This window comes from Meles meles, chromosome 7 (assembly GCF_922984935.1).
Source record: "Meles meles chromosome 7, mMelMel3.1 paternal haplotype, whole genome shotgun sequence".
Taxonomy (NCBI): Eukaryota; Metazoa; Chordata; class Mammalia; order Carnivora; family Mustelidae; genus Meles; species Meles meles.
In genome coordinates this window covers 30,385,871-30,530,049 of record NC_060072.1, presented here as the reverse complement: position 1 = coordinate 30,530,049, position 144,179 = coordinate 30,385,871, and the positions used below count along the sequence as shown (strand labels likewise).

The 144,179-nt window shown below is 41.5% G+C and overlaps 2 protein-coding genes and 1 non-coding gene across 7 annotated transcripts; all 3 read right to left on the bottom strand.

The window, feature by feature from the left end:
- Positions 1-947: 947 nt before the first annotated feature.
- LOC123947809 lies at positions 948-1,052 on the bottom strand. Its single transcript, XR_006819841.1, has one exon. It is a non-coding gene; the product is annotated as a U6 spliceosomal RNA (small nuclear RNA).
- A 40,020-nt stretch (positions 1,053-41,072) lies between these two features.
- Positions 41,073-143,162, bottom strand: POC1B (POC1 centriolar protein B). 5 transcript variants are annotated; one of them, XM_046011297.1, is made up of 12 exons: positions 142,941-143,162; positions 142,022-142,106; positions 120,286-120,457; positions 115,476-115,655; positions 96,388-96,495; positions 96,144-96,259; positions 94,848-94,981; positions 92,503-92,571; positions 91,552-91,704; positions 82,991-83,068; positions 46,858-47,079; positions 41,073-42,651 (listed from the first exon to the last, which is right to left on the bottom strand). In XM_046011297.1, exons 3-12 carry the CDS (start codon positions 120,429-120,431, stop codon positions 42,547-42,549), a joined length of 1,311 nt encoding a protein of 436 aa, XP_045867253.1. In that variant the 5' UTR covers positions 120,432-120,457; positions 142,022-142,106; positions 142,941-143,162; the 3' UTR covers positions 41,073-42,546. The 5 variants fall into 5 exon arrangements, with proteins under 5 accessions (XP_045867253.1, XP_045867252.1, XP_045867255.1 ...); XM_046011296.1 differs by having other exon boundaries at positions 142,747-143,006; XM_046011299.1 differs by lacking the exon at positions 142,941-143,162 and adding an exon at positions 142,690-142,906.
- Positions 139,431-141,739, bottom strand: GALNT4 (polypeptide N-acetylgalactosaminyltransferase 4). The gene has a single exon (XM_046011294.1). It carries the CDS (start codon positions 141,468-141,470, stop codon positions 139,734-139,736), a length of 1,737 nt encoding a protein of 578 aa, XP_045867250.1. The 5' UTR covers positions 141,471-141,739; the 3' UTR covers positions 139,431-139,733.
- Positions 143,163-144,179: the final 1,017 nt, after the last annotated feature.

Sequence of the window (144,179 nt, the reverse complement as noted above, 5' to 3'; positions counted from 1 at the left end):
TGTGCTGTGACACAGGGAGAATATTCTCGTACTTACTTCATATCCCGCAGGACAAAGAAGACAGCATGAGAAATTCATTGCCACTAATTATATGTAGTTTATTACTTTATCTTTAGAATATTTAATGTGAAAGCTCGGAGGAGAGGCTACATTGTCCAGCCTGGACCAGAGCCTGAGTTTTCCACTCTCCCTGGAGTTGTGATGTCTGAGAGGAATCCGTGTGGATGTGGGTTTGCATGTCAGCACCTGAAAGCGGGCGCCGTCCTGCACGCTGGAATGAATGTCCTCTTCCAGAGGCTTCATCTCCAGAGGGTGGTGGAAGGAACAACAGAGACAGCTATGTGCCCACACACACAGCCATCTGCTGTTCCAACCACATGTCTCTGCCCCCCGTTTCCTGCAAGTGATTCATCTATTCTTTCTCTCCTTCTTCAAAGATAACTGTGTAGGCATTTAAGGAGGGGAAAGTCATTAAGAAAAGTGGAATCCGGAGTTCTTAGGATGAGGTAGAGCTGATTAAACAGTCTGGAATTTCACAAAGCAAGCAGTGCGGGCGTAGACTCTGGGTCTCCTCTCTCCCACTGGGGCATCATTTTGTAAGAGGTTATCAGCACCCATCGCGAACAGGTCAACAGACATGGCTGTGTGTAAACGGGGAGGGCGGGAGCTGCCAGGGAGCTGAAGGGAAGGGCAGAAGTTAGGAGAGAGATGGGGGATTTTTCTAACTGGAGACGCTGCTCCTCATACCCACTGTCATCTGTGGCTTTGGTCTCGGAATTGTCACTAATTTTACACCAATGAATTGGATCTTCGTGACTTTTTTTTATAGCTTGTATTTAAATTCGACTGAGTTAACGTACCACGTAATGTCAGTTTCAGGGGGAGAGTGTCGTGATTCAGCACTTCCATGCGAGACCTGGTGCTGATCACAGCAAGTGCCCTCCTTGGAAAAACATGGACGTTTCATGAGTTTATGTGCCATCCTGCCCAGGGGCACGCTAATCTTCCCTGGACGGCTCTAATTTTAGTGTATGTGCTGCTGCCACGAGCTCTGTGACTTTTTAAATGGATTGATTAAAAAACTGCCTCCAGGGGTGCCGGGGTGGCTCAGTGGGTTAAAGCCTCTGCCTTCAGCTCAGGTCATGATCTCGGGGTCCTGGGATCGAGCCCCACATCGGGCTCTCTGCTCAGCGGGGAGCCTGCTTCCCTTCCTCTCTCTCTGGCTGCCTCTCTGCCTACCTGTGGTCTCTGTCTGTCAAATAAGTAAGTAAGTAAGTAAGTAAGTAAGTAAATAAATAAATAAATAAATAAATAAATAAATAACTGCCTCCACGGCATACTTTAAAGGAGACCCTGACCCATAGCCAGAGACGGTGATTATAGGCATGTCCTCAACACTAAAGGGTATTGGTGGCCACATGCTGTGTGGGAAGGGGATGTGAGCATCCCAAAAGAGGTGATCTATGGCTCTTTGCTGCGTTGCATGGAATTGGAGGTTCAAATCCTGGCTCTGCTTCTAGATTTGGGGACGTTAGGCAAGGCAACCCAGAGGTTGCTGAACCTCTAGGAATCTCAGGTGGTTCCCATGTACCTTGAGGGATGAGGACACCTGCTTCCTGGGGTAGGTGAAGGACGGAAGAGAGTAAGGTATGTAAAGTCCTGTGTGGTCCTCACAAGACAGATATGTAAAATACCAGATGTGGAAGAAAACTCCTTATACTTTTGCTTCAGTTTCGGCCACATTCTACACCTTACAGCTAACAAGGGAAAGAAATCAAAGGAGAAGTAGGACCGCATGGGACATCATCTGCTTGCAAGTGGAAGACATGGGGAAGAAGGAGGGGAGCGGAGAGACCAGCAGAGCCTGATCACACCTTCCTCCCAACCCCCAACAGCCCCCACATCCCCTGTGGCAAGTGGAAGGCCTAAGGAATGAGGAATTCTATTGCTAAGTAGAATATACATATCCCAGATCAGATTGAGTTCCTAAAGATGTTAGCATAATGCCTCCATTTTCTTATCTGTATAATGGGTATTATAATAGCACTTACATCTTGGGTGGTTGTGAAGATGAAATGAGATAATCTACATGAAGGATTGAGCACAGAAGCCCAGGACAGGTGGCAAGCAGTGCACAAATGTTAGCTACGGTTAATATTTTGTATTTTTTGTCAATATATAGAATTATTCACCATAAATTCATTCATTACCTTATTTATCAGTTGATTGAGCTAAAATTAATAAACACTTGTTCACCCTATTTATTTATCATCAAATATTTATTGAGCATTTGCCGGGCTCCGGAAATGCCAGGACTCATTTGGCAAGAAATTGGAAGGCTAGTTGGGAGAGAAACAGGTAAAGGAAAACAGGACAAGATAAAGTATGTTAAGTGTAACAACAGAGAGTTGTGTGAAGTGCTCCTGGAACCCAGAGGAGCCAGGAAGGGCTTCACATAGAAGATGCTTTTTATTTTGTTTTGTTTTGTTTTGTTTTATTATGTTAGTCACCATACAATACATCATTCGTTTTTGATGTAGTGTTCCATGATTCATTGTTTGCGTGTAACACCCAGTGCTCCATGCAATCCGTGCCCTCCTTAATACCCACTACCAGGCTCACCTATAAAAACCCTCAGTTTGGGGGCACCTGGGTGGCTCAGTGGGTTAAAGCCTCTACCTTCGACTTAGGTCATGATCCCAGGTTCCTGGGATGGAGCCCCGCATTGGACTCTCTGCTCAGCAGGGAGTCTGCTTCCCTTCCTCTCTCTGCCTGTCTCTCTGCCTACCTGTGATCTTTGTCAAATAAATAAATAAAATCTTAAAAAAAAACACAAACCCTCAGTTTGTTTCTCAGAGTCCATAGTATCTTATGGTACCTCTCACCCTCTTCATTTTTTCCTTTTCCTGATGTCCTCCATGCTATTCCTTATGTTCCACAAGTGAAACCATATGATAATTGACTTTCTCTGCTTGACTTGTTTCACTCAGCATAATCTCCAGTCCCATCCATGTTGATGCAAAAGTTGGGTATTCATCCTTTCTGATGGCTGAGTAATATTCCATTGTGTATATGGACCACATCTTTATCCATCCGCCTGTTGAAGGGCATCTTGGCTCTTTCCATGGTTAGGCTATTGTGGACATTGCTGTTATGAACATTGGGGTGCATATGGCCCTTCTTTTCATTACATCTGTACCTTTGGGGTAAATGTCCAGTAGGGCAGTTGCTGGATCATAGGGTAGCTCTAGTTTTAATTTTTTGAGGAACCTCCACACTGTTTTCCAAAGTGGCTATTCTAGCTTGCATTCCCACCAACAGCCTAAGAGGGTTCCCCTTTCTCCACATCCTCTCCAACATTTGTTGTTCCTTGCCTTGTCAATCTTGCCATTCTAACTGGTGGAAGGTGGTATCTCAATGTGGTTTTGATTTGTATCTCCCTGATGGCTAGTGAGGATGAACATCTATTTCTGTGTCTGTTAGCCATTTGTGTGTAGAAGATGCTCTCAGAACTGGAACCATGAAAGATGTTCAGACTGAGGAATTTGGGCTGTGAATTTCAGGTAACAAAACAGCTTGCCAAAAGGGTACAGACTTCCAGACCACAGGTAATGATATTGTATTATATATTTGAAAGATGCTGCAAGAGGGACACCTGGGCTGCTTAGTCGGTTAAGCATCTGCCTTCTGCTCAGGTTAGGATCCAGGGGTCTTGGGATGGAGTCCTGTGTTGGGCTCCCTGCTCCATGGGAATCCTGCTTCTCCCTCTGCCTGCCGCTCCCCCTGCTTGTGCTTTCTGTCAAATAAAACCTTTTTTAATAAAAGGGGGAGGGGAAGCTGCTGAGAGAGTATATCTTAAAAGAGTTAAGAAGAAGAAGGAAGGAAGGAGGAAAGAAAGAAAGAAAGAAAGACAAAGAAAGAAGGAAAGAAGAAAGAAAAGATAGGACTGAAGTTGTGAAAACAAAAGGGCTGGGGGCCAGGCGGACTTTGGTGTGGGCAGTGCTCCGCACCTGCCTGGGGCCCCGCCCCTGCCTGCGGCCCGCCCTGCTTCAGGCTTGACCTTTCGCCTGCCGCTCTGCCCCAGCCCATTTTCGTTGACATCACTCAGGGGATGAGGACACCAGTCATAGCTACCAGGTCTGCTCTTGGGCCTGGAAACACAAGTAGCTCACCTCGCTCATCCTTTGGTCCGCTGGCCTTTCGAGTCTGTTCTGAGCTCCTGTTTCACTGGCAGCTGGAAGATGTCTGCCTTATTCCTGTTACAGCTTCCGCCTGGTGTGCCAGTCCTAGCAACTGAGTTTGCCTCGATCTTTCTTCCACATTTCACCTCTAAGTCTCTCTAAAACCGGAATTCTGCCCTTTCTTTTCGGCCCTCCCCAGCGCTTGCGGTCTCTTCTCAAGCCCTGTCCTTAGCTGGGGGCCTCACTCCCAGCTATTTGGTCCATCCAAGGTAATTGCCCGCCAGCTTCCTCCTCTTCACCCTCTTTGGGGTGGCCTGCCAATGGTCTGCAAATGGCTGACCTGCCTCTTTCCTGCCTCAACAAAAACTCCCGTCTACAACCTGCCCCACCTGCCTGGGGGAACAGCCCCTGAAACCTTCCCATCCACAAAACTGGTTTGCCTCACCACTGAGTGAATGCCCAATTCCATGACTATCGCTGATGATGAGTGCATTCACTCGGTATTCAAAGTACCACCAAACATCAGCTTTGGGGGACACAGGTATGCCATAAGCTTTTGTAAATCCCCGTAAGAATTTGGACTTGCACAAGGTGTCCAATAGACACTATCAGAATATATGCTACCAGTGAGCCTGGGCTTTGTGGGTGCAAGCCTGTCTGTCCTGCTAAGCTGTTCGTGTCATGACCCATTTTCCTTGACATCGCTCAGGGGATGAGGACACCAGTCATACGCTACCATCCACAACTTTCCAAAAAAACAAACTTGGGAATAAAGTCGCAAGAGGAAACGGGGACCATTTGGAAATTGGAGAGCTCACATGTCCTCTGGGAGGGTTTTATGTTTTGTTTTATTTATTTATTTCAGAAAAGATTGCGAAGTTTAAACCCATTCTAATGCTAGCCCATCTGGCTGCTTTATTAGTGACAACAGTAACATCTTCCAATGCTCTCATCTGAGGCACTATTTTCCGAAAAAATTACAGAAAGAACTTTCGGATTTGATGTCTTTTTTTTTCTTTTGTCTTTTTTTTTCCTTTGAAAAAAATAAATCCCAACTGGAGAGCATTTTAGAGAGATGCTCTAAATTTCTATGTGCATAGAATATTCGGTGAGTCATGCCTAGTGTTGTAGGTCTATTCCGGTGCGTGGGGTTTCCAGAACAATTACATAAGTGTTAGCATAGCCAGGAACTTTTGACATTTGTGGCAACTTAATAGAGTTCTTTTCATCATTGCAAATATCCTAATTGTTGTTTCCTTAAATTTAAAATGCATAAAACTGGTGAAGTGGCATAAATTGATTTTGAGGCATTTCTCTCAAATGCGCTTTGTTGGCAAAGAGACCGAAGAAAATTTATTTGAAATGAAACACAGGTGATCAAGCTGTAACAAATACAATAATCTAATCATCCAGCAGAAATTGCCTTACAGCAGAAATTGTATCTGGGATGTTGTTCTTCTCCTTCTCCCATCCATCAAGATTTCCTTTATAATTGGAGTGTCTATAGTGTATTGTTTACTTAGATAGCGTTAAATATGGGAGCTATTCGATAGCACGGTTTTGAAAATGCTGGGCATCCAAAACTTACTAGAACACACCAATACCTTGCTTTTATTTTTCAGAAGATTGCCCAGGAAATAATGGGATATTTCAAGTACTAGCAATATGTTTGCGAAAATGCTAGTTACCTTTTTTTGTTTGAAGGTACTCAAGTTCCAAGGTATCTTCCAATAAGAGAAACTAGAGAAAGATCCAGCTAGAGCTATTATCGAGTGAGCCTTCCCAAATCCAGGGCTTAGGGGTTTTCTAGGGAGGGGGAAGTTCTTACTTCTTGTAGATGTTGTGTGTCTCACACAACTTACCTACCAGCTTATTTTCCTGGAGATAAGAGGTTGTAGTTATGAGTGTCACTATATTTATTGGTCCAAAAGACTGGTACAAAGGACAGGCAGGCAGAGAGGGCACTGACTCACAAAGGTTGCCGTCTGCCTGTCCCTTTGGAAGGGACAGGACAGTCCATCGAGTCCAACTCTGCGCCCTTGAGTGCTGTTGGATTCTTTCCACATGACCACAAGCACGAGAATACCCTTCCTCTGTAGCAAAGCCTGTACGTGCAGAGCACTCTGGGAATCCCCATAGGTAAGGCTGTGTGAACTGCGTGGGCTGTGGTTGCAGAGATGAGCATGTAAATGGGATCACAAATGTAGTAGGTATGCTTGTGACATAGAGTCATCATTAGAGTTGGCTTGTTGATGTTGGACTACTACATGCCGTCCAGGACTGTTTCTAAGAACCAACTGCAGGGCTGAGGAGATCAGATGAAAAGAGGAATTTGGTGTCCTTGCCAAGATTTCTAGATAACAGGGAGGACTTTTTTTAGGAGGAAATGATATTCATCCCGGGGCTGGGAGGGTAGAGTGGGAAGAAGACAGCCTTAGCGAGTAAAAAAATGCTGCCAAAACCAAGGCTGACTCAGAATATACCCTCTAGACCAACAGAAAAGAGGTGAGGTGAGCTGTCCTACTCTGTTTCCCTGAAAAACTCCTCATCCTACTCTTCATACTCCTGGCTTTCCACATCTGGTAGTCACCAAGTCCAACTTGCTCTATCTCCTCTGAGTCTGGAAACCATCTTCACCTTCTCCATTTCTCCAGCCACTGAGTTCAATCTGTTACCATCTTTCACTTGAATTACTTTGATAGTCTCCTAACTGGTCTTCCTGCTTTCCATCTTCCCCCTACCACCCATGTCTCATCAAGGGGATCTTTTATTGTTTAATAATGGGAATTTATTGGGAGTATTTCATTCAACCCTCAGAATAGACAAGAAGATTCAGAAATCGATAGAAAGTGGTGGGGGGTGGGATAGGATATGTGTAGGCGCTATTCAACAGTGTTGTCCATGCCCTGCCCCGAAGTGAATGATCCTTCGTCATTTCTGGGGAATTGTTTCCTAGCTTTCTATCCTCTTTTTTTTTTTTTTTTTAAGATTTATTTAATTTTATTTATTTGAGAGAGAGAGAGCATGAGAGGAGAGAGGTAAGAAGGAGAAGCAGGGAGCCCGATGCGGGACTCAATCCCGGGACTCCAGGATCATGACCTGAGCCGAAGGAGACATTTAACTGACTGAGCCACCCAGGTGCCCTCTCTCCTCTTTTCAACATTTTGATTCTAAAGAGTGAACATTTGTTCCAAGTTGGTCAGGTGGCTATTTGTGGGTGAGTAGAGGGCTCAGGGCACCTAGATTTAACAGTCTTAACACACTTTCCAATGAGGGAGATATTATCCTTCAAAAGGAAATCAAAATGGAGTAGACAGGGGTGCCTGGGTGGCTCTCATTTAAGTGTCTGCCTTTGGCTCAGGTCATGATCCCAGCGTCCTGGGATCCAGTCCCACGTCAGGCTCCCTGCTCAGCCAGGAGTCTGCTTCTCCGTCTCCCCTCATTCATGCTCTCTCCCTCTTCCCTCATTCATGCTCTCTCCCTCTCTCTCAGATAAATAAATAAAAATCTTTTTAAAAAATTTTAAATGGAGTAGATAATGAATGTTCAAAAATCAGCCTGTGCCTACTACATGTTTATTATAGAAGGGGCACCCAAGGGCAATGGAAGCATATCTATTATCCTTTTGTTAACTTAGAAATTAACAAGATGTAAGCTTGTTAACTTATCTCTCTTTCCCAATAGATGCTGAAGTCATTGAAGGAAGAACCATGTCTTACTCATCTTCGTAGGCCTGGCCTTTCACAAATGCACACAGTAAATATTCATTGTACACTGTATGAAAGAATGAATCAATGTCCGTTTACATGAAAGCTTTGTTTTGTCTAGTCTATCAGCTTCTGGAATTACTTTATGGTCCCCCAGCCTTCGGTGATCCTTCTTTCTAACCTAACCTGCTCAACACTGAACTCAGTAGTACTCAGTCCACTCACCCCCTCGGTGTTCCCAAAGGGAGAGAGAGAGAACCAAGAGACTATATGCCAAATACAAGATTCTTTCTGCTCCCATTCCACCATCTTTTCTGTCACCATTTGATCTTCAGGAACTCCTAACACACATTTGTTCCCGGGATGCTTAGTAATTCTTGATAAGCTGATATCTCACTATCTTATTTGACATAATACAGTGAATGGAAAGAATGTGTTTTGAAATCAAACAGATGTAGGTTCCAATATGAACCTACCGATTTACTAGCTTTGTGACCCTGGGGACTACTGCTCTGGCTCTTGAGTTACACATATGTTCGCTGAAGATATTACAAGGGTAAATGAAATAATATATGCAAAAACACTTGTCAAAATGCTTGTCATGTGACAGGTGTTCAGGGAACACCAGCTCCATTCTGCTTTGGTGGCTTACAGTGACAGGCACGAGAGAAATTTACAGTGCTAGAGTAGGAAATTTGAACTGAAAGGAAAAAGAGAGAAAAGCAGAATGAACGTAATGATTGGCTCTAACATGAATCAAACTCAATTATTAACTTTTCACTGAACCACATACAGCATACCAAAGTTTAAACAATGGTAAGGGTGCCTGGGTAGTTCAGTCAGTTGAGCATCGGACTCTTGGTTTTGGCTCAGGTCATGGTCTCATGGGTCGTGGGATTGAGCCCCACGTTAGGCTCTGCCCTCAGCATGGAGTCCGCTTCAGAGTCTCTCTACCTTACCCTCCCACTCTTTCTCTCAAATGAATAAATAAAATCTTAAAAAAAAATTTTTTAAGTGGGCTTAAGGGAGAAACAAGCCCATATATATTTCTAAAGCTACAGAATCGACTATTCCCCAAACTAGAACCTGCAAAGGCATGACATTGGAAGAGATTTCTTCTCTAGTGTGTGGCATTGTTTTTTGTTTCACTCTCCCATTCACTACATGGGATGAAGTCCTGAGTGTATTATAAGTTGCTAGCTACTACCAGCAGAGAGGTCACTCAAATGGAAACCCCAGGACAGAGTAGATCTAGGATGGGAGAGTCGGCAACCATTCAAATGAGCGCGTTGCCTGGGGTGGTCGGGGTGGGGGAGGGGCTCTGCTCAATAACTTTTTTCCTCTCCTCTGGAATGCTCATTCTTTTTTGGTTTCTCTTACCAATAAAAGAACATGTTAAATTAGGTATAGTATAATTAATTATGTGATATTATAAAAATTATACTGAGGTCAGTTCTAGAAAAAGGAATTAAAGAAACATTAACTATGACTGTAGTTTTGTTTTCTCCTCTCCTCTCATTTAGGAAATCACAAAAAACTCAAGGTAGAAAGATAATATGAGTTTCTCTCAAATTAAATAATAATAATAATAACAATAATTTTAAAAAGACATGTTGACCTGAGGAGATATAAAATCAACTCAACAGCTCAAAAGGAGGGCATGCTCCCCATGTCTATCTCCAATATCACTCCTCCTGCCCACTTCTCTTGTTCTCCCCAATTCTAAGCTGCTCACACATGGCAGATTGTTCCTGGGGAAGAGCGTATGTTCTCCTGGTGTGGGAATGCCGAGTGTGCTAATTCATAGTTTGGAGGAGAGAGAAGGTATGAAGTAGAGCTGGAAGAGAGTGAGCTAAAAATAGTACGAGCCACCCCCACACCTCTCCCTGCAAACTACGCCATGTCTTCCCCTGCCAGAGGGGAGCCATGGTGCCACAGTAGCCTAAGGACAGAGAGGCTTGATTTTGCTTTGGAGAAGGACTCTTCCCTGATAGGAGAATTGCCTGTCAATCATGGTGCCTCCCCTTAACCCTGCCAAGGGGAGGATGCATACATGATTGAAAGTAGGTCTATCAGATACTCTTGACCTGGAATTCTGATGTCAAGAGAAGCGACACAAAAATTCAGAATGGTCCCAGATCATTTACTCTGGTAACAACGGCCAAGGAAACCTTCATTATTCCTAATCCTGGAATTCCTAGAGCTTCTCCTAAACTCTCATGAAGCAGATCTTCAGCTTCTCCTGTTCTGTGAGCTACTCTATATCCTTCTAATAAATTCATTTGTTTATTGAAGATATCCAGATTTAGCTTCTGTTATTTCCATCACAGAACTCGGACTAAAATAGCTTCTCAAACGCTACAGGTTCCAATATGCAATGCCGAAGGTCAAAATTTGGAAGGTGGAAGGAGTTACTTGGGGTCAAACATTCACTAAGGCACCAAGTTCAATTTTTTTCTCAAGCCATTCAAATCCCATATGTTGGCTTTATGACAATCCCCACAAGCCTGGGAAGGCAAAGGAGCCCCACTCTCCCAGGATTAATCTGGTTGAAATCACCAGATTCTCTCCTTCTGCCAAGGTAATTCCAATAAGCCCCACAGATTCTAGCGGAAGGTCAGTGGTGCCGCTCTAGGTGGGTAAGTTTAAATCAGTCTTGTAAGAGGCAGAGCCGAAGTTGCATGGTAATTATGTAACAGATTATGATGGGAAAGCAGCCACTGCAGTTAGGTCAATCGGCATTTAAAAAATCACTGCGTGGGAACCTTTTCAAACCACAACCCTTCATTAGGGGCCTACAGTTCCCAGAAGCTCCTCAGTCCTTCATCGAGGCAGCAATTTCAGTCAGCTGGAACCGCTGTTTCTGCAAGACAGCGACCGGAAAAGAGACCATATTTTACTCCTATAAGCAACATCTCCTGGCAATGGCATTTTGTATCCCTAAGATGTCACATGCTTTTGGAGTTATTTTCAGTTTTCGTTTGCGAAGTATCCTAAATTAGCAATAACCAGCCGTCTCTTCACGGAGTTTAGGGAGGGAGGGGGAAGGCGTCCATAGGCGAGGAGGTTCCGGAAACATTTACCAGAGCCCTCCCTCCTCAACTGGTTGAAATTTCTTCTTTTTAAAATTTATTTTCCCTGCAGGTGCCACTTCAGCATCCAGCATCCCTGTATATCTTTCTGTCTACTTCTGTTGAGTACTTACTAAGTGCCAAGCACTATAATCTGTACCAGGCAGTGGCAAACGAGGTGGGTAAGGGGCTTACCCCTGCTTACCCCCGGGGAGTTTCTAATCCAATGGAGGGAGAGGGAACCAAACACAATTTCAGACCCGCTCGGTGCCAGGGCAGCCCCTGCATCTAACCAGCAGGTTAAGGGGAGCCTGACGTCCTGACTTTCCAGGTAGAAATGGTTCTTTTTGTGAAGGAGCAGTTAGGACAAACACTTTAGGCCAGAAATATCAACCTAGGAAACGGTTGATTCCAAGTTCAAAGCAAGAAAATCTTTCAGGGAAGGCCTTACTTCCGCTGGCATATTTCAGTATTTCTTTGTTTTGCCCATTTGGAATCTAGCAAGTTCCTTGCCTTTGTAGAATGCTCTGTGATTTGTGCAAAACCCTTCCATTTGGTCCTGAGAGGAGGGTGGCGCCATATTACCCTGATTGCACAGATAAGACAGAGGCTCACGTGGCTTTGCCATCGTTCCCAGCTAGCTTCAGGTGCCCGCGGCCACGCTGTCCCCTTTTCCAGCCCACGCAGCCATCCTCACTTCTCTTCTGCCTGTCTCATCGCCATCTTTCTCATCTGGCACAAAGTCCTCTGCTACTGTGGGTTTGATCGCGACTGGACACGATATTTTGATTTGGGACATAGAACACGTCCCCCGGTGTGCACACGTTCCTAGAAAGTATATGCCCCCATAATCTGCTGCCATCGTTGGTCAAAAATTGTTCTTTTCAAGCTTTCTCTGCCTGGCTCAGAAACAACTGAGGAAAAGAACCACCTTGCCAGTGGGGCACTGGCCTTCCCAGCAGGGATGGTCATAGAGCAATCCAGAGAGGACACTACAAGCTCAAATACTGTTCTGCATCATACATTAGGGGCTGTCATCTTAACCCCAGCAACCCTTCCTCCAAATTTGTAACAGTGAGAGTCTTGGCCCTCTGTGACCCATTGGCTTGATTCATCCATCCCTATAACATTGATTAATTTAATGAGAGTAGGATAGAAACCGCGCACAGATAAACCTTTGTTGTTATAACACGGCCTCTACTGAGCTCCCTTTGGCAGCACATATAAGGATAATATGTCCTCTGCTAATGAAAGGTGACGTTTATCTAACCGCTATTGTAAGCCCCGCCTAGGCTAAGTGTTTTATGTAATTCTCTCATTTAACCTTTATCCCAACCTGTTCAGGTAGGAACTATCATTACAACAGTTTTACAGAGCAGGAAATTGGGGCTCCAAAGGTGAACTGTGTGCTCACTCATACAAATCTATGTAGGGTAGAGCCAGGGGCTGACCCTGGGGCTATCCGGCCACAGGAGCCTCTTTCCTGATCACTGTTCTAATTAAGGGCACAGACTATTCAAGACAGACCTTCACCCAACTCCCTACTGTAGGCACAAAGCACAAGAGGTCCTGGTGGAGGAAGGGTCTGCTTCAAGTCACACAACAGGTCCTCATCAGCCGAGTGAGATTTTGCTTCCACGGGACTTCTCCCAACGAAAGAAAAGCTAGAATGAGTCTTCGGTATTTGTCTCCAACTTTACAGAGGAATGTCTTTGGACGGTTGAGTCCATGCCGTCCACTCAAGAATCTAATGATGAGGGCATTGATTCAATGATAAGAAACACTTCTAAACAATCGTAAAGGAGCCGTTTTCCAACAGGAGTCCTGATCCCTCTTGGATGTGTTCTGAGAAGAACAAGCCTGGAGAAGGATTATCTGTTTCATAAGAGCATGCGTTTTTCTCAAGCTGTCAGGGGAGTCATCACTGAAGAGCTCATAAGCAGAAAGTTAACTTGTAATAAGCTGATGGTGATAATGCAGATTCTATTATTTTCGTTGTTGGGGCTGTCTTCCTTTTCTTCCCTTTCTTTTTTTTTTTTTTTAAGAGCTCAATAACCACGTTGGATGTTAACAATCCATTAGCTCTAAAAGGAACATTTTTAGTTCCCAGAAAACTCATTTTGCCTCCCAGATCTGAACCTGTAAACACAAAAGCTCTTTGTCTTATAAAAAGGCTTAGTATTAGTTGTTTCCACAAGATTAGCCCCATTGATCTGAAACAACTGTGCTTCTAAAAAAAAAAAAAAATGTAGGACATTATCAATTTTAACCATTTGTCCAGGAAGCTATGCTTAGACTAATGCCATTTATCCAGCTGGGTATTCTGACTAGGAGGGAGATCAAAGCAGTTGGTGATTGTGTAACATCTAAGATCTGTCCTGATCATCGATCAAGCCTGGAGTCCATGGGCCTGATGAAAAACGCCTTCTTAGACATCCTCTTAGGATGCTGATAAGTGGACGGCAGGGCTACAATCCCCTCCAAGGATTCCTCGGATCTCTTTTCAAGTCATTCTGTAGTTCTGCTTAGTTTTCCACATGGTGAGCACACAGAAAGCACAAGATGCAAACACTGACATGCAATGTGGACCATCGGGCCCCTTGCAACTATTTCAAAACACGCACACGCACACGCAAGCACACACACAGAGGGGTGTGGGAGGAGGCCTGTGGCGCTGTGTGTACTACCCTAGATGGGCACGCCAGGCCCTCTCCTAGGAGCAAGGCTGAGCTATCTCATCCCCACTCCTGTCCCACTTCCTCACTCTTCACTCCTCACTCCCCCTAACCGCAAGACAGCAGTTCCTTGTGTGTTCAGTGATGAGGCTGGGGACTGGAGACGGGGTGGGGGAGGGCAATAAAATGAGGAAAAACACAAGATGGCTTGGCCAAGAATGGCTTGGCCAAGAAAGGAAAAATAGAAAGAGCAGAAAAAGAGCCTGGGTGGGTCAGTCGGTTAACCATCTGCCTTTGGCTCAGGTTATGATCCTGGGGTCCCGGGATGGAGCCCGGCATCGGGTTCCCTGCTCAGCAGGGAGCCTTTTTCTCTCTCTCCCTCTGCAGCTCCCCCTGCTTGTGCACTCCCTCTCCCCCTCTCTCTCTGTCAAATAAATAAATAAAATCTTAAAAAGAAAAATGTAGAACAGTGTAAAAGTAACAGACAGCGCAGGACTCCTCCCTGCCACGAGGCTGCTGGGTGGGACAGTCCATTCCCAGCAGGCACAGGACTGCTTTCTGAGCAATCGCAGAGAACCTGCCGGGGTGCCCCTTCCCTTCCTCAGTCTGAAAGCTTCTCAGAGAACTTTAAAGGCTGACAGCTAAATTTAATCAGGGTTAAATCATTGAAATGATGATCATGTCCTTATGCAACACAAATGGAAAAGTGAATCTGCCCGTGCCTTTCCTACAACGTAATAGCACAGGCTCCTGGGAGCAGCCCCACATTTTGGAAATGTTTCCAAGTAAAAGGAGGTAGGAAATGTGGGAGTCTGGTTGATTGCTAATGTGTTCTAGAGACTGGAGTCCTGCAGGTTAAACAGTGGGGTCCACAGCAGGTGCTTTGTACCGACAGCGTTCACTTGGCTCTCAGTTCCACAAAATTCTTCCTACGTGGCATCCTAGCTACATTCTGTATTTAAGATAGTCGTTTTTCCTTAGGGACTCCAAATCGTTGTCTGTGAAAGGAGCTTGTAAAAATCGTACCACCAGGGGCTTGGACTGAATGAAACATCGGTTCCTTTCGATTTTGCACCAGTTGGGTCATTTTAGAAAAGGTACAGCTCTGGTTCAGACTGGTTGACCAGGTGATTTATTTTCTTTAGACATCCATGTTAGGTCAGCAGCGCTAGGTCATGGACTCTTGATATAAAGAGATGGCAGCTTCACCTCTGTAGACATCCTCCCCCTAATCCATAAACCTTGTCAAACCATGAGAAAGACATCAGACACCCTATAGTTTGCATCCAGCAACCCAGTGAAAAGCATCCTGTAAATTACCTAACCAGTAATCCTCAAACTGTCAAGGTCATCAGAAACAAAGAGAGTCTGAGGTCTAGAGAAGCCAAAAGATGCGCATGACAGCTGAGGTAATGTGGTGTCCTAGATGGGATCCCAGATCAGAAAAGGACACCAGGTAAAAACTAAGGACATCTGAATCAACTATGGGTTTCAGTAAATAATGGTGTATTCTTTTTGATTCGGCTGCTGTGACAAATGTGCCATGTTTGATGAAAGATGTTAACAGTAGGGGAAACCAGGCATGGGGATATGGGAAATCACTGTACCATCTTCATAATTTTTCTATAATTCCAAAATTATTCTAAAATTAAATGTTTATTTAAAAATAAAGGTTAAAAGTTAGTTTGGCTCATTGCTCTGCAAAACCAATCATTTGAGTCCATTTCAGGTTTCCACTTCTGCTTGGCTTCAACTCCTATTCCCAGTTTCCCATTATTACTGATATTTGACCAAGAGGAAAACTGACACACAGAGATAGGACTGAACACAAGGTGAGGGTTCATATGGTAAAGGTGAAATTTCTGTTCCAGAACTCTCACTTTGCTTCTCCACCCAAGCACCTGGCATTATGGGCCTCATCCAATGATTTCATTAATGGTAGAATTCCCAAACCAAGAAGCACTTGGATAAGGATAAAGAATGGCTCCATTGACTGGGTGTGTGCACAAAACACTGAAAAAGAAAAAAAAGAATGGCTCCATTGGTCCTCTACTCATTGGGCCAGACAGTATTCAAATGACACAATGTCAGTCAGTCTGAATTAGGGCAGTGGCCATAAGTCCTGATTCCTAAGGTCATGAGTTCCTGGAGTCTATCAGGGATAACATGACTTCTCACCTGCTACGTGCCATCCAGTCAGTGTGGGAGTGTGTCCTGGAGGCCGTGACATCAGGGGACTGGGGTCAGCCTTGCAGAGTCAACTTGTACCTTGCTTTTTGGTCTTTAATAGCCTGAGATGTTGCTACCGGCTATCTAACCAATTTCTTCAACTGCTACCATGAGGATATGACAGACTTTGGACTCATAAAATCCTGAGTTCAAGTCCACACATCCTAGCTGTGTGGCCCAGGTCAGGTGACTTAATCTCACTGATCTTCAGGTTTTTCATCAGGAACAAGACTGTTCATTATCCAGCTTTGGTGGATTGCTGTGAAGATTAACCACACGGAGTATGCGAGAGCCCATTGCCCAAGTTTGGAATACAGTAGGTGCTGAACAAATATTGTTTTCCCTCCCCTTTCTCTTTGTTTCTCACACAGCCAGGACAACAGAGACAGGCACAGGACAGCTCAGCCCCTTCCGCAAATGGCGCTCTCCGTTCTCACGAGATTAGCATTTCTAATAGGATCAGGAATTCTGCTAATTCATTGATCATTAATCCTAAGGGTGCAAATAATCTCTTAGGATTTGTGCAGAACCAAGCAAATGCTTCCTTGGGGTGTGTGTTTATTTATTATTAGTTTGTTGTTACTCAGTGGGCAGGTCCAGTTTTATCCCACCAAAAATTGGGCAACTCTCTTGTTGGACAACGAAGGTCAATGAATTCAGGAGCTACACAAAGTACACACGAGAAAGGGCTGTTCCAACCCACACAGGGACTACCTGCTAACAGGACACCTTGCTGTGAACGATGTCACTGTTTTCTGTAGAACTGTGGGAACAAATGAGCAGGGAGCATGGTGCCTGGGAAGCCTAAGAGTAGTGGGGAGAAAAAAACAAAGCAATATATATTTTACATAAATTAATACAATACAATGAAGTAAAATAAAATAAAATGCAAGTGGCCGGGTGGAGTGAAGGGGAAAAACCCCTCATTGCAGAGACCCCCTAAAGGGGCAAAGACTGGAGAAATTCTGACCTGAAACCTTGATGGGGACTCAGAAGGCGAAGCTCTCCCAACACACAGGCCTTTATATTTCTGAATAGTGGCCACCTTCTCTGTAAATGTGTTTCTGTCCTGCTTAGATCTCCTATCTCCCTATAAACCCAACCAGATTGGATTAAACAACCAGACTCTTGGTGTTGTTATTTTCCAGGGTCTGCATTGTAATGTGACCGTGACAGCTGTCATGGAAGCTGTCATTTAGACCAAACTTGATCTTGAGGGATTTTACAGAGATGTTGATACATTTGACCCAGAAGGGTCTTTTGAGCCCCTCGGGGGGTGGGGGTGGGGGGGAGACATGGATTTTAAAGGTTTCACTGCCACATGTCCTTGCTGTATTATTTCAGAAAACCTTTTAATCAGATTTTGGCAGTGAGGACCAGCTAAATAAATATCAACTGTTATCTCATTAACCCATGATAACCTTGCTGTTTTCTTTTTCTTTTAAAACTATGTTTACAAAAAATGGAAGAAAAACCTGTGTTTACACTTTTAATATAAAAGTTTAATTAAAAATGTGAAGAAGAAGAAGAAAAAAGCACCTATAATTATTCAACTTTGACTGCTACCAGAATTCTGATATGGTTTGTTTTTTTTTTTTCCGGGTACTTTTTCCATCTCTACAAATAATATTCCTTCTTTCACAGGATTGCCTTTATACCACCTGTATATAAACTGTATGTACAGCTGAGTACATTTTACCTGAGGTTTCCACAAGTTTTTCAGGGTTGCCAGGTTTCTCTCCAGAAATTTTTATTTCTAAAGTCACTCTAAGTTGTGCTGTTATTTGTATTTAACTATCCCCTATAGCTTGAAGATAGTTTGCTTCCAGATTTTGTTGTTAAAATACCACTGTATCAAAGCAGCACAACCCTATATAAAAACAATTTTTTTAAGAGCCTGGAAACACTATGATTTTGTTACCTCGGTTGTTTCTCTTTATGTAACAGACATTTACTGAGTGTCCCAGACGTGTACGGTGCTAGGATACTGGAATGAAGAAGATAGAGGCTCTGTGTTCGGGAGACTGTTAACGGGGGTGCGATAGCGCAGAGACAGATGCTTAGACGACATATTTTAGCTCACCTTGAGAAGTACAATAACAGAAGTAAGCACCAAGTTCTGTGAACCAACGCGTCGAAATCACGTGCATGGCACCCAGCACAGAGTAGACAACAATAATGACGACGGCAGCCATCACATGGCTGAGAGAATAACTTAAAAACTGGTTTCCATGATGCACATTTGTAGAAAAAATAAACAAAATCAAAACAGCACCAAAAGTGCTCCTTGAATTATAGAAGTCAGTGGTGACCCATATATGCCCAGGCTACGCTGGCAAATAGCGAAGATTATCAAATTCCTTCTAATTCCTAAAGCAAAGTTCCTCATGGAACAAAAGCCTTTTCCAGGGACACCTGGGTGGCTCAGTGGGTTAAAGCCTCTGCCTTCGGCTCAGGTCATGATCCCAGGGTCCTGGGGTCGAGCCCCACATCGGGCTCTCTGCTCCACAGGGAGCCTACTTCCTCCTCTCTCTCTGCCTGCCTCTGCCTACTTGTGGTTTCTCTCTGTCAAATAAATAAAATATTAAAAAAAAAAAAGCCTTTTCCATAGTAATGTTCTAACGCCATGATGTCATCCAAGCTTGAATGCTGTCACACGGAATGACTTTACTCTTCGGAACATGACATGGGTCAGACAGAGTTATTTTCAGAGACAAGGTCAATTTAGTTATACTTTTATTTCTTCAATATGTAAATTATATATATGTTATATATATTACAGATAACATATGTATTATATATATGTGTTATATATGTTACAGATAATATATATTACATATGTTAAATATTACAAGTAACATATACGTTATATGTGTGTATATTACATATAATATACATAAAATAAAACTTTAGCGAATCAAGGCAGATCTGAGAACTCTAAAATTTTCCATAGGTAGGATCTTATTTTGCATTTAATTCCCGATTCCCATCATTTCCTTTACCAGCCAGGTCTGCAGACCTGAACAATGGTTAATGTTTAAAAAGGTCCAGCATGTTCTGGTTCACAACCCTGCTCATTTCCTCTTCCTGACGGTGCCCTTGTGACTGCAGGACTCAAGTAAGGCTTTCGTGACATGAGAGTACATGAAAAATGGTGCTTGAGTCATAGTAAATGTGAGATTAAGGTTGCTCGTGGATAAAGAACGTGCATCCTTAAGGAAAAACTTGAATCGGCTTGGATCTCTATGCGGATAGGTTTACTAGAGCAGAGAAGCCCTCCAGAGCCACTGCTGAAATATGCATAAGGATTTCCGGCAGGAAACGAAGGAAACGCTGCATTACACTGAAAGCACAGAGGGATTTAAATAAGCCGAATATAGACTCTCTGGTGAGAATCTGATCAGGGCACACGGGCAGTGGCTCACCCTCTCCTGCAGTGGCAGAAAGAATTACACGGTCTGCCCATCAAATCCACAATACAAAGCACTTTCAAGTCCTCCAACTATCCTCCTCTTTCGTGGATTGATCCTCTTCTCTTTAATGCCCTGGACAGTGGTCTTGAGAGCGACACGAGGCAGCTACTGACATTTCCCATAAAGGCTCCACACCCTTAAAATTTTACTCAACACTCAGCTCCTCTGAGAAGTGTCCCTCCCCTGATAACCCCGTCGTTCTTCCTTGTCATTGCAAACCCTCAGCAGTTGTTTGTCCATTGATTTGCACTCTAATTGCTGCTGGGTTTTTCCTATGCTCGGCACCAGGCTCAGTCCGGCAACTCCGTGATGAGTAAGTCCCCAGGCACTGCCCTCATGGAGGTCACAGTCCACACACAAAGGACAGCCTGATAAAAGGCACTAAGGGGAAGCATGGAGAGAGACGGGCAGAAGCACAAACACCATCATCTTCTGGGGTGTCAGAAAGTTTCCTGGAAAAGCTGGCATACATGGCAGTTACGTAGGTGAGGGGAGGTGGGAAGAGGCACGCCAGTTTGTATGAGCGGTGGTGCCGGTCAGAGAGAGATATGACAGGCCCCGAGATCTAGCCCCCCCTCCCCGACCCCCGTGCTTGGGTGTCTTAGAAATCTACTTGCAGCTGATGAGAAGTTCTCTGAATGTGGGTTCTTTTTTTTTTTTTTTAAAGATTTAATTTATTTATTTGACAGACAGAGATACAGCGAGAGAGGGAACACAAGCAGGGGGAGTGGGAGAGGCAGAAGCAGGCTTCTTGCTGAGCAGGGATCCTGATCCAGGGCTCAATCCCACGACTCTGGGATCATGACTTGAGCCAGCCCAGGGCAGATGCTTAATGACTGAGCCACCCAGGCGCCCCTGAAGGTGGGTTCTTTTTGTGCAAATGAATTACAACCTTTTCTAGGGACCAGAGTTTCTGCTTAATTTGCCTTCTTCCCCAGGGGTCTGCTGTTGTCCCTGTTTGCTGAAACACTAAAGAGTGTTTCTAAAGAGTGGGGGACACTGCTGACTCACTGGTCAGCCGGGTGCCTCTGCCCACCAGCACTAACAAGATCGTGTGGCCGTGGAAAGAGGCCTGGTGCTCTCTGCTGTGACCCGAGGCCCAGGCAGACACACATGCCCTTGACTCAAAGCAAGTATGGGCCGTTTGCATAAAGGAACCATCCAGATCACTTACACACAAGTTCCACTATCCTCTTCAAATACCATCTTTCTGCTATTTCATATTCTTAGCCTTTGTGAAGATAATTTGCCTTTTATATTCACAATCTCTGCCCCAATAATTCCATCACGATTTCATTGGATAATAAAAAATTCACTGAGCAATTCCGGAATAGAAATTTTAATCATCATCGTACAGAAACAAAGTCATCTTTTTTTAAATGCCCCCTTGATATTGATGTGATTTGCTAGCTACGTCAAACACAGCAAATGTTGGGTGGTCACTGTTGTCTCTTGAGCCATTTAATTTTTTTAAAATTTAGAAATACCTCGTGGGCACACAGGGCAATATCTTCCAAACCTTTGAGAGGCTTGTGGAGTCCCTCTGCTTCCCAGCAGGCAGGTTGGAAGGCTCCGAGGGAGGGTCAGGCACAAGCTGTGGGTATTGCCTCTGGCCTCCTGTTTGACCTCTACAGAAAACGACCTCCACATTCCAAGGCTGCAAAATTGCCATTGTTCACGGATGGTTAAATCCTAACCCCTTTTCCCACTGCCCGGGGTCAAGGGTAGAGGAGGGAGGAGAGGTAGAACAACAACCACAGGGCAAACTCATTAAAAAAAGAAAGAAGAAAGAAATGGAGAGGGAGCTCGGGAGAGAGGAAACACCAAACAAGTTTTACAGGTTTTGCTGCTTCAAAGCTGCCGTTTCAAGGTTATGGCTTTAAAAGGACAGAGGAGGCAGCTTTCCACCTGAGCGCTGGGGTAGAAGCAGCTAGGAGCTAGCCCGCCTCTGGAAAGAAGAAAGAAAAATCCCGAAGCCAGGTGGGGAATTTTGGCCATGAAACCAGGGCTTTCACATAATTCTGGGAAACCTTTGCTTCTGATGGTTCGCTGGCAAGGCCCGAGTCGTATTCAGTGCGAAAATTAAACTAATGGCCTGTTTTAAGTTCCCCAACTGGACTTTCCAAACCCAGGTGAGATCTTCTAACAGGCAAAGCCAGGTGCCCACCCAAGGCCTGCATCGTGAGGGGGAGAAAGGCAGAGAAAAGTATTTCCTTATCCAGCTGAATTTCACCGTTCCCAGATCAAGTAATTCCTTTCAAACACATTAGAACTTGTATGCGAACTCTGGGAAAGCCCATAACGTTTTCTTTTCTTTTTTTAAAAAAATATATTTTATTTATTTGACAGAGAGAAATCACAACTAGGCAGAGACGCAGGCAGAGAGAGAGGAGGAAGCAGGCTCCCCGCGGAGCAGAGAGCTTGATGTGGGGCTCGATGAGGGGCTCGATGTGGGGCTCGATGTGGGGCTCAATCCCAGGACTCCAGGATCATGACCTGAGCAGAAGGCAGAGGCTTTAACCCACTGAGCCACCCAGGCGCCCCAGCCCACAACATTGTCTGATTGGCTTTTGCTCTGGGGCCTCAGCACTTCAGAGATGTTAACACCTAACTCAGCAAGATAGTTACAAAGACTATATAGGAGGTAGGATTTTCAAAGTCTGCCTTATGCCACCCTGCCCCCCAACCGTTCTGACTGACTGGGGGTTGATTACATAACAAACCTAGGGCACTGGCTCACATTTTCTCTCCTGCAAGGCTCTAAAAACTCACTGAGGACAGAACGGCGTGGGAGGCACTCCCCCCCTGAGGTGATCTCTCTGACAGAGGTAGGTGGCGGCGGCCATGCGTTTCCATTCCTGCAATGAACTGCTTCACTCTTGTGTGATTTTTCCTCCCTCTCGATAACATAGCCTGGGTAGTGGTGATGAGAAGAACCAGGGCAAGAGAAATGCAGGTAAAATTAAATTTCCTTACAACTGGCAGGCCATTAATGAATACCCAAGACCTGCCAAGTGGGACGTTCCTCAAGGGACTCACAGCTGCCTTAAAGTTAATGCTTTGCTAGAGACTAAAAGCAACCTTAATGCCACAGAAGCCAGACCACCAGGACCCAGGAAGTTTTCTCCATCGTGGAGGAATCCTTTCAGAGACTTCCCCCAAATATATAATCAGTCACCCCGCACAATCACAGCGCAGCTCTTTCTGCCCACGGGTCCTGTCCCCGTGCTGTAGTTAAAGCACCTTTTTGCACCAAAAAGTCTCAATAATTCTTTCTTGACCATTGCACTCAATGACGCTGCATCAGTGGGAAAGCATAATGTGCTTTTCTGTACTTCTACGATCTTTCCCCCTATTTAAAGGCAACAAGCCAGCAGGAAAGGAACCAGAAGGAGAAGAGTATTTCTTTTTTTTTTTTAAAGATTTTATTTATTTATTTGACAGAGAGCTCACAAGTAGGCAGAGAGGCAGGCAGAGAGGCAGGCAGAGAGAGAGGAGAAAGCAGGCTCCCTGCGGAGCAGAGAGCCCGATGCGGGGCTCGATCCCAGGACTCTGAGATCATGACCTGAGCCGAAGGCAGCAGCTTAATCCACTGAGCCACCCAGGCGCCCCGAGAAGAGTATTTCTTAACATATGTTGATTTATTCAGAGGGCATTGTCTGTGTTTCCCAACCTGGACAGCATTACCAGAGAAATTCGCCTCTAAATGGCCCTTTAGGTTCAGTCTCAGCAAAATATAAGTTCAAACCAATCACCTGGCCCAAAGGGCATCTTACAGAGATCTCCACAGTTTTGCTCTCACATCTTGTGCAAAAGACCAGCACCCTTGCAGCTGCCGTGTTGCTACTGACAAGTGCAGGCAGGGACTGTCGGGGAAGACACGGACGACTTCTAGAGAGAGGTACAGAAGGACATTCAAGAGTGCCACGTCTTTCCTGTCACAGATGAGTAAGCTGAAGCCAGAGATGTTATGTTTTGCCCAAGATCATAGGCTTGTTGGAGGTTGAGCCAGATTAAAACAAAACAAAAAACATGGCCAATAGTTTCTGGCTCCATTCATTTTATTCAAAAAAGGTTGATTAAATGTCTACTATGTGTTTAATCTGTTGGGGATACAGCTGAGCATGACATAATCCTTCTTCTCAGAGGGCACAGAGCCTCAGAGGGATGAGGAACAAGGAAACAGCCAGTTTATACAACAATGGAGTAATAGGTGTAAAGGGTTCTAGGAGACCGAGGCAAGGAGAGAGGCGTTCCTTTGCAGAGGGCATCACATTGTCCAACTCCACGGGGCGACCTCTCCATGGGGTCCGTGTAAGTGGCACCCTCTGGAGTCATACGATGCATTGTCATTGACGACACAGCTATGGTTTATGACAGTTGCCTAAATATCCACTAGGAAATAATAGCTCTTGTCTGTATTTGGCTAAATTCAGGCATCCTAATCCATGCATCCTGACTCAAACTATCAGGCTCCTTCAGTTTTAGCAAGCTAGATTTTCAAATTCTGAAAATTTTCTCTGGCGAGAGTGTTCAATTTTCATTCCCTTGGATCCTTGTAATTACTAGGGACAAAGGAAGTGCGTGTGTGTATAGCGACAAGCGATTAAGGTGATGGGAATCCAGGAAGCCACTGAAAGCCATCAGCTGAGAAAGACTTCAAGATCAGAGTCAAACTTATATTGGTTGGATTATACATACAAAAAATCTGATAAGATCAAGTTTTGGAGGAGAAGATGTCAAAAGGGACCCTCATAAACCCCCAGCAAGACTGGCATTTCTAAAAGGCTATATGCGGCTATGTGTTTAAAATCTAAATTATACGCATACAAATAATTTTAAAGCAGGCTTTAAAACTATGTCTAGGAAAAAGAATGGTGTTTGTATGCATTTAAATGATGGTTCTCTGGATAGTGTGGTTATGGGTGATTTTCCTCCCTGGCTTTATTGAGATCTACTTGATCTAAAGCACTGTATAAATTTAAGGTGTACAACATGTTGATTTGCAAAATGACATATAAATATATATTTTGCAAAGTGATTATCACTAGAACTTGAACTAACATCATCATGTTACATAATTACCATTTCTTCCTGGGAGTGAGAACATTCAAGATCTGTTCTCTTAGCAACTTTCAAGTATACACCACAGTATTATTAGCTATAAGCACCATGCTGCACTCAGATCCCCAGAACTTATAACTGGAAGTTTGTGCCCTTTGACCAACATCTTCCCACTTCCCCCGCCCACTAGTCTCTGTAACTACCCTCTACTCCCTCTTCTATCAGCATTTTTATTTTTAAATTATTATTATTAGTAAAGACTGTATTCATTTGAGAGAGAGCAGGAGCGGAGGGAGCTGCAGAGGCAGAGGGAGAAGCAGACTCCCTGCCGGACAAGGAATGTGATGCGGGGCTCCATCCCAGGACCCAGAGATCATGACCTGAGCCAAGGGCAGATGCTTAACCAACTGAGCCACCAGGCGTCCCTCTGTCAGCATATTTAGATTTCCCTTGTAAGTGATCTCATACAGCATTTGTTTTTCTCCATTGGACTTATTTCACTTAGCAGAATGGCCTCAAGGTCTATCCCCGTTTAAAAAAATGGCAGCACTCCCTTTTCATGGCTGACTAATATGCCATTTTAAATTTACAGGTGCCCCTCCCTGCAAATTCCTTTATTTTACTTTTTAATTTTCTTTTTGAAAACTGTATTCAGTCAACAAACATTTATAGAGCACCTGTCCCATGCTGGGGGTTGTTCCCAGTACAGGAGACACAGCAGCCAATCTCGCGGCACTTAGATTCTAATGAGGGGATCTAGACAACAAAGGAAATGCATAAAATATGTAGTGATTTGGAGAGAAATAGAGAAGTCTAGCAAGGGTACCAGGGAGGGGGTGACTTATGAGTAAGTGTCAGGAAAGGCCTCAGAGAAAAGTGGTATTTAAGCAAAGACTGAAAGGAAGTGAGAGAGGAAGGCTTTCAGTGTCAGGGGAGAATGCTTTTCATGCAGAAGGAACAGCATTGCAAAGGCCTGAGTGGGGGGAGAGTAAGCAAAGCAGGGGAAGTAACAGGACCTGAGGTTAGCAAGGCAAGGGGACTGATTATGTGAGATTTCAAAGGTCTTTACAAGAAGTATGTATGGTTTTGTCCTGACACGGAAAGCATTGTCTGATTTTGAGCAGAAGACTTAGTATCTGGCACATTCTTCAACGGTATCCCTCTGATGGTGCGGGGTATCAAGGGTAGAAACAAGAAGATCAGCTGCGAGGCTCTTTCACTCATCCAGGCAAGACATTCTGGGCACTCAGAGCAGGGCAATGGTGACCATGGTCTGGGACCGGAATTATTCTGACCGTGCGCCTGATGGGATTTGCTGCAGGTTTGCATGGGTAGTCTGAGAGATCAAGCAAGGCTCTGAGGTTTCTGGCCTCGTTGGAGTTGCCACTGACTGAGATAGGGACCTCAGTAAGAGGAGCAGATCTGGAGGAAGACTGGGGATTCTGTTTGGGACATGCTAGATTTGCAGTGTCAAGGGGCAGTGGGATTTGGGGTGCAGGGGGAAGGTAGGAGAAGAAGCCTGGACCTGGAGTGACGTTTGTCTGTGAGTTTGTCAACACGTCTATATTAAGGCTACGATACCAGAGATACCCAAAAGACCGAGTTTAAACAATGAAGAGGTATCCAAACTCTGGCCCCCTGGGAGGCCAGGTCTCCTGCAAGAGAAGGGAGGGTGGGGCTTATGGCCATATTGCAAGGTGGGTGGATACAGGGGTGAGGGCTGTGGAAACGATCTGGTCGCATCTATTTCTCACTGAAACAGGAAGCAAGTGTTAAGAAGATAAACAGATACTCGTTAAGGACAAGGAATTAAAGAAAGAAAGACAACTGAAATATGCATGCTCTTTCACTTGGCAACATCACTTCTGGAAATTTTTGTTAAGAAAATGATCAGGGCTAGCTTAGTTGGCTGGCTCAGTCCGTAGAGCATGCAACTCTTGATCTTGGGGTCTTGAGTTCAAGCCCCGTGCAGGGTGTAGAGAGCACTTAGAAAGAAAGAAAGAGAAAGAAAGACAAGAAAATGATCAAGGAACTTTGCCAGGATATTCTTTGGCAGGGCTGTCTGTAAGAGCAAGAAGTTAGAAGCGATCTAAGAGACTCACAACAGCAGATTGGTTCTATTTAACCAATGTATTAATTAGTGCAGCCTTTCAAAGGCATACATTGCTATCAAAAATTACTGACCATATATTTAGAAAAAAAGGATAGCTTCCATATTTGTAAAAAAAAAAATATTAGTTTGCATCTACCTATGTTATCTCTGTTTTAAACTTGAAAACCCCCCCCACCAAATTGGATAATGGACGGCTGATTCTTTTCGTTGGCTGTGTTTTCTGACTTTTCCGTAAAAAGCAGAGTGAGAGATTTGTAATGAGGAAGCAACAACATGGGGATGTGCTCGTGTCTCTGTGCTATGTGGCACCTGTAGTTTGTGACTCAAGGTGTCCTGCAGCCTCAGCTTCCCCTGAGTTTCCTTCCACGGAAGGAACTTCACCCTGCTAGTGACACAGGCAGGGGACACGCTTACCTCCAGCCCCCACCAGCCACACCATGACCACTAAAACCACTTCCACCAAAAATGATGTGATATTTTTATCTATAATCTATTTTAAAATAATATAGGCCATTTGTGGGGGGGCATTAACTCAAATCAATGCAAGGGGAGATTAATTAGATGTGAAGAGTCCTAATTGAAATCAGCACCTTGGGGTTGGTTACTTAGCATAGGGAGCATGCTTCTATGAGTCAACAGTTAAGGGTAGTTGATGAACTTAAGAGTGTTAGAAACAATGTTTGTAGGGAAATTGTGAGTGAGCAGTGGTGAAACAGGACCCATTGACCTTGCACGGGCGACACGCTCAGGAGGTCAGCAGCACACGCCCACTCAGATCTGGAGTTTCTTTTTTTTTTTTTAAGATTTTATTTATTTATTTGACAGACAGAGAGCACTGGTAGGCAGAGAGGCAGGCAGAGAGAGAGGAAGGAAAGCAGGCTCCCTGCTGAGCAGAGAGCCCGGTGCGGGGCTCGATCCCAGGACCCTGGGACCATGACCTGAGCCGAAGGCAGAGGCTTTAACCCACTGAGCCACCCAGGCGCCCCAGATCTGGAGTTTCTTAAGCCCTGGGTCCCTCCACTCCACAGATGACCCTTCCTGCCTGGTGTCACTCAGATGTTACCTAGGCAATCCTCCTGTGGGTGTGTCAGGAAGCAGATCCCAGGTAAGATGATTGTCTGGTAAGATGCTGGTTGACCTGTATAGCCACAGCTAGGGAGCTGTTCAGAGCCATGAGGGCTCCTACCTTACATTAGCTAGCTAAAATGTGTATCTGTTGATTTTATTGTTTGTGTTTTAAGTAAACTCTATGCCCAACATGGGGCTTAAACTCACAACCCTGGGATCGAGAGTCACCTGCTCTAACGACCAAGCCCTCCAGGTGCCCCTGTGTGCATATGTTTGACCTATTTGCTCTGAGACTTCCTTGGATCATGACCCACCAACTGGTTGGGCTCAAATAATGGCAACTGGCTAGTTGGAAGAAACTGCAATTTACCAGGAAGAACCTCATAATCTCTGTTGATCATAGTGACTTGTGCCATTCACTACAGCTAAAAATAATCCTCTTGTTTATATATAATAGACATTTTCTCAGTAGTATATAAGGTGGATAAAAAAAGCATATTTAGACAATTTTACTACTTTTTGGACCTGTGTACAAAATTTAAGCTTTAAAAGTGGGCTGCCTATGACCTACCTTTAAAACAACCCCCAGCCATCTCTGTTTTAACCAGATTGCTGCCCTAGACCCCTGCTCTGGCGCGGCCCCCCAACCCCACGGCAGTTCTGAGGATTCTTCCGAAGGCCATCTGCCCACAACATACCACTTACCTTTGAAACAGCTGCTCCAGAATTCAAATTCCAGCCCCGAGCTGGCATTTCTCTGATCCATTTGTAACTTATGCACTATTAATGTTTGGATTATACTGGATAAATTTGGAGGTTAAAATTGATTCATGCAAATGGATGACTGAGTCAGCAGTAAAAACATGACCTAGAATAATCTCATGGTTTGATATGGCAAAAACATGTCTTATAATCTGTTTAACAGAAAACTTGATACTTCCTGAATGTGTCAACCATAACACACCCCTTTTTGTTAGCAGGGAGAAAAAGGAAAACTCTATTTTTCTTCTCCTTCACGATCAAGGAAATTCTTTAACGAGAAAACCTGGTTGTTCTCTGCACACTTTCTCGTGCTTTTTTTTTTCAGCCTGTGTTCTTTTCTTCTCTCGTCTTCTCATGCAGGGCTGGAGCAAAGGCAACCTTACACCCGGAATGGTGGCATTTAACCTCGTCTGTTGTTTTAAATATGCCTGCCTGATTCTGACCAGAGACCAAGATGAGCATTGTCAATAACGGGGCAGATTGACATTACGTGTCCTTCGGTATGACACACACAGAGGAATGGCACCACTTCCGTGATATTCCTGGCAAAATGCATATAGTGTCATAGAGAAACCCAGTCTACAAAACCAAACTCGGGGAAATTCTACCAAAAAAAAAAAAAAAAGTGTGAAATCTTCAAGAACATTGAAGTCAGGAAAGATAAAGAATGATTGAGGAATACTACAGAGACATCAAAAGTAAATGTGACACATGATGGTGGACCGGATCCAGAAGATAAAAAAAAAATAAGTTGTTCTGTACATACCAGAACAACAGGTGAAATCCAGATGGGGTAGATGGATTACATGGTGGTACTGTGTGTGCGCTCCCTTCGTCTGATGGCTGAACCGTGGTTACGGAGGAAATGTCCTCGTCTTCTTGTAAATACACACTCACATTTCTAGTGGGATTGGGCGTCGTGTCTGCAACTCTTAATTGTTTCAGGAAAATAGACGTGGGGGGGATAGATAGATAGAAGATGGGTGGATAGATGGTAGATATAGAAAGAATGATAGATCCATAGATGATAATAAAGCAAAAGTGGCAAAATGTTAGCACTTTGGAAGCCTGTAGAAAAAGGATATGGCTTTGGGGTGCCTGGATGGCCCAGTCGATGGAGCTCATGAGTCTTGATCTTGGGGCTGTAAGTTCGAGCCCCACCTTCAGAGAAGAGATTATTCAAAAATAAAAAAAAGTATCTGGCTTCATGTTGACTCTTTCAACTTTTGAAATTATTCCAAAATAAAAAGTCAAGAAAAAGAAATATTAAAGAGTCTTGTAAAGCAAGAGTCATTAGGTTACTTACCATTATTCTTAAAATGAGAATGTTCACGGTCACCATAAGACAAATGGCAAATATCTGCATCTATGTTATGCTATATAAGATATAGATAGGGAGCATCTATCTACTATGTACATGTGTGCAGTTCGCCTGGGATCTGGCAGACCTGCCGAGTCAGAACACGAGGATGCTTCTAGAAGCTCCAGGGGAGAAGACAGCTCACAGCCAGCACGGCACAGTTCCCTTTAAGCAAGTCTTGCCAGTTCTGAGAGCTCTTGGGTAGGTCTGGGAAGGAAGAAATTCTGCTTCCTGTCTTCTCTCGTGCGCTATTTCACTCACCAAGGTGTAAAACCTGAAAATGTATGACTCAGCAGAGCTTCCCAAACCGTGTTCCTCAAAAAAATTTGTGTTCTGGTGAAAACGAAACCCAAACCCCATCTGGTCCTTGGATTGAAGAAGTCTGTCATGCTTCCTACCCTAGCTCCTTCCTGGACAGTTACTTATTTCCTTATTTTAAGTAGGTTTTTTGTTGTTGTTTTTAAGTATAGTTGACAAACTTCCGGAACACTTAGAGTATGCATTAGTTTATAAATGTTTTACAGATGGTTGTATTTTGTGTAATTTGGTATTTTGCGGACATCTTTGTCCATGGAAGGCTTTCCCTCCTGTTTGACACTGATTCCGCGCCCTCGCTAACACTTGTGTTTCTCCTGGTTTTTTTCTTCTCCAAGACTGTGTGAGCCATTCGGGAAGCTGAAGGGAACCACCTGAAGATAGTGGGGCCTCAGGACATTGGTTGTTCTCACAGCTCTGCCTTCCAGCCTGTGTCCGTTTTATCCACAGGGTGACTTACCTCATGAGACTCATGCAATTTCAAGATACATGAGTAGCCACTGGTCTCACGGCGCTCCCCTCACAGCAGACGAAGAACAGACTGTACTCGCCCAGCTCTGGTGACTCCTGAATCTAGGAAAACTAGGCAGGGCTCACCCCTGTGGTGGGAGGGTCGTCTCATACGTAAGCCACATGAAGGGGAGTTGGACAGGAAGGATGTTCAGTGGGGGGTATCAGAAGGTTCTTCACAAAGGGAAATTTCAACATCAGAGAGCTGAGGGCGCTGTGCCCAGCTCAGGTAAACTTCTCCCTACCCCGAGCCTCCCAGACGATCACCAGCTTCTCAGGCAGCTCTGTACCTCAGGTTAGGCCATCCCAGAGGTGAGGAAGAAGGGACGCCTCTGTGTAGTCCCCTCTCCACAGGCTACAGTGTGGACACCAGTGGCAGAGACATAGGCCCACGCCGGTGCTGCTCCCTGAGGGAGGGATAATCATACCAGTGTACGGGGGTGCCTCGTGCATTTTTCTTGCCTTTTTTTTTTTTTTTTAATTCCTATGCTTTCCTACAATTGATTAAATTTTTCTTTTTCTTTTGGTGCCATCCTTCCAGGTTTCCCCAAGCCCCCGCTCCTAGGAGCACAACTTCTCAGGACACTACAGAAAAGATGACAGACAGAACGCAGGTTAGTCACCAGTTCCCCTCTGCCTGTTGAATTCCTAAACTTATTTCCTTTAAGCCTCCATCTTCGCCTTTTGCCTCATAATTTTGAAGCAAAATCCTTCTCGAGACAGGTCTTCCCCGAGTGCTAAGAACTGAACAATGTGTCGTCATTACCCTGGCAGTCGTTTCCTAAGAGCAAGGGCGAATTCAAGCGTTTGTGAGTAACTTAGCATGGGTCAGCCAGGCCGCTGCCGAGAACTCTCGATGCAAGGCTACCACTGGAGATTTCCTTTTAGCGAGTACAAACAAGGGACAGAAATCACCAATAATGTGACAAGCACCACATTTTCGTACCCCTCTAGTTGGCTTCGAACGTGTGCCCTCCCTCATTCGTCACCCAAAGATGAGAGACAAGAAAGTGCCCGGTGCCTGACCCACAACAGATGTCCAGTTGGGTGTTCTCTTTTCCCTTCCTTCCTCCCGTGTTTTCCTTCCCTCCACTGTCCCAGGAGAAGAAATCCAAGATATCACTGAAAATTAACGGAACAAGTTACTCCTACAGCCGCTCTCCTGTTGCCCTTCTTGAAATCATCAGCCCCTTATAATTAGGTCACTGTCTTATTCATTTGAAAAATGACTGTGGGGTAAGGTATGTCACTCACACACACCCACACACACACACGCACGCACACACGTGTGCACGCACACACACACATTTAATGTGAGATCCTCGACACCTCAATTTACAGTCGTGGTAAGAGCTGAGAATTTCAGGCTTTCTCCTCACCATCAAGTGTCTGCCCTTCTCTTAAATCAATGCTGGAGGTGAACTGGCTTGGAAAGTTTTTAGAGTCATTTTGTACAAGTGACCCTGTGCAGCCTACAGTTTGTCAAATATCTGCCTCAGAGCAGAGTCAGAGCCTTACAATCCCGACAATCTCTCGAGGCTCCAGACTCTTCAAAGCCGCCTCCAATTTGTGAGCCTCCTCCGGTCCCAGAATTCCTTCTGCATCTCCCAGCTCGGCAGAAGTAAACCAGAGGATCAGAGAGTCTCAGCGCAGGAGATTGTCCTCAAGGAGCTATTCTCTATTCTAAACTACAAATTCCTGACCAGTGGTAACCTAGCTTCCTCTGAAATAGCTCCAGGAAGGAGCTACTCTTTCTCAAGAAAGTCCACTTTGCTTTTAGAAAGTACTAGTTGTTTGAAAGTATCCCTTAGATCTGGTGAAAGCCTGCCTTTCTGTCATTTCCACCTCCTTCTACCTCCTGAAAGATTTTGTTTTTAATGCCCAGGGTTTCTCTGTAGCAGCTTATACCCAGAGCCTGCCATTTCCTATAAAGGAATCTTATGCTCGAGCAGGAGGGCCTGCCCTGTCCACCAGGCCCAGCTGAAACAACATCCTTCCTGTACCCAAGTGGCCATATTCTGGGTGTCTCTGCCATTCTGGTCTACCCATGGGCTGATCCTTGGCCTAGGGGAGGCCTCTCACACATGTTTGTCTTGCTAGGGATGATGATGATTTAATTCGTCAATGAAATTGTTTCTCTCAAGCATCTGGACTAGAAAAATGGGGACAGGTCATTCAGATGGTAACACTGGCAAAGCAGAGAAAAAAAAAATCACCAAGCCACGTTAGTGACAGAACACCAGAATCGGAGTTCTGCAGCTGGCGGCATGCATGGTACGACAGGGTACCTGTAATTGTGATGGGCTGTAGCAATACAGTTCATATCCTGCACTAGATCCAAGTTCTAGGCCCAGGTAGGTCTGGCCAGACCACAATTTCCCTCTTTATCGACAAACTTGACTATCCTCCTTCCTGGGTTGCCATATCGCCCAGCACTGTAATTGAGATTCTTATCTTCTATATTTTCACACAGAGTCTCCTAAAACTTCCTGCATAACTTAAAATAAACCGAATGAACCTCTAAGCCTTGAACCCACAGAATGTAAGGGTTCTCACATCTTCCAAGTCTTCCCTCCTCCAAGACAAAGTTCTCGAACATTGAAGCCGTCATTATAGAAGGGCTTCCAATGTCTTCCACTTCTCAGCCTCTCTCTGCCCCGTCTCCCCTCTCTGAATTTCTCAGTTCCCCCTCCTCACCTCCAACAGCCAGCATCACCAGCGAAGTAGAGCAAACAGAGCCCATCTGAAGCACGTCCTGTGTGTCTCCGGCATAAGCAGAATACTTGTAGGAAATCAAATGTCCATCTTCTTTCCATTTTTGGAATGATCGATGGAAAGATTTCCCTACTTGATCAGCCCCATGAAACCCAAGGCTTGTTAGAACCAAACCTGTGACCTGAATTAAAACGGGCGATTATCTGCATTCTCTTAAACGGAATACGGTGGAGAGCCTTCTATTCATCCCCTGACAACCCCTTTTCACTGGATGAGATTATCGGAAATACTGGCTCTCATTTCAATTTACTTAGATAGTATTGAGAAAGGAAGTTAAAACAACAACAACAACAACAACAACAACAACCCTGAACTCTGGATAACGTGTTTACATTGATTAGCTGAAAGAAAATGTAAATGTTCAAATGTTCACTTTTTTGACTGCAAGTAATAGAAAACATAATAATTACATAAACCACAGGACATTCTTTACTGGGGTATCTAAAACTGAGTTCAGGGTCTGTTGCCTCAAGATCAGAAGTTAAAATTCTGCCTCCAGAATTTTGCTTGACATTTTCACAGAACTATGTTTCAGACTGCAGGTCCCGAAAATCCTGAGCCACCAGAAGACGTCCCCTTCCACCCCATTAGCCAGGACAGTGGCACTTGGGCCAATCTGAGCTATAAGGGAAGCGAGGAAGTGAGTTTCTGGCAAGGGGAAGTGGGATTGTCATGACCAGGTAAGGCATCTGCTTCAATGAGCTTAGAATGCTTAACAAGAGAGTTTTATTTTATTATAGAAGTTAATACATCATTTTTTAAGAAAGTCTGGAAAACAAGAAAAAACATTTCCTAAGGCTCCTACCCAAAGTCTTCTCTCAATGCATTATGTACTACTGTTCTAATCCTATTATACATAAAGAATGATATTCCTTTATTTTTTTCCCCCACTGAACATACGATTATTTGAAAGCCTGATGATTTTTGAAATATGTTTATTGTCTTGAATGAAAATACAAAATAAAGGAGGCAGCAGAGACCAGTGGAAAGAAGGCTGCCTCAGGGGCAGGGAGGGCAGTCTGCGGCCTAGGTCCTGGCGCACATTTATCCTGCGTTTCCGTTTCTTCAAGATAAGGAGCTGTTTCCTCACTTCTACCATTTCCGAGTCCATGGGATCATGAGAGCTGCGCTCTGAGCCACACGAGCACACTGTTCGGACACCAATTGGACAGAGCAGTGACTGGCCACAAAGACAAGCAGACAGGTGGCTGGAGAGGGGCCGCTACGTGACACGGGCCGCCCGTAGGGACTAACAGAACATAGAATCCAGAGTAAATGACCATCATAGAGTACCAGATCTTCCCGTTTTTGAACAGAACCCAGAAACCTGGATTTTCATGAGCAGTTGTTTCATTTTTAAATATCGGTACCTAAACCGAAAAGCCACAGAGGTGGAACAGAACCCGTCTGCCCAGCACCGGCTGGCAAGGTGCACCGGCGGCCAACTTGACCAACGCTAGGTACAAGGACACTGAGAGGGGCGTTCTGAGGACCCCCTTCTAGGACAGCAATTGGATTATTACCCAAAGTCTAAGACATCAAATGCTTATATTAATGGTGAATAAATAGAGTCTAGGATTTTATCGCCTCTGGTGTCTTCTATCGGCCAGATAAGGACTTCCCATTGCTTCTTCCCATTGCAAAACCCCCCAGCTTACAGACGCTCTCCTGAATACTCAGTGTATTGGAAACGAGTCAGGACCCTCCTTGGCCACAACTCCTTTTATATACATCTCTCATGATCCCACCTGGTCCAAAATCCTGTCCTGTGTCTTTTGCTTGATGCTCGCGGTTTAGGGAGAAATTGGAAAGGAAAATGATGAAAGTCTTAGACAGGTGTTCCCCGGAGTAAAAGCTGCCACCTTAAGCCACCTTAATTGTTCTCTTCAATGCCCCCCACTCCGTGGGTCTTTAATCTCTTCTTTTCAGAGAAAGAGTGATCAACATCACAACATCACAGTGACAGGGAGACACCCCCCCTCACCCCCGCGCTTGGCAATTGCGACTCTCACTGGCTGAAAGCAGTGCAGAAAGAGGATTTAATGACTTTGAACTTTTTATGTGATTTTTGCCTTTGACACAGTTGTTATTAAGTGAGTTCTCAAAAGGCAACAGTCCCCTATAAGAACGTCAGGTTTCTAAATGATTCATCTTCTCACAGACCTTGATATTCAATCCAGGTGTAGGAATAAACAGTGTGGCCCTCAGGGTCTATCCTTGGGGCTTGGAAAGGCTTCAGTGAAATTCTAGAGCAAGGGACCCAGGCACTTCCCCTGACTTTCTCTTTGTTCTACTAACTTTTTATCTCTGAAAAGCAAAGGGATTTCCTTTGGGGATTAAGCAGAGGAAACAACCTAAGGCGGAGATAGTGTTTCGTGAGAATTATGAGATGCGAGGTATCCTGGAGTCTGAGCAAGAAGCCCTTCGCCCCAGTCTCGACCTCCTCTCTCTTCCCCAGCAGAGAGCTCCGCAGCTTCTCCCCATCTGAGTTTCATGGTGTCCTTTCTCTGGGCCACAGGAGGATCCAGGGCAGACATAGACGTGTCTTATCCCAAAGTGATGGCACGCTGCCTTTTTATTTTTTGGGTATTTTTGTGTGTGTATTTTTTAAAAGGTTTTACTTTACAGGTATCCTTCTGTTAACACAAAATCATTTTGAAAAGATATTTAAAAATCATTAAGTGCCCTGCTCATCCTACCGGGTCATGGTTTTGAGTCACTGAAAGGAACAGAGGTTAGAACGAGACAGATGATTAATTTTCTTTTTTTTTTTTTACGTATATGTATCTACTGTTTTTTTTTTAAATTTTATTATTATTTTTTATTTGTTTATTTACAGCATAACAGTGTTCATTGCTTTGGCATCACACCCAGTGCTCCATGCAGTACGTGCCCTCCCTATTACCCACCACCTGGTTCCTCAACCTCCCACTCCCCCACCCCGCCCCTTCAAAACCCTCTGGTTGTTAGATGATTAATTTTCTTAATGATACATCTGTACCAAGAATATGACAAAAGAGAAATACTCTTTTTATTTAAAAAAATTTTTTTTGGTGTTCCACGATTCCTTGTTTGCATATAACACCCAGTGCTCCTTGCAATACGTGCCCCCCTTAATAGCCATCACCAGGCTCTTAAAAATACTCTTCCTGCTCCCAGAAGGCTAATGTGCCGCTCTACAAGTTTGTCCTAGCCACACTTTTTATGCCAAACCAGGAGTCTGCAGAAGGATTGGAGTATGACAGTCAAGAAAAGGCTTTGCGTCAAAGGAGTCACAGCAGCCTGACATACCCATCTCCCGTCAACACAAGGCTAGATGAAAAGTACACACACACTGCTACCCGAGAGCCCCGGGAAAATCTTGAAATGAACAATGACATAAATCACATTCCTGTTACATTGGTTTTCCCGATCTTTCCACTCGGAGGAGTGACTGACATTTACTTTAAAAATGTTCACGGTAACCCGAAGGACCAAAGTCCAAGTTAGCCACATTTTTATTAATTACTTTTGAAATAAAACAATAAAGTTAATATTTCATTATAAATTTATAAATTATAAAACAATAAATATTGTTTTATTTCGAAATAAAACAATAAAGTTAATACTTAACTTTAAAATTTTCAAAGAGCCAGCTATTTTTCCCATTTTTTATGTGAACTTTGTTATATTTTTCCTTTCACTTTGTTATGATCACTTCTTACATTTTTAAGGAAAACCCTTGGCTCATACTTTCACGGTTTCAGTGGTATCCCATCTAATTTCACGGGTTGCATTTCTGTGCGTTAAAAATACTCTTCACTACATTTTGGAGTTTCTTCACTGCCCCAAGTATTATGGGATTTTAAGTTTTCTTTTCTGTGTTTTCTGTGTGATTGAGCGTTTCATTTGTTATTTCTAACTTTATGATTTGCTCTGTGGGAATACATGGAATATAGCATTGGAACTTCCTTTATATCATGTAATCTAGAACATGGTCAAATTTTGTTTAAAAAACCCACTTGGCCAAAAAAGAAAATTTGCTTATCTTTCCATTTAGTTCTTTGTACATACGTTGTTTGCCTCATTAGTTTTGTATAAGACTGTATCATGGATTACTAAAATTCTACTTCTGAGCTGTTGATACTCCCAATTATTTATGTTGCATTTCTGCCCATCTTTTCCTCTCACTTTTTGCTTTATAAATTCAGAAATTTTAGATGAGTGAGCTAGTTCTCCTGCTGCTTTTGTTGTGAAACTACTTTATTAGAAGACCCTCAATGCAGAGCCTTTATTTTTAATAGGAACATGTTTGAGATTTGGCCCAAAAGAAAAGACAACTTTTGTACTTTGCAAAGAAAAAAAGTAGTTGCGCACACCCTCTCTGCCCCCATTAACTTCTGCCTCTTGGCAAGCCACTGACCTATTTTCCTAGTGAGCCCAAGCTGCCATTGGGACCGAGAGTCCCAGCTGGGACTTAGGGAGGACAACCTGACAACTACACAGTGTTTCTAGATTCCATGTACATTCATAAATCCTCTGGTGCATGGAGTCTAAAACCTCGTGACTTGCTCAGGCAATGACACTGTATGAACCATAGTGGAATATGAAGCATACGATGTATTGAATATGTAATTCCACTTGAATATCTATTACAGACCCATCCATACTTATTACTGAGTTTACTCATGAGTTGAACATGATTGTCAATAACCTCCAAATATTGGAATCATCTTTCTCTCAGCAGCCAAATATTTCTACCCAAGGATAGAGGGCTTATCTTTCAATCCTCTTAGATGCACAGAATTTATTTTGAGAACAACAGACCAAGTTTGCTCCTCATGTGAATGAAAGGTTAAGTGAGGTTCTGGATTGCTTTGTCTTCAAAGAAAAGGCAGAAAGCAAATGATACTTGTTTTCCAAATGTCAAAGGGCAGGGACAGTATGAATTCCCGGTAAGTCTTTGTCTCACTGGCACTTACTTGGTTCACATTCCAGTCCCTTCTCCCACTTCTCATTTCTGCCCTTCCTCTATTTAGGATAATTATGGCATTTGTATGCTTGGGCTGAATTCCTCTGAAGTTGCTCAGAGACTAGCTTTTGGCCTGAACCCTGAGGTTTTCAGTGTATGGAAAGCTAATTTCTTTTTACATATTATTCTATTTGTTGTACTTTTAATAAGGAAAACATTAGTTCTGGATTAAATACTATGCTTTCATTCATTAGCACTTAATACCTGTATCCTTCCCACAGTTATAGTTGAAATCATATTACTTGGAAATACAATCCAGGGAAACAAAATGATTAATAAAGAGCATTAATAGCTAACATTTACTGAGCACTTAATTCTCTGACAGCTATTGTGCTAATCATTTCACAAACATAATAATTATTTTCACCTTTTATAGGCGAGGAAAATGAAGCTTTGTGAACACCTTTCCTAAAGGTCATACAGCTAGAGAAAAGCAAAGCCAGAATGTACACCCAGGTGTTTCTGGTTTTGAAGACTGCATGTGGGCGCCTGCATGGCTCTGTTGGTTAAGTGTCTGCCTTTAGCTCAGGTCATGATCTTAGGGTCGTGGGATCAAGCCCCACGTCCCGCTCCCTGCTGAGCAGGGAATCTGCTTCTCCCTCTCCTTATGATACCCTGCCTCTTTACCCTTGCTCATGTTCTTTCTCTCTTTCTCGAATACATAAAATCTTTTTAAAAAGGGTGTGTGTGTCTTTATTTATTTGAAAGACAGAAATTACAAGTAGGTGGAGAGGCAGGCAGAGAGAGAGAGAGGAGGAAGCAGGCTCCCTGCTGAGCAGAGAGCCCCTTGCGGGGCTCAACCCAGGACCCTAGGATCATGACCTGAGCCGAAGGCAGAGGCTTTAACCCACTGAGCCACCCAGGTGCCCCGGTGTGTGTCTTTAAAAAAAGGCTGTCCATGTACCTATTGAGCATACAACAAATAGCAAGCCAGAGCAATGCCTCACTATGCCCCAAGCATCTAAATTTTTACCTATGTCCACTCAGCCTAGTCTTAACTACTTTCAGCTGGAAGTGAATTGAAAAACAAATTTTTTTTAAAACCCTCAAATAAATGAAAATCCTCATTTACTCAACAAGTATCTGCTATGTGCTTGGTGGGGAAACCTAGAGATGACAGCACTTGCTTTTGGGGAAGGTAGAGCCACAGTGGAAAGGGCAGAATTGCAATGGTATTGCCATCTATGTTGGACCAGAGACATGCAGGGAATGAGTGGAGTGAATGATTTCATCCTGGGTGGTCACGGAGGGCACCTCTGAAAATGCAACCTGTGGGGGTGCCTGGCTGGCATAGTCTGTGGAGTGTGCAACTCTTGATCATGAAGTTGTGGGTTCGAGCTCCATGTTGGGTGTGGAGATTGCTTAAGAATAAAAATTTTTTTTTAAAGATTTCATTTATTTATTTGAGAGAGAGAACGAATGAGAGCACAAGCAAGGAGAGCAGCAGAGGGAGAGGGAGAAGCAAGCGGGCTCCCGACTGAGCAGGGAGACTGATGTGGGGCTCCATCCCAGGACCCTGGGATCATGACCTGAGTTGAAGGCAGGCAGCTAATTGACTGAGCCACCCAGGAGCCCCAAGAAAAAATATTTTTACAAAAAGATGTCTTTGAAAAGGCAACCCGTGAGCACGGCTGGAATGTTAGGAGGGCTGGGGATGGAGAGTTCCAGGTGGAGGGAATGGCAAGTACAAAAGCCATCAGGCAGGAGCTATTTCGCTTCTTCAAAGGAAGGCAAAGAGGCCACTAAGGCCAGAGGGCAGTGAGGGAGGGTGACCCAAGGCGGTGGGGGAGAGGAGTTCCACAAGGAGGGGGTAGGGGTCACATTACTACTGCCAAGGCTTGAGCCTTCACGCTGCTGAGGGAGATGGGAAGCCCTGGAAGGTCTGGAGCAGAAGGGCCGTACGGGTAAACTCGCTCTTCAGTGAGTACTCCGGCCGACTGCAAGGACAGCAGGCAGGCCTGCAGGGAGGTGGATGTCATCGTCAGTAAGAGATAACGGTGGCCTCGGCCCTGGCAGGTGACAGAGGAATGAAGTGAGAAGTGACGGGGTGTTTCATCCATTCGGACAAAATCTTCCAAAGGAATAGAATGTGAGGTGTGAGAGAAAGCAGGCAAGCCTAACTCTGAGGTTGTCAGCCTGAGCTGAGCGCCTGTCGGGAGAGTTGCCACTCGCAGAGACAAAGGAGGAGACCTAGGGGAGGAGCTGGCAGGTGGTGCGGAAGGGCGGAGCAGAGTTTGGTTTAGGACAGATTCAGAGCTGCCTACTCACCAAGTGGAGATGTTGATGAGGCAGCTGAATATGCAGGCTGGGAGGAGGAGAGGCTGGAAATCAGAGGAAAAGCAAAGAGAATCTGCAAATGCTTAAAAAAGGCGGGGGGATTATAAAATGACCCTCTTGAAAAAGTTTCAAGGCATTTTAATTTCTGTCACCACTGTTTTTAGATCTCTTATAAAGGTCTGTGATAACCTGCAAAAATGTGGCAACACCACATTGTAAGAAGTGGCTGTAGCTCCATCGTGGGTTTCTGGAGTGTGGGCCTTAGGCCGACAGGCAGCTAGGTCACCTGTGAGCTTCTTAGATATGCAGATGATGGGCCCCGACTGACCCTCATGATCCTACAAACTGGGTAGGGCCCAAGAAACCTGGACAAATGCTCCAGGAGACTGTTATGCACAATAAAAGGTGACTGAACTGAATAAGAAGTTTAGTATGTCAAGGTTTTAACCACTTTTCTAAAAAGAAAGGCACAACTTTTTTAAAGGTAAAATGTCTTTATTGTTTGAAGCTTAAGAAATGGTAAACAAAAATTGGTATAACATTTCATTTCTTAGTCTTTTGAACGAGGTTATAAAAATACAATGCCACTTAGTCTTTATAAACTTTTGAAAATGTCTAGAAGTTCACACTTGGTGTAATATAAAAAGGCACTTAAAACACACAACGAGGTGATTTTTTTAAAAAACCACCTTATAGATATGATTGAAATTGCTTGGGAAAAATTTATCAACACGGACTCCTACACAAATAGGACTTGACTTTTTCTTCTTTTTCAAAACATAGATAGCATTTTCCCCATGTTACCAACAGACAGCATAAATACAGACTGCCCTCTCCCACCTTTGTTCTTGATTGAGGTTAACAGAAAAGCAAGCAAAAATTCATTTTTCTTCAATTTAATCTCTAATTTTTTTTTAGATAAAACAAAATCCTTAATTTGTAACCAGATCACCCTGAGCATTTTTTGGAATGCCAGGCTCATTTTCATTTTGTTTTAAATCACAATTCACTAAAAAAAAACAATAGGAAGACAATGATGTGAATATTATACATACTTATTACCCAGCCACCAAAATCACCCTGAACAGCAACATTTCTGAAGCATGTGGACATACGCGTGTGTGTGCATTTGTAAATATCAGTGTTGCCTCATTCATACATCAGAGCCTACGGAAATCCCACTGGCGCCATCTTTGTAACCTGGGGTCACAGGTCTGGGCCCAACCCCAGTCATTCCGGGCACTCACCCACAGGGGCAAAGATGTGTGCTTCATGCATTTCTAGCTCTTCATTTTCTTTCAGGTTGGGCAAAGGATAAGCCGTGTACACCATAAATGAAAAACCCACAGCCCCATGTCACGTATGTAAGTGTGTTCTTGCTGTGGAAATTCTGTGCTTTGGGAATTTTATAAGATCATCATTTCAGCACATGGTTAAGGAAGAGTAAGTTTTCTGAGCTGACAGACCCATGAGCCAGACTGCTAGCTCATTCCCTGCATCCAGGATGCAGGAGAGGAAACTGCATTACTTCACCTCAAGCGTGTTGTTCATGAAGGGAACACATCCACTGCTTTAAGCAATCGCCTGAACGTGATCAGTTGAAATGATTTAACAGTGAAATTCGGAAATTTGGTTACTTTCCTGGCAGGATTTGGACTATAAACGACAACTGGCATTTACAATAATACGGGGGAAAATATTGAGCCGCTTGGATACTTATATTACTTTAGTACTACAATCATAAACGTTAATGATCTGAATTAGTCCTTGACATTGATTTGTGTGTTTAAATTGGTCATTAATTATGTCTTTTCTGCCTTTTGTTCTGTTGCTCGCCCTTCTAAGAAAGGCCATGATAGTGAGTACACGGTCGTGTTGCCAGAACCATCTTGCACTGCCTTCCTGAGCACAGGTACATGTGGACATTTATCAAGCCTCTGTTCATATTTTTCTAATTAACTTTTATGTTGGATAACATTGAAAAGCCTTTGCTGATTTTCAAGGCAGTCTTTCAGCTTATCCTCTGTCAAAGTCAGTCGCTGCTCCAAGATTGAAACAGTCTGCAAAAGGAGGACAAAATAATCAATGCCTGGTGACCCGATTGTGAGGACGATGACAGTCATCTCTACACAGGAGATCCTTTCAGCAACTGGAATGTCCACCCCTTTGCCAGGAAGGGGCTCATAAATTAGCCCCAGAACTTGTTCTGCTTCTGGGCCCTACCACTGGTAAAGTGCTATGAAGCAATTTGAGGAAAAGATGAAGAAGTGATGCCTTTGGTAAGAAGAGAGTAAAAGATGAGGCCTCTGTAGACCATTCTTGTCTGGTCTCCTAAAGCACCAAGGCCAGGGAAGGGGCCCCAGGTAGCCTGTGCACAGCCCCACATGCTACATGGCAGTATGGGGGGGGATGGGGGATGCCACGTGCCCAGCCCAGGGACTCTGTCACTCTGTCACAACCAATCCATGATGGACCCTGTCTATACCAGCTTGATCCCTAGTTTCCTTTGGGGCACCTGGGTGGCTCAGTGGGTTAAACTCAGGTCATGGTCTCAGGGTCCTGGGATAGAGCCCCGCATCGGGCTCTCTGCTCAGCAGGGAACCTGCTTCCTCCTCTCTCTCTGCCTGCCTCTCTGCCTACTTGTGATCTCTGTCTGTCAAATAAATAAATAAAATCTTTAAAAATAAATAAATAAATTGTTATAATGACCGGCATCAGTTCTCACACTTTGAAAATGATGACAGCACCTCCCAGGGTTGTTAGGAAAACTGAACGAAGTAATGCACATAAAATGCTTACGCGAGTGCCTGGCGCATAGGGCTTGAGGAACCTTAGCTCTTTTGCCTCCTGTGGCTAATAAATGAGTATATGACTATACACACACACACACACACACACACACACACACACACACGGCTACTTTTAAATTCCACAAATCTAATTTGATATTGACTACTTCATCTTTGACCTTTTAGATTTCTTTTAAATGTTTTATTATAAAATAAAGTGAATTCAGGAAGCTGCACAAAACACATGTCTCTGAATGAATCCTCATGAGAAAAATACCCTGATGACTAGCACCCAGATCAAGAACTAGAACTCGGGGGTGCCTGGGTGGCTCAGTCAGTTGAGCGTCTGCCTTCAGCTCAGGTCATGATCCCAGGGACCTTGGATCGAGCCCTGCATTGGGCTCCCTGCTCAGCGGGAAGCCTGCTCCTCCCCTTCTCTTTCTGCTTGTGGGCACTCTCTCTGACAAATAAATAAATAAAATCTTAAAAAAAAAGAACGAGAACTCTGTCAGCCACCCAAGTTCTTTCCATGGGCCTCTCAGAATCCCCACTCCTGCCCCACCCCTACAACCGCCACCATCCTGACCATTATAGTAACTGCTTTCTTACATTCTTTACAGTTTTATCTTTCAAATGTATATTCCTAGACACTATAATTTTGTTTTACCCATTTTCAAAGTTTGAGATGTCATTTAAAGTTCCTTTTAATTAACAGTGCTCATCCTCTCCCCTCACTTTTTTTTTTTTTTTTTTACACACTTTGTTGGGGCGCCTGGGTGGCTCAGTGGGTTAAGGCCTCTGCCTTCAGCTCGGGTCATGATCCCGGAGTCCTGGGACTGACCCTGCATCAGGCTCTCTGCTTAGCAGGGAGCCTGCTTCCTCCTCTCTCTCTGCCTGCCTCTCTGCCTACTCTCTTTCTGTCAAATAAATAAAATCTTAAAAAAATAAAATAAAATAAAACACTTTGTTGACAAACTCAGGCCCCTGAGAACAGAGTTTTGTTTGCAGAGCTTCCACTAGTCTGAATTTTCAGGTCAGCGTGCTAAGGGCACAGGTCAGTCTGTTCTGTTCTCTGTATTTTCTACAATTTGGCAGCTGGATTCAAAGGCTTGATTAGACTCAGATTAGATCTGTAAGACTATGGATCTAACAAGACCAAAAGTTAAGGCTATCGGTAAACATCTATTTCATCAGAATGCATGTAATAAGGTTTGATCATTTCTTTTCTCATAATGTTGGACCTGCTCAATGCCTACAACTATTCATTCTTGTGGACTATAAATGATGATATTCTAATTCCATCATTTAGAAAATTATTAGCTGGGATAATTTATAAATAAGAGATGCTTTCCTCATCTACTACTTGGTTATCCAGTGGTAGAGTTCATATAGGAAAGGCAAGATAAATACTTGATTATTTGTCAGCAATTGTCAAGAAAATGAACTGATTCCCTATCATCCTCTGAAGATAAATAATTTTTAAGATATCATTATTTAATAGCTATTGCTTTCATATTTCCTATATAGACTATGGCTAATTAAAAATGATGCTAATAATATTTTCTATCCTTTCTTGAGTACCTATAGGGGGCAAGCATTTTGCCATATACTTTGCATACATTATCACAATCCCACATGCTAACGCTTTTGAGGTGTATAATAGCAACATCTTTAACACTGGCTAATTCCATTTATCTACCACATAAAATATAATTTTCTTTTACTTGATTTCTGATTATAGTCAGTGCAGGTAAGTTACAAGCACCGTGAGTGAGTTAGGAGATGCTCAGTCATCTGTAATGAAAGTGAATCAGAACATGTTTGTTTTACTTGCTACTGCCTTGCTACTGTTTCTATTTTGCAAGTGTGTTGTGCTTGCTTTAACGTCTTTAATTATAAAAGAAAGCCAGCCTTTCAAAACTAAAAATCATGGAGACATTCAATAAATCTTAAAAGATCCATTCAACCCTGAATCAGGTGAAAAGAAGGATGGAAAGACTCACTTGTGAGGGGCTCTGAGAAGGCCCTGACACCGGATATGACAGTGCAGGTGAAGTCACGGCAATACGGGAAATAAGCCAACCAAAGCTAACTTTTTGGCATGAGGCCGAAAGGGAAGATGTCTTTAAAGGGAAGAAATGTCTGATAAATACAGAGAAGGTCACCTCCAATTCAATACTGCAAAGTGAAAGTTAGTGATTTTAATATGATTTTCACCGAACAAATCTTGTGATGACTCCAAGTGCTCACATGGCCCTTCCCCACAATCTGTCAGGACCCCAAATCCACATGCACGGCCCTTTGTCCTAAAGGCCCTGAGATGTCATCTAGAGGCTTTTAGTATTCATTTAATGACTGCCCCTAAACCCTGGCTGTGAAACAGTATCATACGGGGTACCTAAAAGGACAAATGTCAGGGCCTTGCCCCAGGCCAATGGCAATGCGCTGTCTGGAGAAGAGAACTGGCCATCCTGATCTGTAGCTTTATAACCGCCCTGGTGATGATAATGCACAGCCAGTGTTGAGAACAGAATGAGAGGGTTTCTATGCAGGAGCTATTTGAACTTGAAATATGTATTCTGGGAAAGGAACTGACATCTCTCTAGCTCACATGATAGCCTCTCTTTCAGTATAACCTGTAGCAAGGTCTGCTCTGACAGATATGGGCAACCTCATTCTAGAGATACAGGAACAATAAGACGTCTTCAAAGGAAACACTGAATCAGCAGAGCTGGAGGGGAAACCATTGAGGTAACCATTTCAACACGCCCTTCCCTTACATGACACCTGTATCTTCTGTCCAAGAGTTGGAAGACCTTTGATATATAAAGATCCATAGTATACCTTCTTTGCAAATGTAAAAAGGCATCAAGGACGAGGTAATGTTCTAAAACAGGTATGCAAAAACCATCACCTCCAGAAGAACACAGCATCAACATAATAAGCTCTGGGATGAGGAAAGTTATATCTTGGATAATAAGAATATCTTCAGGTGAAAAACTATAAACATTGCCAAAATTTCATTCTAACCAGAAATTGTTAACCGTTTTTCTTATGGCCCTGGATATTTCTTTGATAATGCACTAATCTGAGCACAATACATCAAAAATCTTCAGGTAAAACCTTACCAAGCAGAATCATATTACATTTATAGCATGGAGCATCACTGCTGTTCTTCCTAGTCTCCACTGTTCCTTCTGGCCTCCAGACGGCAGAGAGAGCACAAGGGCAGCTGTGTGTGCACACGCGTGTGCATGTGTGCGTGTAAATGCACACATGCATGTGCACACACGGACTCTGATCTACCTCCACAAGACCTTACCAGAGCAGCTCAGCAGAGCGTGCCTTGCTGTACTGATTGCCACCCCGAGCTTACCTTTCTAAGAACTTTCCCCCTGGCTCTGCTAGTTCTGCAGGCTACTGTAACCCGGGCTGTTTTGTATAACCTACCCCTCAGGACAAAACATGCTGGCCTACCTGGGTCAGAACATTGAGTTGTTCCATAATATGCTCTAAAGCGTCAGTCAGAGCGAGTGGTATGCTTCTTTGGCTCTCAGAAGGGAGGTCACTCATGTCTTCTGTTTTCTTTTTCAAGGATGTTGGTGAACATTCCGATGACAATAAAGAAGGATTCAAGAAATATCCGCTGATCTCTTCACTCTTGTCTGCTAAGGTTCTAACAGTGGTGGTATCTGTTGTCTTTGACATCACAGAAAAGATAGGAAGAGTTATATTTTCCAAACCTCAGCATGATAGATAGATTAGATAGATATAAAGTATTTAATAATCTTCCTTCTAAATACCCAGCTTACATTTAATTGTTTATCAACTACAGTATTATAAAAATTACAATTACAGAGAGAAAATAAAGCTAACAATGAATGGATAAAATTCCAATTTTCCTTGAGTTTTTACATGAAATACACTTTGTATGTACCTGTCTGCTAGAGCTAGATGAGGTGTTTTACCACTAAAAGGAGAGTTTAGATGCAGTCTAAATCTTTTTTCTTTTTTTTTTTTTTTTTAAGATTTCATTCATTTGACACAGAGAGACAGAGAGAGACCACAAGTAGGCAGAGCAGCAGGCAGAGAGAGAGAGGGAAGCAGGCTCCCTGCTGAGCAGAGAGCCCGATGCGGGGCTTGATTGCAGCACCCTGAGATCATGACCTGAGCTGAAACAGAGGCTTAATCCACTGAGCCACCAAGGTGCCCCAATGCAGTCTAGTTCTTTTTTTTTTTTTTTAAAGATTTTATTTATTTATTTGACAGACCGAAATTACAAGTAGGCAGAGAGGCAGGCAGAGAGAGAGAGGGGGAAGCAGGCTCCCCGCTGAGCAGAGAGCCCGATGCAGGGCTCGATACCAGGACCCTGGGATCATGACCTGAGCCGAAGGCAGAGGCCTTAACCCACTGAGCCACCCAGGCGCCCCTGCAGTCTAGTTCTTAATTAAAAACAAATACCACATCAAGATGACCATTATTTTTTTAAAAATGGAAAACGACAAGTGTGAGTGAGGATGTGGAGGAACTGGAACCCTCGGGCATTGCTGGGGGAGCAGCAAACAGTGCGGCTGCTGTAGGAAACAGTTTGGCTGTTCCATAAAAAGTTAAACCAGATTTACCATATGACACAGCAATTCCAATCCTAGGTATGTTTCCAAAAGAATTGAGAGCGGGCACTTGAACAGACACTTGTACACCATTGTTCACAGCAGCTTTACTCACAAAAGTCAAAAGGTGGAAACACAAATATCTATCAACAGGTAAGTGTAGAAACAAAATGTGGTATGTACATACAACAGAGATTGTTCAGCCTCAAAAATGACTGGAATGCTGATAAATGCTACAGCATGATGAACCCTGAAAATATTATGCTAAGGGAAATAAGTCAGACACAAAGGAAAATAGTGCACAAGTCTACTAATGTGAGATATGCAGAGCAGGCAAATTCATAGACACAGAAACGGCAGAGGCCACGATGGGCTGGAAGGAGGGGGAGGGTGGAGTTTTTGTTTGATGGGTACAGGGCTTCCATTTGCAATGGTGAAAAAGTTCTCAAAATAGATAGTGGTGATGATTACACAACACTGTGAATACTTACTGTCTGTAAACTGTATACTTAAAAGTGATTAAAATGGTAAATTTTATGTTGTGTATATTTTATCACAATAAAAAGCCAAAAAGCCCTCCAAACATATGGTCATGAGCAATCTGAAAATAAAATTTAAAAAACAACTCTATTTACAACAGATCCAAAAAGAATGAAATACTTAGGATAAATTTAACAAAAGCGCAAGGCTTGTTTATTGAAAACTACAAACATCACTAGAAGAAATTAAAGATCTAAATAAATGTAAAGGCATCCAAAGCCATGTTTGTGGATCAGAACAGTTAATACTGTTAAGATGGCATATTCCCCAAATTGATATGTACAGATTCAATAATATTCCTATCAAAATCCTAGCTGCCATGTTTGCAGAAGTTGACAAACTGATCTTAAAATCCATAAGGGAATGCAAGGGACCCAGAATAGCCAAAACAATACTGAAGAATAACCTTAGAGGACTCACACACTTCCCAATTTCAAAATTTAGTACAAAACTATAGCAGTCGAGACGGTATGTCAATGGGTATAAAGACAAACATATAGATCCATGGAACAGAACTGAGAATCCAGAAATAAGCACTTTCACTTATGATCAATTGATTTTTGACAAGACTGCCAAGACAATTTAATGGGGAAAGAATAGTGTTTTCCACAAACGGTGCTGGAAAAACTAGATGTCTAAATTCACAAGTATGGATTTGGACCCTACCTCACACCATTACCTCAATATGGATCATAGGCTTAAATGTAAGAACGAAAACTATAAAACTCTTAGAAGAAAACATGCAAGTAAATTCTCCTGGCCTTGGATTAGACATAGGATTCTTAGATACAACACCAAAAGTACAAATGACTGACTAAATGAACAAATGAATAAATAAATTGGACTTTATAAAAATTAAAAACTTTTGTGCTTCAAAAGATACATCAAGAAACTGAAAAAAAAAAAACCCATAGAATGGGAGAAAGCATCTGCAATTCATATATTTGATAAGAGATTTTTTGAAGAACATATAAAGAACATGTAACTCCTACAACTCAAATATAAAAAGAAAAATACCTCAAAAATGGTCAAAAGGTCTGAATGGATATTTCCCCAAAGATACACAAATGACCAATAAACTCATGAAAACATGCTCAACATCATTAGTCATCAGGGAAGTGCAAATCAAAGCCATAATGAGATACCACTTCATACCCATTGGGATGACTAAAACAAAAAAGAATATAACAAATGTTGGTAAAGATAAAAGAAATTGGAACCCTCATATATTTGCTAGTGAGACTGAATAATGGTGTAGACACTTTGGAAAACAGTTAAACATAGAAATTACCAAAAGACCTAACAATTATACTCCTTGGTATATACCAAAGAAAAATGAAAACATACATCCACATGAAACTTGTACATGAATGTCATGGAAGGATTATTCATGATAGCTGAGAAAATGGAAACATTCCATATGCATCCAAATGCTGTAGTAATGAATGTATTAACTAAATGTGGTATATCTATATAATGAGTATTATTTACTCACAAAAGGGATGGAGTACTAATACATGCTACCATGTGGATAAGTCTTGAAAACATTAGGCTAAATTAAAGAAGCTATATATAAAGATCACACATTGTATGATTCATATGTTCATGAAATGGTCATAATAGATAAATATATGAAGACAGACTATGATTAGTGGTTGCCAGGAGCTAGGAGGAGAGAAGAAATGGGAGAGACTGGTAATGCTATGATGGTGATGAAAATGTTCTAAAATTCTGGGGCACCTGGCTGGTTCGGTTGGTGGAACATGCAACTCTTGATCTCAGGGTCATGAGTTTAAGCCTCATGTTGGGCACAGACAGAAAGAAAAGAAAGAGGAGAGTAGAGGAAGAGAGGAAGAGAGAGAGAGAGGAAGGAAGGAAGGAAGGAAGGAAGGATGGAAGGAAAGGAGGGAGGGAGAAAGGGGGAAGGGAGAAAGGGAGTTAGTTCTAAAATTCTTTTTAGGGGGTGTCTGGGTGGCTCAGTGGGTTAAAACCTCTGCCTTTCACTCAGGTCATGGTCCCAGGGTCCTGGGATCGAGTCCACATCGGGCTCTCTGCTCAGCAGGGAGCCTGCTTCCTCCTCTCTCTCTCTTCCTGCCTCTCTGCCTACTTGTAATCTCTACCTGTCAAATAAATAAAATAAAATAAAATAAAATTCTTTTTGGAATGGTGAAATATTTAAAACTTAGACAGTGGTAATGGTTACACAACTTCGTGAATATACCAAAACCATTGAATCATATACTTTAAAAGGGTGAATTTTATAGTATGTGAATTTTATCTTATTAAAACTATTATGAAAACAAGCAAAAATATAAATATACACATTACAGAGGGTTTTTAAAAGATTTTAATCAGTTTTACATTTTCAGCTCTCATATGAGAGTTCCTGAGTGAGGTTTCCTCAAACATGGGAAGTATACTTCTAATGATGATGATGATGATTGTGATGACCATTAGCATACAGAGCTTACTATGTACTTGGCACTGTTTCAAGTACTTTACCTCTATTAATTGATTTAATCCTCACATTAATCCCATAAGGTAGGTTCTACTAGTATTCCCATTTTACAAACGAGGAAACAGATACAGGGAGATTGAATAGCCTGTCCCAGGCTATACACATAGGAAAGATGTATGAACCATAACCAATCATACATCTCAGAGATGCTGAAATATTCTAGGTGCTGTAACTTTGGGATCAAAGCCACTTTCTCCATGAGGCTCCCAGCCAGTTTTTAGGAAGATGAAAACTTTCAAGTTTCCCTCTATCATAAATTCGCCATTTGTTGAAAATAATAAAAACAAACTCAAACTCCACCATTTGCAATTCAAATTTATTTTATTTTTAAAGATTTTATTTATTTGAAAGAGAGAGAATGAGAGAGAGAGCGCACGGGGTGGGTGGGTCACAGGGAGAAGTAGAAACCCCACTCAGCAGGAAGCCCAAAGTGGGACTGGATTCCGGGACTCCAGGATCATTACCTGAGCCAAACCAACTGAGCCACCCAGATGTCTTCAAGTTTATTTTAAAAGGATGTATAAAACACACCTTCATACTCCTACCTAGCTAAGTGTGTCTGTTCACGGTCTCTCTGTTTGTTTCCTCAGCACATGGTCCCAGGGCCTCGCTCTGTGTTAGGCACCCTTCTAAGCAGTGAGGACCCAGCAGTGGGCAGCACAACCCAAGACCTTGCTCTCCTGAAGCTTTCGTCCTGGACCCTTCAGTCATTTGGTAACTTATCTTTTCTACTTTTCCCCCTCAGAAATTTATGAGCTTACATTTTCGTTTTATTATCTAGCAGGCTATATTTATCTTCAAAAACCATCCTGGTCACTGAGGAGTTTTGCTCTGTAGCCCTCCTGATCCTCCCTCTTTGTGACAGGCCTGACAATGTTAGAGGGTGAACCTAAAATACCTGAGTGGTTTCATTTCAGGAGATGAAGGGGATGAAGCCCTCATCAATATCCATACCCCAAACAATCCCATCACTAACCCAGTGAATTATTCACACCATGTGAGGGAGAAAAGCTAAAACTGTCTTGAAATGTCCAGAAGTGAAATTCCTAGCAATCACAGATCATGAAAGGACACGATAACATAAAGGATTTTTAATGCTCCTCACGAGCCACGCCCAGAAGAAACTCTGACCCACATCTTCACGCTCTGAGCTTGGGGAACTAGGAAAGCAGGACACGGCATTTCTCTACCATCCCAGATAGTGGCTGGGGACAAAGACGGAAATGAAAGCTGAGTAAAGATGCGTAGGAGATACATGCAGGGTTCGGCCGTGAGCCCTGCCTCACAATCACACTCTGCATTCCGGATCCTGGCCAGTCACCTCCCTGATGAGGGGCAACATGTGGATGGCCGTGTACAACCATCCTCATCCCAAAACAAATAATTCCTGCTCAGAGGACAGACTCTTTTTTTTCCTCCTTTTTAAGATTGTTTCTGTTGTGCCTGAAAAGCCTTCTCTGCCCTTCCAGCACTGCTGAATCCTTCTGGATCTCTAAATGCTGGCTTCATTGTCACTACAGAAAGTCGTCCTGAACACCTTACTGAAATCAGGCTTTCCATTCTCCAACATGGCCTCCTCCGTACGTTCTCCTCCACAACCGCTCAGAGCTGGTGTTGCTGTATTTGTTCCTCCCGTCTGTCTCCCTCACTAGACTGTGCTGTGCTTGCTCCCTTTTCACTGTACCCCTGGGCTGAGCAGGAACTTGAATATTTTTGAGTGATACGTTAACCACCTGTATACAGATTTTATTGCTGTTCTCACAGATAGAAACCAAATGCTCCATATAACCAAGACAGTCTTTTACACGGGGCATGACACACCTCCGGGTGTACACGCAAGTATGACGAGGGGTGTTGCAGCAACCATTCCGGCCACCCATGGGAAAAGGCCTCAGGCTAATTAAGCAACCATCTTTGAACTCGGGGGTTTTGCAGTCAGGGTGGTTAGTGAAGAAAGGGTAATAGGAAATAGACAAAGGAAAGATTTAAGTCCCTCAGTCTAAGCCGTCAAAGATCTCAATACAGCCTTAATAATGGTCTTCTTGTTTGGGACCAGCAACAAATAAATTACTTTCATATGACATGTGGAGGTGAATGAAAAACAGTCAAGGGAATGGTCAGGAAGTGCGAGGTCTCCATCCCACATCCCACAGTGTTAGCCAACTGACGTATCTCTCTTTCTGTCTCTCAGAGGTACTGGAACCTCGAAATGAGCAGATTCTTTCCCACCAACCAACTGACTTTGCATCCTGCTTGTACAGGAAAAGGGAAGGATGCATGGCTCAGGGAAGTTTCAAAGCACTCATTCATGAAATTTTTTAAGCAGCTGAGAAGGGAAAAAATAGGTTGAAGATTCTGGGCTATCAGAAGTCCAGCAGATGAGGCTGCCGTCCCCGCTGCTCCCAACGCACCCTGGCCCTCTCCAAGCGGCTTCTATTCTTTTTCTGGGTAAATGCTTACTGAGCGCCGACATCACAGCAAGCACTGACTGATGTTCAACGGGAGTTTGGTGCAAGGCCTGCTCTCGAGGATTCTGTTGTGGGGAGAGAATTAAAACAGAGCGAGGCCTAGAACCCCCGCGGGGCCGGGCGCATCACTGGCGGGCACAATGGAAAAGAAACAGGAACACACCTGTGACTGGAAGGCTGCCAAAAAGAGGACCCTTTGGTGCTCCATGAAAGAAAGAAACCACACTCTGTTCCCTTAGTTCCTACTTTTTTTTTTTTTTTAAATATTCTATTCATTCATTTGACACAGAGAGAGGTCACAACTAGGCAAAGAGGCAGGCAGAGAGAGAGGAGGAAGCAGGCTCCCCGCGGAGCAGAGAGCCCGATGCGGGGCTCTATGCGGGGCTCGATCCCAGGACCCCGAGACCATGACCTGAGCCGAAGGCAGAGGCCTAAACCACTGAGCCACCCAGGCGCCCCAGTTCCTGCTTTTACTGCCAACGCTTGAAGTACAGTGAGGTAAGAATAATTCATTCCTTGACTGAGTCTACAAACGGAGGCCTCCTGTGCTGGGCTTTAAATAAAGCTACAGGAAACAGCAAGAGGGATGTGGTACCTCCCCTCATGGAGCTTACAGTTCTCTGAGAGACCACTTGATCCAGAAGGATGGCAGAAAAATCTCCACCCCTAAGTTTCCTTGGATGGGCCCATGGTGGCCATGTCAAAGATGGGAAATGCAGAATATGCAGAAAATGCACCAAATGCAGAATAAATCTGAGTGGCTGAGAAAATTCTCCCTTTAAGCATACAAAACAAAATAAGAGATTCAGAGTTGATGACTGCCAACAACTTTGATAGTCCTGAGAGCTATGTCTGACATTCGGGATAACAGACTCTTTTTTTTTTCCCTGAAGATTTTATTTATTTATTTGACAGAGAAAGAACACAGCAGGGGTGGTGGCAGAGGGAGAAACAGGCTCTCCACTGAGCAGGGAACCTGACATGGGGCTTGACGCCAAGACCGTGGGATCATGACCTGAACTGAAGGCAGACACTTAACTGACTGAGCCACCCAGGTGCCCCAGGAGAACTGACTCTTAAAAGATTGTTTAGACACCATGGAAAAATTAATGCCTGATTTTTCATTCGTCACTTACATTAGAGAATGAATATTTTAGATTTTTTTGGTAATGATTTTGCCTATTCATTTGCCAGAGAGAGAGCAAGTGAGTACATGAACGGGGCACAGGGAGAGGGAGAAGTAGACTCCCTGCTGAGTGGAGAGCCTGACACAGGGGTTGATCCTAGGACCCCGAGATCACAACCTGAGCAAAGGCAGACGCCGAACTGACTGAGCGACCCAGGAGTCCTGAGAATGAATTTTTAAAGTACATTAATAGAAAGTGAAAATTGTGGCATTTGCAAGCAAATTTTCATCAGGAAATGAACCATTCAACGCTGTAATCAAGGTCCACATTTAAACTATTACTATTTATATAATTAACAACGGAACATTCACGATACTGTGCTGCCCTTTCCACACAGAAGTTCAGGCATTATATTTATTCCTTCCTCCTCTCCTCTTCTTCCCTCCTCCCTGCCCTTGCCCACTCCCCGTCCGGACGAGCCAGCCAGAACTAGTCACCGGGGCCTCTTCCCTCACCATCTCGCTGTCATTTCCTGTTGTATTTGTGTTTACATGTCTATATTCCCAACTAGTTTGTGAGAGAGTCTCTTGAGGGCAGGAGCCACCACTTTCCCATCTTTTTTCCTCAGGGTTCTGGCACAGTCCATAAGACGCTGGCAGGGCTCCCCACTTATTGAGCTGAAATCATGGGTTCTAATTCACTGAATTCACTGTCCCGTATCAGGCGAGCCACTAATGAAATAGCATTATTAATAATTCGATAGTTTGAGAGACAGGTAAAAACCCAAAGTTAAGCCTATTAAAATTTATTTAAATTTTAAATAAATTTAAATAAATTTAAATCTCTATTAAAAATTACTGTCTGATGTGCCTCCTGTGAGGGAGCAGTGGAAGCATGTAGCACGCCACTGCAAATCTGCAAATCACTTCTTGATTTTTCCTCACCATTCCCCCTACAGCGTATCTGATGGTTTCTGATGGCCTGGCGTAAAGACTCCGCAAAGTAGGCATTTCACATGTAAAGGTAATCAATGACTTGCACTTCAGATATATCTTTAATAAATGGGTTAAAATAAGTCAGTTTGGGCTTAGAACTACTATTTTTAGTCTTGGTTGAATTCTGTGAGTGGAGAACAAAACAGACAAATGTCAGAAAAGCCTTTCTAAGGGTGGTTTTGACTCCTCCAGCTAAAGTGAGTTTCCTATCATTGAAATTTCTAAAATAGAGATGGGATGGTCATTTGTTGGTGATAGTCTGAAAAATATACAAACATCAGGTCAGGAAATTCAAATGAATGCCCTTCAAAACTCTTTCCATTCCGGATATTCTGAGATTTTTAAATTACTACACACACACACATGAAATGCCTCCTTGAAATAGACTAGGATAACAAAGAATATCTTTTGCCTGGATAAAAATAAAGGTAAATATTATTTTTCAAATAAAGAATGGGTCATTTATTTTCAATAGCATTTAGAGTATGAATTCGGAACTTAATAATCTCTATATGGGATCTAAAATAATGAAGACATAAATCCCATTCAAATGACATTTTAACATCTACATGCCAAAAAAATTCTAAACAGCAGAGATACAAAACTGTGTTAGTTTCCTACTGCTGCTACAACAAATTACAAGTTTGTTGCTTAAAACAACACAAGTATATGAGGTCAGAAGTCCAAGATAGGTTTTACACAGCTAAAACCGACAAGCCAGCAGAGCTGTGTTCCTATCTTTTCTGGCTTCTAGAGGCCCCTGCGTTCCCTGGCTCATGACCTATCATTTCAATCTCTGCTCTCATTGTCATACTCCTTCTCTAATTCCTGTACCTCCCTCCTTCCCATACAGGGACCCTGGTGATTTATTGTGCTCACCCCAATAATCCGGAATAATTTCCCCAACACAAGATCCTTAACTTTATCACATTTGCAAAGTCCCTTTTGCCATGTAAAAAAACACATTCACATATTCTGGGAATGGGGACATGAACATCTTTAAAGGACCATTGGCTGCCTACTATAAGGAATGAATAAACAAGAGAGATCCTGTGGTCACAGGGTAAAACTCAAGTGGGTGAAATGGGAAAATAAATATACAGATATGTGATGTAATGACAAGGGTTATGAAGGAAAAATAAAGCAGGGTAACATGATATAGCTTCATTGATGATGTATTTTTTTTTTTTTTAAGATTTTATTTATTTACTTGACAGAGAGAGAGGGAACACAAGCAGAGGGAGCGGGAGAGGGAGAAGCAGACTCCCCACTGAGCAGGGAGCCTGATGTGGGGCTTGATCCCAGGACCCTGGGATCGTGACCTGAGCCGAAGGCAGATGCTTACCTACTGAGCCATCCAGGCACCCCTCAAAGATGTATTTTTTTAAACAGGAAAGGTGGAAAATAAATTTTAAGCATGTTAAGTTTGAGATACCTATTAGACTTCCAAAGGGAAAAGTCATGACTGTCACTAGAAGTACATAATTCTAGATTTCTGTGGAGAAGTTGTGGAGAGTTATCTGAATCAATCAATCTATCTATCTATCTATCCACCAGTTTTTGTAAAGGATACAAATGAACAGCCAGATGAAGAGATACACAAAGCAAGGTCTGGAAAAGTCCCAAATATAAGAACTTCTGTTGCCTTGAAGTTGGGGTCCTCAGCATGTAAATATTACAGCTATGGGTCTATGATCACTCAGGGGGTCAAACAAGGAAAGAGCTGCAATGACTTCAAAAGGCAGGAAGAGGAGGAGCAGGAAAGGTGACGAGGGGGCCATGAGGTGGGAAAGGTAGTGGCCCAGAAAACCAAGGGACAGAAGACTTTCAAGGAGGAGAAGGTGATCCAGGAGGAAGTGCTGTAGAAAGACTGATTTTAACGAAGCACTGGGACCTTGACATGAGTGGAATGGTGGGGACAAAAATTTAATTGGGAATTCAGAACAGTGGAAAATGAAGAAATGAAGATCGAATGTAGGCGACTCTTTTGGGGAGTTCTGCTTTAAAGGGGAGCAGAGCGATGAGACTGGAGCTGGACAGGGATGAGGGGTCAAATGAAGTTTTCCTTTTTAAAGATGGCAGATACATTATAAAATGTGTGCTGATGGAAAAGTTCTGGTAGAAAGAGAGCACCGATGTCATAGGACAGTGAGGTGATAATACTCAGTAAGTGGGTTGGCTAGGCAGCACTAAGCGCCCTAGAACTTTGTATAAATTTAAGGTGCAATCAGTCAGTTGCTTGGGTGTTGGTGTACAGTAGGCAAAGAAATAGATTTAACCAGGTTCAAATTTTTCAGGTGGGTACAACAGCGGTAGGAAGGTATAAGGGCATGGCTATCATAATGGACTACAGAACCTAAAGTAGAAGAGAGGGACACAGACAGAGGAGGTGGGCAGTGAAAAGGCACCAGGATTGGAGACCCTTCTGGGGTTGATGAAATATCAAAATCCGAGGACTGGAGGAAGTGGTGGCAAAAACTAGCAGGCTTTACACTGAGTTTACCATCAGCACAAAGGATTCAGACAGTCACTGAGTTCATCTGAGAATCCTGACAGAGAGACAGTATGGCTGTCTTTCCGAAGTGACTCACTGCTGCTCTATCTTTAGTTCTCTCCTTGAGGTCCGAATCCTGTGTTAACCAAGGAATGGATGAACCAATCAGGAAAAACAGAAAAAGGAGCTATACACTCACCCATGTGGGATTGTCAGAGGACCACACCAAAAGAGTCAGTCCCAATTTCTAAAATCATTAGGAAGAAAACTACAAGTCTTCTATTTCATATATATGCACAACGTACTGTGTATCCTTGTAAAAACATACCCACCTGCTCAAGTCTTAACTGATTTAAAAATATCTCTGGGATAAAATCAGAGAATGCCATGTGAAATTTGTGTCTCTCACACTACCCTGGCTGAGCTGAAAAAGACTTCTGTTTGTCCCTTGGGAGAAATCATACATCTTTTTCTCAAAGAAAGAGCCTTCAGGCTTTAGGGATAAGGTTTTACAGAGGGCTTTGATTTTTCTTCTTCAAACCAAATTGGAAATTTCGTTTTTGTCAGAAGACTTGGAAAAAACACTCTTATGCAGCTATCAACTATAACATCTGAATGCTTAATTCAGTCCCCTTGAAAAAGGCAGCTGCCACAACAAATCGACTGTCTTTGTCTTTCATCTTTATTCTCATCTCTAGAGAAGCTTATTAATTTTGAAGCCATGAACATGCAGAATACAAGTAGGACAAATAAAATCTGTACAAAAATTTCCTTCTGTTTCATTTCTTACGCGATCAGGCAAAACCAAACCATGGTGCTTCACTCATGTTCAAAAAAAGGTGCATGCATGCGTATATCTAAATTTTGAGGCAAATAATAGCTTATATTACACAATGATATATTTCTTGAAGATGTTTTATATTCAAGTAAGTATTACATCTTGGAATAAAATGGAAGTTTGACGTGGAAATCCATATTTGGTTTAGTTTCACCCACGTGTCTCAAAAAAGCCATCTGTTCACCTTTCAGAAAGCTGCCCCTTTCTCGGTGTGCACAACAGCAGTCAAGGGAAATTAATACATGACTGAATAAGAAATGCAAACTCATTGCAGTTCTAACATCTTTGAATGAATCAGTGATTTCTCTCTTTTTATCTAATAGCTGGTTTTTCTTTAAGTTCCAACTCTGCTTTAAAACTTTCAATTAAAAGGTATAAGGAATAATAAAGCAGTCCTCTCCCCTATCTTAAGAAATAAAGTGTGCCATTTTTGGATCTATCTTCTTCTCTTTCCCTTGTAAAGAACAGCATCATCTTGAATGTGGAATCTATCATCCCAGTTCACGTCCCTGTACTTTCATCACTCTCTAGATATCCCTGAACAACAGAATTGTTTTTGCATGTATTAGAACTGCTCATAAAGTGGTCTTGTAGTGTATCCTTGCAGAACTTTTTGTTAATCGTTTTTAGATTTGTCTATGGGGATGCAGGTAAGTCTAGCTCACTTATTTTCACTGCCGAATAGTATTCCATTGAAAACTATTCTACAGTTTATATATTCTGTCTACTGTTAATTTGCATTAAATGCTACAATGAGCAGTGTTATAAATGTCTCCTGCATACGGGTGTGAGAGTTTCACTAGAATGGGAAAGTTAAGTCAAAGTTTTATTAGAATCTGTCCAAATATTGTCCAGACATTGTCCAAACTTACTCTTGTCTGAGCAGAAGGCAATCTCCCCCTTTTCTACAAAATCAGTAATATTTCATTGCGCATTTCCATGATTACTGCTAACTTGAGCATATTTTTTAAAAGATTTTATTTATTTGTCAGAGAGAGAGAGAGAGCGAGAGAGCGAGCACAGACAGACAGAGTGGCAGGCAGAGGCAGAGGGAGAAGCAGGCTCCCTGCGGAGCAAGGAGCCAGACGTGGGACTCAATCCCAGCACACTGAGATCATGACCCAAGCCGAAGGCAGCCGCTCAACCAACTGAGCCACCCAGGCATCCCTAACTTGAGCATATTTTATCTGTATATTATTCTTCTGTAAATTGCCTGTTCAAATCCTTTGTCTACTTTTTAATAGGTCTACCTCTCTTTTTTCTAATTTAAATTTAAGAGCTCTGTATATATTCTGGATACGAGTATTTTGTTGTTTATAGGTATAATACGTCTTCTACTTTGTGGTTTGTCTTCACTTCTGTTTTATGGGATTTTCTTTATTCGTGCAAATTTTTGTTATAAATGTAGTCAAATTGTTCAAATCTTCCCTTGTAATTTGTGTATTTTATATTTTGTTTACACAATCCTTGCCTACCAGGAGTGTATAAATACATTCTGTTTTCTTTTAGAGGTTCTGAAGTATTTTCACATTTAAACCTCTAACTCCCCTGTATTGATTTTGTTTGTGGCTAAAAGTATGAAAATAATTATATATTTTTTCCAATTAGCTGGTTGTCCCAGCAACATTTATTGAACAGTCTATTCAGCGACTAATCTGTCTTCATGGGTCTGCAAAACCAGGCCTTTCATATACCAACCATCTATTTCTGTGTGGGTCTGTTTATGTGCTCCCAACTGTGGGCTCTGTCTCCGCCTGTAATAGCACCACATTTAAGCTTAATGAACCTCCAACCTCCATATTTCTTCAAAATTGTCCTGTTCCAAAATCTGGCTATTTTTGGCCTTTTGCTTTTCTACTTGAGCCTTAAAGTCAACTTTTTCGGTTTCATTAAAAATCTTACTGGGATGTTTACTGGAATTGCCTTGAATTTATAGATTCATTCAGGAGAACTAACATCTTTACGACATTGAGCCACCTGATCTACAAACCTGGTATTCCAAAAAACATGGAATATTTTCTAAATTTCATGTTATCCTTACATGAAGGCCTTACACTCTGTACTTTCTGTATCATTTCAATTTTAGTCTATGTGCTTTCAAAGCAAACACATTGGGGGCACCTTGGTTACTCAGTTGTTAAGTGTCTGCCTTTGGCTCATGAGATGATCCCAGGGTCCTGTGATTGAGCCCCGCACTGGGCTCCCTGCTCAGCAGGAAGTCTGCGTCTCCCTTTCCTACTCCCCTTCTTGTGTTCCCTCTCTTGCTGTGTCTTCTATCAAATAAATTTAAAAAGCAAACACATCACCACCAGGTTAGCATTGTAATAGTCATTCAGAGCCCAACTTACCTTGATGTTTCAAATCATAATTTTTCAACTTTATGATGGTGCAAAAGCAATACACCCTGAGTAGAAATCACACTTCAAATTTTAAATTCTTATCTCTTCCTGAGCTAGTTAGCAACGTGCATGGGATATGACATTCTCTGGTGATCCTGGGCAGCAGCAGTGAGCCCCAGCTCCCAGTCAGTCACATGATCTCAAAGGTAAGCAATCAATATACTTTCAACCGTTTGGTTTCTCACTTTCAGTATGGTATTCAGTAACTCACACGAGACTTTCAATAGTTCATTACAAAATAGGCATTGTGTTAGATGATTCTGCCTGACTGTACGTTAATATGCTCTGAGAACATTTAAGGTAGGCAGGGCCAAGCTATGTTTGGTAGGTTAGGTGTCTTAAATGCAGTGTATTGGGATGTAACCTCATTGTAAGCTGAGGAAGACTGGTACACAGCCAACCGAATCAAAAGTCAAATAAATCATCAAATAACTATCCTCAGTATTTCTGTGAAACATAAAGTCATCAAAGAATCAGGGACATTATTTAGAATGTATTTTTGAAAAATTATTTCCTGAGCTTGCTTATTCTTTCAGATAAATAATTCCATTTCTTAGCCTTTCCTAGAGGCCCTATTTTCTGTTCCTCAAAACTTTTCAAATGCCAGATTCAAAAGAAGTGAGCTGTGGTGTTAAAAATCATGAGATGATTCTTTTAAATTGTACATACAAAGTACATCGTGCTTTAGTCCACTGAATAAGACTTTAGCTCCCTTGCTGTATTTGTTTTAGTGCTATGAAGGGCAATTTCAAGACAAGAATTTATCCAATCATTTAACAAAGCTACATTCAGAAAACTGGCAAGCTTTACAGAACATCTTTTGGAGAGCAAATATTGTATTTATTTATTGTTGTATTCACCATGTAGCATAATGTGAATATTATAGTACAATTAATAATAACTGTGATTGTAACAATAATATATATTCACAGCTGGGTTTGAAAACCACCCTTCTGTCTATTTATTATTCATTAAATCATTCAAAAAACAGAGAATGAAAGCTTTCTATGAGAATTCAATATACACAGTGTACATTGTATTAGTTGACTTTAATTTGCATTTGCTAAATAGTGAAGTCTTTCCTTATCTTCCCCAAATAGATGAAACTTGCCCATCATCTAAATCTCTACAAAAATTCAATTTTGCTTCTTAAGGCAATTATCAATTTTTCCTTACATTTCTGCTATTTGTGACATCATATAATTTTCTATGCTCTCATATAATATGATGGCTATATGAATGGGACATCAAGTCACACAGACTTTTAACCCTGTATCTTTTATGCAGTAACTATGTAACCATGGACAAATTACTTGACCTTCTAAGAGCCCTTAGTTCCCTCATCCATAAAATGAAGAAAATGATATTGAGCTACATTATAAGGCTGTTGTGAGAATGTAGATTTAATGAAAGAGTTTAATGTAGAGTTTGTATTCACTTACCTACCATCATCAGTATCATCATATTATGTCCTCCCCCAACTCCTCTAAAATCTAATTTGCAAGTTTCTAGAAGGGTAAGAGCTACAGGTTACCTTCCTTCACACAGCTGATAACTTGCTGAGTAACTTCTATGTGTAAGGCACACATAAAGTAATTAATAAAATTTGTTGAATTAAAGATACTTCTCTATGCTGTATACTCCAAATTTGTTTGTTGGTTTTTTAGTTCTCCTCTTTATATGTCTGTTTTCTCAAATTAGGTCATAAGCCATACAAGGGCAGGTGGCAGTTCAACAAATAAATGGATGAACCATAATAAATAAATGCTGATAGTAAACTAGTATACACTAAATACATACTTAAAATAAAAACCACTGACAAATCCAAAATAAAATATTAAGACATTTTCAGATGTAATTAAAAAAAAACACACAAAAAACAAGGTTTCCATTTTCAGGCAGGTGCCTGAAAAATGTACATAATATTTTAAAAAGACATTTAGTAGACAAAGATCCAACAGCTATTAAGAAATTCTGATCTTGTCATTTTCATGGATAAAAATGGTTTCCTAATAATTAATACAGGAAGCTGATCAACATCAAGCATTTAAATCTATGAATCTCATCCAAAATATTTAACCCCTTGATGAAGATTATATGTATAGACACAGTTAAAAGTTAGGGCATAAAGCCTCCAGGAAGAACAGCTTATGAGTAGAATTTCAGTAACAGATATTTCATTATAAATAGCTGAAAACAAGATGCTACGATAATAGTATACTGTTTGATAGAGATACAATATTGTCTTTTCCAAGATTTTTGCGTGTCGAGAGCTGTAGGTGTTTTTCCCTTTCTTATTTTGTTGGTGGAAGAAACCCAGAAACCAAAGACAATAAAAATAATGACTACATTTATAATGAAAGATTTTCCTTTTTTTTTTTCTTTTTAATCAGTTACCATAGGGAAGGATGGTCTAGGAAAAATAACTTACAAATACTACTATCATCATTAAGGTCGCCCCTCCTGCCACCATCATGTTTAAGTCAGAGTCTCCCAGAACCCCAACAGCTGTCAAAGCTCTTCATCGAAGATCTGAGCTTTGAAACAACTGATGAAACTCTGAGGAACCATTCTGAACAACAGGGAATGCTCTCAGACTGTGTGGTCACGAGAGATCCAAACACCAAGCACTCCAGAGGCTTTGGGTTTGTCACGTATGCCACTGTGGAGGAGGAGGAGACAGCCATGAATGCAAGGCCACCCAAGGCCTTCCATGTGCTTGATAAGATCTGTAATAAGATCTGTGGAACCAAAGATGGCTGCCTCACGAGAAGATTCTCAAAAACCTGGTGTCCACTTGACTGTGAAAAGGATTTTTGTTGGTGGCATTAAAAAAGACACTGAAGAATATCACCCAAGAGATGATTTTGAACAGTACGGGAAAACTGAAGTGACTGACATCATGACTGACTGAGGCAGTGGTGACAAGAGAGGCTTTGCTTTTATAACATTTGATGACCATGACTCTGTACACAAGACTGTCATTCAAAAATACCACACTGTGAATGTCCACCACTGTGAAGTAAGGAGAGCCCTATCTAAGCAAGAGGTGGAGAGTGCTTCATCCGGCCAAAGAAGTCAAAGTAGTTCTGGCAACTTTGGTGGTGGTCGTGGAGGTGGTTTTGGTGGGAATGACAACTTTGGTCATGCAGGACACTTCAGTGGTGAGGGGGCTTTGCTGGGAGTAGAGGTGGTGGTGGATATGGTGGCGGTGGGGATGGCTATAATGGCTCTGGTAACGTTAGAAGCAGCTCTGGAGGCGGTGGAGGCTATAATGATTTTGGCAGTGACAATAATCAATCTTCAAAATCTGGACCCATGAGAAGAGGATATTTTGGAGGCTAAAGCTCTGGTTCCTACGGTGGTGGTGACCAACACGTTGCCAAACCATGAAACCAAGGTGGCGATGGTGGTTCCAGCAGCAGCAGTAGTGACAGCAGTGGCAGAAAGTTTTCACGACTGCCAGGAAACAAAGCTGAGCAGGAGAGGAGAGCCAGAGAAGTGACAGCGAAGCTACAGGTTACAACAGGTTTGTGAACTTGGCCAAGCACAGTGGTGGCAGAGCCAGGCTGTTTTAGACATGTTTTAGACAATACTCACGCGTGTGGACAAAAACTCATGATTAATTGTATAACGGGTTATTTTAGCTTCTTTTCTGCGGAAGATGTAAAGCACTCCAAGAAAGGGTTTTAATGTAGATTTTTTTTTTTTTTCACCCATGCTGCCAACTGCTAAATGTAATAGTCTGATCGTGGTGTTGAATAAACGTGTCTTTTTAAAAAATGTGCTGTGTAAAGTCAGTCTACTCTGAAGCCACCTTGGTAAAATATCTTAACGGTGTGAAGTCAGCATTCCTTCAAGGGGATACCAGGTTCCATCTGAAATGTATTTGCAACTTGCTCGGGCACAGAAGCCGCAGTCTCCAGAAACCTTGGTATAGCTGAACTGACCTGGAGTTCATGGTCAGAAGGACTTTATTTGGTTATCTGGTTATTAATACGATTGCTGGCACAGCCTATGCAATATATCTAAACTGAATTACGGGATCAGATAAAATTACAGATAGCACACGTAATTAATAAATGATTTAATATCCTCTTGAAAAAAAATTATACCATAAAAATTCAAACATACTTTTCACAGATGCCACGAGTCAGAGAGGATATGAACTCGATTCTCTAACTCTGTAAAAGAGTGGTTAGCAATCGTGATAAGCTGTGCACGCACACAAACCCAGGAATAGTCAGGCAGTTCTGAAAGGAGCAGCCGTGCCACTGCTAAAATATGTCTAATATTTCCTGCCATCCAACAGACCCAATTTTAGCTGCTTCATATTTCAGTCACAGTGTTTGCCAGATAAACAGCATTTCTCAAGTAAACAATCTTTTGATGGTCCCTCCTGATGGACGGGACGGGATGCAAGCGGACCATCAGTTCGTCATAGTCGCTACAGTATGTACCATGGGGTGCAGTTTGGGGTCATCCTGTGTGACCTTATGGCTTTATCAATCAGTTAGACTCTCACATCTCTATCTGGACTGGAGGCTCTATCCCCAAGCTCTATGTCCTATCTTGGTAAACTGTTTACTCAGCAGTTCCAAATTTAAGGTCAGTCACCTCCTCTCTATACCCTATGTTATTGCTCTCGATCAAGCACTCCTTGCTTTCTCTCTGGATTACTACTGCAACTGGCCCCTACGTTTCTATGCCTCCAGTCTCACCTCCCTCTCACCCCTCTGTTATCATGTTTTTGGAGTACCTATGCTGAAATTCAAATTCGCTTGTCACTCTTCAGCTTAAAATCCTTCACCAGTCCACCTGAACTTCTCAGGGCAAATCCCAACACCTTCAGAGGGCATTCAAGGTCATTCATGACCCAGTTTCATCTCTTCTCTCCTGCCTCCTGTCTTGCTATCCTCCAACCCCCTCCCCCAATGCTGCAGCGAATCAGGAACACCCCCAGTATTCTGAACTCACCATGCCCTCTCAAGCCTTCTTGCGTATGCAGAAACTGAGCTCTGTCCTTGCTTCCCATACAATCAGGCAAATTCTTAAAGAATCTGCTCAGGTATCAACCCATCTGGGAGGTTATTTCTGATTAACTTTTTGTTCCACATTTTACTTTTCTAGTCTACACACACATATGTGTACACACACACGCACATTCCTTATTTAGCCACTCTGCTCCTGGACTCCCATAGCAACTTGGGCATATATCCCTATTTTTGGACATAGTCCCTCATCTGTACGTTCCCACTGCTTGGTATATAACAATGTTCAGCAAATGTATTGAATGAAAGCAAGAAAGATCTATTCTAGCCGTCTCTTTTGCTCATGCTTCCCCCAGACACTCATTGTTCTCACTTCATACTGGCTTGCACCTGTATTATTCCATCAAAAAGTCCTCCAAATGGTAACCAAAAATCTCTGTCAAACTCACCAAACATTTTTCAGTCCTTCTCCTGGCTTTCATTTATATTGCTACCCGTGCCCTTGAAACACTCCTCTCTTGGCTGCCAGGACACTACATGCTCCCACCCATCCCTGAGCTCCAGCCCTCTTTTCAGTCCCTAGGGAATACCCAGCCCTCCTGCTAGATAGTCTTCGCACACAACGTTCTCTCTGTCTAGACCACTCCAGTACTCCTAACCCTCTCATCTCAACTGTCTCTGAAGCTTTAGATCGCATTTCTCACATTTCAATGTATATGTAAACCACTGTTGGTCTTATTAAAATTCAGAGTCTAATTCAGAGGTTCTAGGATGGGGCTAGAGAATCCGCATTTCTAATAAGGTCCCAGATGATGCTCAAGCAGACTATTCATGGACTACATTTTAAAGAGCAAGGTTTTATTTTTTTTAATTTTGTAAAGAATTTATTTATTTGAGAGAGAGCCTGACAGAGCACAAGCAGAGGGAGTGGCTGAGGGAGAGGGAGAAGCAGGGAGCCCACCTCGGGGGCTTGATCCCAGGACCCTGGGCTCACGACCTGAGCTGAAGGCAGATGCTTAACCCACTGAGCCACCCAGGTGCCCCTGAATAGCAAGGTTTTATATCTTGTTCAAATGTCTTTCCAGAAGAACTGTCTCTGATTCCACCTTATCTACATACCTAATGATGTCTAATGTCCCCAATACAGACTCTCACCGTATCATATAACTCTCCACAATAGCTTTTGCTTAGATTTACAACCTACATGCATCCTTCTCCCCAGCCTCCAGTTCCCACCTAAGACCTGGCACAATCCTTTCTGAGAAATGAATGAACAATGTCTGTTGAGCCTTCTCCTGACAGGCCAAACCACACTAACACAGCAAGGTTCACTGCTCCGAGCTCGGCTCCTACAGAAATCCAGCTCATCCATGGTTGGTTCTTAGAGGGATTTTCTATTCCTTCCCCAGATTCACTTGTCTGGGGTCTGCTGAGCTATGGCCATAGAGTAAATGATTCCACATGCATTGGCCTTTTTGTTCATTATAACAAGCGCGGTTGGACACAGTCTTCGTATACCGTCTACTAGGTACTCCAGATTCTTTGTGCTGGGTATATAAGAAACAGTTTATCAAGTAAATTCTACTTATTGTGGCCAGATTCAAATCTCCTACCCTGGTGTGAGAAATATTTTGGCACCAGGAGGGAATGAGGCAGGAGGAAAAGACAAAAACTTTTAGTACACTCTGATTTTTTTCTTTAAAATTCATTGCCTAGATTCTCATAAAATTGATTCTTCCTCGTGCTTAGGAAAAAAAATTGACTAAAAATACTACAGGAGAAATTATATAAGTTAATGACTGGATACAACATCTAGAACATTTACATGAAGCAAGCTGTGATGGGAAGCTAATGGAAGAGCTTAACTGCACAGACACACGACAGGTAGAAACAACACCGTTGTTGCCAAGAGAACTGCCTGGAAGGAGTGCCGAAGTGAACACTAAAAATAAACAAAACACAGTCTGAGATATAAACTCCACGACTGTCAATTGCCTTGACTAATAAATACATAAAAAAGTCATAAACACATAGTAGCACAAATAAAAAGATATTAACACTTGATTAAAAAATTATTAGTATACCTTAGAGAAAACTGCTGCTCTCTGCATAACAAGTTTTAAGTGTACTTAAGGGAAGAGATCATTTATTTTGAAATTAAAACAACTTTTCCCCCCAGTTCTGTTTGGTAAACCTACTAGTATACTGAACTTGAGAAATGGTGATGAATTTTTTAATAAATCATCTTATTTGTGTGCAATTGTTCATGTCATCTAGTTCATGCACATCTAGAAAGTAATTGCTTTTCCAGAGGTGAGAGAAGAAGATGTGACCCTCTGGTACCTCAGAGTCCAAAATGTAAATAGGCATAGTTTTATGCATTCATAATTCACAGGACACATAAGTATAGAAATGATTTCTTGAAAAAGAAAGAACAACTTTTAAAATAGCATTAACATCTTGAATTTTTTTTTCAGTAATTTTACCGTGTACAGAATTATACAGAAAGTACACAGAATTTTCTAAAAGTAAAAATCTGGGAGAGTACATTGCTTAGTCAAATTTTTCAGATTTTCAATTGGTTTTCCAAAGCACACAAATGTCTTCACTTTGTCTTAATAATGCATTTCCAGTTCTATTTAAGATGAGAAATTATTTTAGTTATCATTCTCAAATTTCATTGTTATTAATTCTTATCCTCAAAATGCATATTTCAGAAATGGAATAACATTCCTCAGCCTGGTAATTTGCCTGATGCTAGATGTCATTTAGAATTAATTCATTTTACATAATATTAATTATGCACAGAATGGACAAAGTGGGCACAAACCCATTTTACTGAACCTAAAGCTTCAAACAGAATTTGATCAAGTGAACTTGGAAACGTCTTTGGAAGTTCCCACCTATGGGGACAAGGTACAACATGGAAACACAGCTCTGTCACATAATGGCTCCTAAAGAGGGGATACCAGCGGAGGCTGAGGAGCAGTGAGCATGGAAGGACTGGATCCCTTGGAACTGCAAGTACTTGGAATCTGAGCAATAATAACAGCAAGAGGAAAGAAAGGATGGAGGAGACTGCCCGGGTTCTGCAAATGGATGTATATTTGCAAAAATGCCTCAAATCAATAGAAACAAACAAAGTATGAGTTTGGGTAAGCTTTCCAGCCTTGCCCACAAGATTTCTGGCCCAGCAAACTAAGGATATTTACCAAGAAAACATAGCTCTGTTTTAAAAGGCAGTGGAAAACAGGATTCAGTTCATAGAAATCACACATAACCAAATCTGATGGAAACCAAAATTATCATCTACTCTACAAAGGAAATAAAACCTGCAACCACCAGAACTAATAGCAATAACAGCACCAAAGAAAACTTACGCACTCACGATTCTTGCCACAAAGAATATCCTTTCTTCAAAAGCAATGAACAAAAACAAACAAACAAGAACAACAACAACAAAAAAAATGAACATCCTAGTAGGATAAGGTTGGGGTCCTGTGGGAGGAGTCAAAGAAAAGTAACCAAAAAGCCCTGTTAAGGAGGTTAAGCCATTCTAAGGGAAAGAGACTTAAAGATCGGAGAGCTCAATAACTATTCTTTTTTTTTTTTAAGATTTTATTTATTTATTTGACAGAGATCAGAAGAAGGCAGAGAGGCAGGCAGAGAGGGAGAGAGGAGGAAGCAGGCTCGCCGCTGAGCAGAGAGCCCGATGCAGGGCTCGATCCCAGGACCCCGAGATCATGACCTGAGCCGAAGGCAGAGGCTTTAACCCACTGAGCAACCCAGGCACCCCTCAATTACTATTCTTACCAGGAAGCTGTATCCACACAGCTAGGCTAGAACAACCTGTGACCAGCACACAACAGGGAATGCCTCCTGGACGGTCAGTAAGAGACAGTGCGTCTGCTACACACAATTCTTCTCCGTCAGGATTCCAATACTAAGTTAAGGATCTGTGCTTGAAAAGCCTGGCATGTGCCGAGGATTTAAGTACTTGGCGAATAGGAATGGGGGATGTATGAAATCCCAAAGTAGGCTCCACAACGGATACTTGTAAGCACTGATACTAGGGCCCATTTCTCCATATGTTCCCAAACAAGTACTGGGATCCTCAAAACTTGTCCCCCTTTTCTCCCCAAATACTCGTCAGACTTTTTTTGGCTACTATATTATACCACAGTGAAGAAATATTTACTGAGGATAAGCCCTGTTGATACTAAGGATGCTAAAACTAGGATTCAGAATGAATGCGTTGTGGGTAGCTGAACTCTTTGGGGAGTGGTAGCGTGCAGGGGGTGAGTGTGGGCTCGGAACTTAGTCCCATTTGAGCCATTGCTTCTATCACTTCACATTTGGTATGACTTTGGGTAAGTCACCTCAGTCTCTCTCTCTCTCTCTTTTTTTTTTAAAGATTTATTTATTTATTGGAGAAAGAGGAAGAGAACGAGTACATGAGTTTGTGAACAGGGGGAGGGCCGAGGAAGAGGGAGAGAGAAAATCTCAAGTAGACACACAGTAAGCACAGAGCCTGATTTAGGGCTTGATCTCAAGACCCTAAGATCATGAACTGAGCCAAAATCAAGAGTCAGATGCTTAACTGACTGAACCACCTAGGTATCCCTTGGCAAGCTACCTTAACCTCTTTAGAGCTAATTTGTGGAGAGAGTCTATGTGCATCCTTAGTAAGGAGATAAAATGCTTAGTCGTACATAAAAAATGGTGACTGTTTTTGTGACTACCACAGGCATGTAAGGAGAATGCTCCTAAACTTGACTCAGTGAAACTTTAAAATACATACCTATAATACTATATTCCTAGATAAGCAAATAAAGATGGTAAAGTTGGCAATTCTCCTCAAATTATTTTATAAATAAAATGCAACTTCCATCAATATTCCAAAAGAATGTTTTTGGACAACTGACAAAATAATTCTGAAGTTCATATGGACAAATACTAAGCCAGAATATCCAAGAAACTTTTGAAGGGAAAACTTGTGCACTGTATTTTAATGAAATATTTTGAAGTTACAATAATTAAGGTATGAAAATAGATCAAGAGCAAACAGATCAATAAGACAGAAGACAAAATCCCCAGAGACAAGTACATAAGGATTTAGTTTTAAGAAGGTTCAAATCAATGAGGAAAGAAACAATATAAATGGAGGATAACTTTGTTAACTATAAATATGTAATTTAAAACGCCAAAATTAATTCATCTAGAATTTCAGATTTAATTGCTAAAAATTAAACTTTAAGAGGCACCCAGGTGGCTCAATCAGTTCAGCATCTGACTACTGGTTTCAGCTCATGTCATGATCCCACGTCCTTGGATAGGGCCCAGCACATCAGGCTCTGAGCTCAGTGGGGTGTCTGCCTGCCTCTCTCCCTCTGTCCCTCCAGCTCCTGCACACACTCATTCTCTCTCTCCCTCTGCTTCTCCCTGCTCCCTTCTCTCTCAAATAAATTGAATTAAAAAAAAAAAAAAAAAAAACAACACTTAGTAAGAGTAGCTAGAGATATATTTGGGAAGTAGGGAAGGACTTTCTTTGCAAAAATTCTGAAGAAATCATAAGATTAAAATAATGATACTTTTCAAGAAGTTAATGCAACTAAACCTATCAAAAATCAGAAAGAGAATTCAAGGGGAAATAGCAAAGAAAACTTTGTAGCACATGGCAAAGACGGTCAACCTTATCAGTTAAAATGACGTAAGGATCAATTTTAAAATGAACAAAACAGTAAGAAAAATGGGCAAACACACAAATAAGCAATGCTGAGAAACAGGAATGAGTGGAAATCATGAAAACAGGTCGAAGCACACAAGTCACTGTTCTTACCACACACACACACAAAAGGTAACTATGGGACATAACAGATATGTTAATTACTTCAACTGCGGTCCTCTTTCACCATGTATTCATATATCAAAACATCCCACTGAATACACCAAATATATCCAGTTTTTTTGTCAAAAATATTTTTTAAAAAGCTCACTTCACTAAAAAATAAAGACACCTCTTACTTATTAGATTTTTAAAGCCTTTTAAAATTAAACAATTATAATTAAATAAGTATAACACCTAACATATGTTTTAAATATATAGTAAGTGGGCACCCTCACATAGAACTAGTGGGATCCAAATTTATACATTCTAGACTGAATTTGCCTATAGTTTTGGGTTTTTTAAAAGTCCCTATCCTTTAATTCAGTGATTCCGCTTACAGAATATGTTTCTTGGTTCCAAATCCACCCTTCAAAACTCTATTCTGTGATGCTGAGATTGGACCTCTATGAACTACAGCTTTCTCTTGCCAATAGGTTCCCTGATAGGCTCTGCCAAAAGGAGCCATGATGGAGGGGACAGAGGTCAGAGGGGACAGAAGAGATTCCTTTCCCTGTCTGACTAGTCAGCCTCTTCCCAGAAACAGCCTTGACCCCACAGAGACATTCGCACCAGGTGACCAGTGGCCCTCAGAAGTCTGGCTTCAGTCTGCAGGCTCTGCCTTCTGAGCTCTTGAGGCTGGAGGGCAGGGCCTCTTCTCCAGGCCTCTAGCATCTAACAGCAGCTACCTCTTCCTGGGAGACAATATTTTTAATGTTCACAACAGTTGTCTCCTGGTAATTTTTTTGTTTCTTGTATTTTCTCTCCTTGTTTTTCATTCTTTGTATAATTAGGAAAGTGACTGCTTTAAAAACATACACGTGCACATTACAAAGTGGTTAAAAGCACACTCTGTAAAACTAGATAGAGTTCGAAATCCAGCTTTGTTACTTACTGGCTGGATGATCTTGGGTAAATTTCAAATGCCCAGGTTAGTATCCAAGACATACAAGACGCTCAGAAAGAGTTCCATTGAATGGAGACACATATTTGTGTCCCTTGATAAAATTAAAATCATATTGCTTGTGATATTCTTTTTTCACTTAATAAAAAGATAAACAAAAATATTTAAAATTTTAAAAAATAAAAATAATACCCCTAAAAGACATATAAGTGATTTCTAACTTTCACTTTGAAATAATTTCAAGCTTATAAAAAAGTTGCAAGAATAATGAAAAGGACTCTCATATCCTTCATGCAGATTCATGTGCTGACATTTTGCCACATCTTCTATATCATTATCTGTTTATCTAATTTTTTTTGGAATCTTTTGAGAAAAGCTATAGACACTATGCCTCTTTACCTTAGTTACTATTGTGGGTATTTCCTAAGGACAAGACCATTCTCCCATACAACCACAGTATTATCATCAAAATCAGGAAATTTAGCATTGATATTATCATCTAATATTGATAGTACGTTTTTGCCAACTGTCTTAATCATGTCCTATGTAGCAATTTCCCCACTGACCCAGGATCAAATCTAGAATCACATACATTGTATTTAGTTGTTGTTAAATATGGTATGGCTACATAATATTCCATTCATGGATATACTATCCTTCTATTTAACCCTTACTCTCATAAAGGACATTTGATTTGTGTCCACCCTCTTGTTATTAAGAGTCATGCTGGAATAAACGTACTTGAATAGAAGTCTTTGTCAGTCTGTCTTATTATTTTTTTAAAATGATTTAGGATCTTTAGAATGATCATTCAGGATCCAACAGGAAAACAGAAACCACAAGAGTTATTTTAACAGAGAGAATTTATTATAGGGAGCTGGTTAAACAGGTTTGGAAGTCTGTAAAGGCTGAAAGGAAGCACAGAGGGAAGAAGAAATAGTAAATGCGTGGAACAATGACCTCAGTAGCGCTGGAGGAACAAAGAAAATGTGTTGAATTATTGGACACTAAGCACTTAGAGGCCCCTGGCTGACTTGAGATAGTTTGTTCATAGGAGAGAAGAGGAATGTTCATTAAAAAGACATTCTGAAAAGGAAGAGGAAATGCCTGGCATTCCTTCTCCATCTCCCCTTCAACTTAGAACAAACAAGTTGACTTGTATGTGCTTTAGTAAAATAATCCAAACAACACGCGAAAAGTAAAAGAATTTTGTGACCATAAGCATTGAAACCTAGCAAAATTCTGCAATGATTTGGAAAGCAATTTAAAATGTACATGTAATATACAAATTGGGCTTTGTAGTGGCCATCATTATCTCACGCAAAGAGAAAACGCTATAGGAGTTAGTTTAAAAAAAAAAGGTCAAGTTATATTAAAACATTCTTCTGTAAAAATCCATTTGAAATGTAAATGATAGGAGTTGGTTGGTTGGTTCAAAGCAACAGTTTTATCTGTGTTTGAGAATGTATGATTGTGCACACAATATGTTACCTTCTATTGATGCCTACGCTTCAGAAAGTAAAAGAAAGGAAATGGAAAGACACAGGAGGAACTAGAAAGGACGAGCACTGGCCTTAATAGCCACGTCACTGATTATTAGGGTTTTAATTTCTTTGAAGCCCTAACATGTTTTATAAATCCTGATTTCATAAACTACAATGAAATGACTGAAAATTATATTAGCAGATTATTGATTACTTCCAGCAAATAATTAACTGTCAAGTGTCTAAATAGAAGGGCAAAGCCAACCAGTTTTCCCGTGTATGCAGCACCGAATAACTCAAAACCAGATAGGTTAGGATGGACAGAACAATGAGTTCACAATTTTCCACGGAATTCTGACAGACCCGCATGTGGTGTTTAGCTCCACAGTGAACCATCTCCTCGGTCAGCAGCAGGAAGCTCATTCTCGCCTGACAGTCCAAGAGACAAGCACTTTTCAGAGCGCTACTGGAGTAATTTCCTGTGTGAAAAGCTCACTGCTGTTCTTGCATTCCTCAGGGTGCATTTCTTCTCATCTCAGAGGATGTTGCTCTTCCACAGGAAGAGGAAGGAACCAGTTGTTACTGGATGTGTGGGCGGAGAGAGCTGCGGGGCATTTTCAGCATGCCTCAGGCTCAGCTGTGGGAACTGGGGGTGCGGCTGAGATTCCCAGGCTGGGGACCCTGGGTAGTGCTGCAGCAGTTAGGGGTCACGGCTTAGAGAGACAATATCCCAGGGGGTTGGAAGGCAGAAATAATACCTGGAACTTCAACACCTCCAGTTCCCAGAAACGTGCTAATTTTCTAAAGGAAACTGTAAAAAAGTACCCTTTTGGGCTGCCAAAGATTGTATTTTATAAAATCTTTTTGGAGAGCGTCTCCTCTTTTTTTCTTTCTTCTTTTGTACATTTCATAGAGAAGAGTTTAAGTCCTAAATCATTTTTGTTGAAATGTAATTTGTATAACATTTTTTGGTGAAAGGAAATATTAATGTAAGCTTTCTTTCTCTGTGACCTTGAAACTGGGAATAAAACTCAGAAATTAGTATATTTTGCAATATAACTAAGTCAAACCTTGGAACTTAAGATCATTATGATTTTTTACTAAAAATATATATTTTATTTGAAGGAAAAAAAGAAAGCCTCTGGCTTACACTATTAATCTCTTTTTCTAGCTGTACTATCTTGGTAAACTTAACAGATTATCAGATCTGTGTCATCTAAAAATAAAAGAAAAAAAGAAAGAAAAAGAAAAAAGTCATGTTCCTTTAACAGACTAAAAAGTTGAAAAGTTTTAGTTGGATTATTTTTCCTTTTTACAATCCCAAAACACATTTTTTTAAAGGTCAGCTATCACATCCACAACTGTTGGTAGTTTTCTAACATATGGGTCACAATATACTTCAAAAGCAAAGATACAACTAACTTGGAAGTAGTCTCCTTCTATCTCTATTATTTTCTTTCCTATCTCTAAAATAACTTGTATCTGAAAAAAAAAATGTGCTGTTTTCGTCTAAATGGTAATAGTTCTGTGAAAACGTTTTTCTTCATTACTTCCATTGATTATCATGTATATCTTCTTTTTAAAATGTCTGACAATTTAATTACTTCATTTCTTACAGTTTCGAAGGACAACATTTTAAAATTACTTCTCAACCCAGACGAGAATTCCTCTTTTATTCCTACTAAGCATCTCAAGAGTTACATTTAACTTTTGGAGTTCCTGATTTAAAAAAAAAAAAAAATAAATCACTGTGTCCTACTTAACAGGCTCATTATTGTTTGAAATGAAGACTAAAAGTCTTTTAATAAAAGGTGGACAAATTGTGGAAGATACCAGCTAGTGAGTCCGGATATAGATTCTACAAATACTTATGTTCAATTCCCTTCAAATGCTTAGACCAAGGGTCAGGAGAAAGATAGCACAGGGCCACTGAACCAATGTCTACAGATATGGTTCACATGTCTGTTTCCTAAAGCTTAGTAAGCAGCAATAAAGTTACAAACATACCTAGTTTCAGAAATCATATGGACTAAACTTACAAATTAAATGCTATGTTAAAAAATACTGCAAAGTTTAAAAACTTAAAAAATAATCTCTCCTGCCTCCAAATTTGGAGGTGGTTTATATATGTAAATCCAGCAATGTTATTAGCATACAGCAAAGTAGTGAAAGCAGGAGGATTGTGCAACCTGATTTTTACTTATTTTCCTGGAAAAAATGGGGAGTCTGAGGACAATAAATCGCATATTACCATTTTACACTTTTAAAGAGACACTTAGGTTTGCATACACCGTGTTCTTTTGAGTAAGTCTTTTCAAATCTTTGCTTACATAAGCAGTTAGGAACTGGAATAACTGAACTAGTTACACAATGTTGTTCAGTAACCAGGACAAACTGTTGCCACAACATCCATGGAAATATTCCCTCTGTATCTGCGAGTTTACTCTTTGTATGTCCATACATTTTTATCAATGCATCAATATTTTTTCAGAGAGCATATACCATATGACTATCTCCATGGAAGCATGCAACATTTTTCTTCCTAAAAATATGCTGAGACAAAAGTCTTTCCAACAGGGAAACGAGTGCGCTTTGCTGAAAAACACCCATCTCAATGACGTCTAGGAGGGAGGAGTGTTTTAACACTGTGCTTCCCTAAGTCACAGCACAGCAGAGTATCAGATTCAACTGATCTGATCGCTTTCCCGAGCCTAAAAAAGGATGTGGTAAAGCCACAGTTCTTCTTTCAGCAATCCCGCTGGCAAAATGATACAGAGCCAGGAGATAATCTCAGCTATCCTGAGGTTACTCAAGGCTACACCTTCCCATCCCTGGGGAAAGGAGGTAGGGAATCCCACAGCTGACATCCAACCTGTCAGGAAATCCTCTTGGCTCTGCCTTCAAAACACATCCAGAATCAGATCACTTACACCACCTCCTCCGCTACCACTGTGGGTCAAGGGACTCTGGACTGCCATCTGACTATTCATTAGCTTTCTAATTAGCCAGTCTGCTTGCTTCTCTCCACCACCACCCCTGGGGCCGGTTCTCAATACAGTCATAGCTGTAGTGAACCTATTAAAACCCAAGTCAAACAAGTTCTGCCTCTGAAGGAAAGCCTTTGCTGGCTCCTCTCTCACTCCCAATCTGCCCTTCTAGCCCAGCTCCCACTTGCCGGGCTTGCCTGCCCAGATATCCACATGGCTTGTCCCCTTCACTCCTCACATGTCCCCTCTCGCATGAATCTCATCCTGGCCATACCTAAAGCACATCCCTCCTCCTGTCTGCCTTCAGCGCTTTCTATATCTTTGCATTCTGGAGACGGGGGGCTATATACGCTACACCCTACCATACTGTACAGTCTATCTTTTAATCTGTGAATTGCCTGTCTTCCCCACTGGGATGCACGAAGCAGGCTACTCGGGGGCAGGTGTTTTTGTTTCATTCCCTTTTTCTAAAATCAAGAACGACGAATGACACAGAACAGTTACTCAACAATACGGATTAAGAGACATATATGTTGTGGGTAGGCATGTTCTTGGCATCCTACCACATCTGCTACCCACTGAGTCAAGCAACTTAAAGATCCCAAACTAGACTGATGCACTTTGATTGCTGTGGTATGTATTTTCAATTACTTCTGAGACATCTACCTATACCTTGCTCTTTCCCCAACTGGAATGTTCCCATCAAAATCCTACCCAATTCTGGTCAGGTCAAGAACTGGTCAAAAGATTCCTTCCAGAGAAATTCTCTAGTTTCCTCCAGCTCATTAATGATCTTTTCTGAGTACTTCCATCAATAACCTTTAGTGACGATCACATACACTTGGCATCTACTATACTCCCAAGTGTCGCTTATTTCTTAAACTCTTATTACTTAAAGATTTTATTTATTTATTTGCCAGACAAAGATCACAAGTAGGCAGAAAGGCAGGCAGAGAGAGAGGTGGAAGCAGGCTCCCTGCTGAGCAGACAGCCTGATGATGCTGGGCTCAATCCCAGGACCCTGGGATCATGACCTGAGCCGAAGGCAGACGCTTTAACCCATTGCACCACCCAGGTGCCCCTAAACTCTTATTTCTATTGGGCTAGGTTGTAAGTTTCTTGAAGTCAGCTCACTGAGCATCTCATGCTCTGTCTTCATGTATTATAATCTTATATATTTTGACTGATGGAGCAACAAAAGACTGTAAACCCATGATTTTTTTCCAATAATTGCGAATTCTCATTTATTGTAAAGAATTAATCTGACCTGAAACACTGTCCCCAATTCTAAAGAAAGACACCCACATTATGTTCATAGTCTACACGTTGCCAGAATGAAGATGAGAACACTGTTTTGGTTCTTTCTCAGTGAAGAGTCCATGTTTTGACAATCAGTCGGAGGAACACTAGCAATATTATCAACCTCATTTTGTTCATTTGTAGGACAAATAATAATAAAATTAATACATCAAAATGTAGGAATACAGCTGACCTAGAATAAAACATTTCAATAATCTTAGAATATTTTAAACAAATTTTATAGTCAGTATTGTTTTAAAAAAAGACTTTGTTAGGATACAGAAGCAAAATTCCTATCTTGCCTGCCTTTTACAGGAGAGAGGTGAGAACAGGGGAGGGTCTGGAACATCCCATAGGGCCACATCCAATGTCAGTGCTAATGCTAAATGCTGCTCTACAACCGTGATGATAAAATCTTGGTCTAGTTCTAACTGAATAAATGAAAATATTAAAAGACCCAATGGAATCTTGGAAAACCCTCAAAAAATCAGTACATAATGAGTAAGAATGTAATCAGAATGAAGATTTAGGGATTCAAGATCAACATTTTAAAAATTACATCTATTTGACAGTCAGTATATCCCTTTACAAACTGCCCCCCCCCCAATTCTGTTTTTGTTTGTTTGTTTATAGCAAAACTTCAAAAATGCAGACTGGTGGAGCACCTGGGTGGCTCAAGCAGTTGGGTGTCTGCCTTCTGCTCAAGTCTTGAGGGGATGGAGCCCCACATCCAGCTCCCTGCTTAGTGGGGAATCCACTTCTCCCTCTCTCTCTGACCATCCCCCTTTGCTTGTGTGCCCTGTCTCTCACTTTCTTTCTCTCAAATAAATAAAATCTGAAAAAAAATGCATATTGGTTACAGCTTATTTTGATCCTGAAATATTGTATCAGATGTCCTGCCTGCTTTTAGAGGCACAAATACAAGTGGGGAAGATTCCAACTGTTATACTGTATGCCATAACTTGTAATAAGAAAGCATCAGAGTGGGGTGCCTCGGTGGCTCAGTGGGTTAAGCCTCTGCCTTTGGCTCAGGTCATGATCTCAGAGTCTTGGGATCAAGCCCTGCATCAAATCGGGCTCTCTGTTCAGCAGGGAGCCTGCTTCCCCCTCTCTCTTTACCTGCTGCTCTGCCTACTTGTGATCTCTCTTTCTCTGTGTCAAATAAATAAATAAAATCTTTAAAAAAAAAAAAAAAAGAAAGAAAGCATCAGAGCCCAGATAACAGTACTCTCAGATCTATAAATCATTCTGAATGTAATATAAAATCAAGTCAAAGTAGAAGCCAACTTCTTCTTCTTTCGTAGCAACCCTGGCTTTTGTCCTACTAGGAAATATGACAAATTAAGGCTTGAAGAGTAATCTTTTTTATGTCCCATCTTGATGAAATGAATTCCAAGGGAAATTTTTTCCAGTCTTCTATGAAAACCAAACAAATAAATCCCCCAGATAAAGAGTAACCACCCCAATAAAAACCAAAACCACCTATAAATACTGTTTGGTTTTGGGGGTTTTTTTTGGCTTCTGGTATTTCTCTGGGTTTTAAAATTGTAATCACATGCAAAGCTTAAATCACAAATACTTAACGCAGTTATGCTTCACGCCAGATTGGAAACAAATCTCCTTTACAGTTGTGCCTGGTTTGTTGTGCAGAAGCAAAAGAAAAGTAGCCAAGGTACAGAGATTACAGATTAAGAATTACTTACCAGTAGATTAATGAGAAGACGAACATTTAAAGTGATTTCACTTTAGTTTTCTACCCAATTATCTATCAATGAGCTAAAAGGAAGATACATATATATATGTATATTGAAAATTTAAAGGGAAAAGTTTTAGAGATGTTCTTTATAAAAAATGCTTTATGAGCATGTTTATATCTTCAGAGAATTTCCTAGTAAAATAAATAAAATCAGGAATCTTTATAATTTGCCCTGGAGGCAACCAGCTATCTTCCAGATTATAAAAGAATCTACCTAGATGGGACTTCATTAGCCTAATCCTAAACTGATTTATGGCAAATATATTTTTGTTTTCCTGTGTTTTCTTGTCTGTTTTATTTTTATGAAGCATTAAGCATGCAACTCAAAGTAACAGTAGAGAGTCTTTTTTGTAATACTTACTACTGTGTTGAACCATGGGAAATTACTGACATTAGACTATTTTTGCCTATAAAATGGCAATTTCCTATAATCCAACCTTATATTATCTCTTATGTGGATATACTTGTACTCTTCAGTCTTATTAAAGGTTGACTAGCATAGCTGCAAACTGATCATGTATTTATCACACAGAACTGTCCTCTCAGAATTTCACATACATTGCAGGCCCTGAGTTAGGGTACTATAACACGGACTAGTTGACTTTGGCACCTTTGGATCACCATCAAGGGATAGATACTCTGCTATCACTTGCTAGGTGGCAATTATGCCACTTGCATAGCAAACTGTAAAAAAAAAAAAAAAAAAAAAAAAAAATCTGGATTATTCAGGTCATGGGGCTTTGCAAAACTTCAAAGGTACCAGCAGGGAGCACGAGTCTCAAAATGCAGACCAAAGACTTCTGATGATCTATGATAACTTCTAGGCCAGGAATATACAAATTTTGTAGAATAACAGCTTCATAAGAAGGCATCTCCTCTCTTTTGGTCCTCTTACAGCAGGGCAAAAACCTACCTCACTGGAATTTATGTTTTTTGAGTAAATCATTGAACATAAATGTATTGACTACCTATTTTAAGCCACCAATCTATGTGGCAACAATTAGATGTCCAGTTAATTTTTAATGCCATAAGTAAGCTATTAATGCAGAAGTGCTAAGAGGAATATTTTATAAACATGAATACTGTAAAAGACAAGACCACGACCTGCCTGAGATTCTGTGACAATTCTACATGACAATCAGCCTGTTGGTTACCCTCCCTCCCCCAGCCCAGGGTGATTTCTTTTTGTGAAACTTCTCATGAGTGATCTACGAGTCTTCTCTGCCTCCGGTTAATGGTCAAAGAACCCTTTAATAAGTACAGTTTTTTTTTGTTTGTTTTTCTTGCTTTTTAAAGATTTACATATTTATTTGAGAGAGACAGAGAGAGTGAGAGAGAGCATGAGGGGAGAAAGTCAAAGGGAGAAGCAGACTCCCAGCGGATCTGGGAGCCCGATGTGAGACTTGATCCCAGGACTCTGGGATCACAACCTGAGCTGAAGGTAACCAACTGAGCCACCCAGGTGCCCCAATAATTACAATTCTTTCTGGTACGGGATAGATTCAACATGGACTAGTCCCTCTACAGAATTCCTCTACCAAAAATATCACTCTTGAGATCTGCTGGAAAGGGTGTAATGTCATAATGTCAACCGTTTTTGTTTGTTTTCTTTTTTGGCCACCCATTAACAATTTCTCCAAAATAGTCAACTACACTACACCATCACAGTAGTGTGACCACAGAGCGTGCATGCCATTCCTCCCACTCAATCTTAGGACTAGTTTTGCATTGGCTAGCGGGAATTGATGGCAGTAATGATCTGCCTTGCAAAGGCCAACAGACTCAGACCGAAAGGCTGGAACTCTCAGTGTATGACTTTACACTGAGTAAGTAAACTATATGTATATAGTTATTATAAACAAAATTGCAAGTACTAGAAATTCTTAATCCCTGCATAATCCATCAAGAGGGATGGACAAAGAGAAAGGACTGCTTTTTTTTTATAGCTTCTCAGGAAAAAACTATAAGTGAGTTTAGCATCTCTGAAAGGCAATTAACAGAGAAGAAAATCTGTTCTGTGACAACAAAGTGAAATGTCACCTGGATAGCACCTTCATAGGGAATGAGGCAGTGAGTACAGGTTAGACTGAGTTTAAGGTCATCAGAGTGAAGGCTTTTTTGAAAAACTGGTGCTGCTCCCCCTTGTGGCTATTTAGGCACATTGTAAATATGACTTTTTGTACAAAAATTTTTTTTTTAATGCTAAAATGTTAGGCTATTTAGACCACATTTTATTTCCTCTCCCACACGCACTTTTTAAGAAAAATGTATTTTTCCAAATAATTAAATGCCACTTAAATGTTAAAGAAAACTTACTGTGGTAGAATCAAAAGAAAGGACATCCACAACGGGGGGAGAAGTCTGCAAATCAATTACCTCAAGCTTTGGATTAATCTGTGTATATAGATAAGAAAAGTTAACATTAGTTTTTTCTACCATAAGAAACTGGATGCTATTTGTAACAACCTAGAGGGTATTTCCTAATATTCTAAAATTAAATATATTCCCATATTTATGAATATGGATGCAAAAATTTTAAACATAATATTAGCCTATCAAATCTATCAATGTATAAGAAAAGATCATTAGGACCAAGCTGAATTTATTCCAGGAATAAAAAGTTGATTTTACATTAGAAAATCAATATAATTCACCTTTATAAAGGAATTTTAAAAATAAAATAAAATGACCCACCTCCAGAGATGCAGAAAAAAGTCCTAGCCAGTTCATTAAAACAAGAAAAGGAATAAAAGGTGATAAGATGTAAGAATTAGAACAGAAGAAATAAAATTGTCATTCATATGTAATTATCTATGGAGAAATTCCAAGGGAATCTACTGTTAATCATTAGAACAAGAGAATTCATGAGATCCAAAATCCATACACAAAATCAAATCCATGTCTATACTTCAACACATTGAAAATGTAAATTTGAAAAAGACATGATTTATGGGGTGCTTTGCTGGCTCAGTCAGTAGAGTATGCGACTCTTGATCTCGGGGTGGTGGGTTCAAGTCCCATGTTGGGCGTAGAGCTTACTTTAAAAACGCTAAGAAAAAATTTTTAAAAAAGAATAAAAAGACATCATTTACAACACCATAAAAAATTTAAATACTTCACAATAAACATACAAAGATGTGTAAGATCTCATGGGGAAAATAATAAAACTAACATAATAGATATTTAAAGACTTAAATAAATAGAAGGCTATATACCACCAAGAGCTCAGAAACGGCACCCTATATACATGGGAAATAAATACAAAAGAAAAATAGCACAACAAATCAATAGAGGAAGGATGATTACAGTTGGGATAACTCGCTCACCATGTGACATACAAAAGTAGATAGATTACAAAACCTCAATGTTATGTTAAAACTAAGAAGGTATAAACTATAAGGTAAATAAGAATATCTTTGACACATGGGGTCAAGAAAGACATCTTAACAAGAGCCGCAAAAGCAAAACCATAAGGTAAAAAATAACAACACGGAATTTTTAAAAACCTGATGCATCTGACGACATCAAAATCAACAATTCGTTTAACAATGGACACCACAAAATTAATAATCCGATCCTGGAGAAAGAGATAGATTATGCTGTCTAAAACTGAAAAAGTAGGTGTTTCTTATACAGCTACAAATCATTGTGAAAGACAGTGATCCCAAGAAAAAAAATTATGGAAGAGAAAATCTAACAGTTGACCAGCAATATAGAGAGGTTTACAGAAACATTAGTAATTAGATCAGATTAAAGCAAAATGCCACTTGACACCTATTAGATTCTGAAAATGAGAAAGCTCAATGATGCCAGCCTTGTTTATAGCAGTACTGTTTATAATGGTGAGGAAAAAAAAAACAAAGCCACAGCCCCAAATCCCTTAATGTATATCAACAGCGGAAAAGACACATAAGTCTTGGTAATTACTGGAATCCTACACAGCAGTGAAAAAAAACGAAATACAACTGTGTACAACATATGTTTGTACAAATTCAGAATCCAAACGTATGAATCTCGGGATTTTAATTTCTTTTTAAAGATTTTATTTATTTGAGAGAGAGAGAAAGCACACATGAGCAGTGGGGAGGGGCTAAGGAAGAGAGAATTTCAGGTGAACTCCCTCCTTAGTGCAGAGCCTTACGTGGGGCTCGATCCCAGGACTCTGAGATCATGACCTGAGCAAAAGGCAGATGCTTAACCTACTGAGCCAGCCAGGTACCCCACAGGATTTTAAGTACAAAAGCAGTTTATAGAGAAATACACTCAATATGATTTCACTTGTATAAAGCTTAAAACCATCTAAAACTAAGTAACATCTAATTATAGATTAAAATATTATAGTAAATGAAAAAATGAAAGGAAGGGAATGATTAACTAGAGTGGTGATTACTTCTGAAGGGGGTTACTTCAGAATTCAAGAAGACCAAAGGAAAAAAAATGAAAAATAAAACCACATCATCACCAAATACTTATAAAGACTGTGAATACAAATCAGTTAACAAAGGGCAACAAAGGTAGGAGAACTCTGTATCAAATGAATGGTACCAGCAATGAGTATACAAGAACCTCAAGGAAGAAACTGTTGACCGGGCACTTGGGAAGAAAACCTTTTCTATGGAGGAAACATAAGAAGGGCTTAAGATGGATCCCTAAAAAAAAAAAAAAAAAGGTTTAGGAAACAAACCTGAGACAGAGATGAGGTAAAGAGCATTCCTGAGCACAGAGGCAGAATGCCGACATGATCCTTTTGGAGAGGGCAGTAATAAGACAGGTTGGCAAGGGGCAAACTGGGAAGGGTGAAGGAACTGGGGAAGACACAGAGAAGCCAGAGCCAGCCATGCGGTTTAGCAAGGTGAATCTGACAGAGGCCTGCAGAGCACCAAGAAGGATGTCAGGTAACAGCGAGAAACCGCTGCAGCAGTCCAGGACTGTGCTGATAAGGGCTGAGCCCGGGGGAAGAGGAGCAGAATGATTTTTTTTTAAATTATTTTTATTAACAAATATTTATTATTTGCCCCAGGGATACATGTCTGTGAATCATCAGGCTTACACACTTCACAGCACTCATCATAGTACATTGCCTCCCCAATATCCATAACCCAACCACCCTACCCCTACCTCCACTCCCCTAGCAACCCTGTTTGTTTTGTGAGATTAAGAGTCTCATATGGTTAGTCTCCCTCCTGATCCCATCTTGTTTCATTTTTTCCTTGCCTACCCCACAACCCCCCGCCCTGCCTCTCGAATTCCTCACATCAGAGAGATCATACGATAGTTGTCTTTCTCTGACTTATTTCGCTCAGCATAATACCCTCTAGTTGCATCCATGTTGTTGCAAATGGCAGGATTTTATTTCTTTTTTTTTTTTTAAGATTTATTTATTTGACAGAGATCACAAGTAGGCAGAGTGGCAGGCAGAGAGTGGGGGAAGCAGGCTCCCCACTGAGCAGCGAGCCTGATGTGGGGCTCGATCCTAGGACCCTGGGATCATGACCTGAGCTGAAGGCAGAGGCTTTAATCCACTGAGCTACCCAGGCACCCCAAGATTTCATTTCTTTTAATGGTTGAGAAGATGTGGTATGTGTATGTGTATATATATACACATACATACATACAGAGGAGCAAAGTGATTTTAAAAACACTTATCATGTTTGATGGGTATAGCTAGAGTTCTGGAAACAATAAGAGACTTTTATAATTACCCAGCCACTTTTGTTAGAGGTCCATGCCCAGCAGTATCCACACCCCAGGAAAGGGGTTAGCACCATGCAGGATGAGGACCAGGGCCTACCAGCTCTGCCTGCCAGCACCTCTGTTTCTTTCCAGATAACAGAAAACACAGCCTCCTCCTATCAGCTCTGAGTCCACACGGCAGGCCACGATAAGAAACCTGAGGATGAATCACCTTCCTCCCAGTCTTAGCCGAGCCTGCCAGAGAGTGCCTGCAGACATTTTATTCTCTTTTATCTACTGCCACCTAGTGTAGATATGAAATCACTTACCTATGAAAAATACAATCTGGTTGTATTACCATCTGAAATTGGAACTGTTCAGAAAATCTAAATCCCATGGAAACAGCATCTCTCACAGAGCAATCCGTAAACTTCTCCAAGTTGGAAAACTCTTGATGTGACTAACAAGTTGCTGCCACATACGTTAAATGGAGCAGGACGTTCTTATTGAGTAAAATGCTACAGTCCTCTCCAAAAGAGAATATGTGTGTGTGCTGGGGAGGTGGGGGGGGTGTGGGGGGTTGCTTCCAGTAAGGCTCTTCACCAGCTAACCTCCAGGAATATCAACAGCCCATCCTAGCTCTTTGTCCTTATTAAGGGAAAGAACCGCGTCATAACTACACTCGCCTTGACCTGGAGTGGACTGCCTTTGGAGGGGCTGAGTTCTCTCTGTCACTGACCGTATCATTGAGGGGTTTGTGCAGGACAGAAACCTCATGTGCAGCATCCCATTCTGAGGCCCTGTGTACCCGCCGCACTGAGGAGTCCATGAGCACAAGGACTGCTACTAACAAACTGAGAAGGACAAGGGATATGCCTATCTTGTTCTTTGTTGCATACTCCAAAGCTAGTACAATGTCCAGCACATACATACTTACTGCTAACACAGCAGCATTTAATTCTGATTTTTTTGAAGCATTACCTCAAAATGGTTAAAAGCACAAAATGGAACCAGAGTGTTTGGGTTGAAATTCTAGCACTGCCATTTACTAACTTCAAGTTTTAACTTACAAGTGCCTCAATTTCTCAAGGAATAAAAATAGTACTTCATAGAGCTTTAAAGGAATATTTAATGATAACTTATATAGGCCAATTAGAGTAACTCTTTGTGTACTTTATATTGCTATTATTACTAATATTATTATGTAATCTCTGAAGAACATTTATTGAGGCCCAAAACAATATAAACATATGCCATGGCTAGAAATAAAATACAAGATTTGTAGAGAATTGATCATTTTTTATTATCCAAAATTATGCTTCCAACCTTAAGAAAAGATTGAGATAAAAATCCAATCTCAGACCTGAAGATTTAAATTGGTCATTTTTCAACAATGGATCATGGCCAGACTGTCACAAATTATTATTATATAGATAGTTGGTTAAGTTAAAGGAATTTTTCTTTCCTGTTAAATATCACACAGAATTTCCTGTGCAATATTAAGAACTTACAGATTAAGTTCAACTCAAATGGGTACTAGAAAATTAAAAGCCACCAGAACAATTATTTTATTAATAAATTCTTTTTAACCTATCATAATCCCTTCCTACAATATTCTGCAGTTCCCCTAGAATATTTTGGTGCCTGTGACCCTTAGGATGGCTTTACTGTCTTCCCATTAAAATGCGCAGAAGAAGAAGGTACTGCACACACATTAAGTTCCCCTTCAAGAAGGAAATCTGGTTTTATCTGGGGGCAGAACTGCACAGTTCAGCTCATGCCAGTCTGAAGAAGATAAAGACAGCATGAATTAGCAATGTACCATAGCACAGCATGGTCCGAGTAAAGAATCCTTTCCCACGAAAAAAAGAAAGAAGCTGTTTTCACGTTTTTAATTAAGATGGAGTGCCTTGGCTGCCTTAGTCAGTAAAGCATGCAACTCTTCATCTCAGGGTTGTAGGTTTGAGCCCCAGGTTGACTGTAGAGATTACTTAAAATTAAAAATATATATATTTAGGGGCACCTGGATGGTTTAGTCATTAAGTATCTGCCTTCGGTTCAGGTCATGATCCCATGGTCCTGGGATTGACCCCTGCATCAGGCTCCCTGCTCAGCGGGAAGCCTGCTTCTCCCTCTCCCTCTGCTTATGTTCCCTCTCTCGCTGTGTCCTCCCTCTGTCAAATAAATAAATAAAATCTTTAATGAATAAAATAAATAACTATAAATAAAAATAAATACTAAAAGAAAAAAACAAAAGATGGAGTGCATAGGCCAGAAGTGCCACAACAAAGATCTGCAGTCAGATCAGTGGGAAGGACACGGGAGGGATCTGTCCCACACAGCTGGAGCTAGGACTGTATGCTGCATGCTTTCTTTCACGTGGCCTTCTCTCATTCATTCTAAAAGCAACCTGCTATCACGCTCTCTATCTGTGTAGTAATTAGTAATTTACACATTTCCTCAGCTGGAACCCAAGGTCTAAGACTCCACCTTCAAACAAGCAAAGCATGAAAGCTGGCAAATGGGTTGCTTTCGTAAAAGGCCACTGTCACCCAGAAGGCTGGGATTATGCCACTCAAATGAGCCTCACAGAAAACACACAAAAACATAAACCATAGGAATTCTCTGTTGCTTCAAACTCAGAAATAGAATACTCATGGTTACTATAAAAAGAGCCAATTAGGGAAGTTAACGAGATCATTTAGGAGCCATTTCCCCCTACATCTTTCAATAATACCTTTTTATATAGTTAATCACGAATTCTGACCTCAAAAAGTTTTTTTTCTAATTTCAAATATTTCCAGAGTAGCCTATCATATATAAACTGACCTTGCCTAAATCTTTGGGGGAAAAAAAAAATCAATTCACCAAATTTAGCAGTTCAAGGTCAAATGTACTGATCATAAATGGACATAGTAGTACAACGTCTATTCTGATTCATCCCCTTCCATCCTAGGTGATATTGTCAAATTAATGGTTTTTTGGTTCTAGGAGGGATCCTTGGACGTTAACTTGAAGCCTTCAAAAAATTTTGATATTTACCATTTATTTCTTAAAGATATCCTCTGTCCAGAAAACTTTACATCCTTCTTACTATAAGAACTTTTCAAGGAAAAAGAAAAAGAAAAAAGGCAAACAGTTTTTGTTCATATGCAGCATCTTATCACTTCTCTGCTGTTTTATATCACGTGGTCTGTGGATGTTTTACAAATATACGTCACTCTGCGTACTTAATTGAAGCAGCCGTGAGGGCTTGATAGATCATTTAAACTAGATGCGCAGAGGCGGACATTCTTAAGGCCACAAACATAATTCAGTCATACTGCTCAACATTCTGTACAGTATAGCTGAATTCTAATTCCAGAAGGAAAGGTTGGTTTTTAATAGATTTTTCAAGTGTACATGTGAAAATTATGGCTTAGAGTAACTTCGCATGACTGGGGTCATCTTGACCCAGCCAAGCAAAGCAGCCCAGCCGCTTTCGCTGCTTTCTGGTTGCTGTCAGAGCCGAGCTTCTCGGACAACTTGTTGACATTTTCAACAAAGTCCAGCACTCTTAAGTGGGCTGGGGCTGACAGCAAGTCACTGAGAAAATGGCTCGGGTGTCTACTGCAGGGGTGGTGTGGTGTCATGGAAATATCACTCAATTAGGAGCCAGGAGACCTGAGCTCAGCCTGCAGCTCTACCCCCCACCACTCTGGAAAGGTGGCTGACTGGATGACTGGGCAGCATCAACACTGAGGACTAAGCCCAGCCAAGCCCCAGAAATGCTAGAGTAAAAAATACCATGAGTCAATAACCAGCTGGGGTAAAACAAGAAAAGGGAACTTTAAACATATTTCACATATACATTATGTGAACACATATGATCCCAGGGAATCCACAAATACATACACCATTGTAGAAACTGAAACAAAAATGTGATGAACCACAAATTATATTACATTATTTCTTTCAAAGAAATAAAAAAAAGATACAATAATCACCAATAATCATGATGATACAGTAAGCAGTAAAGCACATGGTAAATACTGTTTAGAAGAACTGGAAAGATGGTGAGAAGATGGAAGGACGAAAATTATAACAAAGAACTGAAAATAAACACCACCAAGAAAAAACTAGAATAGAAATCCCCAAATGAGGCTAAACAAAATCTAGAAAATAATCCAAAAAATTCAGAAAAGTTTCAAAAACGTAAATGTACACACACACACACACACACACACACACACACACACACACACACATAAGCACATATGCACACTGTGACTAACCGAAACCGAAATCAAAGCACGGACTCGAGGGGAAGCACAGGGACTGTGCAAGGGAATATGGACCCACTACGTAAACAGTGTGTGGGGTGACTGTGTTTCCACTCAGGAGTAAGTGTTAAGAACTCAAAACAGCTACTCTCAAAGCAAAGCAAGGCTCTGTCAATGATGGAAAAATAATTCCGATAAATAGGTAATAGTGATTTCCAATATCAGCTCTTGGAGGAGAAAGGGGCTTAAGAATAATTATGCAAAATGGGAAGAAACAGACAAACACTAGCCAAGTATCCAGCAAAGATGAATTCTGACTCTGAAGAGAGTAGAACATTTAAATCTATAGGACCTAGGGGAACTTGTCAACAAAGACCTACAGCTAAATAGATAATTACATATTTGAAAATACATGTAGGCAAAGTAGGCAAACAGTAAAATGATTCTCAATGATTAGGCTTAATGCCTAAATCTCTTCTTTTTACTGTCCACAAGATTTTTTTTCCTATGGTCATAAAGAGGCTGTAAGATACCTATTCCAGGAACTGTTATAAAAATTCTTGCCTTTCAGCCCCATTATCATGATAGCCATCACAGATGCTCCCTAAACACATCAAGAGTATGAACTAATTCGGGCTACACGGTCAACACAGACCTTAGGTTTGATTTCTCATTTCTTATAACACAATTTTTTGTGTCACTGACACAATTTTTAAGCTTTATTTCTAGACCTTCAAGCCGTGAATCTGAGGCTTCAACAGAATTACACACTATCATTATGTATACTTCTGTTGTATTATTGAAAATAATTGTTTCTCAAAGAGCTGCTGTTTTAAGACATAACTTTTATATAATAAAGTATAATTTCAAGCATCTAGTTGACCAGTTGCCCCAAAACGTACACTTGCAAACAGGCAGATGACTGGGGTGCAAAGTACTCACTTCAATGCTCTCGATTTTCCCTTCATGGGGATGTGGTGTCCTTGGGTATATATCGACAAGATGTGGTGACGCATCAAAATGTAACCTTTTGAGATTTCTTTTTATCATGTCTTTACAATTCAAGTCATCAAAATTAGTCTTCCATAATAAGACCTATAAAAATTAATATGTTGGCACTTAAAATTGACTTGCACATAAAACCAACAGAACTATTAAAAAAAAACAAGTCTACATGATTGTTCCTCAGAATAGGAAGCTGAAATATACATTTCAACTGTGTTACTAGTTCCCACTACTACTTTTCTAAGGGTGAGAGAGATTTAGCACTTTGAATTCCCTTTGTGTCCAATTCAGAATTTATGCTAAGAAAGTAACGTATTCCTTTAAAATACTCTCTCATGTTTTCAAAGTTCAAAATCATGTTCTTGGCCTAACAGTCTACCTCAATCAGTCCATCTGCCTATGGATGACTTTGGACATTTCCTCAAAAATGCAGATTTGCTACATGAACAATTTATATTTACCATCCTCAAGGGGCATAACATTTGAAAAAAAGACCTAAAGATAAAAGATGAGGCAAGAGTTCAAGTGGAAGTGCCACACCCGCACCGGGACCTCAGGAAATCCCACATATAATTAAGTGTCAAGAAGAGCACAAGAAATAATAAGAATTTGAGTTCCAGAAAGTGTCAGAACCAGGACTAGTTCAGCAATGAGACAGCAGACTTCCTGGCATTAAAGTAAAATATAAACTCAGCGATAATCATCTTAACACCTACAAACGAGCTGGTTTTTTTTGTTTGTTTGTTTTGTTTTTTAGGAGGTATCTCTACTGGTTGCAAGTGGGTTATTGAACATCTCAACAAACGAGCTGGTTTTAAGAATCCTAGCCAAGGTGTTGGATCCCTTTACCCTCACCAAACCAGAGAAGGAGCTGAAAGATTTACAAACCTGTGCGTCTGCACCTCCTGAGCTAAACAGCTCTCCACCTTTTGAAAATGAAACAGTAAAGACAGGTCCCTAGGAAATAAATGGAGATTTTTTAAAAAAGCACTTGGTATTGTTTTCTCATAGCCAGGAAGACTGTATGAATTTTTTCATCCTAATCTATGTAGACGATGTATGCATTAAGTCTGATAGAATGTATCCAGTCACTGCCAACTAATGTAGGCAGAGTAAAGATAATCAAGGAACCAACCCAATTATTTTTTTTTTTAAAGATTTTACTTATTTATTTGATAGAGAGAGAGATCACAAGTAGGCAGAGAGGCAGGCAGAGAGAGAGAGGAGGAAGCAGGCTGCCTGCGGAGCAGAGAGCCCGATGCGGGGCTCGATCCCAGGACCCTGAGATCATGACCTGAGCCGAAGGCAGCGGCTTAATCCACTGAGCCACCCAGGCGCCCCCAACCCAATTATATTAAAACACATACCAATGATACTAGATTAAAAAAGCAATACTAATAAAACTATGAAAATACACTTTCTTTCCATTTAAGAAAAGCTTGTACATGTGTAAGTGAGTAAGAATGTCTGTTAAGATTTTCTGGTTTTGGAATATGTTCAACAAATCACTAGCAGAAACCGAATGACAAGTGTATAAGGCAATCTGGACAAAGGCCATTTCCTGACCACAACAGGCTTCGCGGAGTTCTCCCTTCATGCGGGAAGAGGAAGTCACTAAGAGTTTTGCCAGCAGGCGGGAGATAGGCAGAGAGCTGTGACTGTGGAACACTGGGATCACGTGATGATGAATTTGGGCAAGAATTAATGGTTGGAGCCCATTGAGAAATGGCTGCAGTTATCAAGGTGAGAGGTAGAGAGAACCTGAAATTAAGCAATGACTGTGGATTTGGGCAAGTCACAAAATGCATTGCCTTTAGGTCAATTTTTCCATCAAGAGTAACTCTTTCTCATCTCAAATATGTTACTATATGGTTTGTTCTTAATGTCCTTAATTGGTACAAGCAAAATTGGGGGGGAAATCATTTTGTATTTTTCAAGGAGATCATCACACAGATTTGGGTTATTATAGCCTCTTAAACATCTTCACTCTAGACTGAAAAATTTCATCTTTGTGTACATTGTTTTCCTCTTAAAATATATTTTTCCTATTATTCTGAATTATTAATATCCTATATTATTCCACGGATATTTTAACTCTTGACCACTTTTATTGGTTGTTTATTCAGCTGAATCCATGGATATACATATATCTGAGCTGGTTAGAGTCTATTCCTGCTTCGCTCTAACACAGCTGCAGAACAAATGATAAAGCAAAGCAGGAAGTCAGACAGGATATATGAAGGCAGAAAAGAACCCCTTCTCCCCTAGACCACAAAGCCTATTCTATTTCTGGAGATAAACAGCTCACACTTGGTTAAAAGGAAGTACCTAGTACATCTTAAAAAGAACAAAACAAAACAAAACAAAAAAAGAGGATGCAGGATGCCTTCTAAAAAATTTAAAAAAGCTTGAATATTTACCCAGAAAGGAGGAATAGTTTATACACTTAAAAACCATTTTTTATTTAGTGCATTGTATGCTGGGTGCATGCGTGCGTGCGTGCATGTGTGTGTGTGTGTGTGATTGAACAGGCTTAATAAATAACAAGCCTCTTCCTCACTGGGTTCTAAGTCAATTAAAAATTAACACATAGGAATGTCATCTTTCTTGCTTCTTGCTGCTAAAGGCTTGTGAAGAGAAAATGTGGCTTTATCTGTGGGCAAATGGGCTGAAGAACTGAATCCCGAAATGAGTCACATTTGAGTACCCTGTCACAGGCAAGACTGAACAAAGGCAGGCATGCCCATAAGAAATACCAGAGAAAAACACTGAGGACAGGCTCCTAACAGAAGGCACTGGGCTCTGTTTGTTGACTTTCTCCTTCTAAACTCACCAATCAGATTAATGAAAAGGAGTGAGTGAGAGGGTGTACAAGGCTGAGTGGCAGAGCTGTGGACAGCTTCCACATGAGGGGAAAGATCAGAAGTCAGGAAAATGCTTCTCCATCACCATCGGACCAGTCAAATCTATGCTACATACTGAGGAAGCCAGCAGTGCAGGATTAATTTAAGGGCTACTGAAAGATACACATTGATTTTGGTAAGAATTACAATAAGTAATATTTCTAAGAGTTGCTTCCAGAGGATAAAAACAAAGCCCTGAAAGCAAACATTTTGTGTGAGTCATAATGGTAACACGTGCCACACCTGGAAAGATCATAAAGATCTATAATAAACTGGGTCAACACCTTAAAATATATGTTATTTGAAAAGCACAAATCTTAGTGTTAATACCGTATGTCCTTGAAGGGTGTATATGAGCCTTCCTTCTAAGAGATCCAGAATCTTGAGTGTACCGTCTGAAGAAGCAGTGATGAGGTAGTGGCCCGAAGGATGGAATGATACACTGTTAACTCCACCACTGTGAACTAATTCATGGGAAAGAAAAGCAACAGGTTCAGAGAACAATTTCTAAATCTAGAGATGTCTCTTTGCCCTATTAGCAATATTAGCCTGGAAACAACAATCCATTAAAGCCAATGTCTCCACGATACCAAAATCCATATAGCTCACTAAAACAAGTAAGTAGCTTATGATCATAGATTCAACTTCCAGCAATGAGACTGAATAGCTTTAAAATTGAAAGTATGTCATGGAAGGATAAGCTAGTTAACCATAACTATGAAATCTTCAGACACATTACCAATATAATATAACCAATAATGGATTGCCACCAGCTCACATATGGTATACAATCTAGCCTTAAATGAAATTTCATAACCAATTAGTGACTTGAGGCTTGGGGATAAAGAGTGTGGCAGTCTATTTGCAGAAGTGCAGTCTTGCTAGTTTCTCTGAGAATTCATTTCTGGACACCATCTTTCCAACAGGAGGCAGCATGACACAGTCATGAGAAGGCTGTTCTTCCCCGTACTTTATAAACAGATAACCCTAAGCTAGTTCTAGCAATTGTTTTAGCAAGTTACTTATGCTCCTTAAGCTTGAATTTCCTTATCTATAAAATGGGGGCAATAATAACAGTAACAATAATGGTAATAGTAATAGTAATAATAATAATAATATGTCCCAGGGTTGTTGTAAGGATTTAGCACAGTATTATACTTATTTTAAAAGGGAAATGTGAATTTAATATAAATCCAGTATAAACCAAGAAATCAACTCATTTCTCTTCTAGTTTCAATACACAGGCACAGGAAGACGCCATTTTCCACCACTTGTAACACCTATTTGTGCTCACAGAACTCCTACTGATTCCGAATTCAGAATTAGTTTCCATCCCCAACCTCTCATACTATGCAAAGAACCAACCTGTGAACATCTCACTGTAGCTTCTTTTAACAGCCCTGGCATCACTTTTGAGTCCCTCCACCTCCCTCTCCACTCTGACACCCGTCCCAGCTTCTCGGACCATGCTGTTGATGGAACTAAGTGTTCTCTAGTCAATTCAAAGGCAGCCCCCTGACTCTCTTGAAGAGGGCCAAACCACACTGAGAAGCATGGGCTGTGGCTTAACGGTTTCCTGGAAGGGGCCAGGCATCAACTGGATCTTGTTGTCATGGAAATTGTTACCTTGATAATGCTGAAGCAACTTGTTTACTCTTATATCCCAGATTTTCACGGTATGATCAGAACCTGCTGATGTTATGCATGTACCATTAGGGTTAAAATCCACAAAATTTGCAAACCTAGGAGGAAAGAATAAGGTAGCCTAATATTCTGATTTCTTTCCCTTCATTTCTTTATTTGAATTTTAATAGTGAAATGTCTCCTTAGCAAACCAATCCATATAAATGCACAAAGGGAATGGACTTACCCAATAGAATTTGAGAAGTTATTAACACACTGCTTATTGGTGGTATCCCAAATTTTAATAGTTTTATCTTCACTGCATGATACAATTAACCTTCCATCAGGTGAAAATCTGGAAAGCACAAGAAAGAAGACTGTCTTTGTGAAAAGCTCCTGACAATCACCACATGCCCTACACCCGCCCCCCAACACACGTCAGGCTGTACATATTAAATACCAGAGACCACAGTTACCACACCATGTAGCAAGGTCATATTCTACAACCATCTTTCTAACTACAAATAAGCAGGGCAAATGACAATGACAGACCATATCAAAATACACTGTATAGACCAACCAACTTTCTTTTTCCCTTTTATTAGCTGATTTAAATGATTTAGTTTTATGGCACTTGTTCTAGGTCTTTGATTCAACTCTTCACTCCTCCCAAGCCAAATACCTTATTTTTTAAAAAAGTGTTATCTCTTTCTTCTGCTTTTGTCATTTTCTGGTACTATCCCTATGACCTATGAGCCTTTACTACTCATCCCACTAACCTGTGGTGAAGCTTTCTGGAAGAAAAGGATTGGCATGTTGAGAATTAAAAGTAAATGATACCACCAACAGAAGAATCAACTCCCTAAGCCTGGAACTTCCTGGACTTTGGGAGGCCGTTCTCCAGTGGATAGCATATTTATACAGAACTGAAGGTCCTCCTTCATGGACACACCTATCATCCACATGACCCACTCAAAAACAAATGACACAATTCTCAGACATCTCATCTACTGCTTTTATGCACTCTCCTCCTTTAAGAACCTTCCTGAGGTTCATTCTTTTTTCTCTAAGTGGTAGGGGGAAAAACAGAAGAAAAGATGACCAAGAAAAAAAAATTTAGAATATTAGGAAACTATGAATAGTATTTTTATTATTAATACTTTAGCAATAACAAAAACAAACAAACAAACAAAAAAACGGACTTAGGTCATAGATTGATTATGTTTCAATTTTCTTTGTACTTTCCCTCTATGCCCAGATGACTGTAGAGGTCATTAATTAAGGGTCTGGGTTGTAATTGAAGAGTTTCGTTGTTGTTGTTGTTCTCTCTCACTCTCTTCTCCCTCTCTGTTCTTTTTTTTTTTTTTTAATATTTTATTTATTTATTTGACAGAGAGAGAGGTCACAAGTAGGCAGAGAGGCAGGCAGAGAGAGAGGGAGAAACAGGCTCCTCACTGAGCAGACAGCCTGATTCGGGGCTCAATCCCAGGACCCTGAGATCATGACCTGAGCCGAAGGCAGAGGCTTAAACCACTGAGCCACCCAGGCGCTCCTCCCTCTCTGTTCTTAAGACTGACCTAAAAATAATTCTTCCTGACAGAAACTTTGAATCTGTCATTTATGGACTTACCATATTTTTAAAAAGGGCGTAGAAGCATAATTCAGTTCTATGTGAAATAATCATTTAAAATTCTGGAAAGTGGGGCACCTGGGTAGCTCAGTGGACTAAGTATCTGCCTTTGGCTCAGGTCATGACCCTAGGGTCCTGGGATTGAGCCCTGCACCGGGCTCCTTGTTCAGTGGGGAGCCTGATTCTCCATCTGCCTGCTGCTCCCTCTGCTCACTGCTCTCTCTCTCTCTCTCTGACAAATAAATAAAGAACATCTTAAAAATAAAATAAAATTCTGGAAAGTAATCATGCAAGGAAATACCTTCCATGCTGGGTAGTTCAGCTTGATTTGATATGATTTTTTTTAAAGATCTGATTTATTTACTTGAGACAGAGAGAGAGAAAAAGTGCAGGCACAGAGGAAGAAGGAGAAGCAGACTCCCCACTGAGCAGGGAGGCTGATGTGGGGCTCAAACCCAAGACCATGAGACTGTGACCTGAGACAAAGGCAGATGCTTAACCACTGAGCCACGCAGGCACCACTTGATTTTATAATAATATAATATTTTATTAATCTTTTCTTCCAGAAAATATGTCAGGAAGATTCACATATGAAGGGCAGTATTACAGAAATGCTTTAAACAAATGATATGTTTTTTACACAGATCCTGGGGAAGGAACAGTTACTCAGTATCCTCATGAAAATAAACTTTGCATAATAATGCAACTAATATAAGGAATCAATTGTGTTTCTTAATAAGTTATGTTTTAAAAATCACTGTGAATATTTAAAAAAGTATTTCTAGGAGATAACTTGATTCATACACTTTAAGAAAGCAATGATGAAAGAATGGCTAATGAAATGAAATGACCAGGTTAAAAACAAAGTCCAAAAACACTCACCCTTTGGCATTACTGGCCAAATACCACGCCCCCCATTATTGTCATTTTCCTGCCTACATTACTGAGCATTACTGCCTACATTTGTCTCAGAATGTTTCCCAGCACATTACCTACAGCAACTCATTTAATCCTCAAAATAATCTACAGAACAGGTGCTACTGGTAGCCTCAGTTTAAGGTGAAAATGCCCGGCCCCATAAAGGATCAGGAAACTGCCGGAGTCGCACAGCCAGGAAGGTCTGACCAGGCAGTCTGGCTCCACAGCCAAACCTCTCAGCCACTCTGCTTAAGTCCCTGAAAAGAAACTTTCTTCAACTGGCTAAATGATTTATAGCACAGTTCAGTGTGGCTTCTGGGTAACCACACGAAGTTCTAGGGTGAAGGGAAACCATGAGGCAGGATTCTGAGGAGGCTGGGCTCCTCAGCCCAGCTGACTGGGCTATGACTGGCAGGCTAGCCACCAGACTATCCTTTAATAAAAGCTTGTCTGTGCTGCTAGACACTGTCAGTGTCCTTGGGGAATTTATGGGGAAGATATTCATCCATTCATTCAAATATTTATTGCGCACCTGCCAAAACCTGGGCATTGTCCTGGGTAATGGGGATTAAGTGGTGAATAAGATCCTGGCCCTCATGAGGTTTTTCATTCTAGGAAGGGCACATAAATAATAGCATTTTAGATAGTGCTAAGAAAAGAGTTTGTACCAAAGAGGTTCCAATTTGTCAGTAGAAGTTACAAAGGAGCAACAGGACTTTAAAGAAACTCGTCACTAAGTTAAAGAAGGGATCTTGGCTGGCTAGGAAATCATCCTGAGCAGGAGGAGCTAGAGCCTGGGAGAATTTCCAGGTGCTAAAGAAACGAAGGGGATGAGAAGTCAGATAAGCCCAGAGTGAAGGGCAGAGGGAGCGGGGAGCGAGGGGTTCCACCCCCAGCTCAACACAACCAAATGGGGACTCAGGGTTAAGGCTGTCCCCCTCCTCTGGATACCACATTATAATCTCGACATATGTTCTCAAAAATGTTGTTGTTGTTGTTTGCCTTGGGAGGGGTTAAAAGTGAGGATAGTGGTTTGTATCTTCTTTTCTCCCCTTTCATTTTAAATTAACACATCAAAAAGAGGACAGCCCCAATAAAACAGGCTGCTCTTTGCCCTGACTTTGGGGCAAAGGATTGTCCTTTCCTTTGTCAGGGCTTAAACAACATCTAACTGGGTTATTAATTCTAAGAATGTTAAGAGTATATAAAATTTCTACTGAAACATCAAGAGATTTCTACCTCTCTAATTTAGCACCACTTAACCACCTTTTAAAACCTGGGGGTGGGGGAGGCATCTGCTCAGCAGGGAGTGTGCCTATTCCTCTGCTTCTGCCCCTCCCCCTGCTCTCTCTCAAATAAATAAAATCTTTAAATAAAAATAAATAATTTGGGGGTGGAGTCTTTTGGGTTTTCCACATAAAGTATTATGTCATCTGCAAAGAGAGTTTGACTTCTTTTTTGCCAATCTGAATACCTTTTATTTCTTCGTGTTGTCTGATTGCTGCTGCTAGGACCTCTAGTACTATGTTGAACAACTGTGCTGAGAGTGGGCAGCCTTGTCGTGTTCCTGATCTCAAAGGGAAGGCTCTCAGCTTTTCCCCACTGAGATCATGATATTCTTTGTGGGTTTTTCACAGACGGATTTTATGAAGTTGAGGAATGTTCCCTCTATCCCTATTCTTTGAAGAGTTTTAATCAGGAAAGGAATACTACTCAGCCATCACATAGGACAAATACTCAACTTCTGCATCAATATGGATGGGACTAGAGGAGACTTTGTTAAGTGAAGTGATCAAGCAGAGAAAGTCAATTATCATATGGTTTCACTTACTTGTGGAGCATAAGGAATAACATGGAGGACATTAGGAGAAGGAAAGGAAAAGTGAATTGGGGGAAATTGGAGGGAGATCAATCATGAGAGACTGTGGACTCTGAGAAACAAACTGAAGGTTTTAGAGGGGAGGGGGAGCTTGGAGGATGGGTGAGCCTGGTGATGGGTATTAAGGAGGGCACGTATTGCACAGAGCACTGGGTGTTGTACATAAACAATGAATCTTGGAACACTACATCAAAAACTAATGATGTATTTTATGGTGAATAACATAATAAAAATTTTAAAAAAGTAAATAAATAAATAAAACCTCTAGAGTGTGTCACTGACATGGACATTAGTTAATAGTGACTAATGGATTAGCACACATGAATTGTCTATAAGGTACCTGGGAAATTAACTGAATTATTTACTTAAACATAGTGATACTCATTTGAAAGAATCAGAAAATTACTGAACTTCTTTCTAGAAAAACTGGTTCATAGGTCCTTGAGAATAGCCCAACTGTATAACAGGAGTTCTTTAACTTGGATTCTATAGAGTTCCTGAAACTGTATGTAAAACTGTATTATTATATGCACAGCCATAGTGTTATTCACTCATTAGAGAGCCAAAGGGGTTCATGAACTGTGAGAAGTTTCAAACTGTTCATAAGAAATCAAAATTTTCCTTTGGAAATTTCTCATCATTGGAATAAATATTCTATAAAATGACAATTCCAGCCCTTAGGACTCTGACACCACAGTAGGCACCGTTCCATGTCCCTTAAGAAACAAATAACAGTAACTGGTACTCTGAAGTCAGCAACTATTCAATAGGAGAGGGAAGCAGTAAAAAGTAGTGGAAATAAGATCGCCCAGTCAGTACATGGTCCTGGATTCTAGGGCCAATTCTGCAACTGCCCAGCTATGTAACCTTGTGAAATTCAAAACCACACTGGCCACTGTTTTCTATTTGTATAATGAGGGAGTTTGGATTGCATTCAGACCTAAACTTTCATAGACTCATTAAAAAAAATATATTCGCAGTCTCAGAGTTTGCTTTGGTGGGATTTTGTGTTTGCATACTGAAGGTGAAGTTCAAGGCAATAAGCAAAACATTTGTGTGTTTTGTTTTGTTTTTTTTTAAGTGCTGGTCAGCATCAGAAGAGAACCCATCTGTTAATGACAGGAACAGGATTCATTCCTACAGCTGCTGAGAGACAAAAAGCAGAGGAAAGAGATATAAAAAGATTTAACTATGCCATGGAACATGGTAATTATTTGTTGGGTCATTTACCACTTATATGCCCAGACTTCTCTCCTGGGATCTCCACCCTGCACTGCCTACTGGGCGTCTCCTTCTGGATATCCTGCAGGCTCCTCCAACTCCGAACTTGTCCAAATCTGAACTCATCGTCTACCTCCCCAAACTGCTCCTTCTCCAGTGTTCCTTTTTTCAGTAAGTGTTTTCTCAGGCCAGAAACCTAGGAGTCATGTTTTGTGCCTCTTTCTCCTCCTCTACACCCACCCACTCCAATCCATTATCAGGCTCTGTCTCTTCAAACCATAACAGGAACTAATGTCTTCCATTCTCCGTAGGCAATAAAAGTGATCTTTAAACATTAAATTAAATTTCTCTGATTAAAATGCTTTGATGATTTTGCATCTCCCTTGAGATCCTTCCCACTGCTTACCAGGTCCTCCAGAGCCTCCCCTCCTGTCTCTGCATCATTCTGCGCACTCTTCCTGGCATATATGTCTCTCCTCTCAGGTCCGGGCCCCTGTCTCAGGAAGTGTCTTCATGCGCTATTCCCTGTGCCTCAAACGCTGCCCCCTACTCTTTACCTAGTTTAAAAAACCTAAGAGGATTTTACTCGTCCTGTAAGCCTCCGGCTCAGCATCACTTCCTCAGGAAGTCTTCTCCACCACCTCTGCCCCCCCAGCTTAGTTCCTCAATATGTGTTCTTAGAGTGACTCAGAGTCGCACTTAGGTCACACTTGTAACCAAACATTCTGTCGTCTTCCCCAACAAATGTAAACACCAAGAAGACAGAAACCACGTCTGTCTTGCTCATTGTTGCACTTCCAGACACAGTAGATGACACTGAGTAGGTCTTCAGTAAATATTTAAGGCATTTAAAAGACATTTTTTAAAGAAAATTGGTTCCAACTTAAAATATTATAACCAATGAAAGCTGATGTTTAAAATCTTTGCAATTTGTTGCACAGCATGAATATACCCAATGACACTTAACTTTATACTTTAAAACAGTTAAAATGGTAAGCTCTATAATATATGTATCTTACCACTGTGAAGGAAAAAACCTCTGTAGTTCAGGTGGTCAAAGATCACTTGTAACACTACCAACAAGTGAAAATTAAAGGTAGAATTTTTCTCCTAAAAATTAATGCTGGAAAAGCGATAATGTTGGAAACGTTGTCTCAATAGGCTGTATTTATTTTTAATGGAAGATACTATAAAAAAGCATACAGAATCCTAGAGTACACATGATTTTAAGAATATAGGGCTACAGGAGCACCTGGGTGGCTCAGTGGGTTAAAGCCTCTGCCTTCCGCTCAGGTCATGATCCCAGCTTCCTGGGATCAAGCCCCGCATAGGGCTCTTTGCTCAATGGGGAGCCTGCTTCCCCTCCCTCTCTGCTTGCATCTCTGCCTACTTGTGATCTCTGTCTGTCAAATAAATAAATAAAATCTTAAAAAAAAAAAGAATATAGGGCTACAGTAAGTTTTACCTATTAGAAAAATTCTTTGCCACTGTAAAGAAAATATTTCTCGTATTTTATATATAGATATAGATAAAGATATAGACATCAAATGATAAATGTTTTCTTCATTACTCATTAAAGAAAAATTGAATGTTAAAAAGATGGGAAACACAGTAAGTAAAAATAGTCTATCGTCCCATCACTCAAAATCACACTTAACATTGTATGTATGATAGCTACTTTATCTTTTATATTATAATGAGTTCTGAGTTTTGCTCTCCCTCCCTCACATAAATACTTTCATGTCATTACTTATATATAGTCCCCTTTTAATGGCTATACAACAGTTTAAGCTTATTTAACTAGCTTTTTTGGGAAAAATTCATTCTTTCCGACTTCTCACCATTATAAATTATACTGAAAGCAGTATCTTGGAATACAAAGCTTTTTCTTTTGCATATAAAAGAGTATTTACGTAGAATATATTTCCAATTGTGAAGTCACAATTGGACTATATTTCTAAAAAAGACTATATTAATTTATATTTTATATTTTAAATTTTTATATTTTTATACTTTATATTTTAAAAGCATGAATATATTTCCCAATAGAGAGCATACCTTAAAAATATTTCTGTGAATTAAAATGTATGATTATAAACAACAGCCACTTCAAAGAATGTAGCAAGCTATTCATCACTTCTTACATGAATAGGTACCATCTCTATGCCACACTGAGGCTCCAAGAACAAAATTATGGTAAGTACCAAGCACAGACAAACACAGAACTTTAATTACTTAAGTCTACGCCATACATTAAAATGAATATACTTAGGAGAAAAATTCTGCTGACCCTCTATATTTGTTTACATATACTGCCTACATATTAGGAGGAAAAGCAGTATCTTTGGGCCATTTTTAATGTTTAGTTGTTTAATTCATCTACAAATTTTGTACATGTATGGTATACAATAAAGATCACACTTTAGGGCGCCTGGGTGGCTCAGTGGGTTAAGCCGCTGCCTTCGGCTCAGGTCGTGATCTCAGGGTCCTGGGATCGAGCCCCGCATCGGGCTCTCTGCTCAGCGGGGAGCCTGCTTCCTCCTCTCTCTCTGCCTGCTTCTCTGCCTACTTGTGATCTCTCTCTGTCAAATAAATAAATAAAATCTTTAAAAAAAAAAAAAAGATCACACTTTATATTCTTCCAAACAGAATCCAATTATCTTAACTATTATATTAAATAGTCTATCCACTTCCCCACTTATTGGAAACACCATCTAAGGCATATATGTGCCTGCTTCTAGACTTTCTATGACTTATTTTCCTAATAGCATACCATTATCACCATATTTTAATTTCTATAATTTTATACTGTGTTCTGACAGCAGGTTGGACAAGTTTCTTCTCATTTTTTTCTTGTCATTTTTTTCTTGGCTATTCTTACACATATAACTCATCCATATGAATTTTGAAATTGGCTTGGTAGGCTCCACTAAATTCATTTGGCAGAACTTCTAGATAGAGGAAGTAATGGTTATCAGACTTATTCTCCTATAAACAAACCTACAACTGGGCAAAATATATGAAGCAATTATTTTTAGGCACCAGAGAAGAGACGGCACGGGGTTGTGAATCTTGTGAGAGAAGGAATATCAGATGGGATGAGATCTATCCTGCATATGTACCTACAAGCATCTTCCAATGCTTGTAGGTACATAGGGTCCAAGGAGACAGGCCAGTCTGACTGAGCAGAGGAAACAGAAATCAGAATTCAGAACTGGACTAAAGGGCTAAAATTTTGGAGGCGTGTGAGAGAGGAGCTACAAAGAGCAGAAACCCTCCAAATATCTGCCTCCAAGCCCCCCTTGAGTCTAGTCAAATACAAAGCTCCTTATGCTCTGGCAACTAAGGCTTGACAGAGAGCAATCACTGGATACTAAGAGCTGAACAGAGATGCCAGAGGTTACATAGTACTCAAAGATGTTCAAGTTCTGGGCAGACCTTGCTAAATGCTTCAGGCATTTGGTTGAGGCCCTAGAAAGGCCACTAGTACTACAGCCCAAATGTAAATGCTACTCTAGATGTACCCGAAAACAGCCTAAATCCAAGCCTCAAGAGAACCTAGCTGAACCAGCAGAAAGTTAACTGCTTACAAGAACAAAACTCATCACTTTCTAAGATGACAGAGTAATCTCAAACACTTAGCAGTGTTTGGGCACACAATTAAAAAAAAAAAAAAATTACAAGACGTACAAAGCAGCAGAGAATCTTGACCCAAACAGGGCACAGACATTGGAATTAGCAGATCACATGCCAGTGAGCCCCTGCTCTTGACCACCCTGCACTGCCTCTCCACAGACTCAAACCAACCGTACTGCTGCATCTGAAACATACCCTGTCACCAGAGAGGAGGTGTCCAGCAATCCCAGGAGGCAAAAGTGGTCAATGTGTCTCCTGCCAGGCCTTGGGGAGGGGATGGAGGACCCGACCAGCTGATTGTGCAGCTTCCTGGGCTGGTGTGTGCATGTGGCCGAGATGGCCCCAACACACGGTCCGAACCCAAGAAAACTATTCATCAAGATCATTTTTCAACAAACTTCCTTGTTTTAGTTCCAGGACACTTCAAGCCCTTATTCTGACTTTGTCAGCTAAGGAGGAAGGCCTTGATGGAAGCAGGCAAATATTCTAGTCCCTTTGAAAATAAGTAAAGTGGCATGTAGCTTGTGTTTCAGACTCTCCTCAGTTTATTAAGCATGACTCAGTGCCTCAGAACATTCTGACCTCTGAGTAAAAAGTGAAATAGGACTTCTGGTCCTTCAGAGCTTTGGAAGAAAGTTCTGGACTGGGCTGACCATAGCAAGGCTAAGTTCTCACAGAAAGCTGCACAAACACTGCAGAGGCTGGGCTTGAGTGGTCAGTTGGGCCCTCTCAACGTTCCCCTTATCTAACTACAATAGCACGAACCAAGAAAAAACATAATAAATGCATGAGAAAGAATCTCTAAGTATGCTGTAAGCATATACATGGAAAGTTGTCCAAAAGATGAGATCCTTGTTCATTAAATTTAACCAAATTATTTATCAAAGAACATTCTTCCAGAGAGGGCTCTGCAGAGTTTCCCATGAACCACTCATGCCAAACAGTTAGAAAACAACGGGTAACATAAGACAACTGTTAATCAAGATAGAGTCATATTGATATGAATACTTTAATAGTAGGGGATCTTAACACACCACTCTCAGTAACAGACGGATCATCCAAGCAGAAAATCAATAAAGAAACAAGAGCACTGAATGATACATTGGACCATATGGACCTCATAGATAAATACAGAACATTCCACCCTAAAACAACAGAATACTCATTCTTCTCAAGTGCACATGGAAATTTCTCTAGAATAGACCACACACTCTGTCACAAATCAGGACTCAACCAATACCAAAAGATTGAGATTATTCTCTGCATATTCTCAGATCACAATGCTCTGAAACTGGAGCTCAGCCACAAGAAAAAGTTCAGAAGGAATTCAAACACCTGGAAGCTAAACACCACCTTGCTTAGGAATGCTGGGATCAACCAGGAAATCAAAGAAGAATTTAAATGATTCATGGAAACCAATGAGAAGACACTTCGATCCAAAATCTATGGGATAGAGCGAAGGCAGTCCTAAGGGGGAAATACATAGCCATCCAAGCCTCCCTCAAAAGAATTGAAAAATCCAGAATATATCAGCTCTCTTTACACCTTAAAGAACTGGAGAATCAACAACAAATTAAGCCAATTCAACACACAACAAGGGAAATAATCAAGATTAGAGCAGAGATCAATGAGATAGAAACTAGAGATACAGTAGAACACATCAATGAAACTAGAAGCTGGTTTTTTGAAAGAATCAATAAAATCAATAAACCATTGGCCAAACTAATCCAAAAGAAAAGAGAGAAGACCCAAATTAAAATTATGAATGAAAAGGGAGAGATCATAATTACCACCAAGGAAAGAGAAACAGTCATCAGAAATTACTATCAACAGTTAAATGCCAATAAGTTAAGCAACCTGGATGAAATGGATGCATTCCTGGAAAACCATAGACTTCCAAAATTGAACCAGAAAGAAACTGACCATCTGAATAGACAGATATCTAGTAACGAGATTGAAGCAGTGATCAAAAACCTCCCAAAAAACAGGAGCCTAGGACCTGATGGATTCCCTGGGGAATTCTACCAAACTTTCAAAGAAGAAATAATACCTATTCTCCTGAAGCTGTTTCAAAAAATTGAAGCAGAAGGAAAACTTCCAGACTCTTTTTATGAAGCCAGCATTACCCTGAACCCCAAACCACGCTAAGACCCCACCAAAAAGGAGAATTTCAGACCAATATCCCTGATGAATATGGATGCTAAGATTCTCAAAAAGATCCTAGCTAACAGGATCCAACAGTACATTAATTAAAAAGATTATCCACCATGACCAGGTGGGATTCATCCCTGGGTTACAAGGATGGTTCAACATTCGCAAATCAATCAATGTGATAGAACAAATCAATAAGAGAAGAGAGAAGAACCACACGGCCCTCTCAATTGATGCAGAAAAAGCATTTGACAAAATCCAGCATCTGTTCCTGATTAAGACGCTTCAGAGTACTAGGATAGAGGGAACATTCCTGATCTTCATAAAATCTATCTATGAAAAACCCACAGCAAATATCATTCTCAATGGGAAAAAGCTGACAGCCTTCCCTTTGAGATCAGGAATACGGCAAGGATGCCCACTCTCACCACTCTTATTCAACATATTATTATAAGACCTAGCAACAGCAATTAGACAACAAAAAGAAATAAAAGGGTATTCAAATCGGCAGTGAAGAAGTCAAACTCTCTCTCTTCGCAGATGACATGATACTTTATATGGAAAACTCAAAAGACTCCACCCCAAACTACTAGAACTCATTCAGCAATTCAGTAATGTGGCAGGATATAAAATCAATGTACAAAAATCAGTTGCTTTCTTATACACTAACGATGAAAATAAAGAAAGGGAAATTAGAGAATCGATTCCATTTACTATAGCACTAAGAATCATAAGAGTCCTGGGACTAAACCTAACCAAAGAGGTAAAGGATCTATACTCCAGGAACTACAGAACACTCATAAAAGAAATTGAAGAAGACACAAAAAGATGGAAGACCATCCATGCTCATGGATCAGAAGAATAAACATTGTTAAAATGTCTATACTGCTTAGAGCAATCTATAATTTCAATGCCATTCTGATCAAAATTCCACCAGCATTTTTCAAAGAGCTGGAGCAAACAATCCTAAAATTTGTATGGAATCCAAAGAGACCCCAAATTGCTAAGGAAATGTTGAAAAAGAAAAACAAAACTGGGGGCATCACATTACCTGATTTCAAGCTTTACTACAAAGCTGTGATCACCAAGACAGCATGGTACTGGCATAAAAACAGACATGGACCAGTGGAACACAGTAGAGAGCCCAGATACGGACCCTCAACCCTATGGTCAAATAATCTTCAACAAAACAGGAAAAAATATACAGTAGAAAAAAGACAGTCTTGGGGAGCCTGGGTGGCTCAGTGAGTTAAGGCTCCTGCCTTCAGCTCGGGTCATGGTCCGGGAGTCCTGGGATCGAGCCCCACATCGGGCTCTCCGCTCGGCGGGGAGCCTGCTCTCCTCCCCGCCTGCCTGCCTCTCTGCCTACTTGTGATCTCTGTCTGTCAAAAAATAAATAAAATCTTTAAAAAAAAAAAAAGAAAAAGAAAAAGAAAAAAGACAGTCTCTTCCAATAAATGGTGCTGGGAAAATTGGACAGCTATGTATAGAAGAATGAAATTCGACCATTCTCTTACACCATACGCAAAGATAAACTCAAAATTGATAAAAGACCTCAATGTGAGGCAGCAATCCATCAGAATCCTAGAGGAGAACATAGGCAGTAATCTCTTCAACATCAGCCACAGCAACTTCTTTCAAGATATGTCTCCAAAGGCAAAGGAAACAAAAGTGAAAATGAATTTTTGGGATTTCATCAGGATCAAAAGCTTCTGCACAGCAAAGGAAACAGCTAACAAAACAAAGAGGCAACCCACGGAATGGGAGAAGATATTCACAAATGACAATATGGACAAAGGGCTGATATGCAAGATCTATAAAGAACTCCTCAAACTCAGCACACACAAAACAGATAATCATGTCCAAAAATGGGCAGAAGATATGAACAGACACTTCTCCAATGAAGACATACAAATGGCTAACAGACACATGAAAAAATGTTCATCATCACTAGCCATCAGGGAGATTCAAATCAAAACCACATTGAGATACCACCTTACACCAGTTAGAATGGCCAAAATCAACAAGAGAGTAAACAACAAGTGTTGGAGAGGATGTGGAGAAAGGGGAACCCTCTTACACTGTTGGTAGGAATTCAAGTTGGTGCAGCCACTTTGGAAAACAGTGTGGAGATTCTTCAAACAACTAAAAATAGAGCTACCCTATGACCTGCAATGGCACTAGTAGGTATTTACCCCAAAGATACTGATGTAGTGAAAAGAAGGGCCATGCTGTAATCACAGCAGCAATGGCCATAGTTGCCAAACTGTGGAAAGAACCAAGATGCCCTTCAACAGACGAATGGATAAAGAAGATATGGTCCATACCTACAATGAAATATTATGCCTCCATCAGAAAGGATGAATACCCAACTTTTATATCAACATGGACAGGACTGGAAGAGATTCTGCTGAGTAAAATAAGTCAAGCAGAGAGAGTCAATTATCATATGGTTTCGCTTATTTGTGGAGCATAAGGAATAACACGGAGGACATGGGGAGATGGAGAGGAGAAGGGAGTTGGGGGAAATTGGAGGGGGAGATGAACCAGGAGAGACTGTGAACTCTGAAAAACAATCTGAGGGTTTTGGAGGGCCGGTGGTGGGAGGTTGGGTGAGGCTGGTGGTGAGTATTATGGAGGGTGTGTATTGCATGGAGCACTGGGTGTGGTGCATTAACAATAAATTCTGGAACACTGAAAAGAAATTTAAAAAAATAAATAAAAAGAAAAAGAAAGAAAGAGAAGCAGTGCTTCTCATACTGTGTGAGACTCCATCTCCAACACTGGCCCCTGCCCCCTGCCTGCCTCACTGGCTTCCTGCCTTCAGGCAAGGTCACCTGATCAGAGATGCCTTGTCATCGGGATGTAAGAGCACCTTGCAACCCCAGCACTCTCTATCTTGTTACCCTATAGAATTTTTCTGCAGAGCATGTATCACTAACATATTTTTTTTTTATTGTCTACCTCCCTTTGGTAGAAGGAACTCTACAAGACTGGGAATTTTGGTTTGCTTTCTATGATAGCTACAGAATTTAGAACAGTGCCTGTCAAGGGAATACAACAGGAATAAAATACTTGTAATTCAAAGTCTGACAGGGAAGAGAGGTTGAAGCAGACAGATCTCCTCAAAGGGACAGTGCAGTGGCATAAAGGACTTCTGATAAGCTGGGCTTGGGAGAGTTAGAAACATCTCCTGGAGGGAGAGATGCAGAGCAAGACTGTGAAGGGAGCATGGATTCAGGGGACATTGCAGACAGGGCAGGGAGCATGTGGAAAAGGCACAGAACATAACAGAACATCACACATGGGAACTCTGCATAGAGGCAAGAAGGGGATGGTGACAGGGCCAAAAGACAAGGTTGTAACAGGAAGGCAGAGCAGACATGCCAGGGCAAGGAATCACTGAGTGGTTTTAACCTGAGGAGCAGTAAGACCAGATTTGCATTTCACAAGGGTCTCCATGGAGACAGCAGAGCGCTGGTGGGGGTGGGATGGGGAAGGAAGGCACATCTGTGAAGAGGAACATTTAGGTGTGTTGAGGGCACATCAGCCGGTGCCACAGTAACTCCCACTTTTCCAAAACGCTGCTCCACCATCACATCTTATAGAAAGTGCCTTTTAAAAATAAAGTGAGAACTTCTAAGGCCAGTTTCTCACACGCACATACACACCCACAGGCAAACACATGCTAATAAAACCAGGTATGACCCTTTCCAGAAACCGCAGCAGGTAATTAGACAGCAATGCTTTCTCTCTCCAGCTGCCCGGAGTCAGCTCTTTGCCCGCGGTGTCCTTCAGCAGCCACAAGTTTAAATAAGCCTAAGGGGCTCTTGGCTGGTTCTGTCAGAAGGGTATGTGACTCTTGATCTCAGGGTCATAAATTCAAGCCCCACTTGGGGTGTAGAGATTACTAAAATAAATAAATAAACTTAAGGGGAAAAAAAAAAAAAAGAAAGAAAAAGGAAATAAGCCTGACACAGAAATCCCAAGGCAAGGGCCTGCCGTTCTAACAAGACTCACTAACTCCTGCAGGCAGATGCCCTGTTCCAGGCAGCATGCCTGAGCTCAGTACCCTCCGCTGGGACTGGAGATTAGGCCATGCCAGCATGGTACATAACATAATGAGGGACTGCGGGGGAGCACTGGTTCCTCGGGGAAAACTTGGGCACCATCTCCAGAAAACAGAATAGATGCTAGGCAGACAGAAAAACAGGGTTCAACCATTACCTCCTCCTCTCTAACTGATGAGGGAGAATGTATTTAGGGGCTCTTCCCCAATACCTAAGTCTCTCCCTAACCAGTGCTGTCCAGCCGGAGGAATAGCAGGCTTCTGGCATCACTCAGTTCTGCACACAGTCTCTCTCATCCCCACAACAGTCTATTTGAGATGCCCCATTACCCTCACCTCCCACTGGGCTGAGAGCCGTAGACTGACTTGCCCAAGAGTAATGATGTGGCACAGGGAGGCCTGAGTCTTGGCCCAGCTCATGCCAACGCTCTAGAGCAAGCAGGCTGTGGGATGTAAGACCAATTAGCAGAGAGCTCCGGAAAGATCAGGCTTCCTCCCCATTCTAAGCCCTCTGGTATCTCCGTGTCACCTGGAGGATGAAGTCCAAAGTCTTTTTCATGATATCCATGACACTAAGCCTTCCCCAGCTCTCCCCCCTCCACCCCACTTCTCATTTCACTCCTCACACCTGGCAACAGCTGAATAATTAATGTTCCCAGAGCACAAAACCTTTCCCCAGGCCACAGTGCCGACTCTGGCTGATTTCCACTGTGAATGGCTTGCCACCCTTCCCCATCTGACAAGATGCTGCTGCCTCTTCTCCTGCCCATCCGTCAGTGCTGGGCCTGAAATGCCTCCCCAGCTTCTCATGCAGGTCTAGTTCAGTGCCCCACTGCCCACTTATCACCCTGTGCATCACCTTCCCACAGGATACATTAAGTTTATAATTTTTATGATTTGTATCCATTTTTTCCATTGAACTATAAAATATAAAAGCTCCTTGAGGCCCAGACTGTGGTTTTCCTCTCTACCTACCTAACACGCAGCACAGATATGTGGTACATTGCAGGGCTATGCTCATTAAAGGAATATTCTGAAAACCAAAATTTTACATTATTGGTGACCTTTTCAACATTTCCTAAGTTCTTTTGTCTTATATCAGCAATAACTTTTCTTCTGCATGTATATTATACTAGATGATTCAGTACAAGAGCAAGGAATAAAATACCTCCTAGAATTTACTACAGGAAAAATTTTGTCTTATCTGAACAACTCGATAGGATTTCTTTTTGTTGTTAGAATATGAAAGTACGTCAGCCACTGTTATCCCATTAATATCTTGGCTGCAGGAAACTCAGTCTAAACCTGCCAGATTTGCACTAAGCAAGGTTACATGGTTCTAGATAGAATCGTCTCTTCATTCCCTCTGATTGTGTTAGTTAGTTATAAACCACCTTAAATTATTTTAGGAAGGAAATAGAGACACTCAGGACACAAGAGAGGAATAACAGCTATCATTCAATGTTTTTGCTTCTGATGAGCTCCTTGATGAAGATAATAGAAACTAGTGTCTTTGCTAAACATATCCAGAGTCAGTCCTGGATAATGACTGAATAATGACTCCCAGGCCCCCGCCTAGTCTCCTGTGCCTCCGTCTGTTCTCCGGGTCTGATGCACTGGACGATAGATACTCTGTTCACAACATCATTGAATAAATCACTACAAATGAGCTGACCAGCCTCTTGGGACCACCACACATGCTACCTCCTTAGGCAGAAAAAAATTATCAACTCAAGTTTCACAATATCTTTAAAAATGAAACAAGATTATGATGTCCAATGATGATGAGGAAGAGGATGGCTAAAGATTTATCTAGTGATTACTCTGTGGGAGGCATGATTCTAAAAGTTCCACATATATTTTACTCATTTAAATACCATGACTACCTGTGTAGCAGGTTATTATTATCCTAATTTTACAGGTAAGAAAACTAAGGCACTGAGTAGTTAGATAAACTTCCATAAGGTCACACAGCTCGTAGTTGGTGGGGCTAGAATTTTAACCTATATATTTAGGTCCCAGGCCCAGGTTCTTGACCACACAGCTCTCTGGCCTATATAGAAATAAGACTGAGATGGCCAGAGCCAAAAGTAGCGGAAACCTTTTGAAGGAAAAAAAAAACACCACCACCTATTGACTAAAAGTATGACCTTCTGTCTTTTTTATTTTCCTTAGACTCATTACCCTAGATTATAATCAACACCTGAACAATAATGTTCCACTGAGAGCATGCTAACAGGAACGTGGGATGTAAGACGAGACAGACAGGGCTGGGCTCCCCCTCTCCCATATCCTGGCTGGAGATGCCGTCACACATTGTTTCCTCCGGCGTGCACCAAGTCTGCTGGCTGCAGGCTTCACAGATCGTCCCCTGATGGCCATGACTATGCGAGCCCCCTCCTTTTGCGAGCTGTCCCCTCTCTCCACCACCAGAATGCATGGTTGGTATATACCCTCACCCCTCAGCCAGCCGGGGTAAACGGTCTCATCGGGCGCCTGCCTAACCTGACACAACCAGTGTCTCCCTGCCAGAAGGGATGGGCATGGGATCCAAGCTGAATGCTGCCCCTGGCACTTTTCTAACTGTTGTTAGGAGAAGCTGCTTTTCTTGTCCAGTCACAGAGCTGTGAGGACTTCGCCAAGAGCTGGCAGAGACTTCAGCAGCGGGGTGTCTGAGAGAAGAGAGCCGACGTGCAGGGAGGCCTACAGTGACTGGAGGCACTGGAGTCCCTGCTTCTAGTGTTCCCTGTCTTCACTCCAATGAACCAAACATCAGCGAACTAACCACCTTGAGAGGAAAAAAATAGTTTCTTTGGGTTTCTATCACTTTCAACTAGACAAGTGCTAATTTTAACTCCGAAACTCAGCTCCCTTATCTGCAAAACTGGGAAAATAAGACAATAGCCCTATCCTCCCATGGCAGTTGGGGAAATATTTTAAGTACTTTAGCAGCGTGTCTTAAGAACAGAAATGGACACCTACATTAGCACTCGTCCCAATAGACTACTGAGAATGACTGTGATCATTCTTAGTTCCTCTCTTTGTCTCTTACATCCTATGTGAAAGCAAGTAGCGTTGCTTATCCCTTCAAGCTATGTCTAGACTCCAACCACTTCTCGAAGTCTCCACTGCCACCACTCTGGTCCAAGCCTGGATGTGACCCACTACACATAACCTCCCAGCAACACCCCCTGCTTCTGCCCTGACTTTCACAGTCCATTTTCCACACAGAAATCAGAGCAACCCCATAAAACATTGGTCAGGGAGATGAAACGTGCTCCAGCGGCATCTCGCCTCACTCAGTGCCTGTCAGCTGTTCCCAACCTGGCTGAAGCTTCCCTTGGGGCCTCTCCAATTCCTTCCCCACACTCTACTCCACACCGGCCTTCTTGCTGGTCCTTGAACAGCCCCCAGGCTCCCACCCCAGGGCTTCTATACTGGTTTCCTGTATCCAGGACATTTCCTTTCCCAAATATATTCAAGCCTTGTCCCCTCCCCCTCTATTAGGTCTCAGCTCAAAGGCCACCCTTTTTGTGATGCAGTCTCTGAACACCCTGTTCAAAACTGCAGCTGCCCCTTCCAATCCATTTTCCTACCTGTTTGTTGTCTGTCTCCCCTTTCTAGAATGTCAGCCTCATGACAGCGAGAGGTTCTGAGCGTTTTGTTTCCTATTCTTCCCAGCACATAGCAGATACACAATAAATATTTGCTGAATGAACGAATGAACGAATTTGACCTCAATCCCCTTTTCTGGGGGTTGGTGGGGGAGGGTAAACATGAACTACAGCAGGGAAAAAATGTGGAAGCCTTATGACGAAACTTCATACTTACTTGGCACAGCGTACCCAGTGTGTATGTCGGTACAAGGAATACAAGAAACGCTGGCGATACATGTTCCATACTTTGATGGATTTGTCTTCAGAGGCTGTAGCTAGAAACTGGCCATCGGCTGAAAAGTCTACACTTCGAACTGGAGCTGTATGAGCTTTAAATTCGGAGGATTTCCCTCTCCTGGAAATAAACAGTTCAATATTTATAACACTGGGTTTCAATATTATCAACATCTAACCAGCGTACAGACTTTGAAACATATGAAAATTTAATTCCTAAAAAATTAAGAAAAGTGAGAAGTTTCTTCATCAACACTCTTTATAGCTGGTTTTTTTTTTTTAAAGATTTTATTTTTTTTTTTATTTATGACAGAGAGAGATCACAAGTAGGCAGAGAGGCAGGCAGAGAGAGTGAGAGGGAAGCAGGCTCCCTGCTGAGCAGAGAGCCGGATGCGGGACTCGATCCCAGGACCCTGAGATCATGACCTGAGCCGAAGGCAGCAGCCTAAACCACTGAGCCACCCAGGCGCCCTCTTTATAGCTGGTTTTATTAGAGTCACAACTGATACTTAACAGGAAAGACCCTGGTGGCCCCACCCAGAAATGCAGTTGCTGTTTTAACTGGAAGCTAGAGAACAATATTTTGAACAAATCTCGACCATGAATTTTAAGTTACTGTTGTTCCTCTAGAAAGAGCAAAAAATAGTTTAAAGAACCTGCAACCTAGAAAAGCTAAGACAGGTTAAATGAATAGCTCCAAGGAAGCGCTTTCGGACTGAGGTCACGTGTGGACTGGCAGTCCAGGTTGAGATGCCCTTTATGCCATTTTCCCCTCTCCAGAACGTAGCTCTAGGTGATCTGACTTTCCTGTATGCACTTGTGTTTGCACCCACCAGCAATGAGAATTGAGATCCCCAGAGTATATTTAAGGCCATGCTCAGGCCAGGCCCAATCTTACGCTCATTAAGCAAAACAAAGGACAAATGGTAATAACACAGTTCTCAACACTGAAATTTCAGATGCTTCTCTTGACTAGGGTGAGCAAGAGAGAACAGGAAAAGAAGAGATGGAGAAAATGATGTGTGGCATTTAAGGAGAAGCACCAGGAAAAAAAAAACAAAACAAAAAACTTTAAAATAGGAGCAGGCTAACAGAGAGAGCTGGCGTTCAAAGGTGGCATTGGGGAAATACTACTTTGTGGTAGCATTCTAAAGTTCCCAAGATACCTCCAAGTGTCTTTCCACTCAGAAAGTCATTTATATGTAACTGTTTGAAAAACGGCAGGCGACAGAATTTGTAGAGGGAGAAGTCATAGTCAACTGCTCCCCTTCTCTTCCCACATTCAGTAGGCCAACAAATGGATTTAATTGATAGCGATAGATATTGCTATCACTGCCCAAATATCCTTTCAGTACCTCTTCTTTCTATCCCAGCTATGCTCACATTAAGGGAGATACACCTTCCGTATCCTTCACCGAGATTATCGCAAAAGCTTCTTAACCGGTTTCCCTGCTCTAATCTGTTATCCCCCTCCAGTCCCCAACATACGGTGTTTATTACCTCCCTAAAAGTGCCATTCTATGCAGGTAAATCTTAGCATAAATGTGCCATTCGCTGCCCTCCAAGAAAAGGTACAATGCCCAAGCTCTTCAGTAAGGCATCCTGCCCTTACACTGAACTTTGGACTCAGAACAATCCCGGAGCTTCAAACACACCTCTCTGGCTTTGCACTTGCTGCTTTTTCTCAGCCTGGATTTCTTCCTCCACCCCAACCTGCTCCCCCCCAGCCCCGCCTCCCCCACCCAGGCAGGCTTAACTGCTCCCTGTCTGCTGTATCTATTTTACGTATTACATTATACAGTACTTAAAAAAAAAGAAAATAGACCTGTTTCTCTTGTATTAAGCCCCAAGTTTTGTGTTTTGTTTTGTTTGTAGTTTTTTTTTTTTTTTGAGGACAGGAATGATGACTTATTCATCCTTATAAGATCAGCATCTAGCACAATATCAGGCATATAAAAAGAGTTCAATACACTTTGTTCAATTCCACTGGGAAGACTCACTACTTAAGGTTCTTAGATCCATCCTGGCTTATCCTTCCAGTGGTCTGTAGAATGTAAAGTGACTTTGTAATAAATCTCCATCACCTGATACATGATATTACACCAGGAAAAACTAAAATTGATATATTTTTTTTAAATAGGAAGGAGCATTCAGGCTCTATTCCAGTGAAATTTCAAGGGAAAGTTCTATGGGTGGCAGTTAAGAGTATAGTTTGGGCTGAATTCAAGAATATAGCCTAGAGGAGTGCCTGGGTGGCTCAGTGGGTTGGGCCACTACCTTCGGCTCAGGTCATGATCTCAGGGTCCTGGGATCGAGCCCCGCATTGCGCTCTCTGCTCAGCGGGGAGCCTGCTTCCCTCTCTCTGCCTGCTTCTCTGCCTACTTGTGATCTCTCTCTCTGTCAAATAAATAAATAAAATCTTAAAAAAAAAAAAAAAGAATACAGCCTAGAAAAGACAAAGACTAGACTGGCATCCGCTATGACCAGGAAGCCAGGAGACAGTCGGAATCATTCAAATCCGCCCTGATCTTTAGTTCTACACTCCACACTCCATCAGGCTATCTGGCTGGACGTCTTTCTAAAGGGCCCGCCTCTTGGCTCTCCTCTGCTGTGACCCCTGGATCCGGTCTCAACAGGAAGTCTGTGAGAAACCACAGTAGGAGTGTCTTGTTTGTGCTGCTGCTTAACGGCTCTGTAGCTCCTCACCTTGCCTTGACACTGGTTCTGTGCCCACACATAGTTACACCCCCTTTCTGCCCACATTCTCGTGACTGCCCATGGTGATGGACTCCGGGCCAGAAATGCCTCCACGCTTGGTCCTACTATCTTTCCCTAGCCTGCCAGTGACCAGGTGTGGTGTTTGCAAGTGCGGCCGCCTGCCTACTCCCTCTCATCCCTGTACCACACGCTGCTCCCCCCCCCACGAGGTGGAATCTACCCATTTCTCCTCCTTCACATCTGGGCTGGCTGTGACCTACTCGGACTAGCAGAATGAGGCAGAAGTGACACTGTGGCAGTGTCAGACCTTGCCCTTCAAAGGCCTAGCAGCTTTCATTTTTACTGTCCTACAACCCAGCTGCCAGGCTGTAAGGAAGTCCTTATCTGGGCGCAGAGAGGGCATACGCAGGACCCAGGGAGCCCCGGCCAACAGCTGGCACAGGCCGCAGGTGTAAGTGGGGTGCTGGACCCCCTGGTCTAGTGAAACTGAGTGAGTAATAGCTAACATCAAATGCGGCAGAAGAACCATCCAGAAAACCCACACATTATGGGAAAGGACGGTTACTGTATTCAGCTAAGTTTTGAGGATGATTATGCAGCAATACGGAGCAGTCAGTCTCCATCCCACTGCCATGACCCATGACTTCCCTGGCCCACGATAATATGACATAGAGGAACCAGAGACATCTACTCAAGCTGAGCTGTGGCACTTGATTAGCCCGTACCAATTAACGATCATACATGTTAAGCATTTCTACCCTTGTATGGAGCTCCTTGAATTAGCAGTGGGAGACGGGAGCTGTGTTGTGCTGAAGACAGTACAACCACTAGCCTTAAATCCCCAAAGTTAAGGATTTTAGAAAACACTCTCCGTTTTGGACTCTGAGCCAGTCTCCTGCCCTCGCAGCTACCCTGCACCCTCCCACCCATGGTGTCATGAGAACATGCTGTTTCTCTTGGGTAGTTTTCACCATCAGGGTGATGTTCAGTCTCTCAGCGTGGAGTTTCCCTGGGTGGTGGCAGAAAACAAAGTGCCTCCTGGCAGGAAAATGCCCTGTGAATGTCCGTGTGGGGGTGCCTGAGACTGCTCAGTCACAGCACCACAAATCCAGTCCTGCCACAGCAGTGCCAAGGCAAATGCTCAAACTCTTATTTATGGCGGGAAACGGTGTGTGGGATTTGTTCTAAAAATACTCTAGCTAAAAAAAGGGGGGGGCATGGGTGAAACCACTGATAAATGCTGATAGCGAAAGCTGCTGGGCGTGGTGGAGGAATGGCGGGGGAGGGATCATTGCGCTACTCTTTCTGTTTTCATGTGTGTTTGAAAACATATAATTAAAAAAGGAGTTTAAAAAAAGAGTTCAAAGGCTTTTTAAAAAAATCATGGCTCAATAATTGCTTAAAATAGATAAGCTATCAGCTAGGATTTAAAAAGCCTCTTAAAGAGGGATTTGTTAGACTAGAATAGGACTTTACACAAACACAGTGATTTATACATTTGTCAGAAACTTTCTTTAGCCAGAAAACTCTGGAGTCCCATAATATATGATATGCACCAAAAGTCAGTTCTGCAACAGGGATTAACAGATATCCAAAGGCCCCCCAAAGATCCACAAATGGGTGATAGTAGGTTAATAAACTATGAAGTTTCAGTTATAATGTCGATATGTGTCTCTCTGGGGAGACAATCTGAAGTTTACAATAGATTTATAAACGGATGGATAACCAGCCCCCTGTCAAAAAAAAAAAAAAAAAAAAAAAACAAGACCAAAAAACAAACCTTAAGCATATTTCCACGGTTAGACATAGATTTCAAAAAGAAGAGATAATTATGAGATCAAGATGGGGAAAAAACTGTATGAAGTAGTTTGCTAACTTTACGACAAGGGCACCACGTCTTGCATGTGACTCAGACTAGGTGCAGTGCAGATACTGGGAGTGCAGGCATTCCCGAGAAGCGCAGAAGGAAGGGCCAGGCTCATTTTCGTTCACATTCCTAAATCCAGAGCATATCAGGTATTCATTTCTCTTACTTATCAGGAATCCACAGTCTGACAGTTCTGTCCCGTGAAGCAGATGCCAATAAGTTTCCATGTGGGGAAAACTGCACGCTGGTTACAACATCCTTGTGACCCACAAATCTGAAAGCTCTGGCTTGTGGCTTGCAGTTCCATAGCATGAGAAACGTATCCCAAGAAGCAGTAGCTATCAGGAAAGAGAAGAACAAACCATGACTGTTAAAATGCAAATGTAGGCATGTCTCATTACAATGGGCATATCTAGTAACAAGATGTCCAGGTAAACAGGGGCTGGAGGTTTTAAGGCTGACCAGATGATGGAGAAAGTATTTTTAAAAGTCACCCAGAGCTACATCATTAATGTGCAAGTTTGGCTGCGTCCTATGCAACCACAAGTCAAGATTACTGGCCCTTGCATCTGGTTGGAGCGCGATGACAAGTTACTACAGCACAGCATAACACAGCCCGCAGGACTAGGAGAGGTTCTATCTCTGACTCTCAGGGCAACTGGGAAAGTTACTTAACCTCTGTGTCACACAGACTGAATGCTTTTCCGGAGAGGGCTGGCTGAGATGAGTATTTAAAACTGTTTAGATGGAGAGAATTTCACACTTAAGAGGAAACATATAACAGTATAAAGAAGATTAATATACCCTTTGCCAGACCTACCTGTTGTTAATATTGTGCCCCATTTGGTTTATAACTGACTCTTTGCTCATTTGTGCTCCCTCTTTCTCTTCATATGCAAGTGAGCTTATACACACACACACACACACACACACACACTTTTCTTTCCCTGAACCATTTGGAAGTAAATACACCATCATGGCATCTTTATTCCTAAATACTTCATTGTGTTTTTCTAAGAATAAGGATACTCTCTTATATGCCCGTAACTCTATCAACTTCAGGAAGCTGATCACTTATAATAATTGAATCTACCAACAGTGTTCCCATTCTGTTAACTGACCCAGTAATGTCTTTTATACCTGGATAAGGTGATCTTGAAAGTCTCTTTTTGCTCTGTTATGACATTCTACAATTAATCAAAGAATCGTGAATGTTAAGCCATAGCTTAAGGCTTTAAGGAAATAAAAACAAATGCAACCAATAGTGGAAATAAATGCCTCAGACAAAGAATGTTTGTCTGAGGCATTTATTTGTTCAGACAAATTTGTTCAGACAAAGAATGAACAAATAAATAAATGAAAGATCAATCTAACTCTTGCCCCCAAATCAAATTTTATATATACATGTAGCCCCCAAATTGCACCAATAATAGGAACCAGATCAATGAGAAATACTGTCTAGATTGCAGAATTCTAGAAAAAAAAATGCAACTTTATAAACGCAAAATACAACTAGTATTACTGTTAGAAAAGAATATAAAGTCACTGAAAACCTTCCACTTTCTTTAGCCATAGATAACATTTGCCTGGACTTGGCCTATGCATTGTTCCCATATAAAATAGTTAAAGTGAATTTTAAAGTTTCAGGCTATAATGCTGTATACTAACCCCTTTTTAAAAAATACAAAAAGCTCATGTTCCACCACAATTCGTAAGATTATAAAATATCTATATTAGAGTCTGAATGATCTGGAGCTAATATAGACAAAATAGGGGAAACAATGTATTATTGCATGCGTTATACCAAGGACCTTATTCAAGTTCTAAAGTATTATGCTGCAAATAAGATCTACAAAAAGAAATAAGACAATCCCTTACCTCAAGGAATCACAATAGCATAGAGGAGACAGTTCAATAATAGTAATATACATGCTCAGAGGACTTTTACAAATGATTCATTCTATTTTCTGTGGCTCCGACTCCTCTTTATCCACTGTGCCCACTCCCCCACTGGCAAGCACATTATGTTCTTTGTATTTATTGGTCTGTTTCTTTATTTGTTCATTCATTTGTTTTGTTTTTTAGATTTCATATACAAATGATATCATGTGGTATCTGTCTTTATCCAACTTATTTCACTTAGCATAACACCTTTGAGGCCCATCCATGTTGTCAAAAATGGCAAGATTTCATTCTTTTTATATGGCTGAGTAATATTCCTGTGTGTGTGTGTGTACCACATCTTTATCTACTCATCTATCAGTGGACACTTGGGTTGCTTCCATATCTTGGCTATTACAAATAATGCTGCAGGTCGCAGAGATATATTTATCATTTTAAATTAGTGTTCTTATTTTCTTTGGGTAAATACCTAGTAATGGAATTACTGGATCATATATTTCTAATTTTTTTGAGGAATCTCCATACTGTTTTTCATAGTAGCTGCATAATTTATGATCCCCTCAACAGTACATGAGGGTTTCTCTTTCCTCGTATCCTCAAAACACTTATTTCTTGTCTCTTCATGTCTAGCCATTCTGACAGGTTTAAGGTGATATCTCGTTGTGGTTTTGATTTGTATTTCCCTCATAATTAGTGATGTTGAGTATCTTTCCATCTGACTGTTGGCCATCTGTATGTTTCTTTGAAAAAAATGTCTATTCAGCTCCTCTGCCCATCTTTTAATCAGATTATTTGTTTTGGGGATGTTAAGTTGCATAAGTCTTTTTTACATATTTTAGATATTAATCCCTTATCAGATATATCATTTGTAAATATATTCTCCCATTCACTAGGTCGTCTTTTTGTTTTGTTGCTGGTTTCCTTCACCGTGCAAGAGCTTTTTATTTTGGTGTAGTCCCCATAGTTTACTTGTGCTTTTGTTTTCCTTGCCTGAGGAGACATATCTAGAAAAATGTTGCTAAAAGCTGATGTCAAAGAGTTTACTGTCGCTATTTTCTTTCAGTAGTTTTATGCTTTCTGGGCTCACATTTAGGTCTTTAGCCCATTTTTTTCACTGAAACTGAATTTTTATTCCAAATGACTGTAATAGCTAGAAAGACAACAGACAAAACTGAAAATGATTTGTTTAACTGGGAATTAGAAGTAGTTGATTTCAGGAGAACAAACAGTGCAATGACAGACAGCAATGGTTCTCTAACAACAGTTACCACTAAGAAAGCATAAAAATAATCCGTGTCCTTGTGATACACAATCTGGATGTGCAGCATGTACAGCAAGTAATATCAAAAGAAAGAAAAGAGGAAAGAAAAGGAAAAGAGGGGACAAATCCACAAAATTCCAAACCTCAGAAATTAACAATCATTTAAGCACACAATAGTGAAGGTTTTGGGAAGCAAAATTTTCATAGTTCTTAAAACGGAAGTCTTCAAAAGCACCTTTCCAAATTCAAATGCTAAAAACAAAGAAAGAGCAGTTGCACTGGCTTAGAAGAGCTGCTGCCTGTTGCAAAGATGATGACCAGTCCTACTTCCAAACCCAGCGAGATCTGACGAACCTGACACAGAACGGAGAGGCTGCCTGGCAGGCACTGATACCACCTGGAAAGACTTCACTAATAATATACACGTTCGGAGGATTTTCATATATTCTTCATTCCTAGGGTTATGTGGAGTGGTTAGTGATCCTCCCTGGGAAAGAGTTTTTTAAAAAAATTATTTTATTTATCTGAGAGAGAAAGACAGTGTGTGAGAGTGGGGAAGGGCAAAGAGAGGAGGAGAAAGAATCCGAAGCAGACCCTGAGATCATGGCCTGAGCTGAAACCAAGAGTCCGACGCTTCACCGACTGAGCCGCCCAGGTGCCCCTGGAAAGGGCATCTGAGCACAGACTTGAGTGCAGTGAGGAGGGCTTCAGGCTGACACGTGGAGGAAGAACGCTCTCTGTGCAGAACAAACCCCACGCCTGACTGCCCAAGTCAATAACGTATTTGAAAGACTGAGGAACAGCAAGGAGACTAGCATGTCCACTGCGGAGAGCAGAAAATGAGAACAGAGGGGCAAAAGTTGAGAAGAAAGCAAATTCCAGGCAAAGAGCCACAGGAAGACATGTCTATTTCATGCTAAGTGCAGTGGGAAACTTTGAAGGATTTTGAGCAAGGGGGGACCTCATGATCTGAGTTAAGAAAATTACCACTCTTACAGTAAGAAAAGGGTAGTCTTCACAAAAAAAAAAAAAAATGATGTTGGGTCAACTGGATATTCATAAGGGCAAAGAATGTATCTTGACTTTTACCTTTTATACTAAACACAAAAAAAATTCCATATAGAGTATAGATCTAAAATGGGAGAGGTAAAACGACAGGCTTTTAGACTAGAACATGAGAGAATACCTTCATGACCACTGGGGTAGGCAACAAACAGGACATGAAGATGACTAAATTACTAAAGGAAAAGCAATAATCTATACTACACCAAAATTAAGAAACTGTGTTCATGGGAAGATACTACCAAGTGAGTGAAAAGGCAGGCCACAGAGTGGAAAAAGATATCCGCATTGAACACAGATTCTGTAAAGAAACCTACAAATCAATAAGAGCAAGAAAATAGGTAAAGGGCTTAAAATAGGCGCTTCATAAAGGAAGATACCCAAACGGTCAACGAACATAGGAAAAGGGAGTCCATTCCATGAGTAGCTCAGCAGTGCAAGTGTAATGAACACAGTGCACTGCACAGTTCGCTACACGCTCGTCAGAAGGACTACAATGAAAGAGAGAAATGATACCGAACCCTGACGAGGATGTGGGACACCTGGACCTCTCACATAATGCTGAGCGTTATAACCATTTCAGAAAATTGTTATGAGTATATGCTGAAACTGAATATACCTTTACTGTTTGACTCAGCGGTTCCACTCCTAGATATATCTCTGACAGTAATTCTTATGTATGTTTAGCAAAAGATGCATAATAATATCTGTGACAGTAAGATCCAAAATAGACTAAAAATAAAAACCCAACTATCCATCAAAGATGGATGCCTAAATGTCGTATATCTATACTATGTACGTCCTGTATAATGAAGTTTCATTTTATATGAAGTTCAAGAAATAGTAAAACTAATCAATGGAGTTAGAAATCAGTATACAGATTACTGGGGGGACAAGAAGGGAGGACAGTGGCTGGAAGGGAGCACAGGGGACTTCTGGGGTACTGGCTCTGGGTGTTGGTTAAATGATCATGTCACATTGTGAAAATTTATCAAGTTATCTAATTTGGTTACATATCCTATACTTCGATAAAACGTTTAGAAAAAAAATTTTAAATAGCACTCTGATTGCTCTATGTAGAATACACACAGGGCAGAGACACAAAATTGAAGAAGGTGGTGGTTTGGACTAAACTGGAGGCCATGGAAGTGGGAGAAGGAGTCAAAATTAAGATATATTTAAAGGTAGGGGCACCTGGCTGGCTCAGTTGGTTAAGGGTTCAACTCGTGATTCTGGCTCAGATCATGACCTCGGGGTTGTGAGACTGATTCTTTAACTCACTGAAGGGTCCCTAACACTCAATATGATAAGAGGTCCGGGAAAAAATGGTATTACAGGATGCTCATGGTGATGAAAAAATTAATGGGGTAAGGGAGGTCAGAGGGATAAGAATAACAAGCTTAAATGAGAAGGTGACACAGGGTAGGGCTCAAGCCCTCACAAATTTCATCAGAAGAGGAAAAGACCATCTTAACCAGAGTGGGTGCTCAAAAGTTAAGAGTCGATGGCTGTGTGCCCACATTAAAGTAGTGTTTGCTATTCTGGTGAAGGGAAGGGAGAGAGCAGAAAGAACAAGCGCTTCACGGGCAGGGACAACCTAACCTCTGGGCAAGGTGGCACTTCAGAGGCCCTATTAATTATGAAATACCAGAAGCAGAGACGTCCGATCGCCACTGTGTGGCTCAAGGTACACTCTAGATTTCTTCTGAATTTTTCCTCCTTACTTCCTTAACCTAATTCCACCAAATTCTCATACCATGATAATAAAAAGTATTGGACTATCAATGTCAGCGTTGCATAGTGTCAACGTGGAATTTGCTTTCATACATTTCTACTGAGCCACACCTTATATAAACATTACTGCATAATCTCAAATGTGAAAGCTTCGTCATCTGATTGGTCTGTTTTGAGATAAAATGTCAAAGGCAGGAAGCTAAGAGAAAAGGTTAACTAGTAAATCTACTCATTTAAAAAACTATTTATATTCTATAACAACAATTCACTGTTTCAAGAAATCCTCATTAGGACAAAAGAAAAAACAAAGCCCACGCTCACCTAAGTCAGCGCCGGGTCTCTGGAGTAACAAGGAACAAACTAATGGAGAACACGTTTGCTTTCCACAATATCCAAAAATTACTGTGTCACCCTAAGTAGCAATAACTTCAGTCAACTGAAGATCTCTCACTCCTTGATTTGCCCAAAGCTGAAGTGATTCAGAAGTCTGCTCTGTCAGAAATACTATATCCTGGAAAGAAATGGTGTTGCCTCTGGTTTTTGAGTTTGTTGTTGAATTGTCTTTTCAATTGGTAATACACGTATCTGACACTGGTATTTACCCAAATCTCCTTCCAGACCTTGGCCACCCAGTTCCCCTTCCTAGAAGCAACGAGTGTTAACCATGGCTTGAAAATCCTTCTTTGTGCTTAAACAAATACATGTCTATTCACATGTACTTTTTATGCAAATGGTAACATATTATTCTTGCCATTCTGCATTTTGCTTCAGCATCTTCTTCTCCGCCAGCACACTTAGAATAATATATTGGAGGTCGCGTTTTATCAGTATATAAAACTGTCTTATTTTTTCTTCCCTAGTTGTGAGAAAACCTTATTTTGATAATTTCAAGCTTACAGAACAGTTACAAAGGTCGTACAAGAAACTCCATTGTATCTTCCACCTTAGATTTTTTGCCCCCCCCCTTTATTTTTAAGATTTTATTTATTTATTTATTAGAGAGAGAGTGCAAGCACGAGCATGGGGAGACAGAGTAGCAGAGGGAGAGGGAGAAACAGGGTCTTCCCTGAGCAGGGAGCCTGACATGGGGCTCGATCCCAGAAGCCTGGGATCGTGACCTGAGTTGACGGCAGATGTCTAACCAACTGAGCCACCCAGGTGCCCCAATTTTTGTCTTTATTGACAACTCTGTTTGCTTTATATTTTCTCTCCAAAAACTCTCACACGTGCATATTTCTTAACTATTTGAAAGTTAGAAACATATTTTCTCTTTACCACCACATGCTCCAGTATGCAGTTCCTAAGAACAAGAATATTCCACTGACATAAATCATAGTACAGTTAACAAAGCCAAGGAATTAAATGCTATTTAATATATTCTTAATACATATCTACAATCTATATACAGACCTTGTCAATTAGAGCTGTTTCCTCCCAGTTCATGCTGTAATTCAAGGATATGCACTGCATTAAATGCCAAGTGTCTTTGGTCTCCTATAAACTGGGAAGATTTCCTAAGTCATTTTTTCTCTATTGACCTTGATATTCTTAAAGACTACAGACCCGTTATTTTTGTGGGGTGTTCATCAATTTTCTTCTTGGTGCTCCTCATGACTAGAGTCAGGATATATGTTTTTGATAGGAAATTCACAAGTTTTATTGTGCCCTTATCATATTAGGGTGTATGTGATGTTTCTCTGTCCCAATTTTGGTGAGATTTACTTTCATCACTTGGTTTAGGTGGTTTTTGCCCAGTGAAGTTAGTATTGTTTCCCTCTGTAATCAATAAGTTGTTTGTGGGAACAATACTTTAGGACTAGATAAACCCTATTCCTTAATAAGCTATCACAACTAATTTTAGCACCCTTAATGCTCTTCTAACCCCTCCTTCTTTCCATAACTTACTAATTAGAAATTATATTAATAATTTAACGAATGAACTAATATACAATTAATTTGGTATTGCAAGGAAGAACTTCCCTTTTTCCTCTATTTCTCTATTTATTCATTAACTTATTTTATCAATATGGACTCAGATTATAATCCATAGCTACCATTATTTATTTTGACTCTCACACCGTCTGAAATTTGGCTACTGAGAGTCCCTTAAACTAGTCTCTGTGATCTTCTCTAATATGTGTCACTCATTGTTGAGGTACTCCCTTCCAGAATCACTTCTAGAGCTATGACCTCTGTGGCCTCTGCTCAGCCAGGATGTCACCGCTTCAGCTCTACCTGACTGTGGGCTCACCTTGTGTGTTCCCCTCCTTGTAGTAATCATCACAGTTTGGCACTCTATGTTGCTTAATGCCTGAATACAGTTGCCTCATACATTTTGTCTCATTTTTCAGTGGTTTTCAGGCAGGAGAGCAATTTCAGTTACCAATTACCCTGTCCTAACTAGAGATGGAAGGATGCTTTCTTCTTTCTAATAGCTGCATAGTGTTCTATTGTGTAGCTACACCTTAACTTATTTAACCAGACTAATTGTGTACAGCTTTGCCCTTTCACAAACGATGCCATATTGTACATGTGTCATTTCTGATGTGTGCAAGTATATCACTGTGATCAATTCCCAAAAGAATTATGAATGGGTCTAAGAGTACATGTTTTTAAACTTACAAAAAGGCCTGTGATCACAATAGAGTATCTTTCACAACTTTATACATTTGGATTATATCCCTCTTGGGCTTTTTTATCCCATATTCATGAGAGTCCCAATAATTCAGGCTACCTTCATATAGAAATTATTTTTTTTAAGATTTTATTCATTTATTTGACAGATAGAGATCACAAGTTGGCAGAGAGGCAGGCAGAGAGAGAGAGATTGGAGGAAGCAGGATCCCTGCTGGGCAGAGAGCCCGATCCCAGGACCCTGGGATCATGACCCGAGCCGAAGGCAAAAGCTTTAACCCACTGAGCCACCCAGGCACCCCCATACAGAAATTCTTGAATCTTTCAACTATTTCAGAGGTCTTTCTATATATTCTGGACCCTGATTATGTCCCACTTGTACTCCACTACCAGAAGTAAACTCAGATTTCTAGTTTGAGGGCACCATGACTTTGTACTTCCTTCTGCATTTCCAGGTTCGTGGTTGTCTTTGGGTCACAAAAGAGACTCCAGGATGCCTTTTCCAAGGAAAAATAAACAAGGACATCTTCTAAGGAAATTGACAAGAAGGAGTTTTCTGTAACTATTTTTAAGAAAAGAAAAAATATATAATTCCCAAGCACACATATCTATAGACTTAGATAAAAGAGAGAAGGCTGCCCAATAAAAAGATAATATTCTAATCTTCGCTAGATCAACTTTAATACCTATCTAATACCTTCAGAATTAGTTTGTGCTCTCCAAGCACTGTGTAATAATATAAGTAAATGATGGCACTAAATGAACATTCCTCTGCCCTGAAAGAGGGACTATTTAATCATGTTTTCCTTCTAGCTGACACTAAGTAATTATCTTACGAGTGTAAGATTGGTCTAAAAGGAGCTGTGGGTGCTTTAAAAATAATTTTTAGTAATGATAACCTGGAGAAACTTAATTTAACTTATTCAAATTCCATATCTCTATGAAGATGGACAGTCATAACGGAATGCACCTTTACTGAGTTGTTACTATGGGCCAAGTACTTTTAAAGACTTCATAAGCATTATTTTATTTAATCATCATAACGAGGCAGGTAAATATTATTATTCTTCTTGTATAGATGAGGAAAGAAATAAACCTTAGCAAGGTTAGGTAATTTGTCCAAGATCATGGAGGCAGAAAGTAATGGAGTCCATTTTTAACCCATTTCAATCAGACTCCAAAGTCTGACCAATTAACCAATAACCTGGTGCTTTGAGAAGCATGGGACATTTATAGATTATCTCCATTAGAACTACTGGGAACCTTGTTTAAAACATGTATTTCCGAAACTCTTGGTTTCGGCTCAGGTCATGATCTCAGAGCTGTGAATCCAGCCCCACAGTGGGTTCTATGCTCCACACAGAGTTTACTTAAGGTTCCCTCCCTCCTCTTCTTGTGTGTACCCTCCCTCTCAAATAAATAAATAAATATTTTTTTTTTTATGTCTATTTCCAGGTGCACCTGGGTGGCTCAGTTGGTTAGGCATCTGCCTTTGGCTCAGGTCATGATCCCAGGGTCCTGGGATCCAGCTCTGCACTGGGTTCCCTGCTCAGCCAGGACGCCTGCTTCTCCCTCTTCCTCTGTCTACTGCTCCTCCTGCTTGTGCCCCCCTCTCCCTCCCTCTATCTCTTTGTCAAATAAATAAATAAATTGTTTTTTTAAAAAATGTGTATTTCCAGCAAATTAAGCATTGTTTGGGGTGAGACCAAGGAATCTGAATTTTTTTTAACTACTTCCTCGTTTAAGTCTGATGTACTTCAAAACTAGAGAAATATGGCACTCTGGTACTGCCTCTCAGTGCATACACTAGATTACTTTAGTACTTGGGAGTAATTTTTTGAACTAGAACAGCAGGAGAAACTTTAACAAAGCTACTACACAGATTGCTATCAAGAACCCTAATAGAAAAAGAATATCTGGTAAACTTTTACTACGATTTCACCAAGAGGAAAACAACTTAAAAATTCTAAATTTCATTCTGCTCGTATTCAAAAGAAGAAAGAAATTAACTTGGTTTTTTTGTTTTTGTTTTTGTTTTTTTTTTACTATGATTTATTCTACAAATAGCCCAAAGGCTAATAAGTAGGAATTGAGTTGATGACAGGATAACCTTGAAGGAAAAAAAGGGGGGGAAAGTGACAACTTCAATGTTAAAATTATATGTATTTAAATAAAAACTTCTAAAGTACAACACAGATTCTACAAACCACATGACAGTATTTTAAAAACTTTCTAATGTTTAAATAAACTTGAGTGCTGCCCTCTGAGAAACTAGCCTAATGCAAAAAATATGGCTCCAGAATCAGACTCCAAACCAGTCCCAGCCAGGCTACAGAGCTTCAGAAAGTCATGAACCTTCATCCAGAACAAGGAATGGAAACACTTCACAGGCTACTGTTTCTTCCCATTCCCCTCTCCTCTGATCCTTCCCAAATCACCCTGTGAAACCCAGCCTTCTAAAAGGCTGCCAAGTATAAATGTTCTATTTCCCCCAGTCATGTTCTATTTATTGTTCTATTTCCCCGAGTCATGACCAGAAGTTGAAGCCCTGAGCCCCTCTGGTCATCAGTCACATGTACTCACTCCCATAATGCTTGGATGTCCCCTTAGTTGACCTTTACTGACCCTAATACCTATGCCTTCTCTGCTTTCCGAAAGTTACCTCTCGCCCAGAGGAACATCCACTAGATGATCTCCCTTAAACCCTCCACCTCCTCCCTGAAAGTCCCTTCTTCTCAACCACTTACGCCAGACTCTGCTTGGGAACCCCAAGTTCCCTGAAACCCTTCCAAGTGACAATCATTTTCTCTTTCACATTTCACCTACGCCAGGTCACAGTTTTCCTCTCCAACTCCTGATATTATTAGTTCATTCAAAAGATATCTAACCGCCCCGTAACACGTAAGGCATTGCGGCAGGGACAGGGAAAGTCCTAAGTAACAAAATAGACAAAATCTCTAAACGGGGGCTACTGACATTCAGATGAAGAGGAGGAAAATAGGTCAACAACAGGCAAACATACCATTTTACCTTCTGCTAACAAACCTGAAAGAAAGTCAGGAAGTCCCAATAAGAATTTTGTGTGGGGGTAGAATACTTAATTCAGATGGAGTTATCAGTAGCATTTTAAGTAGAGGCATCAAGGACGAGAAGGAGTCAGCCAAGCCGAGTGAAGAGTGAAGAGCATTTCAGACTAAGGGGATAACTAAGACTAAAACCAAACTAAAACCAAAGCCCTTTACTTCCGCGCTTCCTCCGCACCTTGTTCATGGCACACCCTGCATCTTGTCATCAGCAGAACCTGAACACTTCGGAGATCATGAAGAACTCCAATCCAGTGACCTGTATTCTCCCCGAGGCTCTCTCCATTTCTCCTTCCACTTAATAATCTTCATTTCTCTCCTTATCCAACTGATAATCCTTCTCTTACACATATATTCAACCTCTTGACCCTCCCTCCTTCCTTCAAATTTCCCCAGCCAAGTCCCAATCACTCTGCCTTTCCTGGGATGGTATCTGTACCAGTCAAAAGGGCTAGACACACCCCAAACAGATTGGAAACACTGTAAATTCAGAACCACTAATTTCACATGGATCTTCCATACTGTCCAGCAGTACCTCATTCTGCAATAGTCCCCTCCCCACTCTCCTAATGACACGGAGTCTGATGTGGGGCTCAATCGCACAACCCTGAGATCATGACCTGAGCCAAAATCAAGACTGAGATGCTTAACTGACTGAGCCACCCAGGCGCCCCTGCTATGACTATGTAATATCTTCTCCTCTCAATTCAACAATTCTACCCCACCCTGGACCTTGGCTTTTATGATACCCTGCTGTCATGGTTTTTCTCCTATCTTTCTGATTATCCCTTCTTAGATTCTTTTGCCATTTCTTCTTCTGGTCTAGAGGGTGGAGATCTTTAGGGCTCAGGCTTGGCCCATCTGCCCTCATTGTTCTATGTTCTTCCCAGGTGACCTCAAATATTCCCATGACTTTGCTAAAATCAAAAACAAATGGAGACCATCCTTGAAAATTCCCTGAGCAGACAAAACCCATTTAGTCATACAAAGATTAATTTAGTTTATTTTGTAAAACTAACTTGACCTGGGTCATTTCTTGTTTATGTCCCTGGAAATCTTAAGCAAAACTTGAACTGTTTCCCAAGGTAACTGCCGACCAACACCCTATCATTTAAGAGAATTCTAATATTACAAGCAATCAGTGTGAAGAATAAAGTCCCTGCTTTCTTACTATAAAAGCTGCTTCATAATGTACCTCTGAGCCTCATGCCATGTTTTGAGTTGCTCCCAGTTTGCAAACTGTCTTTATGGTATGCACACAATAAACTTTCATTAACAACTGTTCCAGGGATTGCTTGGTTTTACTTCTGTTATTTCTGAATTTTTGACAACTTTAAATACCATCTTTATGCTAATAACTCCCACATTTCTCTCTTTCCCAGATTACTACCCTAATTCGAAGACCATCATCATCTCCTGCTGTTATTACTAAAATCGCTCCTGATTTCTCTACTAATAGTTCAGTCTCCACATAGTAGCCACAATGATCTTTTCGAAGTATAAATCACATCATGCCATTCATTCCCTTACTTAAAACCCCTCAACAACTTTTATAAGTCTCAGAACGAAATCCTAAAACATGGCTTCTGTCTTAATATTCTGTGGCTGCCATAGGAAATTGCCACAATGGGGTGCCTGGGGGGCTCAGTGGGTTAAGCCTCTGCTTTGGGCTCAGGTCATGATCTCAGGGCTCTGAGATCGAGTTCCGCATAGGGCTCTCTGCTCGGCAGGGAGCCTGCTTCCCCCCACCCCTGTCTGCCAGCCTCTCTGCTTACTTGTGGTCTCTCTCTGTTAAATAAATAAAACCTTAAAAAAAAAAAAAAAAAAAGAAAGAAAGAAAAAAGAAATTGCCATAAACTTGGAGGCTTAATACAAAGGAAATTCTCTTGTATAGTTCTGGAAGGCCAGAAGTACAAAATCAAGGTGTTGGCAAGAATCTCTCTAAAGTTCTAAAGGGGATTCCATTCCTTGCCTCTTCCAATGTCTGAGGCCTGCAGAATTTCTTTGGCTTGGGGCTGCGTGACTCCAATCCCGGCCTCTGACTTCACATGGCCTGCTCTAATTTCCTCTGTGTGTCTCTCATAAGAACACTTTTCACTGGATTCAAGGCTCACCAAAATAATCCAGGATAATCTCTTTGGGAGATTCTTAATAACATCTGGAAAGAACTTTTTTTTCCCCAAATAAGGTTATATTTACAGGTTTCAGGAACATGTTTAAAGTGCTACCATTTGACCCACTCTAGCCTCCAAGACCTTAGCTGAACTGCCTCTGCCTTCCCCTGCAAACTCATTTCCCAAAGCTTTCTCTCTTCCTTTGTTCCCCGGCTTTACCCTTCTGGAATTCTTTTTCAGTAAAATTTAAATGTTTGTGTATGTATGTACGTATGTACGTACTCTATACTCAATGCCAGGCTTGAACACACAACCCTGAGTTCATGAGTCATACACTCTTCTGAATGAGCCAGCCAGGTGCCTCTGGCCTTCTTCTATTTTCTTGATCAAGGACAAGTTCTTTCCCACTTTTGGTTTTTGCATATGCTATTCTCTCTCCAGCCTTTGCCTGGCTAACTCCTCCTTCAGGTCTTGAGTGAAATCTAACTTCCACAAAGGAGTGTCCCTTAACCCCATAAACGTATGTCACCATTGTTCTTCCTCAAAGCACTCTTCCTTTTCTCATACCATGCCCCTCTTTTCCTGTTTCAGATTGTACTGGCACATGACTTATGTGTTTCTTAGTTAGTGTCTATCATTGGACTATGAATTTTTCATACCCCCTGAAAAAGCACATGTGTTTTGTTCACCTCTGTATGTATACCCAGAGCATAAGCCAGTATCCGGCACCAGTAGCATTAACTACATAAAGGAGTACTAAATAAATAGAGTACCTCCCAATTCTCCCTTTGAACAAGATTATACACATGCAAATGAGAGGGTTAGAAGGGTGACCAGAGAGCCAAGGACACCCCTGGCCTGCAGCAGACAACTCTCTCAGGCCAGCCTGACAAAGTGATTGAATTTGGCACAAAAGGAAAAGTAGCGCCTGATTATTAGCAAGTTGTAAGGACCTGTCTACTCTTCAGTTCTGCCATGGACAATTATATAATTCAGGAACTCATTTCACTTTTTATAATAATCCCTACTTCCTGTTCAAGAGGATTGATTGAGGTTTCTCTGAAGTTTTAGGAAAACATTCCAATACAAACTCATTTGTACTCAGAGCCTAATTCACATATATATTAGCTTTCAATTACAAAATGACTCAAGTGTTAATAAATCCTGCTGGCCTGTTTTAAAGTCTAATAGGCACAGAGGGACACGGAAATCTTTTCTGGGATACATGAAATTCTCCAGCCTCTTCTTTTCCTCTATTTTTTTTTAAATAATTGAGATGTAATTCAAATACCATAAATTCACCCTTTGATGGTGTATAATTCAGTGTTTTACCCAAAGCTGTACACCCACTGTCACTATGTAATTCAGAACACTCTCATCACACTCCTCCCCTGCCCACACACATGCAAAAAAAACCAAAAAATTAAACAAACAAACAAAAAAATGCCATTAGCAATCATTCTCTACTTCTCCCTCCCCCAGTCCCTGGCAAACATTATATACTGTTTCTATGATTTTCCCAGTCTTTTCTCACTTCCATGAACCTGAAACAGAGATAAAATGATTTGCACAGGGTTGCCGTCACTTAGTGACAGTAAGACACTTAGTAAGACAGCAAGATTATAACGTACATATTTATAGTAATGCTTTAAACTATACGTACAAAACAAAAGATCAGTAAAAATATGTTAGGCTCAACTATACATATCCTAAATGTGGCTATAAGGCATCTGACGTCTTGGCATAGTGAATCCCCAGTATGCACTTAGAATAGCGATTCCCAGGCAGTGTCTCAGGCTAGGAGAGGCAGGGTGTAGGGCATTAGGCAGAATCACTGAGGAAGAGAGATGTGACCGGTAGACAGGAATTGTACTTAGGATGGCGTGATGCAGAAAGAAGGTTAAGAGAAATGTGAGGCTATGTGGTTTATAGAATAGACATATTTTTTTTTTGGCTTAGGGTTTTGAAATTGGTGTTAATGTGCCCAGGTGCTCACCTGCTTCCTTTTATAGGGCCCCAGTAGGTCCCAGAGCTCCCGGATCATTTCCTGTTTGTTTGTGAGTAATTAATGCATGCATTAATAGCGCTAACACCACTTCAGAATGCTTGTTGGTTAATGACACCTTGCAAAATAATTCAGGAATTTTGACTTTTTAACATTGTCTGTATTTTCAAACAAGCAAAATTATTATGCGCTTAACTCACTTCTGTTACCATCAACAAATGTGTACATAGAAACAATGATCCCATAGACTAAAATTATTAGAATCCATTTGCAAAAATAATTAGCCACACATTTTATTTTATGTCTGATCAATACTGCAAAAACCATTAATAAAAGGAAAAAAAAGGATGGAAACTACTCATCACAAAGGAAAAAAATTCATTGTTCAAAAGAGATTAATTGAACCTCAATATTCTTTGCGCTCATTTAAAAATACTATTAAAACAGCAATTTAAAGGGACAAACAAGTCAAAACTAAATATTTTATTCATTAAAATTGAGATCCTAAAACCGCTAAGACTCTACAACTTAGAAATAACCTCTTGACTTCAACCTAGAAAAGTTTGATTTGCCAACATATAATGAATATGCAGGAGCCTACTCCTGGGGAGTAAACAGATTTTCTCATACGAACAAGTTATTCTGAGTTACAGAGATCCTGCAGTGACTAGGTTCTCATTCGCTTAAAAGATGACTGCCAGAAATGCCTCTTTAGACAATCTACTCATAGAATTGGACACTACATGACAGTGACCATTTAAAATGGAAAACTTTAGTCTACTAAATATTTCACTGAAACTGTTAGTAGTATGTTAAATAACTTAAAGGTCAACTCTTCATTGTCTACAGCAAAAGACAGCTTTGGTACCAATAAACTGGAATTAGAGAATCAAAATAAATTTTGTTTATAATTTTACAGTATGTTTTTGCAATTAAATTGAAAATGCCTATAGATAAAAATATGAAAGTCTCGTTCTTCTGTTACCTACACTATGAGGAGGAATGAAGAACCAGACACTTTCAAGTTATTGGTATAAATAAAGCACTATCCCAAAATTCCTTCCAAAAAGATTAATGGGTCACAGCCTACGATTTAGGCAGTAGGTAAACAATTAAGTACTTTGCTTTTCAATGCCCCCTTCACCTTTTCCTTAAAGATTTTATTTATTTATTTGACGGACAGAGATCACAAGTAGGCAGAGAGGCAGGCAGAGAGAGAGGAAGGGAAGCGGGCTCTCCACTGAGCAGAGAGCCCAATGTGGGGCTCGATCCCAGGACGCTGGGATCACCACCTGAGCCGAAGGCAGAGGATTTAACCCACTGGTGCCCCAACCCCTTCACCTTTTGATAGGAGCAGCAAGACACTGGAATAAAAGTAATTCCAGTAAGTACTTCCAGAATACATCAATTTTAGTCTTTCCATTTGATAGGGGGCTAACAAGAACAAAAATATAAGTAAAAAGAAAAAGCGTAATTTAAATTAAAAAGAAGACTGGGCAAGAGGAGAGGGTGGGTTTAGAACAACTGCTGTCAAACAACCATTTTTGCAAAATTCAGAGTATTCTTATAACTCGTTCTTAAATTACACCCATGGCCATATACAGTGCATATGAAATTTGGACATTTCTTTGATAAACTTTAAGGTTGCCAAATAACTTAATGAAAGTTATTAACACACTTACATTTTAAGAAGCAAAAGAGAAATAAGCTGTTCAAGATACATAACACTTTTAATTTTTGAAATGGTTACCCTAAAAGCTTTTCTTAAATTCACATTCTGCAAAGTTCCTTCTCTCTAGTCATCATGTACACACCGAAAACAACTTTACTTATGAGTACTGTCATCTAATTTTCTATGGAGTATGCATTTTCCATAAATCTAGACCAAAGTGAACTAATATAATTCTAAATTCAGCCTGTGATTTCTGGATACAGCACTAAAATAAAACTAGTAAACATATTTTTTTTTCTTCAAAAAATATGCTTATTTCTCAGATAATTTGTTTTAGTAAATATTTGTCTTCTTAGCCCAAAAGATTACTTTTAGAGTTTGAAGAGTAAAGATAAAAACAAAATTGGTTCAACGATTGCCAAAAGAAAATGAATACAAACACTGACCACAACAACTTCCCACTCAATCCAAACCAAACCACTTCAGTTGAGCTCAGCTCACTTAATTATTTTTTAGGGATTTATTTATTTATTTGAGAGGAAGAGAGACAGAGAGATAAAGGGAGAGTGGAACAAGGGGCAGAGAGAGAGAGAAACTCAAGCAGACACCCCACTTAGTGCAAAGCCCGACATGGGGCTCGAATCCCATGACCCCCAAGATCACGATCTGAGCTGAAATCAAGAGTCGGGCACTTAACTGAGCCACCCAGGCGACCCTCACCTAATTTTAAAACCATCCCTCGTTTCCAGCTTCATAACTGGACTGAATGTTGTTCAATCACATTATCTGTGTTAAAAGTAAAGAGATAAAAAGTGTTATAAAGACTGCAAGAGTGACTGTATTGTGTCATCACAACATTTCAGAGCTGGAAGGGATTTTTGAGATCAAATCCAGCACCCACATTTATGGATGAGAAAACTGAGGCCCAAACAGTCGTTTGGTCAAAGGACAGGACAAAAATCACATTCCAAGGCTGAGCCATTCATTCACTCATTCGCTCATTCATTCATCCATCCATCCATCCACCCACCCACTACTGAAAGCTGCCTAAGTGCCAGGCTTGGTGCTAGGTGCTGATAACAGGCTGCCAGGCAGCATACACCAGTGCCCAGACAGTCTTTTTCTTTGTTTTAAGATTAAATCCTTAAATGTCCTAATTAGGAAAAACTCCTAGCAGAATCCCACAGCCTTTCTAGCATGAGGCCCACTTTCAGTTTCACACATTTAGTAAATGCAGTTGGGTTTGACTTCAGAGAGCCAACAACTGTGTTTACTTTAAATGATTAAGCATTAACAAAGGGATGCACAGTATTGTGAATGAGTCCCTCTCCAGTACATTCATAACTTAAGGAAGTGCAAACAGAAAATGTCCCACACATGAAAAAGAGTTCACAGAGAGGACAGCTTATAAAATCAGAGCAATATGAGGTATCAATACAAATCAGTGAAGTCTAATAGCTCCAGTTCACCAAGCGTGGAATGTAAGTATCTCCCCATTTCATTCAGATGTGGGTATACTTTTCTGAGATGTCTCCATATTAAAAAGACCTGCAAACTCACATTCAAACTAACGCCCTCTTCCAATGAAACATACATCTATGGCAGGCCTTTTTCCTTAAGGTCAACTTCTTTGATTTCTAGTTGATTAAAGGAAAATTAAAATTTAAAAAAAAACACCTAAAATTTAATGTACTCGCTAAAAGAGATTCAAATCCCATATACAATCAAAATAGCAATAGCTCCGACCACATATTTATGAGTTTTGTTTTTAAAAGGATGGGCATTGAACTTACCCATCAACATAACTCATCACTCATTCTGCTTGGACTTTACATACTATACTATTAAGTCTGGCACTTAAACGTTTTGTGTGTCTCAATTCACAGTCAACTTCTTTAAGAAGAAACAACATTGACAAAGCTCTTAAACAAGACAACCCATCAGTAAGGCACTTTGAGCGATTAAACAGCAGCTCTCTATGCACCCACTTCCAGTGTTCTATACCAAACGAAACACAGCTTTCACAGAGCTCTCGCAGGTGACCAGCGGGTGATTTCTGATAAAATACAGTCTTTACTGAGGTTCTTCACCAGCTCTTTGACTTTCCTGAAGCTCTAAGCTCAGGAAGAGAGTGCCATTGTGCTCTTCTATTTCTCAAACTTCCAGATTTGATTTTTATCTAGAGCATCACAAGTTCTCATTTGAACATCAGGTCGACCCTCAGGTGTCCGAAAAGCACTAAGACACAGCCCCGAGTGTGGATGAAAAATGGTTCCATCTTCCTTAAAATGCCAAATAATGTTTGCGGGGATAGGGAACCCATCTTTTGGACAATTTTGCATTCCTACATTTTTTTTTTGCTCAGGAACCTCTGCACATAACTCTGTCACAGAGTTAAACCTTATTTCTTTGTTTGAAGTATATTCAAAGAATTGATTGCCTCCTTGACCATGGCATCCAAACAGGGAAAGGTTAGCACCTGTGGGGTTGTTGTCAGGAGAATTATAATCTAAACATTCAGAAGGGATTCCCATACTGCGGACAGCTCCATGCCAGCCTGGCCTATCCTCTGGGACGTGTAAATTAGAAAATACGTTTTTCAAATACCAGTCAAAACTCTGGCACTTCAGCCGTTCGCGTAGTAATTTTCTTTCAGAAATATCACCATAAGCTTCCTTCCTTGCTGGAGGGTTTCGATTGTAGAAATGCTCTTTGTACTCGTCCATCCACACTTCTGCTGCCCGAGCAGTATTCTGTAGGAAATTAGGCCGAGCATAGGGCGCCCGCTTGGGGAATACGTGCCCCACGTGGGAACATGGGTGGATCTCCAATTTACCTCCACACTGCCAGACCCTAAAAGACAGCTCAAGGTTTTCACCTCCCCACACTTCCATTCCAGTGTCATACGTTCCAAGGTACTGAAAATATTTCTTGCTGACAGCAAACAGTCCTCCAGCCATGGTGGGTGATCTGATTGGGTCAATTCTCGATTTCCGTCTGTCTCTTTCGTGCTTGGGGACAGAATGCCACTGGAAGGTTAAGCGCCAGTCAAATCCACCAATCATGGGCTCCCCGGTCTGCATATAGAATTCAAAAGTATTCCAATCAATGGTATCTATAACAGGACAAACAATTGCCGTCTCATCGTTACTAATTCTTTCCAGAAGTGGTTCTAACCAACCAGAATTACACTCACAGTGACAATCCAGGAAAGTGAGGACATCCCCAGTGGCAAAAGTGGCCCCAATCAGGCGGGCTCTAACCAGCCCCTCCCGCTTATTTGTTCTAATCAGGCGGACTCTATCAAGATTGCTGATGTAAGTTTCAAGCTGTGTCTTCAAATAAACTCTGTCACTCAAGTCATCCACTAAGATGATCTCTTTCAAAAGGACTGCAGGAGAAGTTTCTAAAACACTGTGGATGGTGCGGAGCAAAGTCGACCAGGCTTCATTATAGAAAGCAATGATAACAGAGGTGGTGGGAAGTCTCCTGTAATTAAACTTCTTGGATTTGCACTCATACATTCTCTTGTCCTCTATGTGGCGATGAAGGGAGATCCTGTCACTGAGATAAATATTAATGGCATATCTCTCAATAAGTTCTTCCTGCTGCTTCAATTCACCCTCGCTGAGCTGGAGTTTGCTGGCTTTGCCCCACTCCCCAAGCGCATGGGAGTCTGCAGGCGGCTTCTTGTAGAGCGGTCGAGACAAATCCTCTGCCTTTTCCCAGGGGTCTGAAAGCTGTTTTGGCCCCTGCTCCCTGGCAAGGTCGGCTGCTGGGGAGGCATGGAAAGTGGAGACCGAGAGTTCCACCAGGATATAGGCCACTGTTAAAAGCGCCAGCAACAGGCAGCTTTTGCCTGCCCAGGTCCACCTCACGGCCATCCGGATCCTCACGGCCAGGGCGCCGCCGCGGCCACCAGAGTCACCACGCAGAAGAACGTCTGCGGAGCCGCAGACTGAGTTCCAGGCGCAGGTAGGGGCGAACTCCGAAGCGGGTCCCTCCTCTGACGCAGACGCTCGGCTCCTTTCCAGCCACGGGGGCTTCCCGGGGTGACCTGAGACCTCTCAGTCCCTGGCCTCCGGCACAGCCCCCCGCTCCTCTCTCCCCGCTTCCTCCTGCTCTTCTCACAACTTTTCACAAACTCTCTCGCCAGCACCCCACCCTCCCTGGGCCGCGGACAAACCCCTCCCCTTCCCACTCACTCCTCCTGGTGGTTAGTTCGCGAAAGTCGCCGGCCAGGCCCAGGCCTGCGGGCGGCTCTCGCGGCCGGGATGGGGGCGGGACCGACGCGACCCAGGTGCGCGCGGCTCCGGCCGCCGTCGACCTCCGCCCCGGTGCCCGGCGGCGCTCCCGCGGCCCAGCGTGGACGGGCGGCACGGCTTCCGACCAGTCGAGCATGTCCCTCCTCGCAGAAAGAGAGAAGGACACTTACCAAGTTGTTTGCCGTTGGGACTGAAGTCCACGGAGGTGATCGCAGCTTTGTGGCCCTTAAAATATCGCTCCAGAACGGGGTCCTCCTGGGAAGGAAAGTTGTCAGGTGGTGCAAGCAGGTGCAAGCAGGTGTCAGGTGGTGCAAGCAGGTGCAAGCAGGTGTCAGGTGGTGCAACCGGAGCCCAGCCCCGGAGCGGCCACACCGGCGGCGAGCCTGCGGACACACGCTCGGACCCCCGTCGGGGGACGCCGGGCGCCGGCCTCCCGCGCAGAAACCCGCCACACCCGCCAAACCCGCCACGGGCGCTTCCCAGAATCGGCCGCGCCCGCGGGGCCGCCCGGGCCACTCATCCGAATGCGCGTTCCCGGGCCCCGGCCGCGGGCTCGGAGTCGCGGGTGCGAGAGAGGGCCCCGGCTTCTTTAAACCTGCCGGGTGATTCTGACGCAGGCGCTCCACGGAAACCCTCCGAGAATTCTAGGGGCCATGGGGCTGCCCCGGCTCAGTCCGGGGCTCCGGGACGCGGGGAGGAGCGCTCGGGGTCTGGCCAGAACTCGGCCCCAGTGACAGAGAGTGAGATGTGGACGCCCCGGGGCGAGGGGCGAGGGGCTCTCAGGACGGGGCTGCGGACGCCGCCTCCATCTCCCGCCAGGTGCGAGCGCTGCCCCGACCTGGCTCCGCAGCCCGCGGCACCAGCTCCGGGGAGGCGACCCCCAGCCCCTCCTTACCAGGGCGGAGGCCATGGGAGGCGCGGTCGGCACCGGGCTCCAGCCGGCGGGGGGAGCCGGGGGGAAAGGGAGGATGGGGAGGAGGGGGGACCGTGCTGCGCCCGGAACCGTCTGCCCGGAGCGGCGGCGCCTCCCGGTCACTACAACAACGGCGGCCCAGTCAAACCCCGCGCTCCAGGCGTGGCCAGTCGAACCTCGAGTCGTCGCCGGCACGGCCGGAAGCCGGGCCGTCGCGGGCTGGCAAAGCGGGACGCTCCGGGGTCAGGTGTAACCACCCACGAAAGCCAAAGTTTACTAACGCACGCGCTCCCCTCTGCTTGAAACTGTGACGTAGAGCAGTCACCGGGGTGGAAATGAGACCTATGGGAAGAAGCGTGACGGGTCTGTGATCGATGCAATCGGAGTTCTGTTGCACGTTAAAGAGACAGCGCCCACGAATTTGATGAGGGTCCCCAACTGTTTAATGACTGGGTAAGGGACTTTGGATCTGAAGTTGGGCAGCTCGATAATTATTAATATTCGCACAGGAACTAAGCCTCTGGAGGACACATTTTAACTTATTTAATCACTACTTTTGACACAATACGCTTTGTGTTATAAATATGGATGCTGGATAAACTTGAATGAAGGAGGAATGTTATGCATCCACTTAATGTTTTTCTATTATGGGTTTCTATGCTCTGCTCGTTACCGTTTACTTTAGAGCCCCAGACTCAAAGGGCAGCTTGTTGAAAGTCTGCTGGAACCCTTAGAAAGAAACTCGTCTTGTTTAAATTATTAGGACACATAGTAACTATAGCCCTCGTATAGCAGGCTTTCTTACACATAGTATCTGCGCTTCAGCAACACTATGGGGTCGATAGAGTGACAAAATGTTACCAAGGTTTACAAGTTATAAACGTCATTCCTAGATATTTTACGTATAATTGTCGAAGATCCCAGAGTCACATTTTCGAATTCTAAATCTGTATCCTTTTTTACCCTCCCTCAAAGCAGGAAGGATTCAGCTGAAAACTGCATATAACATAAACATTATTGGCAGCAAAAAATGACATAATGGACCACACCTGGCAAGATGCATGTTCGATGTAGATGAAAGGTGTACTGCATCTCTTAATTATAGGTGCTCTGGTTACCTAGTGATAGAATTTAGTTTTAGTAAATACGGTACATAGCAACTAAGCAGCTAGGAAATGACTTTAGATTCAGTATATCAGTTTGACTTGAAGGCATTCTTTAAAATAATGCTGGATGCTGGTTTGAATGTAAAATGCTGTAGCTTTGTGGAAAACAGTTGGGCCGTCCTCAATAAGTTAACTCCTAGGTTTATAAAGAAAAGTGTTGAAAGCAGGGACTAGAACAGATACTTGTACATCTAAGTTCATAGCAGCATTATTCATAACAGTCAAAAAGTGGAAGCAAATCACATGTCT

Excerpts from the sequence above, each read along its gene's own strand:
- GALNT4 (XM_046011294.1), bottom strand. The coding sequence starts at position 141,470 with ATGGCCGTGAGGTGGACCTGGGCAGGCAAAAGCTGCCTGTTGCTGGCG.
- POC1B (XM_046011299.1), bottom strand. The coding sequence starts at position 142,761 with ATGGCCTCCGCCCTGGTAAGGAGGGGCTGGGGGTCGCCTCCCCGGAGC. Across the intron at positions 94,982-96,143 it reads GTTGCTTCAGCATTATCAAG|TTCACAGTGGTGGAGTTAAC; the intron begins GTAACAATTTCC and ends CCCATGAATTAG. Across the intron at positions 83,069-91,551 it reads GGAAAATCGAGAGCATTGAA|ATTAATCCAAAGCTTGAGGT; the intron begins GTGAGTACTTTG and ends CTATATACACAG.